Source organism: Sciurus vulgaris, assembly GCF_902686455.1.
Source record: "Sciurus vulgaris genome assembly, chromosome: 2".
In the NCBI taxonomy this organism is placed as follows: Eukaryota; Metazoa; Chordata; class Mammalia; order Rodentia; family Sciuridae; genus Sciurus; species Sciurus vulgaris.
In genome coordinates, this window is record NC_136462.1 from 26,575,638 (window position 1) to 26,719,816 (window position 144,179).

Sequence of the window (144,179 nt, forward strand, 5' to 3'; positions counted from 1 at the left end):
CTCACGCTGTCTCTCCGTGATGTACAGAACAGTAGTTTTCACACTGTGCCTAAACCTGAGTTACTCCATCTTGCATCCGAGTGCTAAGGTAGAATGACTCTATATCTTCTTTGTACAGTAAAAAACAACCATCTGCCTAACACGACCATAATGCACAAACTGATAAATAAATGAATCATACTACTAAAAATGACCATCCTTGAACCTATTGAATTACCAGCAGCACATGGATACATGGGCATATCAAACTCTTATCAGAAAACAACAGGCCATGAGCTATGGAACCAGACTATACCAGACTACGGAATAAAGCAACCCCCTCACTGAGACCATAAAAGGAGGAACACATCGGGATTGGACGCAGTGGCACACAGACCCTGTCACCTGGTTATTCGTCAGGAACCTTGGCCAGGAAAAGCGCCACGGTGGTGAACCTCCAACCCTCTATCCTCAGGCTTCATCACCGGGCAGTTTCTCCTGCCCGTGAGACCCACACCCCGCCCACTCCAAGTTGACGACTCAAGCTGACTTCAGGCTGCCATCAGTCAGGACCCTGGCTGAGATTGAGTTCCCCTCTCTGACAGCTCTGCACCCCGACCCTGTTCTCCAGCTGGTTCTAATCTTATCTAACCACCCACAGACCTACCTTCTTATCTACTCTCTGCCTTTATTCTCAGTTCAGCCTCTTACTTTCTGGCATCCCATTTGTGTCCTGGTCCCATCTTATACTTTCCCTGTGGCCACCTTAACCCTTTCTTAGCCTTTCTCTGTGTGTGTGTGTGTGTGTGTGTGTGTGTGTGTGTGTGTGTGTGTGACTATAGAGTGTTACAGGTATTAGTACTTAAGATTGGAGTTCAACAAAACTTGTTATAGGCCAGGTTATGACCATCGAATCACCTACAGTATTGGGTAAATGACAGCCATCGAAAGTGGTATATAACTTGTAAGTTTTTTGTTATTCAGTAAATTCTGACATCATGGAAAGACATGAATGTGTTGGTCTGTATTGATAACAGACCTCGCTCACAACAGCCTATGTACCCTCTGATTTTGGGGGTGCCCTAGTCTTGGGGAATCTTGAATGGTCCCCTTTTGCATCCCCTCCTATGGCCCCACCACTCCAGGGGGCCCTTCCTCCCTGCTGCTTTGTGGATGGCCAACCACTTTTCTACCTCCCAATGGTTCCTCACAAAATAACAGAGAACGCAAAAGAAAAAGAAGACTACACAAAGCCACACCCTCAGCATAATCTAAAGATGGAGGCAGCCTAAAGCTCAAAATGACTGTGAGGGAAAAAAGTCCCAATGACCACCCCCTACCTTATACTTCGGCCTCAGCCCCTCAGAGCTTTGCCTGGGAAAGAATGGGCGACCCAGAAAGGGAGAACCAGCCACAGACCAAAACCACACCCATGAGTGTTCGATGCCAAGTCGTGTCCTGCTGAGCGGAGCAAGCTTCTGAAGGAGGAAAGGGGCAGAGGGGACAGGGAGGCGCCCCCCAACACTGCTCTTCCTCTAGCCGAAAGACGGACAAAAATACCAGAAATACCTCACTGTAGAGGCTGTAGCAAATCAAAGATTTGAGGCACTGATGACAGATGAAGAATTTTTCACTCTTCAGAAATGGGATTCCTCCCCTCTCCTCCCCCTCCTCTACCCCTCCCTCCATCATGAAGCAGCAGCCCACCAGGTTACACCTCAGGAAAGGGATGAGACTGCAGACAGTGGGGGCAGGGAACGCCTTTTCTTTCCAAAACCCTAGTTATTTGGCTCTTTCTTAAGGGAATAGAATAGATGCATAATATAAGCAAAGGATTTGGGAGAAAACATTGTAAGAGCAAGATCCCTACCCCAGCTCTGCTCCCTCCACCACCCGCCTCATACCAACTGCAACTAGAAAGGACACAGAGAGATGGTGTGTGCACACACAGAAGCATATGTGTGTGCATACATATTTATTCATATGTGTCAAATTAGGAGGGAGATGGTCAGGAAGGGATTCTGAAAGCTGGGATATCACTGGGACCTAGAAGAAGGAGCCCTGTCCTCTTCCTTCTTCCGCTCCCAGGAGTCCCCGGGTGTGAGGGCACAGGGCACCTAGGACCATTTCCTAAGCAGTTTCCTCTGGATGCAGTGTCAGCCCCCAGGTAAGACACGGCCACAGGGCACGGCTAGGTATACGACCTCAGAATTCCCCCAGGGCCCCCGCATGGTTCAGGAACAGAGATCCTGTGATTGCTGTGCACAAAGTCTGATGGAGCTGCCCTCTCTGAAGGGTGAACAGAGGAATGAGGACTGTCACCTGGGTACACAGGGTGTTAGAAGATTGCCAGGTCAGTGTCTCCAGGAAAGGAAAAACAGTGACTCACACTGACCAAGGAGCAGACATCTCGGGGATGCCTGCACAGCTGGACAGCTTCACAGGCAAGATGTCTTCTCCACAGAAACCCTCAGGGTCCAGACAGCCATCCAAGAGAAGAGGGAGCAGAAACAGCTGTGAGGAGAGCTCTCCTTCTGGCTGAACTGCTTCAGCCTCAAGGGAGGAGCCCCAGGCCCCCTCTGACCTCAGCCTCTCTGGGAGAGAGACTTTGAGTGTGGCTCCGACAGGCAGGCAGGGCAGGGAGGGCAATGTGCACTTCCTGTGAAAGCAGGCCTGGTCTGTGCCTCCAAGTCTGAGCAGGAAGGAAGAGACCAGGAGAAAGGGAGGCAGGCTCCAGGATTCTCAGCCTGATGAGCCTTATCAGCCCGGCTGCGGTGACAATAGAAGTGATTGCACTTCTTCCGCTTTTCTCTTTGAGAAACAGCCCAATTTCCAACTTCTCTTCCTTTTTGATTGCCCAGAAGTTAGATTCCTTAGTTTTCTTGGAAGCTGAGGAGGGAGGAAGGGCAAAGAGGAAGGCAGAGGCAAATGGGGAAGTGGGGAGAGGCTGAGGGGGAGGCAAATGGGGGAGAGGGGGGAGAGGCTGACGGGGAAGGCCTCCGGAGTGGGACTCCATGCTGTTGGCTGGTTCCCAGAGGCCCTCTGCCTTTGAGCAGACCAGCCTGCTCTGTCCCATGTAAAGTGGATGGGCAATGCCCCTGGCAATCCTGGGTCTGCCCTGGAACAGGTAGGCGCTGACCACATTATAATACCACACGTGTGCTTACACCGTTTTACAGTAGACTGCCTTTTCCACACCAGCACCATCTTTCCCTTTTTTTTAACTTCTGTCTCCTTGTTTTTTGTAAAGCCAGCTCCTCCTCAGTGGACAGGAAGTACTCCATGAATAAATCACTGCACAAATGCCCAACCTACCCCTGGGACACATCATCTTTCTTACCACCTCTGAACTCAATAGCAAGCCACTTAATAAAACTACTACCATGGGGCTGGGGACACAGCTCAGTTGGTAGAGTGCTTGCCTCACATTCGCAAGGCCCTGGGTTCAATCCCCAGCACCACCACCAAAAAAAAAAAACCTACTACCAGGAGAAATAAGAAAACATGGCCTGCCCCCACAAAAAGAGAACATAGAAGAAAGGGGAGACAGTAATGGTCCCACTCCAGGAAAACCACGACAGCACAGTCTACTTGCCAGGCACCATGACAGAAGCTCAGCGATATGGTCTAAATGGTGTCTCTCCCCAGAATTCCAACGTTGAAATCCTAACTCCCAAAATGATAGCATTAGGAGGTGGGGGTCTTTGGGATGCAATTAGATCATTTGATTGGAGCCCTCATGGTTGGGATTCATGGCTTATAAAAGAGACCTCAAAGAGTTCACTTCTCTTATGAGAACATGACAAAAGGCACCACTTAAGAAGTGAGAAATGGGCCCTCACTAGGCACTGAAGTTGCTGGCACCTTGATCTTGGACTTCTTCACTTCCAGACTGTGAGAAATTTCTGTTGTCTTTAAACAACCCAGTTTATGGCATTTTGTGACAGCATGCTAGATGAATGAAGAGACTCAACATTTAATAATCTTGCTTTGGCTTCTCCCTCAGGGAGAGACAACTCCTAAAAGGAGGGTGATCGATTGGTCCCAGCACCTCACAACACAGCATCAACATCACCCGGGAGCTTTGGACCATGCAGAATCTCAGACCCCACTGCAGACCTGCTGAATCGGCCTCTGTATTTATGGAGACACCCTGTGATACAAATGCATATTCAGGTTGGAGTAGCAAGGCCTCAGATTATGGTGCAGTGGGGAGGAAAGAGCCCCAAGAGAGGGTTGGGTGAGAGAAGAAAAGAGCAGAGATCCGAAGTACCTTGAGTGACAGGTGTACCTTGTATATTTTAATCATTTTGTTGTGTTTTTTTTTTTTTTAATACATATGTTTTTTAGTTGTAGGTGGACACAATACCTTTATTTTATTTTTATGTGGTGCTGAGAATTGAACCCAGGGCCTCATGCATGCTGGGTAAGCGCTCTACCACTGAGCCACAGCCACAAGAAGAGCCACAACCCTTGTGTTTTTTTGAGATGGGGTCTTGCTGTGTTGCCCAAGCTGGTTCAAATTCCTAGCCTCAAGCGATCCTCCTGCCTCAGCCTCCCAAATAGCTGGGATTACAAGCGTGCCACCACACCTGGCTTGTATTTGCTATTAACTTTTTAACTAATTACAACTCAAGAGTCAATGAAACAGAAAATCAGAGAGACCTAGAATATGACATGTGACATCTGGTGCCCAAACCCAGCCTGCCCAATCCTAGAGTGTGGCCCACTTGAGATTTTCAGCACACAAACCTTCACAGGTAAACTGGAAGACCGGCAGGGCTCACCCACCTGTCATTTCCCCTACCCAATCCTTCACTACAACCAGCTGTTCCTACAAGGCTTTTCTGGACAACCCCACTTCTCACCCCATTCTCCCTTCCCAGGAGAAACTGACCATTTCCTGCTCTATTCCCAGCACAAAGTAGGCACTCAATAATCATGTGCCAAATAATGAAAGTATTGTGCTAGCCGGCTTGGATCAATTAGTGATTGTAATTGAAGTTGAATGTAATTAATTATGTAATTTGGGACTGTTCAAGTTTAATTCCACTAAAATTGCATCATGAAAACAAGGCATGCCAAAGGACTAAAAGGATAGGGGCCCTGGGTAACACTTCTGTGCACAGTAGGCAGACATTTGAATTGGGCGCCTTTCTGTCTTAGTTGGTTTGGGTTGTCCTAACAAAGATACCAGGGACTTGACAGCTGAAACAACAATCATCTCTTTCTCATAGTTCTGGAGGCTTGGGGAGCCCGAGATGGAAGTACTGGCAGATCCAAGGTCTGGTGAGGACCCACTTCCTGGCTGATAGACAGCCACCTCTTCTCACACCCTCCCGTGGTGAGAGGAAACTCATCTCTTTCATGTTCAACTATCAAGACCTAATTATGACCCCCAAGAAGCCACATCCAAATACCATCACTCTGCAGATTTGGATTCCAACATATGAGTTGGAGGGAACACAAACATTCGGTCCATCAATAATTTTAAAATCACAAGGTTCACCTAACAAGGGAATTCTGATCCTGAATCCAATTTGGACAGAGTCCAAAATCAAAGACTTCCCTCCCGTACCTGGGTAACCAGTGGTCACTCTCAGAGGAAGACACTGCTCAAGTTGTGAATGCTAATTGGCTTTAACCCATTTCCATTGCTATGTGTTTTCCAGTTCTCATGCCCACTGAATTTTTTTTTCCATGCTTACAGACTCAAGGGGATCTTTGGGGCTGTTTAGACCAATGGTCTTTAGCCCAGCCAGACCTAACACTCCCCCTTACGATGAATGTTTGGTAATGTTGCCTTACCATCCTGAAATGAAATTCATAAAAGCTAAAAACCCCTAAAGGCATAATTATTAAAAGTCAGATTGATACAGGGAGGTTACACCGGCCATTTGAAAACAGGTTTCACACCGCCGTTGGTTATCAGTTTTCCAAAATGGCGAACAACAATTCCTGAAGGAACAAATCATCCCTCAATTTTCATAGTAATTGCTTTTCTGGAAAATTCGACACGCAAAGAACACTTTGTACACATACCGCCGAGTTAGGTTGTTGATTTGCTTTGTTATAGACAGGGTTTTCACTAGATGCACATCCAGTGGAGCATCCAGAAATCTCACCGTCAAAGGAAAACTGTTGAGTGAGGCTCCTGACCCCACTGACTCAATGCCAGCAGCAACCCCCCATCACTGTGATCCCCAGAAATGTGATCTTCAGAAAGCCCCTGGGGGCAGCACACCTCCACCCAGTACGAGGCTTTGCATTGTTGTGACCAGAACACCTCATCAGAACAACCGAGGGGAGGGAAAAGTTTACTTTGGCTCACTCTTTCAGAGATTTAGGCCATGGTTGGCTGACCCCCCTGCTTTGGGCCCAAGGTGAGGCAGAAGGGTGAAAGCTTATGGTGGCCAGAGCGTAGGAGTAGGGACTTCAGGAAGATGAAGTCTTCCAGGGCATGCCCCAGTGACCCACCTCCTGCAGCCAGGCCCCACTGCCCACAGCTACCACCCAGTCTGTTCAAACTAGGATGGACTGATTAGGACACAGTTCTCATGATGTAATCTGAATTCTTCTGCATTAAAACAGGAGTTTGGGGAGGATACCTTATATCCAAACCGTAACAACCGGGAACCACAGATATAACCCATCTACTTATTTATAGGTAAGAAATCAGAGAGTGGGTCAGGGGGAGATTTGCCCAACATGACCAGCTGGTCAGTACCTGCAGGTCTCTGGACTCCCATCCAGGGACCCTTCCCAGCCCCACGGCTACTTTCTTCCCAAGCTGGACACCGTGAGAGGAGATGGGGCTTTTAGAACTCCTTTGGATTCCAGTGCAAATGACTCAGGATGGCTCCCTAAAACCCAGATGGAACTCCCTGTAGCAGACACGGCCATATGCTGTTGGTGGAAATGCTTTCAAACCTAGGATGTGTCACTGTAATGTCTTTAAGTTCATCTCCCCGAATGAGACCAAGATATCTCCTTCCCATCACAGAAATCTAGGAATGTTCTGGCATGATGGTGAAGTGAACCAGTCCATCCTCCTTTCATTTACAAAAGTCCTAAAACTACCCTAGGTAAAGAGAGGCTACTAGTTAGAAAGTCGAGTGGTGTGCTGAGTTAAAAAGGAATCTGGGGCCACATCTCAGCTCTATGTGAAAGGATGCAATGATCAGTCTGCAGCAACTGCATTGGCCATGGTGTGGGGGGTCGGTGGGGGGGCATATCTGTTTTAGAACCACAGACAAATCTAGTCTACTTACCTAAATCTAAAACTCATTCATTCTATTAATGCCAGTCTATTTCCTTCCGTTGGTTCCTTTGTATAAAATCTTAGGAAAATGTCCCCTTCCTGATGGTTGATGCAGTTCAATCACAGGATAAATTGCTTTGTTGCAAATGGCTTCCTCTCTGAATCCCACTCATTCATTCACTCAGTACACATGAGTTAAGCATACACAGTTTTCCATCGATTGGCAGTGAGAGATTTAGCAAACCTGCCGTACTGCACACAAGAACATCATTTTCTGGAGCCCCTAATTCATAAAATGAGATACATCACACAACACTCAACACTGGCACCTGCTTTTCTACTTGAAGTTGATATACTTTTAGTTATGGGATCAAGATAACATGGTGCATGAGAATTGATTGCAATTAATGTCTTGAAAATGTATTGCTATGACAGCTATATTTTGAGGAAAGTGTCTTTAGACATATTGGCTAAATATTGGTTATCTTCAAAATTAGTCAAAGTAGGATACACAGAAGATTATAAAATAATCATTTGCAAAAATCTGCATATGTAATAAATACTTATTAGAAATATAAAATTAAGTCAAATGATCTTTCCTGAATTGGTTTTTAAAAATCTTTAAAATATAAAAAAAAAAAGGTAAGATAGGAAGTGTTCAAAAAGCTCTACAAACATTTAAAAATACTTCCTTTGAGATAAACTGGTCTTTGGGAGAATCCGTCCTTAGGCAAGCAGGTTTTTGGCAATGTGCCGGTAGGCAGTTTGGTGGGCAGCAGGGGATAAGAAGGTAAGAGCAGGGAGTGAGCAGACTAGAGGGAAAGACAGGTGTGACAGGTGGTGGTGGGTGGCAGACATCAGAGATGAGGAGGTGGAGTCTACGGGGGTGGGGTGGCGAGGTTCCAGGGAGGATCTGGGCTGACTCCTGGCTTTTGGACCTGGTGGCTGCAGATGGCACCATCCACTGAGACAGGGAACACAGGCTCCTTGGTCAGAATGAAATTCGGGGACATCCTGGCCCCACAGAGAAGCAGAGATATGGTTTCATCAAATCTCCCTGCCAGGTGGGACTGCCCACTGGCACCACTAGCCCCGCTCCTCCCAGACCTCAGACTCAGCTGCCTCCTACAAGTGACAGACACCCCCTTTACCCAAGGCCAACTCCTTTTGGCAAAGAGGTGACAGGTCATTAGAGGCAACAGGTCATTAGAGGTGACAGGTCATTAGAGGCAGGCATCGGGTCTGGCCGGTCTGGCCTTTCCACTCCCCACCCCAATAAATGGGCACAGAGAAAAATGCATGCTCCAAGCGTGGACACACCACCAAGGAAAGCCTGGCTGTAGCCTCTGCTGTCATGGTGTGTGAAGGCAGGCGAAAGAGAAAGGAGGACGATCCTTCTTTGCCCTCTGAGGACTGCACACGCAAGGGACAATCAAGTACAGAAGGCTGGCATGAAGTATGGGAGAACTCGTCAGGGTGACAGGTCAGCAAGGGAGCAGGGTCCTGGCAGGTTCCCAATGGAAGGTAGAAGCTGAGGCCTGTTACCAAGGTAGAGAGCAGAGGGCTTGGGCATTCAGACAGAGAGCAAGTCCACAGACTTGGAGCAAGCTGCTGTCTGTGTCCATCAAGACTGCCTGTTTAGGAATCTCTAAACAGTGATACACCCAGACAGGGAGAGAAAGAGAGAGATGACAACTCTCAGGGGGGGTCTCATTTTACCCAGTCGGCATGTGAAGATAATTAGGAAGAACAGAGGGGGAAGAGAGCCTTCTACACAGTCCCAGGTCCCAAACGTGGGTCCGGTGAACTGGCCAGTGCTGCTCACAGGCAGGTGGGAACACCCAAGGGAGACTGTCCTATCCTAAGCATTCCCAGGGATGTCTGTATCAAACTAATACTCTGATCAAGGAAGCAGCACCTGCTCTCTCGGGGGGCAACCTGTGTGGACAGCTACTTGCAGAATCAATAGGAGAAATTAAGCCTATTTCAGCCAGACAGGCAGTTCTAAGAAGCTCATGAGTCATTAGAAAACAAGACTCACTATTGTCCAAGGCACAGCCACATAGCTGGATCCAGCCACAGTGACACAGGTCTCTGTGTTTGATGGTGTAAAAGGAATCAGTCAGGGATAGGAACGTGACCCAGTGGTAGAGTGCTTGCCTACCATGCACAAGGCCCTGGGTTGGATCCAGCATTTGCAAAAATAAGAAAAAAATAAAGACCCCAATCAGTAGCCCTTCCTCTCATAATTTCAACAACAGCAATAATAATAAATCATTGCAATTGAACCATTTGTTCTGGCTTGACTCTTGGAGAACACCCAGGAGCACAGATGACTTTCTCTTCAATCCCTGCATAGGGAATTTCTTTTGACCCTCTCCAGCTCTCCACAAATTCAACATGGATTCAGGACCCTTAAAGATAATAATTACAATGATTAGGAATTTTTAAGTTAAAAAAAAGATAACCAATTTAAAATAACAAACACACACACACATGTTGGGGGCTATGCCATGCAGACTACGCCAAGATGGCGCCTGGCAGCCAACCAGAAGTTGTTTTGATCACATCATCGGTGAGGAAGTCGGTTAACATAGACACACTCAGGTGCTTTATCATTGGCCGTATTCAAGTGAGTCCACGCACACAACGCGTGCACATGTGTTCCTGAGTGCTCCTGCTCGTGCCTACTTGTTTTGACCTTTGCCGTGATTGGGCAGCTGGCTCCTCGCCTGATCTTCGCTTAACTGGCGAGGCCCTACCCTCCACCTCCTGGAGGGAATATAAGCGGGCAGTAAGCAGTAGGCAGAAGGCAGATGGCAGATCGCAGAGCGGAGGACTAAGAACACACCTCTAGGTTGCAGATCACAGATCGCAGTATGTGGGACACACCACTAAGAAGCACCTCTGATAGACAGCGCCTTTAGCACGCACCTCTAGCACGCACCTTTAGTTCGCAGGATGCAGGATGCACCTCTAAGAAGAAGCAGCAGAACTCTAAGAAAAATAGATCTCTGAAAGCGTAGCAAGCCTCTTTCTCTAAAACTCCCTCTCGAAGCCTCTCTTCCTCTATAAGCTAGAGAATAAGCAACCAAGCAAGGAAGCAGCTCAGGAATAGAAGTAGTTTATTTCCAGTCCACCTCCAATAAATACCCACAAGATTGTTGCTGCAGGCGGTAACAAATATTGGCGGGATTGTTGCTGCGGGCAGCAACACACACACACACACAAAATGGGTGGCAGATTTCAGATTTTTTTGGTTCATAAACTCAAGGGTGGGTTTGGCCTGCAGGAATGGTTGACTCCATCCAGGGACTCAAAGGATGAGGCAGGCAGATAGCCACTGGAACTAGCAACCAGCAGGAAGGTGGGCAGTCCCACATCTCCAGTTGGAAGGTCTGCTTGGAACCATAAACCCATACTGGAACCAATCTCTGTGGTCAGAAGGGTGGCCTTCTGTCTGCCCCCATGACTGCAGGGAGGTTTTGCAGAAATGTTTCCCTCTAGGAAAAGGGTTGTGTTAAAGCAGCAAGGGACATTGGGTAAGTAACTGTCCATTTTCATGCCATGCATGTTTATTTTTTTAGTGCTCCTTGTCCCTGTCACTGTTACCAGGATTGTCTACTCACATATACCACAGCAGGGCAACCTGGGGGCCACCACCAGTGAAGCTGAGGCTCTGGGACCCAGTGACAGCATTTATGATAAGGCCTCACGTCTGGCTGTCTGGCCCAGGAAGTAGCACTAGCTCCTGCCAGAAAATCCAATCCTGACCAAAGATGGGACAGGAGCAGAGCCTACCCTGGCCACCCAGTACCTGTCAGAACTCACTTCCAATGAGCTCACTGAAACCTCCTAAACATTCATGGTTTCTTTCCTAATTCCTTCAGTCTTGCTGCTTCTCCCTAAATACTTGGGAGGGAAAGAAAAAGTTAAAAAGGCAGAACTTCCTCCCTGGGCAAGTCCAAGTTCAGAGGTTCCACTGCAGGAATGTGCAAAGTCAAAGCAATGCAGGGGTCAAGAGCCCGGGCTGTGGCTGCAGACCACCTCGGCTCACAGCCTGGAATCACATCCACTCCATGGTGCCTCAGCTCGTGACCCAAGCCTTCTGTGCCTCAGTTCCACCACCTACAAAACCCTAGACCTTGCAGAGTTGCCACATGAATTAAGTGAAACTGAATCCACGCAGAGGCAAATGCGCAATCAGCGCTCAGCATCAGCTGTTACCATCACCGCCATTGCTGCTTTACGTGTGGATACCGAAGAGCCTACCTAGCATCCCAAGACCATCGCAGGATTCATCGGTGTGGCCGGCAGAATAAGGCTCCCCTTCCTCCCAAAGATGTTCACTTCCTACTCACTGAAACCTCCATGTTGCCTTCCCCGGTCAAAGGACTTTGTGGATGTGGTTAAATAAAGGTCTCAACATTGGGAGCTCCCCGAGGTTATCCACCTGAACCCAGTCGAGTCCCAAGAGCATTTCCAAGGGGAGGCCAAGGGTCCGTCAGAGAAGACATGTGACAAAGGAGCAAAGGTCGGAGTGATGGAGCCAGAAGCCAAGGAATGCAGGCAGCCTTGAAAATCAAGAAGACCGGGACAGCCTCTCCTCCAGAGCTTCCAGAGAATGCTGCCTGACCAATGCCTTGACTCTGGGACTGCTGACCTTCAGGGCTGTCAGATGATCAATCTGTTGTTTAAGCCGTCCCCTGAGCTCACAGGGGCTCATTACAGCAGCCATAGGAAATGAGGAAAAGTGCTCAGGGTCACCAAGAGAGGTCCGACGGGGCCTCCTGACTGCCACCACCAAGCCACAGGTGTCGGGAACATGTGGTTCAGAACCGCAGGAGAAAGGTCCCATGCTCTCGGGGACCAGTCATGTCTTCTTCCACAACAGGCACACACCAGGTCTGCTCTCTCCAGCAGCCCCGGCCATGGTCACGCTCACCCCCGACCCCAACAAAGCCCACCCCTTCACCCTCCATCGGGCGTCACTCCAGAGTGAATAGGAGCCCTTCTCCTCAGGACCCCTGGGCTGCTGACCACAGCCAGCAGCCTCTCTGCCCTAAAGTCCATGACTTCTGGGAGCAGCACTGCCCAGCATCCATCAGGGGATGCAGGATGTCTGTGTTAGCTCCAGCTGCTGTAACAAAATAGCAGACTGGGCAGTTCAATGGCAGGAATGAATTTCTCACAGTTCTGGGGGCTGGACATCCAAGATCAAGGGACCAGCACAGTCAGGCTTCCTGACTTGTCAACAGCTGCCTTCTCACTGAATCATCTTGTGGTCTCTCCTCTGTGCAGGTGGAGAGTTCTGTTGCCTATTACTAGAGTATATATAGATTATTAACTATAAGGTTAAAATTCCATTCTTTTGACTCCATTTAGCTCTAATTATTCCCTTAAGAACAGCCCTTTATTTAAACAGTTATGGTGGGAGTAGGGATTTGACTTAAGACTTGAAGGGAACAGAATTCAGTCCGTATCAGTTCTTAAAGTATCACATTGTGCTTATTGCCTCAGTTCACAAAATAGCTGCCATAGTTCCAGACAATCCAAACCACACACCAGCCCTAACCCCCTGCAGGAAGTCCGAGGCAATACAGACAAACTGCACTTTAATCAATTTCTAAAGAAAAACTTTCCCAGAAGCTCTCCATAGGATTCCCACTCACATCTCATGCCAAGTGTCAACCTTCCTTCAAGGGAGGCTAGGAGAATAAGACCCCACTTTTTTCAGTCTCTCAAATGGAAAGTGGGTATGAGCTAAGGAAGTTGAGAATTGTGTCTGCCACAGGGGGTTATAATAAATATTTATTAAGCACTGTGTGGTTTATCTTCTCCAAGCACACTGTAGCTATTGCCTAACCTGATCTTCTCAGTAACCCTATTTGGTAAGAACAATTATGTCCACTTCTCAAACTCAGGAACTGAGGCCCAGATAGGCTGTTACTTGCCCATGATCACACAGCCAAAATAAGGGGACAGAGGCCCACTCAAGAGCCCAAGCCCTTAATAGCTACCCTGTACTGCCTGTCTCGGTGATGGGGACAGCCATGTCAATGGACATTTGTGGATTCCTGATGTGCTCACACTTATCTTGGGCAGAGGAAGGAAAAGCACCCAGAAGGCAGCTCCAACAGAGCAAGAAACAGCCCAAGTACCTGACCTCTGTCCCCTGTTCACCAGCCTGGGGAGACAGGAGCTTTGTGCCGCACCCAGTGTTATCCCTGCCAAGAAGTCAGTGCTGCTGGCAAGGTGCCACCCTGAACCCCCCCTCCATTACTCCCCACCTAGAAAAGAGCCACCAACCACTTCCACACTCATGATCAGGGATCATGAGCTTGATCAGCCACTCACCAGCCTGGGTATGACTGTCCTGCCCTGGTCCAGCACTGACAGGCAGCTACCAGCAGATTCATGCAGGGAGTGCCAGGCCCACCCTGGGGATGCCTGCCAGTGGGCCCCCTATCAGCCTGGTGCTTTCCACTTCTAGAACTGCACACACACCTAGAAACAAAACCTCCCCAGCTAGGTCTAACTTTGGGGGAAGAGCTCAGTGTTCATGTTTCTGTCCTCATGTGCATTGGCCATTCTGCTTCTATTACTGTGTACACTGGAAGACTTAATCTGTGGTTAATGTAAACATTAGGACCACACCATTTTTATTCCCTGGCTTTGGCAGATCTGCATGTTTTGGTTTCCTGAAACCTTCTGCTTTGGGAGTAACCAGGCCTCTCTCCATCTCAGAAAGGCTCTGCCTAATGTCCACAAGAAGAAGTTCAAGTTCTGCACTTCTTCCTCCTCTGGAAGACATCTGGAAGGTGGGTGAGCTAAAGCAGAGTTGCCAATCCTGATGGGGAACTTTATATTTTTTTTATGTGAGGGTAGAGTATATTTTGAAGTATTATGCATACATAGAATAAGTATAACTTGTTCCAATTAGGATCCCATTCTTGTGGATGTACATGATGTGGAGTTGCATTGGTCATGTATTCATAAATGAACATAGGAAAGTGATGTCCAATTCATTCCACTGTCCTTCCTGTTCCAATCCTACCTCCTTTCCCTTCAATCCCCTTGGTTTAATCCAATGAACTTCTAAACTTTCCCTTCCTTGTTGTGGGTTGGCATCCACATATCAGAGAAAACATTCTACCTTTGGTTTTGGAGGATTGGCTTATTTCACTTAGCATCCTATCCTCCAGTTCCATCCATTTACCAGCAAATGCCATAATTTCATTCTTCATTATGGCTGAGTAATATTCCACTGTGTATATACACATTTGCTTTATCCATTCATGTGTCAGAAGGGCGGTTCCATAGCGTGGCTATTGTGAATTGAGCTGCTATAAACATTGAAGTGGCTCTGTCACTGTAGTATGCTGATTTTAAGTCCTTTGGGTATAAACGGAGATGTGGGATAATTGGGTCAAATGGTGGTTCCCTGCCAAGTTTTCTGAGGAATCTTCATACTGCTTTCCAGAGTGGTTCACCAATTTGCAGTCCCACCAGCAATATATAAATGAACCTCAGCTCCCACAACCTCGCCAACATTTGCTGTTACTTGTATTCTTGATAATTGCCATTCTGACTAGGGTGAGATGGAATCTCAGTGTAATTTTGATTTACATTTCTCTAATTGCTAGAGATGTTGATCATTTTTTCATGTATCTGATGTGCAGGGAGCTAAGCTCCATAGCTGAGTGACTCTGAAGGTGTGTACCCTGGGATCCCCTGGAAGTTACAACAGACCGGTGGGCCCCACGCAGTCTCTGGTTCAGTGAATCTGGGGTCTGGGAATGTGCATCTCTAATAAGCTCCCAGGGATGCACCTGCCACTGATCCCACTGATCCAGGTCCTTGCAATTCAAAGGGTGTCTGTCCCCTGGGGCAGCATCAGCATCACCAGGGCGCTCATTAGAAATGCAGAACCTCATGCCCACCCAGGCTCAGAGTCAGAACCTGTGTTTTGTTTTATTTTGTTTTTTGGTACTAGATATTGAACCCAGGGGCATTTAACCACTGAGCCACATCCCCAGCCCTTTTTCGTATTTTATTTAGAAACAGGGTCTCACCAAGTTGCTTGGGGTCTCATGAAGTTGCTGAGGCTGGCTTTGAACTCCCAGTCCTCCTGCCTCAGCCTCCAGAGCAGCAGCGCCCAGCAGAACATGTGTTTTAACAAGACCCCAGTTTTTGGTTCACACAGGAGTCTGAGAGGCACAGCGTAGGAGGAACATGCAGGGAGAAGGGATGAGGATGTGTGAGCTGAAATGGCCGGGGATGGGAGGCCGAATGTCACCATTTTGCCAGTCTTAGAATCTGTCCTGCCCTCGAGCACACAGAAAAGAGAAAAATGGGAGGAACATCAGAGACACTCTGCAAGGACGAAGGCAAAGGCAGACCTGGAGAGAAAGCCTGCACGCCCCAGCAGGGTCCCCGGGACAGGGAGGGGCACGGCTGAGGCACTGTGCCCTGGAGCAGGCCAGGGGGCCAAGGCACTGACGGGGAAGGGCCATCACTGCCACAGCCCACGGACACTGGTCCTCTACCACAGGCCAATCCCACCCTTCCTCAGGAAAGGAGAGCGAGGCAGGTAGGTTTTGCTTCACAGGAAGAAAGGAGCAGGGGAGAGAGAAGGAAGTAGGGACAGAAAGGGGGGAGGAGGAAGGGCAGGGCCTGCTCAGCAAATAGCCCTTTGCCACACTAGGCTCAGGGCCTGGGGTCTGGGCCTCTGACCGCCCCTGCTGGCCAGGAGCACCGCTGGCAGTGCAGTGGCACCAGGTCACCAGGTCTTCGAGGTCTCCTGATGAGCACGGGCCCTCCCCCCAGACTCGACAGGCCCCACGCCCCCAGGCCAGGCCTGGGGATCGCCACTCTGGTTTCCTGCACCCTGGCTGTCCGGACGCTCGCTGCCCTGCTATGCTTTACCTTCCCGGCCACTCTACCCAGGAGTCACTCTTCTCACATGTGCCCCGCCCAGGGTCATTCCAAGCCCCACGGTCCCGCTCCCCAGGATTTGTTCGGGTGCCTCTTGGAGACACTTTTGTTCTCTGAGATGCTGCTAGACACATTTTCAGAGCTCACTAGCGGTGGCAGAAGGGCCCAGACAGCCTGCAATGCAGAAACAGGCCACCTCTGATCCTGGGAGTGGACCAGACACGCTGCAGAAATGAACCTGGCAATCAAGGCAGCGCCTCGTGCAGGATGCGGACATGCGTGGCTTTTCAAATGCTCGGATTTCAACACCCCTGAAAATAACAGACTGTGCTGAGACTCTTGGTGTCTGCATGCTCATTGTGCACCTATTGTAAGCCAGGATATCTATGTGCTAGGCACAGATCGGGAAGGCACAACTCACACCCCCAAGACAGCTCAAGGAGCAAGGTTAAGCCTTATGTACAGCACTGTGGAATTGGACAGAGAAGCTGTGTGGCCACAGGCAAATTATTCAACCTCTCTGAGCCTTGGCTCCCACCACTGGAGGGTCATGACCCTTTCCTTTGAGAGCTGACGGGACAATTCAATGATGTATCTTCAGAGCCTATCATGGCCTTCACATGTGGAGAGCAGGCAACAGTCTCCTGCCCTACCATTTTCAAGCTGTCCTATACCTCCAACTCTCCTGGCCTCTGCTCTTCCCGGAGATCTGTTTGGAGTGCTGGGCCCGCTGGCAACATGCTGATGTTTTAGGTCCCAGCGCAGGAAGCCAGCCATTAAAGCAAAAGTGAAAAGCAAATACCTATTACCCTGAATAGAAAGGACATTTATATTTACTTCAGCAGCTATAAATGACACTGTAAAACAGAATATGCAGCATGCATCCTCATGATTAATAACAGATCTTGCAAATTATTCTCACAGGCCCCTGGGTCCCTCCAACTGGTCACTAAGAACAATCAATTCTTTCAGGAAATAAAAGGATTGCAACCATCTCTGATCACTGGAAAATCTGCTTGTTGTTTTATAAATAAAGAGAACAGAAAATGAGACTCGGGCTCAGGGGGCTTTGCCCCTGTGATTGGGGTGGAGTAAGATCAGAGAGACCGGAATACAATCAACAGCTGTGCACATGGGTGCTCAGGAATCCAGGGCCTGCCAGATCTGAGGTCGCAGAGACCACGTGGCCACAGGAGTTAGAGCAGAGTTTGGGGGGTGTTCCAAAAACAGGAGCAGATGGAGCCGGGGGCAGGGGGGCACAATGCTGGCAGCAGGCAACAGGGTAGACACTGTCCCAACAGGTGCCCCCGGGACTTCAGAGGGGAAGCCCAGCCCGTGGCCCAGGGTTCAGGAACAGGACCAAAGTCTTCAGAAGGGCTGGGAAGACCACGTGGAAGCACAAACCTGAGGCTGGGGTCATCAAAAGAGCATCAGAGGGTAAGGCAGGGAACCATCAGGAGACCAAGGCAGGTGACCCAGGTCACAGGGAATGAGGTGAGGACCCAAGGAAAACCAAGTCCGAGGCTTCAGCTAAGCTCTGAGCTGCTGAACTCCCCCAGTCAAGGCCTCAGAGACTTAGAAGGAAAGAGAAGCCTCCAAGAAGCAGGAAGTGGCCCCACAGAGGAAAGGGCCCTCCAGCTCACACGGGGAAGACCCTCTTGGCACTTGGTACTCAGGTCCATGACTGGTCAGTGTGGATTCTCTCCCAGCTGAGAATAAAAATCCCACCAACCAAGCTCTGAGCTTATTTTCCTAGGTCTTCCGAGAGTTGCTATAAGTTGCTTGGCAAAAGCCAGGGACACAGTCCGAATGGGCATGTGGCTGGGGCTGGGCAGGGACCAGTGAGTTAGGACAGACGAACCCTGCAACCTGGAGAGGGATTTACTGCAACAATACATAAACCACCATCGGGGTCACCATGACAGCAGTGACCCACTCCAATCTGGCACCTCTGGAGAGCAACATGGCAAGGGGAGGGAACCTGTTCTCTCTCAGGTTCAGGGACCATGCTCGCTGCCAACAAAAGCAAACCTCCTACAAGCTGAAGGTGCTCTCAGTGGCCCTTCTGCTCCACACTGAAATAGAATGGGTTCCCAGAATGTGGGTGGCGTCCAGCCAGTGGTCCCACCGGGAGTGGGGGGCTGCTGCATCTTCTCCCTGGGAAAGGACAGAAACCAAGTCCACGGTGCCTGATCCAGAGGCCCCGAGACAAGCATGGGGACAGGGATTCCAAAGGTGAAGCATGACAGTGCCAGGGACCATGAGCGACCCTGGGACTGCTGACCACTATGGGGCAGAAAAGGGGCAATTGGGTGGAGCCAGGGAATGCAGGAAAGACTGAGGAGTGGAAATCCACCAGGAAGGGGCAGGAGTTAAGAAGCAACTCAAAGTGAAACAGGGAAGAGCCAGCAAAGCAGGGCCGAGACCCAGCTGGCCAGCCTCAGCCCCTTCACACGCAGCAGGAGTTCATGAAGGCTGATCTGCCATAGGTTAAAGGCCTCGCTGAAAGAGATCTGGATCCTTCTGAAGAATGAACAGGTATTCTTCTTCTTGTGCCTGGAGGAAGGGCAAGAAAGGAGGAAAGGAGAGATAAAGAGGTCAGGAACACTAGCTCAGTACCACTGAGAAAAACAAGATGGCGGCTGTGGCTGATTCGCCAGCCCTCTCCCCCTGGGGAATGTTCTTGGTTACTTGATCATGCCACTGTCCAATCAGGGACCAGAGGAACTCAAACACACCAAAGCAGTTTTTCAAATAAGTGGGGTAAGGAAAAGCAGCTGTTCCACAGAGCATCAGAGGTCTGATAGGCGTCTTCACGAGGTGGAACATTCCAATATTTCTTTTCCCAAAAGTATAGTAAATATATGCCAGTCCAGAATTCCCCAAACTCAAATATAATAAAAGCCTTTCCAAACTTTCTCAGGATAAGAATCACTTGAAAAATCTGGTCATGTCCAGGGAGGCTGAGGCCATTACACATGAGCCCAACTCAATCCTTTCTGTACCAACAAAAGGACACAATAAAAATTGGTATCTGCAATGAAGACCTAGTCAAGACCTGACTTCCCAAACCCTCAGAGGAAGAAGAATGAATCACGTACAGCTCTTTTAGTGTACAGCATCTTTTGCTGTGATCTAATTTGATATTTGATATTGGGCATGTGATATATGTGGTCAAATCTGAGTAGTTTCCCAGAAAGACCCATTTTCTGCCCAAGTGGTCTGGGACTTGACCCCAAGCCAGGCCTCCTCTCTGGGGCGAGAACATCCCACCAGGGCATGTTCCTTCCAAGGTATTCCACCAGGCTCCACTGGAGGCCTAGAGTCCTTGTTCCTCTGGAAGGCACCCCCTGAGGAAGCAAGTGCACTCCCTCCTCACCCGCCCTCCAAAGGCACTGAGGCACTAAAAGACCTGAAATGCCAAGAGAGTCTGCTGGCCCCTCTGCACCAGAAAGAGCAACTGGCCTAGCTGCTGGGTCAATCCCAGAGAGCCACGTCCCAGGACCAGTTAGAGAGGGGTCGCATCAAGGCTTCCCGACCCCAAGCCCAGGGTACACAAGGAGGGGGCTGAGGCTCCCCAAAATCTTTCACACTTTACTGAGGGCAAGAACCACCTAGGATGCTGGACTGGGAAGATGAGGGCCTAGAATCCACCCTTTCATAAACACTTCTTCAAAAATACTTCACAAACACAAGTGATTCTCTGGGCCACCCAAACACACAGCCCCAAGGCATCTGCCAATCCACCAGAGCTGTTTTCTAACCCTTGCTTCCCCTGCAGGGAGATCTGGAGATTGGGAGATGCAGGTGGGGCCCATGGGCTGTGGGAATAGCAGAGGCCAAGCCCTGGGGCAGGCCAGGGAGCTGCGGGGAGCAGAAGCAGGGCCCACACTCACTTGGCTAGCGCCCGGATACAACACCGTGACATGTTGAGGAAGGAGCTGGCACAGGCACGGGTGCCCAGGGTGGCCTCAATGCTGCGCAGCAGGTCATTGGTCTTGAAGATGAGCAGCATCTGGCGAGGCACATGATTGAGGAGCTGGCTGATCTGGGGGAGGTAGTTGGCTGCGTTGCTGCGGATCTCTAAGTCCTGGGAGAGTAACAGGGAGACAGAAGTAGATGGTTGGCATGGCAAGTGGGGCCCAGGTGGCAAAAGTCTGGGCAGTGTGTGACCAGAGGGGCTTCAAGGAAGCTTCAGGCAGAAGCGTCCAGCACAGCTGTCCCAATACCACTAAAGCACTCCTCAAAAGAGAAGCCCCACTGGTCCACAGCCTGACAGCCTAGACCGGAGCCCCAGCCCAGCTCCCAGACAAGCATTAATGCAGCACAGGAGCACTCGGAAGAACCAGGGGACTCTCCAAGGCTCTGCCACCCATTTCAGGGCAGGCCTGGAAGTTGAGTCATGTCCCCCAGCAGGCAAGCCCACCTTGATCTAGTCCATAGGTCTGAGCTCCTGACTCCAACCCAGCTCCCAAGTTCCGCTTCGTAATCTGCACCCCACCAGATTTACCACCTGCCATCTAAGTTCCCCTGTGGATCACTGTGTCCTGTGCTGGGGTCAGTCTCATCCTGCCATTGCCCAGAGTGGGGTCCCTACGGCCCTCACCTCATCTGGTATTTAAGGTGGGACCTGGTTTCCCTCCCTTCCATGTCACTGAGCTCTACACAAGTACAAGCAAATAACTGCACCCAGCCCAAATCCTGGCACGACAGCGTAGCTCTGACCCTTCCGCAGTCTTCAGAAAAATGATGAAGATAATGACTATGGTGGGGACCACCCTGCCTTGGGTATTCATTAAGCAAGCCAGGTACTTTGAAAATGTTTGCATGTGTTAATTTATTTAACCCTCATAACAAGTCTACCAGATTGAGTGTATTATCTCCATTTAAGATGAGGACACAGGGCTGCGGATGTAGCTTGGTGATGGAGCACTTGCCTAGCATATGCACGGCCCTAGGTTCCATCCCAAAATAAACGGAAAGCAGGCAGGAAGGAAGGAAGGAAGAAATGGAGGCACTGAGAAGTCAAGGAACCTTCCCAGGTGCAGCTGGTAAGTGGGGGATCAGGATTCAATTCAGCGGCCCAACTCTGGAGACCACGCCTGGCTACGCAGCCTGTCCATCTCGCTACAGGACTACAGGACTTTGAGCAGTCCTGGAATCTCTTTCCACTCAGGGTCCTCACCCCAAAACTGGGCATACTAATACCCTCTCTGCTGGAGGGAGATGGAGAGGCATGTAAGCCAGCTGCATGGAGAGGGTCATCAGAAATAAGGCATAGAGAAGTGCTTGGTGCCACTGAGTCCCAACAAGGGCCCAGCAGCCCTGCCCAAAGCCCTTCCCAGCACTGCTTTCTGCAGCAGAAGCAGAGCTCTCAGTGCCTGAGAACACTGCTGATAACCAAGCCACTGAGCCAGCATACTGGAGCATTTCGACGCAAGCCAGACACCAAACAGCCGCACACTGTCATAGCTGCAGGTGGCCCTAGCTGAGTGCTAAGGCCAGATCAAGGCCTGGCTCCCCACTGGGACCACAGCCCCACTCACCCTGGGGTGCCTCCCCAGGGAGGCTCTCAGAGCAGCAGAGCCTGCAGGCTTGCACACATCCTGACGTGGGTATCTGGAGTAGACCTAGGTGGGTGCCTACCCAGCGGCCATTCCCTCATTCTCCTTTGTTAAAAGAACCCCAGCTTTATTCATTTGACTCCTTGGGATCCTGCTCTTTCGCCGAGCCCTTTGCTAGCCCTGGGGGTGAGGGGGCATCTTGACTGCTCTCAGCCAATGCTGGCTCTGAGTACTCCTTCCTCACCAAGTGATTGGTTGAGGCAGGGACATATGACACAATTCTGGCCAAAGAGACCCAAGGACAAGTCAGCTGGGGGGATTTCTGGGAAAGGGTTTCTTGCCCTTCAGAAATGATACATGAGAGGAAACAGCCCCCGATTCCTGCCTCTGGTCACTACTGAATGCAGATGAAGCTTGGAACTGCCCCAGTCATCTTGGAATCATGGGAGAAAAGCCCAGAGAATCACAGGAAAACTGGCTCAGTTCGCCCTACATCTGGGTTCCTGTCTGAATGAGCAGTCAGAGTCAGGGTCTCCAGGGTCTCCGGTCTGCAAGATCTAGACTGCAGGGACCTTATAAAAAAGATGTGCAAGACAAGGACCCTCTCTGTAATTAGAGAGTTAAGATGTGCTGACAGGTAACCGCAAGGGATTGTGAGGTACTTGCTTCACAAGTAAATCAAGTATCGATGGGTGACTTTCTACAAAGAGGGAAAGGAAAGGCTTCCTGGAGGTTCAATTTCTTCAAAGGACTGGCTTTTAAACTGGTCTTTATGGAGGAGTAAGGATGCAAACACAAAACTCCATCTTAAGTTAATGAATACACGTGTTCTTCACTGAGTACCTATCATGGGCCACATGAACTCATTCAGCTAAAGACTCACAAATTTACACCCCAACCCGGACCTCTTCCTTAAGCTCCAGTCTTTGTGTCCCAGGACATCCCTATCTGCTCAAGAGAACCAGTGACTAGCCCTACCCCAAATATGCCCAAAGGTTCCCCTCTCCCACCTGAGAACTCATCCCCAAAGCCACGCTGCAACCTGACTCCTCCGCTTCCTCTGCTCCGCCTCCAGTCCTAGAGAAAGCCCTCTGGGCTCCACCTTGGTTGCCAGGGCTGGTCTGACTCCCATCATCTCCACCTGGAGGCCTGGCCCTGCCTCCCAACCCACGCCCATGGCTCATCTCACCCCATTTCAGACAGACACTTGAATAGTGGGTCTGAGCATCTCCTTCTGCCTAAAGCTCATCAGAGGCTTTGCTTTACACTGAGAATGAATCTGAACTTCTTTCTGTGACATGTGAGGCGCCCTGGGAAGCTCTGCAGCCAGCACTCCAAATTCTTCCCATTCCACCAGCCTCCTCCCCACACTCTGGACCACACCAGACTCAGTCCCCTGGGCCTCAGTGTGCTGCACGTGCCTCCTTCAATCTTTTCCTGGCGCTGGTGCCTTTCTTGTCCTTTGTGCCTTAGCTCAAACACCAGCTTCTCTTCAAGGTTCTCTCTGGGCACCTCCCCACCCCTTAGGCATATGGCCCTCCACAGCGCCTGTGACCTGCAATTATTCCACCTGCTTGTTTGTTCGCTTATTTACTGTCTGTCTCCCTCAACCAAAGTGTAAATTACACAAAAGGCCTGTTTGCCTGCAGGTCACAGGATCCTCGGTGCCAAGCCCAGGATCCAGCAAAAACAAATGCTTGCTGAGTGAATGATCCCAGGATTTGCTGGTAGGCAGTCTGCAGGCACTATCTGTAAATCAGAATCATCACTGCCACTGTCCCTATTCTACAAAAGGAGGAGGCTGTCTCTCTTCTGAGATGAGCTTAAGGCTGTGGAGCCTGGAAGAGCAGGATTGTCATCTTTGCCACCAACTTGCTGGAGAATGATGTCAACCTGGAGGAAAGGGGAACTGAGCGATGGACCTGTTGAGACATCATTGAGATGCTGGATCCAGCCAGTCCTAAAGCTGCCTACCACAAAGCAGCATGCAGGGGAGGACCCTGAGACCCAGAGGGGTGACAAGAACACCCAAGGTCATGCCATCAGGTAAAGGAGGTGACAGAACCTGAGCCCAGGTTTTCCAACATGGTAAATGGGTCCCTGTCCCCTGCTGAGCAGAGGCCTCAGCTGGAGTCCAAATCTGTCCATCACTGAGATACAGACCAGCATGGCTGGGCCTGGGAATGGACAGAATGGACAGACAGAAGTCTCCTGCCCTGTAAGGCTGCCAGGGGGACAGAGGTAGGCAGGAGTGGGGGAAGAAGTGTTCCCAGGATCTGTCTCCCATTCAGACTCATGTGCTCCTGTCCAGGCCTCAGAGAAAGGAGCAACAAATAAAGAACAAAAGAAGCTGTTTCACTAAAGAGTCTGCAGGTCAATGGGGTGAGCAGGGTTGCTGGGGGACGCTTCCCCACAAGGGGAAGTGAAGTGCTCTCCCAAGCACAGAGCCTGAAAGGAAAAGGACAGCAGAAGAGACTTAGGAAGGGGACAGACCCTGAGGAGGCCAGAGTCCTGGGGAGAAAGCAAAGGAAGCCTAAAATCTCACGTGAGCCAGTCCAAGCGCAAGCACAAAAGTCTGGTTATTATGGCCACACGACCCTGTTTCTGCTCCAGGCTGCTAAGGCCTGCGGCGGGCAGGCAGGAGGATATCTTCCCCTTTCCCTCCTCCAAACAGGGACACTGTCTCTTCGCCCTCCTGCTTCTCATCCAGTACCTTCTCCTCCCCACATGCACACGTAGCCCCCCGGTCCATCTCAGACCCTGGCTTAGAAGGGGAGAGGGAGGGCCGGGGGGAGGCCACCTACCTCCGAGGCAGTGACTGGAGCTTGGCTGATGCCCCTGTTGACTGAGTCCCAGGACCGGGCTGTCAGCATGCAGGCAAATAAGGGGTAGAGGTCCCCAGCCCCCAGGCGCTGGCTATACCTCTTCACGCCCTCCATGTCCATCCAGATCAGAGACTGCCACAGGTGGCAATAGTCCAGGCGGAACTCTTCTGTGAGCACCTGCAGCCAGGACAGTGGAGGAGGGACCTGAGTGCCTCTCCCCACCCAAGGCCTAACCTGCTGGCCAGTGCTTACCACGGGCTAGGGGATGTGAGGACTCAGGCTCCCCATGTCTGCTCCTACCCTCAAGTTCAGTCATTCTTGAAAGCCCACGTTCAAAGCTGCTCTAGGTTGAATATCCCTTATCTGAAATGCTTGGGCCCAGAAGTATTTTGGATTTTTGGCTGCTTCCAGATTTTGGAACATTTGCATAGACATAATATCCTGGGGAGGAGACCCAACAGGAAATTCATTTGTTTCACATGCACTTCAGACACACGGCCTGAAGGTAATTTTATACAATATTTTTAATAATTTCGTACATAAAACAAAGTTTCACGGCATGGAAATTTCCACTCATGGTGTCATGGCACTTGAAAAGCTTTGAGTCTGGAAGCGTTGTGAATTTCAGATTCGGCAGGTTCAACCTGTATTTGGCAAGACCTGGAATCATTCAGAAGAGGCAGAGATTGCTAACCACCCACCAAAACCTGTTTCCTCTTCTTCCCCCAACCTCCTTCAAAGTTGGATGTGGCCCTGTGCCTGAGCTCTGGCTGGCGGGATGTGGCAGAAGCCCCATGTCCCCAGAGGATTCCCATGCATGCCGCTCAGAGTCCTTTCCCTAGCTGCTGACTGACAGCTACATCCTCCAGGGAGACCCGGGGAGCAGAGCCCGGGAAGCAGAGCCCTGCTTCCTCTGCCACACCCAAAGCCGCAATTAAACTTCTCTTGTGTCTGGGCCATCGTTCACTCAGAGACTCCTTGTGACCAACGCTAGCCTAACTTCACGTGATGTATCCTACTTCGAGAAGCCTTTCAGAGGGAGCCAAGATTCTGGGACACAGAATCAGGGCCCAGAGGGAAGGAACCGAAGACCCTGGAGAAACTTCCCAGGACCATCCCCATGAAATCAAGCCAGGCGTGGAGGCCCAGACTGGCAGCGAACGTCCCGACTCCTAGCAGAAGCCCATGGTTCACCTCACTCCGTCCCCTTCCAGGCTTCCTGTTATGGGAAGAACCAAGTCCTCACTGTCCAGGTCACATTTGGTTGGGGAAATGTCCTCCCTGATATGCTGGTGGGGGTTGCCTTAATCCTGGACGAGAGCAGGACTCTGCTGATCTTAGAGCCCACTAGTTCCACACCACCTTGTCCACCACGTCTTACACCCTCCAGGGGCTGAATGTGCAGCTGCCCTTCCCCAGAAACCTGTCTGGGCAATTCACCACCCAGGCCTGCATGAGCCTGCAGTTCCCTGGAGACAGAGCCACGTACACAAGCACCTTTCTATCTGCTCATCACGACAGCCTGTATAGGAGGCGTGACCGCCCTCACAGCGCTCTTAGGACAGTGAGGTGCACAAAATGACGGTTCCTGGGATGGGAGGTCCCGCTACCTTGACCTTCCACTTCCCAGTGGGGAATATCAGCCAGCTCCGGCTGCAGGCAGCACCAGGCCCTGCGGCTGGGTGGGAAAGGCTTCCCCCACCTGGTAGAGACCGTGGTCCAACAGGATAATCTCTGCCTTGCCAGTGTCCGGATGCTTCCGCACCAGCACGTTGCCCGGGTGGGGATCGCAGTGCACGAAGCCGTTGACAAAGATCATCTCACTGTACATCTTGCCCAGGTAGCAGGAGATCTGAAAGGGAAGGAGGCGGGTGGGAGCCCTGCTCCATTCACGCATCTCAGGGACCTCCTCTCTGGTCCCTCCATCTGGTCACTTTCAAGAGAGACCCAAAGGACAGGGTAGGCCTGAGCGGTGGGGCTGGAAGTGGTGATCTGAGACGGCATAGTTCTTGCGTTTAAGACAGCAGCGAACTCCAATCCAATCCTCTTCACTCCAGCCAACATGAGCGTCACCTGGAACTCGGAAATGCTGCGGATGGTGCCAGGATGGTACCAGGCACCAGGGTTTTCTTAAGGTCCCCAAGCTGATTTCAAAGCGTGGTCCTAGAGAACGGCTGCTCCCACTTGGCCAGGGGCTGTAGCGCTCCACCCCTCACACCACCGCCCCTCTCCCTGCTCTCTGATCAGCCCCTCTTCCTTCCCCACAGCTGAGAGGGGGTGAGAAGCTGGGCGGGAGAGCTGTCCCACCCCCCATCCCTTTGCCAGGGAACAGGGTCGGGGCTGAGGATCAGAAACAGATGACTGCTGCACATACTTTGGGGCCACCCTGCCGGTGCTAGGCTGGTCCCGGCCAGGCCGAGTTCAGGCCTTTCTCCCGCCTCCCGCTCCCCTCCCCAGTGCCCAGTGCTAATCTGATTTATGATGTCTGCACAGAAGAAATGACACTGGAGAGGCCATTTAAATCATCCTGTCACTGCTGCTCTCCCTGCAGAGGCAGCCTTCTTATCTCTACTCCCGTTTTTATTAAAGCTAAAAGCCTCTTTGCAGCCAGGGAACAGTTGCTGAATAGAGTCAGACCCAGACCCAGAGATGTCCTGTCGACAGGTTTCCAGGGACAAAGACATGCTCAACCAGAGAGCTGGCACCTCAGGACACCAGCTGCTGCCCTGGGCATTTCAATTGGCCTCAGTTGGTCCCCATGGTCGTTAACAAACATATCCCAAACAGAGAAGAGGAACTAGGGCTCATGAGTAGGGAGCACAGGATTAGGATCTTTCCTCAACTTCAAAGGCCAGCACCACCAGGCCCTGCCTCCTCCATGGTCTCCTCTTGCACCATGCCAACACCACATCCATTCTTTCTCTCCTCCCACTGACCCCTACGCTTTCCTACCCCAGGGCCTTTGCACATGCTATTCCCACTTCCAGAAGCATTCAAGCCACTGCCCCATCATCAGGTTCAGGCTTTCTCTTCCTTCCCGCCAGGGTCAGCATTGCCCCCCTGGGGAAACCTATTTCTGACGTCCCACGCTAGAAGAGATTCTTCACCGTATACTCATAGGTGGCTGTGATTTTCTTTCATGGTGCAAGCAATTATTTGTGTGATTATTTGATTAATGACCATATAGCCCACCATCATAAACTCCCTGAACAGCAGGGACGGGCTGTGTTTCAAACAGCTTTATTATACTGAGGCATAATTTACATACCATAGACGACTTTATTATGTATGCACTTGCTTATATCAGCACCACGCATGCGACTGACTCTCAGGCAAGACCCTCACCTCTTTGTGGCTTTCTGAGATGCTGCGGTTCCTACCTTTCATGCTTATCCTAACCCCATTAATCTCCTCTGAAACCCAATCAACTGCAATGAGCACTACATTAACCATGCTTTAGAAACAACAGCCCCTGTCCTTCTCAAGAGCCCTACGGGTGGGCAGAATTATAGCGAGACCCAGAGGTTCACTCAGCCATAGCTGGAAAGAGGCAGAGCCAGGACTCATCCCCACCACCTTCCAGCAAACCTCCTGTGTGGGCCACACCTCCTTCTGGGCTTTTCAGTGGAGCTCTGAGGCAGAGGAGATCACGTGCCTGTGACCTAGGGGCCTCTCCCAGGTGCCCCGTGGGTGTTACTACCGGTGCCTCAGAACTCCCCTGGAGGTGGGCGGACTCGGTTTCATCACACCTTTGAAGAGAGGAAGAGGTTTAAGACCCCTGCCCTGCAGCCACACCAGCTAGCTCTCCTGCTGACATTTTCCTTGGAAGCCACGGACACCCCAGTGCCCGGTGTCTATTCACATGAGCAGAGCTTCGCCCCAGCTCAAGGTCCCAGACAAGCCCAGGTGCAGGTGTCCCAGGGCCACCATTCGCTGTCTCCCAGCTAGTCTCCATCTCTGTGCCACCAAGAACCCCTCCTGTTGGGCTCCTTGAAGCTTCTGCAGCCACGCTTCCAGAAGCTGTATCTGCCAAGCCAATTGCATTTATTAAGTAATCATTCATTTTTATTTGTCAAGGACGCACATAAGGTCCAATCAGGGCTCCTGATCAGTCCAAGATAAGCAGCGCCGCCAGACTGAGCTGACGGAATTTCAGCCAAAAAAGCAGAGAAATGACATTTCATTTAGTCTGGGCAGACCTGTCACGAGGAGATGTATGATATCCCTTAAGCTTTCTAAAATATTGCTAATCGCTCTGGGCCCCTTATTACTACATTGAAAGATGGCCCCTAGGGAGAGACCGGGTGGGGGAGCTGTCTATGAGCACGGGGCCACTGCTGCTGCGGGGTAAGGGAGTGCCGCCCTTGCCGCCCACAGACACACAGCAGGGCCCCCAGAGCGGCCCTCCCCATTTCAACACACCGTCCAGCTGCCTCCCCCGGGGGGGCCTTCCCATTTGAGGGTCTGCTGTTTTAACCAGAGGTCACCAGGACTGACAGATGCGAAAGGCAGAGAAAGGGGCGGGGACTAGCCTATGACAATAGCTAGACACTAGTGCCATCTTTGTTCTGCCACTTTGGGCATGGGTCGCCTGGGGTGAGTCACTTCTTTCCTCAGTCTGGGTCTAAGTTCTTTTAGCTGTTCAGTGGGACTTAGACCATCTGCTCCACTTCCTTAAAGAGCAATCTTGAGATTCAAGGTCAAATTCGATTGCCTACAAGGAAGCCCTCTGCCTACTATAGGACACACAAATGTTGCTGGGCAGAGGGGTGTTTTTAGTGCTGTAGTTTATTATTTTAAACTTGGAAAAAATACTGATCATCATTGTCAAGGTGTAATTGTCAAGTTAAAAACACAGCTCATACAAATAGACAACATGCATGGAAGATTTGAAAAGTCATTAATAAGGGAGCATAGGAGATGGTACAGCCAGTTCAAAAAGAATTTTGAGGAAGCAGGTAACTAAGGGGATTAAACAGGAACAAGAGATTAAGATTCCTGGATGAAATACAAACTGGTTATTGTCCTGTGGGGCATTAAAAAACCAACCTTTGGGGTTATCTTTTCTACTGGACAGAAATTATTTGCATGTCTACTGGATAAGGTCTATACAGTGATGTATGACTTCAGTCTGAGCCCTTAATTAATTGTCAATAACAAAGTCAAACAAAAGTACATGTCCCTGGATATTAAAAAATCCTCAGAGGGCTGGCTGAACAATGCCCAAGAATGACTTTGAAAAGGCCACACCACACTCCTGGCCTTAATTCTCAGTTTGGGGTGATTTCTCTAAATATCTTTCAGAGTTGTGCTAAATAGTCTTTCTGGGAATCACTTTGTCCAGAGAAGGGCGGCCAGCCCCGTCGGACTCTCAAGAGGCACTGAGAGCCCCAGGAGAAACCTAAGGCCCTTCCTGGGCAGCCACCCTCTCTCCAGCCCCTCCCATATACTTCAGCTATGTCTCCTGCCTAAGAACAGACAATTGTGTCCCTAACAAGGCCCCGGCCCCGCGGACAGCAGCGTCCACATACAGACAGAGCAATACCCTTCCGGAGCGACGGCAGTTCTCAGGCTGCGCCAGGAACTGTTGTAGGCACTTAATGTGGACCAGGCCAGCACTCCAGTCATCGTCCCCAGGAAACGGACCAAGTGAGACCAAAGAGGAAGGGGCGAGGTCACTTATGCTGCACGCGTGTATCAGTACGCCACAACGATCTCACAGGTACATCACAGTGCGCCACAGAAAAAATAAAACACGTAAATAAACAGAAGTAAGGGGGGTGGGAGAGGAGGGGGGGAGGGGAGGCCTTAGGGAACAAATTGGAGCAAATAAGGTCATGAGCACATGTGAGTATGTCACATGGGCCCACTGTTATGTGTAATTATGACGCATTAATGAAAACATTAAAAACTCAAAAAATAAGAAGCTTGGTCACTTTCTCAACAGTTGGTGATGCAGGGATCCAGACCCAGGGGACTGGACCCCATGGACCAGGTGCTCAGGGGTCAGGCTACCTTGCCTCTTCAATCAGTCCCAAAGACTGCTGAAGATCCTCCCAGCACCCAGTAAGGTGTCCGTTAGAGAAAAGAATCTTCCTGGGCAATCCTGGACGGGTGGCAGCTGAAACCACACCGCCAATAAAGCCATGGTACAGTGCCATTTAGGAAAAAAGTCGCTGAGAAGTCCCTTAAATGTTCCATGTAAAAAGAATGTGCCACTCACAAGTGATTTCAGTAATTATGCAGCGCCTTTATTCTCTAACAGTAGGGAAGGAGGGGAAACTAGGACTCTATAAAAAGGCTGAGTAAAGAATTAATTTAGTAAATAATATTTAAATCAAGGAGTTATTTTTGGATTTTCCTCAAAACTTGAATTGGCTGAAAGTACTTTAATTATTTTATAATTGCACGAATTAATTTATTCCCACCCCCAAGGGAAAGTCTATTTATGTTCCTGGGGGGTGTCTCAGAAGCAAGGCCAAGATCTCAAAGACACGGGAGGTTGCTGCTGCAGGAGGTTAGTATCACACAGGCAGCCAATGTCAAGGGTAACGAGGCTAATCACTCAGACCTCCTCTGCCCTTCCCCCAGCTCTGCCCAGGCCTCTGGCCACAGACCAGATCACTGCAAAAGCCCCAAAAATGAGGCTGCTAGAAGCCACCTGGCCACACATGGTGTTGTGAGAGGTCGTGAGGAAGAGAGCAGAGGTGCCAGGCTAGTCACAGCAACGGAGGAGGTGGCTTGGACTGTGGCCTTCTAGGCACCTTGGCAAAAGCTCCTCTGGGTCAGGCCTGAATGTGGCCATCACCTGAGGCCAAGGCTGGGGCAGCCACAAGGCTGAGAAGCCTGCTTGGGTCTCCAGCCAGACACTCAGTCACCCAGCCGGAAGTGGGTCCCAGAAGCCATGGCTATTGGACTGCAGAGAAAGGGAGGAAAAGCTGCTCACGCCCGGCCTCCTCTGCCCTGGGCAAGGCCTCACTCCAAAGAAAGATTTGTGTATGGTTCCACCTGACCAGGGTCAATATGAAAACCAGGGAAGGGGCTTCTTCCCTCCGTTTCCCCGGCTTTTTGGTAAACACCGCGCTAGCAGCACCACGGAGCAGGCTGAGGGTTGAGATGCCAGTGTGTTCCTCAGGCTCAGCAGCGCACCACGTGCCGAGGCTTCAGTCATCGGAGGATGCTCTGGGTCACTCTCTATAGCCCACCTGCAAGAGGAAACTGGGGCTTCAGAGGGTGAGTAGCCTCCCCGAGGTGACACGGCTAGCAAGTGGCAGAGTCAGAACCAGAATCCAGGAAGGTCGACTCCAGGGGACAGTGGCCTCTCCTGACACCTCTGCTGTGGAGACATGAAACTCCAGGAGCCCATCCTGAGCACCTGGGCCCCCCTAATACCCATAAGCTTCCAAGAAGGGACAGAGAGAAGCTGGGGGAAGGTGTCCCCTTTCTAGTGATGTCAGTACCCAGGGTCTTCGTGCATCTGCAGGCACCAGAGAGCCAGGAAGGCCCAGCAGACAGGACTGATACTGACCAAAATGTCCCCTTCAGTCTGGGGTGGCAGTGGCAGAAACACAGGGAATTAGGGGAAAGGCAGGAACCCTGGTGTGGCTTTGGAGGGGGCGCCGTATGCCTACTGCTCCACCTCTAGCAGACACCAGAGGCTGGTGAACCGGGAAGGAGCCAGGAAGATTCTCAAAGCGTCTGTGGAGGAGGACATGCCTCCGTGAACAAGGCCCTCGTGAATTATGAATTATAAATAACTTTCTGCATAGAGCCTCACAGCTTGCAAAGTTCACACCACAGGCTGGAGAAATGTTGTTATCCCTTCAGCTGCAAAGACGAGCAGGCTCAGACTACAAGTGAGTTACCCTGGGGCACCCGGCCAATGAATGCCAGAGCCAGACGCAACCCTCTCCCCTTCCTGCCCAGCACCAGCCTCCGTGAAGCTCCCATGCTCTGCCACACTCGGTCCACCCCTCTATCATAGCAGCGATGTGCAGCTGCACATAGTAGATGCTCAACAAAACACGGCTGAAACCTTCACTGTCCCAGACAGACGTAGAATGGACTTTAAATGGAGGGGAGAGAAGAAACGGCAGGGCCTCTAGCTAAACATGGCAGAGTGGACCCAGGCCACCGACACCAAGGCCTCCAACATGACTAAGGGAAGGGCTGGGGAGATAGCTCAGTCAGTAGAGTGCTTGCCTTGCAAGCACAAGGCTCTGGGTTCAATCCTCAGCACCCCAAAAAAAAAAAAAAAAGAATGATAACTAAGGGAAATCCCCCCCCCCCCAACGAAAAGGAGGAAGGGCCATGAACAACCAGAGAGAGGAGATCAGCAGAGCTGCCCTCGCCTCGGGGTGGTCGGCTGCAGAGGGGACTCAGCAAGCTCGAAGGCACGGAAGCCCAAGCTGGCAATGGGGGCTCCTGTTCATCTCCCCTGAGCCCCAGGCAGGCTCGGGTGCCCCCGGCAATCCTGAAAATGGGACTCTGGGGTTCTGAAGGATCTTTTGAAAGACTACACGTCTCAGCTAAGTCCCCAGGTCCCCTCCCATCCCTGACAGAAGAGGACAGACAGGCTCCGAGGGGCACCCTGCACACAGGAGCACCATCCCGAGAACGGGACGAAACCAAAGTGTGGGATGACGGCAGTGGCGGCCCCCTCCCTGGACCCACCTCCAGCCCTCACAGACAGACAGCGTCTGCCCACCAGTCCCCAGTCATCTGTCCCTGCCGCCCCCACGTTCCGACTCTGTCACCTTTCTCTTGGCTAATTTCATGCCAATTAAATTGAGCCTCGGCCCAGGCAGGGTCTTAAACACACATTCACTGAAATCCAATTAACCTTCGATAAAGGTTCCGCAATCAATAGTCCTTCTGTGGCTTGAGGAGGCTCCATCCAGCCCGTAAACGCAGGCTCGCGCACGACCTTTACTTTTAATGAGATCAATGACGGTCGCTGTCGCCAGCTCTTAAAGTGACTGGCAAATATGATCAGCGGGTCGGGCCCTCGCTAATGTCTGCTTCTGGGCAGAGACACAAACAAGAGGGCCCTCACAGGCTGCTGGCTCCCAGGGCCCCTGTCCCCGGCAGGTGAGTGCCTGGGCAGGGCTGCCATGTGTCTGGGGGTATCCGAGAGCGGGCACAGCTCCGGTGGCTCGCCTGGGGTGCCGGAGCCCCTAGCTTCATGTCGGGGTGGGGGTCTTGGCTGCAGGGAGTCTTAGCCACGCAGAGGGTCTGTTAAAAATGCATTTCCTGCCACCTTTTGCAACCTGCCCAACAGATTCTGATTTGTAAGGCTGGGGTGGTGCCCAGGAACCAGCAGGGCCAAGTAAGCTCTCCCAGGGATTCTGAAACAGATGGGCCTGAACCCGTGTTAGCCCCACAGAGCTGAAGAATTCCTGTTGTGTAAATGTTCAAGTAGAAAGGACCCTCAGGTAGAGTCCAGCTAGGCCAACACCCTCAATAAGAAAACTGATGACCACTATCATCCCAGCCACCCAGGAAGCGGGAGGATCATGAGTTCAAGAGCAGCCTGGGCAACAAGGAGACACCCCATATAAAAAAAAAGAAAGAAAGGAAAGGAAAGAAAAAAAATCCCTGAGGATCAGAGAGGGCATGTGATTTACCTACATTCACACAGCAAGCCACTGGCAGGACTGGAGCTTGAACCTATGTCTTTTGCCTCCTGACCCGGTGCTTCCCCGAGTCCATCAGGACTGGCTACTCAGACCAGTCTTCAGGTCCTCACAAGTGGGGTGCTGAAGGGTGGGCCAGCCTCTGCCGATGAGTGGTGCTGACTCAGCAAGTGGGGTACAGGGCCCTGGCGCCATTGAGAGGCATCCCTTCCAGAGCCACCTTCCAGCAGAGGCACCAGCTGACAGCAGCCAAGACGCCACCACCCCAGGTTACAGCAGCCAAGACGCCACCACCCCAGGTTCTGAAGTAAGATCGGGTGCCCTGCCACTCCTGCCTGTGCCCTGCTCTTCCCTCCCCAGGGAGTACAGCCAGGCTGCCCTCAGGAGGGCGGTCACCCCAGGACTGGCCTGCCGACACCTGCGGGCCTGGAGCCCCTGTGAAACTTTAAGGCACCGGGAACTTCTCATCCTCCGAGGCCCATGGCTTTCCTACTGGCTGGTAAGACACGCGACAGATCTAGTTTTGCAGAGAGAAGCCTGTCCCCTGGCTGCGTCCGCCGCCCTGGTGGTCAGGGGCAGCACTGCGGAGCAGTGGCCAGAGACTTCTGTGGGGGGAGGTTTCACGACATACCACAGAGGCTCCCAGGCACAGGAACCCCAGAGGCCCCGGGCCAGGGGCTTAAGAAACTAAGACAGAGGTCGATGGGGCGGATGGAGAATCCAGAGGGGGCCGCACCTGGCTGGTGACAGAGGTCAGACCCCAAAGCTGCACAGCTCCATTTGCGTGAGGTTCAGTAATGGGCCAAAGCCGGCACAGCGCCAGACGTCAGAGCAGCGGCAGCTCTGGGCGGGGGAGGGTGCCAACTGGGAGGGGGAGCTAGAAATGACGGTGAGGAGGCGAGCCGCTCCTGTGAAAGCTCACTGGCTGTGCAGCCGAGATCTGTGACCTCGCTGAGTCGCCTTCCCTCTCGGAGTCTCTGATCTTCACCTGCACGAGGGGAGCCATAACCACCCCGCGGTCTGCAATGTGGACAGCGGCAGGCGGGAGTGAAGAGGAGGTAAGGAGACGCCACAGGCCCAAGGACGACGGGGACAGTGGCAGCAGCCGGCTACCACCTGGGCACACACGCCAGGCCCCAGGCCCCGCGCCAGGCCCTGCTTGGTCTTAGCTGACAGCCTCGCAGCACCTCTTGGAAAACTCTGTAGGAAACGGAGCTGTGAGCCAGAGGCACACGGGCTGCGTTCACACCTAGCTCTGGGCGACAGCAAAGCTTGACCAGTTCTCCATATCCCTGGTGTAGTCACCGACGTAGCCATCCATCGGCCAGGGGGCTCCAGGCACCACTGCATGCAGCCCAACAGAGATCTCTGGGAGGGAGATGGAAAGGGAGGGAAGCCAGGCCTCTGGCAGTCTGTAGGCCTGGGTTCCGATCCTGCTTCTGCCCCTGCAAGCTGTGTGACATTGGGCAAGTGGTTCAACCTCTCTGAATGTCAGATTTCTCACTTTTAAATGAGGTTCATAACACACACCTTACAACACCTCTATGAGGAGAAGAGAGCGTGTGCCACGTACCTGGCACCTATTAGCCATTTATGATCATTGTTACCATTTTTCCCAAGTAACTCTGAAACCAGCAAGCCCCATCCTGCATGTCTACAGAGAGCAAACCAACCTTGTGCCCTATGCCCACCTCACAGAGACCTACCAAGCAGGGCAGGCAGCTTATTTACCCCTCTGCTAATTCAAGGATCTCGATCTGCCCAGATGCTGGCTTTACCTGCAAGGTGATGAGCAAACGGTCAGCCAGGAGCAGAGGAGCCCAGCCTCCAGGGAGCCCAGCCTCGAGGCCACCTCCCCATGTCCGCTTCCCCAACGGCCCCTCCCCGGGCAGCAGCAAGCCCCGACGTCACATGGCAGTGCATCGTCCCAGGTCTGCCTTGTCTCCAAAGTCAAAGCTGCCCCTGACTGAACACCATTATGGCCTTGGCTTGCTGGACCCCAGAGGTGGGTCTGGGGTGCTGCTGGGATGCAAGTCCCACCTCAGCCAGTGACCGGCAGGGGTGGCACCCCTGGGAGCATTCCTGATCAGCAGGCAGAGACCCCTCCAGAGGGCAGGAAAGGGAGTCAGAGGGGACCTCCCAGCCAGTCCCCTTCCCTTCCCCAGCTGCCCAGAAGCCAGCAGGGAGGGAGCCGCTTTGGAAGCCCAGGCTATGGACCTGCAGCGCCCTTAGGAAAGACGAGCCATCTGTCTGTCTGTCTCCCCTCCCTCCCTGCACCCGTCTGCTCTTCTGTAAGGTGGAGGGTTGCCTTTCCCTCCTCCAGGAGAGCCCGCTGGGCCTCGCCTGGGGGTCAGGCATTCCAGACACTAATGGTAGAAGGAGTGAAGCAGGGCAAGGAGAGTGCCCAGCCTCCTGAAGCAATGTGGCTTCCCTTCTGGGGCACAAAGGACAGCGCTGTGCTAAGGGGTCTGTGGGGAACTCACACACTCCCCACGGCCTACCGTGAGGCGGGTACCATTCTGATCCCCACTTCAAGAGGCCACACAGCTACCAGGAGGCCTGGGCATCCCCACGCTCCCTGCCATTTCCCTGGTTCATCTGCTGCCAAGTGTGGCTTTCTCCCTGGACCATCTTACCACTGGGACCACATGCTCTTCTTCATGTGTTGCCTGGTGAGGAGGGAACAGGAAAGTATTTACCTGCGTTGGATCTGCCCTTCCTTTTTTTCCCTCCCACCCAGCGATGTGGTAGACTGTGTCACTGTACTTGAGTCTTCATGCCAAACCCTTCAGTGGCTCCCCAGTACCTCCAGAATCACACCCAACTCCCCCACCATCTGCTCTCTGCCCAGCTCTATCTCCTTACCTCCCTACCCAGCCCAGGTGAGCGGTGTCCTGCTCACACCCCTCCTCTGCCTGAGGGTTTGGTTGGCCTCTGGCTCCCATGCTAGGCTGTGGGGACTGCGTCTGGATCCCCTGCGAACCCTTACCCCCGGCACGTGCAGGAACTGGAGAAGCTATGACTGCTGTTGAGAGACATAGCCCCCTCCTTTACCGGGGACCCCTGGGGACCAGGAAGCTGAAAATGGGGTGCCAGCCCTGCCCACTAGCCAGCAATCCCTGAGATCAAGGCACAGAGTGGAGACTCAGGGCCACCACCTCCCCCTGCTCTGGACAGCAGAGGCAGTCAGCGAGCAGCTGACCCTCTTTCACCTGATACCTGGAGTCCTGGGCAGGGGGAGGGGGTGGGGAGGCAGAACCGGGGGAGACTGTCACCGAGCCCCACAGAGGCAGAAAGACATCCCATCGAATTTACTCTATTATTCTCTGCAGTGCTCAAACCGTGGGGCTCGGATGGTAAGAAAGACAGGCAGTGTCTGCAGGGCGGGCTCCCCATGTCCCCGTGTTCCCCTGTGCTCCGAGGGGTGGACATGGCCAGGGAAAAACCTTCCGCTCCATTTCTACAGACCACAGGCAGCCCAGATGAGCCCACGTCCCTGACGCGGCAGCTGCGCCCTGGGCCCCACCTCGTTGACGTCGATCCTGTTCCTCTCCATGTAGTCCCGGTCGTTGACCTGCCCGCCCTCCACGAACTCCATCAGGAGGACCCGCTTGGTGGACAGCTCCCAGTAGATTCGAGGGACCTGGAACAGGAAAGGGAAGGTCAGGACGTCAGGGGAGGCTGGAAGTTGGGCTGAGGACACAGAGGGAGATGTTTCTTTCTAGGCAGAAGAGCAGAGTCTGCACCAGGGGGCAGAGACCCCTCCTGTTTGGGGGCCACAGAACAGCTGGCCTTCTGCAGTGTCCTCCAGTTAAAAGACAAAACTAAAATTGCAACTTGGGAGAGAAACACAGGAAAGGTTCACACCTGCGTGCTGATGTTAAAGGCTCAGGAGGCTGAGACGGGAGGATGGAAAGTTCAAAGCCAGCCTCCGCAAAAGCGAGGTGCTAAGCAACTCAATAAAATACAAAACAGGGCTGGGGATGTGGCTCAGTGGCTGAGTGCCCTGGTACCAAAACAAACAAACAAAAGCTATTTCCCTCTCCCCGGCACCCTGCCAGGCCCAGCTCAGGCCCAGCTCAGGCCCCTCAGGCTCCCAGCCCACCTCAGCTCTCTCACGGGTAACAGATGTGTTGGACACACTGAAAGAATGAACAAACTTCTACCAGCTGATGTGTTCTGTTTCGTGTGCCCGTTTCCTGCGAGACCCCTGTGGGTCCAATGCTGGATCTGAACCTGACACCTGTTCCCAGACTTCCCCTTCCCAGAGGTGAACACACTTTCCCTGCCGGCCTCATAATAAGTCTGCCCACGTGACACAGTTCTGGCATCTCAAACCAAGTAGAAGTTGGCGAGGGGATTTGGGGAAGGTTTTTATTTCATTTTATTTTTTTTAAATATTTTTTAGTTGTCAATGGATTTTTATTTTATTTATTTATTTATATGCGGTGCTGAGAATCAAACCCAGTTCCTCCTACATGCCAGGCAAGTGCTCTACCACTGAGCTACAACCCCAACGCTTATTTTCTTAATATTTTTGGAATGAGAACGGAGGGAAACAAATATTATTACCTCATGTACATATTCCCCAATTACAATCCAGACTTTGATTTATGGAAGATTTGACTGTAATTCCTTTCTGAGATCGAAGGTAACCACTTTAGTCATTAAATATTTTCAAGGCATAGGTCAATATGTATGACGGCCTGACCCATGTGATCCTGCAATATGTATAATCAGAAAAAGGGGAGAGCGTACTCGATTTCTGTACGGCCTATCAAAATGTATAAATGCATTCTACTTTCACGTACAACTTATTAGGACAAATAAAATTTTAAATTGTTTTAAATAAATAAATAAGGGACATTGGTGTGACATTACCCGTCCCCTTCTTTTCCTGCCTTGAAAGTGACTGTGATTCCTGCAGCTGCAGCAGCCACCTTGCAACTATGAGAGGAAAAAAAAAAAAAAAAAAAAAAATCCAGGACAAGCTGGGATGACGGCCCTGACACCGTCAAAACACTAACAGAGTATCGGCAGGCGATGGCAGCAAGCCTTCTGGCGGTGTGAGGAAACTGTACCCTGTTTGTTTAAGACACTGTGAATGTGCCTTCGGCTATCCCAGAGGGTACTTCCAACTCTCTCCGACGCTGAGAAAGAACACCGAAGAGCCGAAAGGAGAACAGACTTCCCCAGGAGTAGGCAAGAGGCTGCCGAGCACCAAGGGCTGCCGCGACGTCACCAGGGTGACCCGCATCGGTACCGCCCAGCCAGGGAGATCTCTAAATGCTAAGTGGGCCCCACAGTTTGGATGGGCCGGTTTCCTCTTACAACCAAAAACAAGAGCAGCCAATTCACATGTTTTGGAGAACAAGACCCACCCCCACCATGACCACACAAACTCACTGACCAATAAGAGAGGGGCCCTCAAGACCACCGACCTGCTTTCTGTCCCTGATTCTGCTGATAACTCTGGTGTCACTGACCGGCCTCAGTCTCCCTTGCTGGCAAGGAACAGAGTCTGTCCATCTCGCTGACGGGCACACACAAGTGAAACTGGTCAGAACCACAGCTCCAACTGAAACTGAGGTGTCATCCTGAGCTCCACCATTTCCCTGAGGCTTTGCCTTTTGAGAATTCTGGGCCAACAGAGCAATCTGTGACTCTGCCACTTGGAACTTAAAATTTAGACTCACTCAACATTTCTCAAAAAGAGACTTTTAGGAACTGAACAGGCACTTCACAGAAGAAATATGAATGGTCAACAAATACATAAAAAAAATGCTCACCATTTCTAGCAGTTAGAGAAATGCAAATTAAAACTACACTGAGATTCCATCTCACTCCAATCAGAATGGCGATTATCAAGAACACAAGCAACAATAAATATTGACAAGGATGCAGGGAAAAAGGTACACTCACACATGGCTGGTGGGACTGCAAATTGGTACAACCACTCTGGAAAGCAGTATGGAGATTCCTCAGAAACTTGGAATGGAACCACCATTTGACCCAGATATCCCACTCCTCGGTTTAGACCCAAAGGACTTAAAATCAGCACACTACAGTGACACAGCCACATCAGTGTTTATAGCAGCTCAAGTCGCAATAGCTAAACTATGGAACCAACCTAGGTGCCCTTCAACAGATGAATAGAAATATGGTATATACATATATCATGATGGACTATTACTCAGTCATAAAGAAGAATGAAATCATGGCACTTGCAGGTAAATGGATGGAACTGGAGAATAGCATGCTAAGTGAAGTAAGCCAGTCGCAAAAACACTAAAGACGGAACGTTTTCTCTTACATGCAGATGCTCACTCACAACAGAGGAGGTTGGAGAGGGAAAGACTGGAAGTTCAATGGATTAGACAAAGCGGAATGAAGGGAAGGGGTAGGACGGGAATGGGAAAGACCGTGGAATGAATGGGCCACCACTCTCCTGTGCTCGTAGATGAATACCCGGTCAGTGTGACCCCACATCAGGTCCGTCCACAAGAACGGGAAGTCATGCTCCATGTGTGTCTAATGTGTGCACACTACTGTCACGAATATCTAAAAACAGCACATTCTTAACATTCTGAAGAAAAAAAAAAGAGAGACATTTAAAAAATGAGTGTGAGTTTGCGGCTGTTTTGTTCGTGGCTCCCCATTACTCTTCCCTCTGTTTGGAGACCTAAGCTTGGCCAGTGGGGATGGGAGACCCCAGCAGGGCCTCCCGGGGCCACCTGGAGGGCTGCTGGAGATGGCCACCGTGGAACGAGCACCAGGCTGGGCTTGTCCATCCGAGGCCTGGGCATGCTGGCACTTCCCTCCCACGTCTCCACTCCCTCCACGTGACCAGTCCAGACGCCCAGACGCGGACACTAAGCGGCTCCACCAGCCAGGAGGGGCACTTGCCACCGAGGTCCTGCGCCCTGCACAGAGCAGAGGCCCCCAGCAGGCTCCACCAGGTCCCGCATGGAGGCCAACCTCAACCCAAAGAAGAACAGATTGAGGGAATCTCTGCCCAGGGCCCTGACGGGCCTCGGCCCCAGCCTGGCCTGACCTGTGCTCCTTCCCTCTTCCTGTGCTTGGCTCATCTGGGCCAGTACCCTGGCCAGGGCCACAGTTTCCCACAGCCAGAGCCAGCGAGCAGAGTGCAAACCCGGATCCAGACTGCTGGCCCAGCCCCGCTCTGCCTCCTGCCCCGCGTGACCGCGGGTGTGTTCTGCAGCTTCTCCAAGTGCCAGCCTCCCCACCCGTAAAACAGCGATGGCGGTTCCAGCAGAAGCAACACCCCCACGTCCTACCGGCAGAGCAGAGCCCTGTATTCGCGCACAGAGCGACCTCAGGATGAATGTCGCTGCCCCACGACACCACACAGGCTTCACGGGGCTCGCGCTCACACCGGGGCTGAGTCGATGCCACAGACAGTTCCCCATAATTCAGATTTTTCCCCCAAAAGTATCCCCAAGGCAGAACAAAAGAGTGATTTGACGTGCGGGCTCTGAGCCAGGCTGCCTCCACTTAAAGCCTGATCTGCCCACTGGTAGCTGTGCAACCTGGGGCAAATGACTCCACCTCTCTGGGCCTCAGTTTCCCCACTGATGATAAGGGGTTAGGCGTAGCACCTCCCCTGTGAACGCGTCTAACATGGCAGACGCGTGTAAAAACTGTTAACTGCTACTTCTCACACCTCAGGAGTGGTTCATCTCTGAGAGTCTGGGAAGCCATGTCGCTCCTCCAAAGGCACGCACATCCCTGGGAGTTCATCTAGCCCTGGAGAGTCCCAGGCCCCCTCTCACCATGGAGAGGCCTATGAGACGGCCCCACGCCCTCCCATCTCTATATGTGCAGAAACGCTCTCCCTGTTCACTCCCATGCCCTGTGGCTCGAAGGCTTTCCCCCTCCTGCCTTGTCCCCAGATGTCCCCCAGCTTAGTCACAAACCTCACTGCTTGTCCTGCCCCCTCTGCCGCATATCATCCAACGCCAGAGCCAGAGCCGCTGACGCCTGGTCTCCACCGTGCGCCTGGCTGTCCCCACTCCCTCCTCCAGCCTCCCTGACACCACGTCTGCATTCAGGGCCGTCTGAGGCTCAGAGACCCCCGCACAGGACGAGGTCATCAAGCCCGCAGAAGCTCTGGAAGACGCCTCACGCGCCCAGAGGTAGGCTCCTGGCGGAGGCTTAATTATGCACAGATGTTGTGACGGGGTGCCAGCGTGCAGAGGCAATCCATCTCCAGCTTTTAGAGCCGAACGGGGTTCACAGCGCGACATTCGCTTCCTGCTTGTTATGTGTTTAGGCAGAATTAATTACCCGGGAGCCTTGGGCCCGCCGCTGTCACGGGGACAGTGTGCGAGTTCTGGTGGCAGCAGGTCAGAGCAGTACGTTAATTACCTCCTGGTTTGGCATCCTCGTTTCAAAAACGTGTGTTATGACTATTCGTGCAAGTCTGGGTCTAGCAGTTGTGAGTGGGCCCCAGCCAGGGGACGATTTTGCTGTTTCCATGGAAACGATGGAGGAGCTGGTTGTTTGTCTGGCTCAGCGTTCTGGCTCTGAGGGGCACCCCTTCTGGGGGAAAGGCAACAGAGAACCCCGAGATGAGTACCAGACGTGGAGTCAAAAAAAATCCAGGTGCAGCTCAAGCTCCTCCACTCGAGGTCTGTCACTGGTGAGATGGGACAGTGACTGGCGGAAGGAGTCGCCATCAGGACCTGCCACAGTTCCTGACACAGAAGAAACACTCCATCAGAACTACCCAGCCCTCAGTATGGCGAACACTTCCAGATGCCCTCCGAGCCCTTCATCTTGATGGACCTGTACTTCCTCCTGGGAATCCACCCAAAGAAAGTACTGTTGCGAAACAATCCGTGCCACAACCACACATCGGTATGTTTGTCCCCATCAGATGGAAAGCTTTCCAGGGCAGGGGCCAACCTCCAGCTCCCAGCACAGCAACAGACTTGGAAGATGCCCAATAAATGCAGAATAATGAGCAGAAAAACACAATACGCAAGCGGAAGCCCAGTTGAGGCCCTCGGCCCTGTCCGCGTGGCCACTCGTCGCGAGAGCCTGGTTTTCGTCCGGTTGGTGGCTTGAGCTTCAAGCCTGGGGCAGCGTTACCAGATCCAGTCTGCACTTCCAGACTTCCGTGCACAAGAGAGTTTACACATTCATAATTCCGACACAGGCGACGGAAAGCACACGAAGAGCCTGGAGGCAGAGCCGATCGCAGCGCACCTCAAGAGCCAAACTTCTGCCGTGGCTGCGCCTTCCACCAAAACCAGCCTGTGGAGACGCGGCACGACGGCCACAGCTCTTCTTCCCATGACCTGAGCGACTGGATTTTCAGGTGGTTGGTAGAGACAAATCCTCTCTAATCTGGACAGCAGGAGGACAAATAAGCACAACCTCCTCTCCTCAGGATGTCTCCAAAGCCACACGCGCCCAGAACGGCAGAGCTTTGCCACACAGTGGTCTGCGCCACCCTCCCCAGGAGGAGGGCTCTCTGACCACGGCCCACAATCTCCAGCCTCCTGAGTACAGAGCAATGAGCTAATGGCTTCCAGAGTCGAAAGCCCAGCCCTCCGTGTAGAAAGCCAGGAAGTCTCAGCCCTGCAACATCGTAGTGAAGGGACACCCATGACGCACGGATACGAGCCCCCAGATGACAGAACTTGTTGGAATAACAGCTGTGCTGGCACGTATCTCACTTATTCCAACCCGCGCGCCCTGTGGGACATCAGGAGTCCTCAGAGACCAACTCCTCAGCAGAGCCTTCCCTGAGCAAAGGGCATGCCTGGCTTCCGAAGCCTCGGGGCACTTAGAGTGGCCCCTCTCCCAGGACACTTTCAGCTCTGGCTCTGCACCAGCTGATGCTGCTTCCCACACCAAGTGTCTTCTATCGCACAAGGCGGTTCTGCTGTCACACTTGTTTTGGAAACACAAAACTGTCCCAGTGCAGATGACACATCCAAGAGTGTTCTGATCATCACCCCCGAGCCAGGCCGCACACATGGAGCTGCACCCAGCCTCAGCCTGCCACCTGGGACCACACAAAACGCACACACGCCTCAAACATCCCGCGGGTGGTGAGTCACCGCACCATCGTTACAACTTCCTGCCCCACGTCAGATGACCCTTCTACACCTCAAAATGGCTCACAAGCAGCAGCCTTCTGAAGACATCAAGGCAAGGTGCCCTGTGAAGTATGGCCTGAGGTATTTCTTAGCCATTTAAAATGTGTGAAACTGCGCTGCTGTCTTATGAGTTCCTGTCCTCTTTCCCTTGCTATGTGACCGATGAAGTTTCCGAGTGCTATCGCCATGCCCATTTCCCCCATAAGCCCTGCGGCTTCTGTTGTGCGATTTTACACATCATGATTTCTAGGAACACAAGTCGCGTGATGGCAGAACTACCGTATATCACAGTAGTAAATGCTAATGCCATATGCATGCATTTGGAAGAGGGCCAGGGTACAGTAGCGTTGCCATCATCATTGTCGTATCATCAACATCATCACCCTGTGCCACAGAGGCCAAGACCACGGCGCAGAGCCCGCCCCCCGGGTAGTGTTCAGTGTCCTGTGATTGTAGATGATGCGATAAACATCTGTTCCACGAACTGGCAGGTCAGCAATCACACTAGGCTTTTTTTTTTTTTTTTTTGGAAACTTGCCTTTGAGAGCCTAATATGTATCTCCAGTGGCAAACCATTCATCCTCAGTAAGAAAACTCAGGAAGGAACTGTCTCAACTCCCATTCTACAAGGGGGAAGTCAGAGCAGAAATCAATCCACCACCCCCCCGCCTTCTTCCACTGGAAGCACGGGCCCGCTGCCCTGTCTCTCTTACCTTTAAGAAGTCAAAGTGCTTGAGCATTTGGGCCACTTTCTCCGCATTCCTTCCTTCGTTGAGGAAATCCAGCTCCAAAGGCAGGTTCTTCTTGGCCTCATCCACCAGCCACATGAACTCAAACTCTGGGAACAGCTGCTTCACAGCCAGGGCAAGCACCTGAAATCCATCAAGCACCTCGTCAGTCCCCAAACACCCACCAAGGGAGGTACCCTCTGCCTGGGTCTGCCCCCCGGAGTGGGTGGGGAAACAGCTCCCCTGGTCTCCAGGTCTGTGACTGCACCAAGTCCAACCACTGCTGGCAGTAACCATGATGACCACTTGCTGGGCACGCCCCACATGCCCATCACTGGACAAAACGCTTCACTAACTCTCCCACCAAACTTTCACCGCTCTGGGAGGCAGGTGAGTACACATCTTACTGTCCCCATCCTGCAGACGAGGGACTTCGGGCTCTGAGAGTGCGTGTGAGTTTCCTGAATTTGCCCAGCAAGGACGTACAGAGCCAGAATTCCCCTTGGGTCTACCTGACTCCAGAACCTTTGCTCTTAAGCACTTCGCCAAAATCTTTTGTTGCTGCCCCCAGATTTCTTCCCCGCCATCTGCAAAGCACATGAGAGTACGTCAGCTATCACTGTCATTTTTTTTTTTTTTTTTTCCTTAAGCTGAGTGGTTGGTACTTGAGCATTCATAATTCAAGTTGAGCATCCTGGCCCCAAAACCCAAAATCAAAAAATTCCTGAATCTGAAACTCTGAGCACTGACATGACACCACAGCAGAAATTTCACACCTAACCTCATGTTATGGGCTGCAGTCAAATTGCAGGTGCACTAAAACTACTATATAAAATTACCTTTAGGCTATATGTGTGAGGTATAAATGAAGCATAAATGAATTTCATGTTTAGACTTGACTCCCAGCCCCGAGATATCTCATTATGTATATGTAAATATTCCAGAATCTTAAAAAAAAAAAAAAGTCTGAAATACTTCTGATTCCAAGGTAAAGGATTCTCAACCTGCATGAATTTCTATACTTTCTATAATATTTCACAATGAAAAATTAAATTGGAATACAGGAACAAACAGTCTGGACGAGAGCGACAGAAGATAAGGAATTTGACCACCCAGATGAAAAGCTTGGACCTTTGGCAATTAGGGCCCATGGGATGCCTGAGTGGGGGCATGATGAAAAGGGGGGTTTAGAAGACTTATCTGGCATTCAGGTTTCCGTCTAAGGATGTGAAATTAAACATCAGGGGCAGAAAGCAAGAGCCTAGTGAGATACACAGAGCACACCACAGCCCCTCCAGCGGCAGGGACTTAGTTCCGGGCTCCCCCACCACCAAGTCCCTGGATTTGGAGACAGTTTCATGAGTTTCCATTTAACATCTCTGTGGCAAGTGAGCAACAGTGAACCCAGGAACATGCAGGTGTTCTAGAATTCCCAAAGGGAAACAGAAGGCAGCCTTCCTGACCTCTCACCTGAACCCTCCTCTTCTCATTCAAAGCCAGGACCTGACTGATCGCCCTAGTGATTTCTGGTATAGACTGAGGTCCAAATTCTCTGACAACGTCCCTCTCTACCCCTGGCTACAGCAGGTGGGAATGAACAAGAACTTCCATGGAACCATTGGTGTCAAAAGACCTCCTCCTTCCAGTCATCCCAGAAGGACTTCCTGAGCTCCAGCCAAGAGCCTTCTCTCATGCCTCTGCCTGCGCTGGTCTCTGATGTTATGCACACTGTGTTAGGCGTGTGATACAAAATTAATAAATAAATAAATCCAAAGCAAAGCCATAAGCTACAGAGCATTTACAGCCTGGTTTTAAACCCCATGCTCGAGGTGATGTAGCAGACTCCATTCTAAAAGAACCGTCACACGGGGTCATTGTGGTCAATTTCCAACAAAACCCTTTTTAATTGCATCGGGCTGTCGTCTCATTTCTTTTCAGTCTTGTCTAGTCTCTCGTGGGCTAGACCTGTGACCTGACGCCAATCAATTTTGTCCACTTTGTTTGTGTGTGTGTAACATGAAACAAGAAGGGAAAGGTGGTGACAGGGACACAGGGGCCACCTGCATCAGACCCGGGCACACGACACTGCCGCCTCCAGGCATCACATCTCATCAGGTGTCCCCAAATGGGCCTCAGCTGCACCAAAGCAGGGCCAGAGCAGGCGCACAGGAAAGAGAAGTGACTCGCCAAGGCTCAAAGCGGGGGCACGCGGGCCACTGAATGCACCTGAATTCCACTCTCTGGGCTTTGAGCGCAAACAATAAGCTCTACAGAATTTTGCCCCGGTCTAAATTCCAGAGCAAAGTAGTAGCAAAGAAGGAGCCACAGTGAGGTTCCCTCCTAGTTCAATCAATAGATACTAATTACCTCCAGGTAGTTACCTTGGGCCATATGCGGGTAGACAGGAGAGCTACCTGTAGCCTAGAACAATCTATATCCGAGGCAGATGCCTCTGTTCAAGTAATACTTACTCACCATATGGTCATGGCTACTTGTGAAATTTTAAAATATCATTAATATCCAAACAGCACTGAAAGGTACTTTAAAGATTTTTCTGTTACTAATCAACTATATGATTAGTCATTACTAATACCATTGATTAGTATTATACCTCATGCCATTAATCATAAAAGCGGCCATCGATTTTATTGATTAATATTAATAATAACTAATTGGTAAACTCATAACCTCAAAAGCATTCTAAGGGTGGCTGGTTACAACAGTCCCCTCGATCTGAGAATAGATCCTCAGACCTTCAGAGGATGCCTGAAATGGCAGATAGTACCAAATCCTGGTACACTGTTTTCCCAGTACAAACAGGCCTATGATTTATAAATCAGGCACATGAGAGATTAAAAATAACTAATTAAATAGAATAATTAAAACAATATACTGTAATAAAAGTTGCATGAATGTGCTCCCTCTTGCTCTCTTTCTCTCTCCTTCCCTCCCTCCCTCCCTCCCTCTCAAAATACCTGATTTTGCTATATTGACTACGCTGGACTATGGGTAACTGCGTCCACAGATAATTGAAACCACAGAGAGCCCCCGGTGGCAGTGGGGCAGGCGTCTACTGTCCTTTCAAATGAGAGGGCCTGGGGCTGAGGATGTAGCCCAGTGGTAGAGCACCGGCCTACCATGCATGAGGACCCGGGTTCAATCCCCAGCACCAGCAACGAAAGAGGGAGGGCTCTGTTTACGTCAGTGGCTTAGATTTCCAGCAGGTCACCAGCCCCGTTCCAGGAAGATGTCAATTTGAAAGCCTGAGGTCAGCTGTGAAACCCGGAAAATGTATAAACTGCACTCAGTTCAGGCGGGTCCACTAACACCCGACCTTCGCTGGGTGGGAAGGGGATCAAGTGAAGAGTCATCTGGTTCAGGGAGTCTGTACTGCCACCATGTTCCACTTTCCTTGGCCAAGGACAGTAAAATAAAATTCCCTCATTTCACCGTCTGTTTTCATCCAGTCCCCTCAGAGCTGCCCTAAGTAGATTCATTTTGGTTCCTTTTTGACAACAGATGCAATCGACTAAAATAAAGCAGGTGTTGTTGTCAATTTGCCTTTTTGATTTTTCTCCCAAAATGTATCTTCTCCATAAAATTCTTCCAACAGCCAATGTTTTCACCAGTGCCTAACACATACGCAACACCCAGCAGATGTTTATTGGGTACTCACATGAATGAATGAGTGAATAAGTCAATAAATGAACACATGAATATTTCAAAGGGTTTGTCTTCTCCTGTGAGAAAATTACATGGTCACATTTGTGTTACCGAAATGATAACACAGTTTTTGTTTCTGTTATTTTTGGTAGAAAAAGGGATTATCACTGAATTTGGGGGAATCATAACTTCAGAAAAAATGAGAATTCTCTACTTAATCTGGAAACATATGAATCAATGAAGGTATATTCAATAATTAATACTTCCTTCAAGGTAAAATAATGAAACTATTTTCCTACAGAGTAATTGGTTCACAGCAGAGAAAAAAAAAAAAAAATCAATCGTGAGCCAGATGGAAATATAACAGAAATACAGAGTCACACAGAAGTTTGAAAACTAGTAATTGTTACTTATAATTGCACAAAGGAAATTATCATTATTTAGTACCACTACTATATGCCAGGCTCTATTCTCTGAGGTACTTTACATAGATACCCTCATTTAATCTTTTTCCTGCCCATTTTACAGAAGGGAATAAGTTCTTGGAGGTTAAAGCAATTCTTCAAGTCACATGGTTTGGAACTGTCCGCACACGATCTGGACCCAAGTTTTTCTTCTTTCTTTATGTAGGCCTGCCTCATGCAACACCATGTAGAATAATACAATAGGAAACCAAGATAAGGCAGAGAAAGAGCTTTGCACATTGTAAACTGCGACTGAAATGTCAGTTACTGTTATCAAGTTATTATATACTAAAGAAATAATATAATAAAGAAATAATGTTCTATGGAAAAGCAGCACACCAAATAGAATGCCGTACCAATCCAAACTGGTAAAAGTGGATGTTCAACAAGAATCGAAAATCAATTCAGAGTGATGTAAATAGCTTGCCATTCGTGGGGTTTATCTTTGTTCTGATAAGTTATTAAAGTGCATGCTTTTTGGAAAACAGAATTATAGGGTGACAAGAAGTTTCCATGGAATGGCTTATGTCTTTGCATATTATATATGTGTATATATATGTGTGTATATATATATATAAATCTATATGTATATGTATTTTTTTTAATTAGCCATTGGATTCTGTGCCAACATAAACATCACCTAACCACCCACTATTCGATCAACATATTTAGAAAAGAATCAAGATGACAGACAGCAGCACTGAATAGGTTGCTCAGAAACATGACTGTCACAGGTCTTCATTTTCAGAGACCCTTAGGATAGGCCAAGATGGCAACAAGCACCCAGGCCACCCAACACAGTAGGGTGCCCTTGGGACCAAGGTACATGGAAGGCATGGTACTCAGCCAGGAATTAGATTCCTCAGGGAGTGAAGAGGCAGGCGTGTTCATCATCAATGTGGGAAGCCTGAGAGACAACGGGGGGTGCTATGGGATTATGGGGGCATCACTGTTCACAGGTCATCTGAGTCCCACCCTGCTTTCAGGCAGTGGGACATGGCCTGCTGGGCCCTCTCCGCTGGGGGCAGAACAGGACTGCAGCAAAGCTGGCCCCCCAGCAGACAGACGGACTGCACCTCCTCCGTCCCCCTTCCTGCTGAATCAGTGTTCCAATCTCTGGGCCAATTAGTCTGGCTCTGGACAGTCACTCAAATCAATAAGAGTCACTGGCTGTGCATTTAGAAGTAGAGTTGCCCCAACTGCTAAAGGGACAGTGTCAGGTGATAATGACAAAGCTGAAAAACAGCCTGGGCTTGCCTTTCTTTATTGTGCAAAGTCACCAGCATCATCAGATTCATCAAACACTGTGTCCTGACAGTCAGCTTCCATTTCTCTGTCACCACCCAGGGATGGTCCCCTTCCCCAACAGGGAGCCTGGTTCCCAGGAGACACAAAACGCTAGGGTGGCACACATTCCTGGGCACCAACCCAACTGCCACCTCTCCCATCTTCCCAGTTAACAGAGCCCCAATTCTGTATGTCCTTCAAGGAAGGGAGGCCTTAGCCTGGGAAGGTGAGCTGTGATTGGTGCAGGCCAAGCAAGGTGGTCCACTTCTCTTGCCAAGACCAACTCAAGCATGGGCATTACTTCCTGTCGATGAGAAATGAAGCAAATTCTACTACGGAACTTTTTTTGATAAGGAGCAAAAAAACAGACTCTCTGGCATCTGGATGACACCAGAAATTGTGAAGTTGTTTTAGGCATTAGTTTGAGGACAGCCAGAAAACTGAGATGGCAGAGTAAAAAACAGAACCTGGGTCCTTACAATCACAGTGAGGTGCTGGGTTAGTCAACCTGGGAACAGGTGGTCCAGCTTCCGGACATCTTTGCAAGGGAGATAATACGGGCTATTATTATCTCTACTACTTTTTGTTGGATTTTCGGATTTTTGCAGTCAAAAGCATCCTAGCAGCCAGCAGTCCAACCTCCTGACTCTCAAAAGTCTCCCTCCTGCAGACCTTTACCCACTTTATCCTTATAGCAGACATGTGTTTGGATTCACAAGCCGGCTTCCCAAAAAAAAAAAAAAAAAAAAAACAAATGCACAGAGGTTAGGCCTATCCGTCACTTCCATCAGATGACCTTCCTCTCAGAACCAGGGAGTGATCCCCTCAGGGTTGCTGGGGAGCCCGCCATAGTGGGAGAGAAGCTGAAGGCACCGAATACCTGGAAACGGCATGAAGGGAAGCACAGAAGGCTATACACAGAAGTATCCTTGTCCCCCGTCGCTACAATTCTGGTGGCTAAGGTGGCCCTAATGTCCCCTAGACATCATGCTTCTCCAGGCTTGAGTACTTTCCTGGGTTGTTGATCCTAAGACCAAGATACCAATTAGGTCTGAACTCAGGGAAAGAAAATACTTATTGCAGATTTCAAACAGATGAATTTTCTAACTGGACCCTTCTTGGTTTTACAGCTGGGAAGGATGACCCAGGTAGGACTTTTTTCATCAGAGACCAAGCCCAGAGACAAGGCTGCTGGTCTATGGAGTGGTGGTCTCGGGCCTCCTTCCCAGCTGCTCTCCTGGGGTGGGGAGGGGGGGTTCCAATACACAGTAGGATCCCAGCACTGCTGCCACCACTGCCGAGGAGCCACCCTTGGCTCTGCACACAGCCAGGGCAGGCTGCCCAAGGAAAGCACCCATGCTTATCCCAGGGAGGAAGACGCCACACCTTTATTACTGCTATTATTGTACGGACCTTGCAGCCATCATTACTTAAGAAGCCAGCCAGGTTATGAGCAGACTAGAGTGACTGCTGTCCTCCCAGCCCAGTGGGCCCTGGCACTGGGCAAAGCCAGGTTCCAGCCTGGCTCAAGAGGGATCAGGAAACTCAGGGATCCTCCATGACCCCCATTCACTCCCAGCTACGGCCATGCCGTTGCTCCCAAAGGATTCTCAAAAATGTCAGATCTCCAGGTCTGTGCCCGGCATCACTGGGCAACCCTGGTCCCTCACCCCACAGCTCCCTTTGCGACGCACACGGCAGCCATTCCAAACCTTCACCCCCTCGAGCCCCCGGTGCCACCTCCTACCCTCTCTTCTTAGCAGATGGTCTTGCCTCCTACTTCAGAGAAAAAATAGAGGCTATCGGGCTTGTACGCTCTCTGCTGCCCACTCTCCCCCTCCTCCTCTGCCCCACGCTCCTCTGCGCCCTGTCTAGCTGCCTTCTTCCCATCTCAGAGCAGAGACTGCAGTCTCCACGGGATCCTGGCGCCCCACCTCCTGAATCTCCTCCTGGACTTAATCTAGCAACTACTTCTCTCTGCTGAATCTGCAACCCCTCCTTTCCCACCAGCTGCAAGCCTGTTCATATGTCCCTGGCACTTAACGCCTGTGTTCTGCTCTGACCCTCCCCATCCTTCACGGCTGAAGAGTTGAAAAGAGCATTCCACACTAAGTGTCTCCCCGTCCTCGGGGCTTAATTCTCTTTTACCTCACTCTTGTGGGAGCTGCTCTTCCTAACAACTCTAAATTGCCAATCCAACCAGGTGTGGTGGTCCGTGCCTGTGATCCCTGTAACTGGGGAGGCTGAGGCAGGAGGATCATGAGTTTGAGGCCAGTCTTGGCAACTTAGGGAGATCCTTTCTTGAAATAAAGAATTTTTAAAGATTGAAGATGTGGCTCAGTGGTAGAGTACCCCTGGGTTCAATTTCCAGCACCACAAAAAAAAAAAAAGAAAGAAAAAAAGACGCCAAATCCAAAATACCCTTTTCAGCTCCTCACTGGTTTGATCTCCCACTTGACAACAGTGAGTAATTCTGGCAAACCCTATTTTACAAAATGGCTGCAACAACACTCCCACTCTAGTATGCTTCTAGAACCTTGCCACGCCCCTGTCAGGAAGCAGAGTCTGTTTCCTAACACCTGAACTAAGGAAGACTTTGCAACTACTTCAACCAACGGAGTAAAAGAGAAGTAATACTATATGACTTCCCAGGCTACGTCACAGAACTTCTTCTCTGGGGACACTTGCTCTTGGAATCCTGCCACCATACCATGAGAGAGCCCAAATAGTCACGGAGAGGCCCGCAGGGTGAGGAAGGAGGCCCTAGCCCTCAGTCCTGACTGAGCAGCAGACCACAGCCACCCCGCGCCTTGCCAGTCACGTGAGGAAGCCATGTTGGAAGTGCAGCTTCCAGTCCAGTGAGATGACCTCCTCCACCAAGACCTGGCCAAACTGCAGACTCACGGCAACCTAATGAGTGTCATTCTCAGCCTATTATGGTTTCAGTATTAGGTGTCCCCTAAAAGCTCATGTGTGAGACAATGCTAGAAAGTTTAGAGGTGAAGTGATCGGGTTGTGAGAGTCTTAACCTAATCACTGCATTAATCCCCTGATCGGGATCAACTAGTAGTACAGGCAGGTGGGGTGTGCTGGAAGAAGCAGGCCATTCAGCAGGGCTGACTTTGGGGTTTATATTTTGTCCTTGGTGAGAGAAGAACTAACACTCTCTTCCTCTCTCCCTCCCTCCCCTGCTTATTTCCCCTCTTCTCTCTCTCTCTCTCTCTCTCTCTCTCTCTCTCTGCTTCCCGGTGCTATGTCCTGAGCTGCTTTCCTCTGCCACAGCCTTCCACCATGATGTTCTGCCTCAACTCGGGCCTGGAGCAATGAGACCTCTGAAACCATGAGTCCGGGATAAACTTTTCCTCCTCTACTTTGTTCTTGTCAGGTCTTTTGGGCGCAGTAGCAAAAAAGCTGACTAAAACTAAGCTGCTGTGTCTTGAGATGGTTCGTGACGTGGCATGAGGTTCTGATAGCGTGCCCTCTTCTCGAAGGTTCTCTCAGCAGATGGAGAGCAGCTTTGCTTCAATCCCGCTCCTCCTGGAATCCCACTGATGGCTCCTCCTCCAGACCCTTCCGGAACTCACGCCCTCTCTTCCACTTCCCTCAGGATGTGCTCCTCACCTCTTTCCCACCACCCCCGCCCTGGCCCCGCTTTCCTTTTCCACTCTGCACACCTCTCTAAGTGTGAGATCATCTGGGTGCCCCAGATGGATGCCACCGTGGCCTCCTTACTCACACGTCCTGCGTCTGTATGCCAACCTGAACTCCAGACCAGCAGGACTGGCCCTATCCCAAGCCACCCACACCAGCATCTTAACCCCATGGCTGCTGCTGAAAGAATGGACATTTTTTTAAGCTATCTGTTTTATCTCAACTCCCTAAGGTTTCCCTCCCAGTAATGGGAACAAAGCCCTTAAAGCTGTTCTCTGTTCCCAAACAGAGAGTAAAAGAGTAAATTGAGCCTGATAGCCAGATAGTGCTCAAACAGTAGGATTACCAGAAACTATTGACCAGAATCTACAGCCTGTTGTAAAACATTGTGAAACATGTTGTCAGCAAACCCAGACCCCCTTTGAAATTTCCTGGCAGCTTTGTTCCCCCTTTTCCCCCTTTCATGTGTGACCCCTCCCGATGTGGGGTTTCTGCCTTTATAAACCTACAAGATTTTCTGCTAGGGACTCTACTCCTGGAGTTGGGTCCCAGCGCGCTGGAATAAACACCTCTTGCGGTTTGCATCAAGTGACGCCTCCTGCGGTTGATTGGGGTTGCCGTCCATCCATGGGACAGAGTTGGGGTTTCCTTTTTGGGGGCCTTACACTGCGACTTTCACTCAGCTGAGTTCCACTCCAACCTCCTGACTCCCCTCAGAAGCCACGTTCCCAGGTGCCCTTGCCAATTTGCTTCCAACTTAAAGGACAACACTGGTGGGTCAGTGTGGTTCTAACTCCCAGGTCCTGCACCTGTCCTGCATCCACCAGGTGCACCAGCTCCTGGCCTCCAGAAAATGACCTCTGCTCTTTGCCCCTTGACCTTGAAGGTAGCAGTGGCTTCCTGCTCTCTGTGATTTTCTCACCATCCTATTTAGGGGTCTTAGCAATTTCATCCCTTTCAAGTCACATTTTCTGTTCTAAGTTTCTTCTGTTTGAAATATCTACAGCAATTTCTTTTTCCTGGACTGGACCCTGGCTGAGATACATGGTTAAAGGCACCCAAACTTAATCATTTAAGCTAGAAAGCTAGGATAGATTTCAGTCTCCTTCTTCCCATTCATTCCAGTCCTTGCTTCCTCCCCACACGAAGCTGGTCACAAGGGTGATTCCACCACCTGAGCTCATCCCTCTTCCGCCCCCTGACACTGCCTAGATTCACATCATTATCTCTCTCTCAGACCAATGCAGCAGCCCCTCAATTAGTCTCCTGGGTACAATCTTTCTGCCTTCCAATACAGTCCCCAGAATGCCAACAGATTTTTATTTTTAATGCATATCTGATCATGACAGTCCCCTGATTAAAATTCTTAAATGGTTCCCCACAGACTACAGGAGAAAATCAGAACTGTTCAGTCCCACAAATATGTGTGGAGCATTGACCAGGTAGAGTGTTCTGTGCCTTAGCCTGGAACACGGGCCGCCGTCCATCACCCCTACCTTCCCAGCCTCTGCCGCTCACACCATCTGAACTAGATCAAGTTCTCCAAGCACACCCTGTCGCTCTAAGACTCAGGGCCTTCACACATGCTGGGCCGTCCCTCCCCTGCCCGGGAGGTCCACTCAGAGGTCTGCTCAGACCTTCTCCTTAGTGAAGCCTCGACACCTCCATCCGTCCAGACACCTGGCACCACGCTGGGGGTGTCTCCTCCACTAAACAGGGAGACCCCCGCCCCCAAGAGGAGCACTTCTTAGGACATGGTGCAAGAAGGGCCTCCCTGTTTGTGTTCAGTATAAAGTGAGTTCAAAGACTAAGAGTCCAGAGTAAGGAGAATGAGCAAAGGAGAGGGAGAGAGAAAAGGCAGGAGAGGGGCTGCTGGCAGGGGGAGTAGACTGGGACTCTCTGTGGGGGGCTGCAACTTCCACTGTGGCAGCACCCTCTCGCCCCCTAGCACAGAGCTAGAAAAATCCAGAGCATACTAGGGCCTCTAGGGCTTTTCCCAGAGCCATTTTCAGGCAGGTCGCTTTGTTCATTCAAAACAAATGAATGTGAGATAAGCAATCTGCATAAGTATCTCTACATGGCCTGCAGGCCGTTTCTATATCCCTAAGGAGGACCACATGCTCCCTTTTGTTATGATTCTTAGACTCCTGGTGTGACTTTTTCCACCCCCAAGGAAACCACCTGAGATCTCCTTCCTGTAACACCCCACAAGGTCCCCGTGGTCACAGAGGCTGCCCAGGGTGTTCTGAGACCAACCCAGAGGATTCCCAGAGGCAGATGAAGAACTGAGCATCTGGCTGTGGGGCAGGGTCCCAAGCTGTCACGACCCCGCCGTGGTCTCAGCTCTCCTCTCCTGCTCTGCTGGCCAAAGGGTCACACCGCCCGCCCCCTGGGCCAGCACCACTGAGGCTCCCTGGATCCCAGGGAGATACGGACTGAGGACAAAGGAAGAAGCGGGGCACACACCTCCATCAGAAGAATGTCCTTCGAGCTCTGAGCCTGTACCTTCGGGTGCTGAACCTTCACGGCCACTGTCCGCCCATCACGCAGCACTGCCTTGTGGACCTGGGCCAGGGACGCGGCCCCCAGGGGGGTATCATCGAAGCTCAGGAACAAATCGTGGATCTGTCAGGAGTGGAGAAAGGTCAGGGCAGTTGAGATGATGGCACAAATCAGTAAGAGAGCAACAAAGCTGCCCAGTGTCCCATGACAGACTCTGTTTTATCAGTTCTGTGCCAAGTCTCGGCCGGGCCCCCTGCTACAGTGGAGCATCGCACCAGGCACGTGGCAGGAGTGGGACAGAGGACAACCTGGAGGGCCCACCCTCACACAGGTGTGCCGGGCCCCAGGTGCCTCCCTCAAAGACCCATTAGGGCTGTCTGGAATGTTCCAAAGACATCCACCATGGTGCCCCCGGGGCTCTCACACACCCGCAACTAAAAATTCACAAACTGGGGCCCATGGCAGCCCCAGACAGGATCAGATGAAAGATGTTCCAACTCCACCACCAGGAGAGCTCGAGAGCCCTGGGTGGGAGGCTTCAAACCCTCAGCCGCCTCTCCTTCCTGCCTGAGCAGCTGCCTCAGCATGGGTTCCTGAGGCCACCCCAGGCCAAGCCACCCTGGCAGAGATCCCGGGGCTGCCAGCCAGAGCTCACGTGCCACCCCACTCGGAGGAAGCCTTGGGCAGAGGCCCTGTCCTCCCTGTGCCTGTTTCTCTCCGGGAAGCAGAAAACACATTCCTTACTCTTTCCATCTCCTCCTCCCTTCCTTCCTTCTCTTAAAAAACGCCACATCGGTTTCCCTAGAGGGGAGTTTCTTTCCGACTGCAGGGGTCACAACCACGCGTCCAGACATGGGAAGGAGGCCCCCAAACAGCTTTCTCAACACTGGCTAAGGACAAAATCCGAACCCTCTCCACTTCGTTAAGCCCCTGCAGAGCCCACCGATTCCCGAGTGTCCAGGTATCTGCACGTACACGTGCACAAGCGGGAAATACTCAATGCCTCCTCTCCTGAGCCCACCGCCCAGGCTCCTGCGTGCTGAGGTCTCTGTCCCCTACCCCTTCCTCCTTTGTCCCGCTCTTGCAGCAGTCACTCTGTCCTGTCCTCAGTGCTGCCCTCTCCTCTCCTTGGTCTTCAAAAGTCGCATGGCCCACAGCTGCCACTGGGTCCCCATTTGCTAGGCTGTGTCCCCCTCTGCCAATCACTCCTGCCCCATCCCCATCCCTTCAGCTCTCACCGGACTTCATTCCATTTATGGCCGCTCCACAGAGGCCAAAGGCCCAGTGGACACAGGAGACATCTTGGTCACAAGAGAAGGGCATGGGATTGGCTTCCCTGTCCCCCTCCTTCATCAATGGATCTGTTTCTCCCAGTCCCAGGGCCTCATTCTCCCTGCAACTCCAACAACATACTCGTCTTTCTCCTCCTTCAAGAGTTCTAGGCTCCTTAAGGGCAAGACTCTTTCTTCCATGTCACCCATCTCCATCGCCCTGGGTATGTCAGCACAAGAACCCTTGATCCTGCCCCTGGCTTAGGATGGGAGAACCCCAGGACCATCTTTCCCACAAACCAAGAGGACCTCAACTCCAAGTGAGCTGGGGTTCTGTCTGTTCTGTTCACTGCCAAATTCCTTGCACCTAGAACAGGGCTGGAACTCGTCAGTGTTAGATGACTAAGTTCACTATTCTCTCCACTGGAGAACTGATCTTCCTGTTAGACTCCCTGCTCCCCAGCTCCTACTAATCCAAACACCACAAATGGGTAATTTTCCAAAACAGTTAAAGCACAACATCATATGTAGTGTTTACCTAAGTCAATGCCACCTGTTACTCCCTGTGAGGGTAAAACCCTGGCCTGGTAATCAGAACCCCAAGTGCCCCTGGCCACCCTGACTGGTTCAGAGATGGACATGTGACCCAACCGGTCCAATCAGACTCAATTTTTCTGCATTTGTTTTAACTATGGGTGAAGAAATTTATTCTATTGAACTTGAACAGAAAATTATAAACCTGGCATGATAAGGGTCACACAGCAGCAACAACAAAGGAAATTAAAAGCTGGGGTTGTGGCTCAGTGGTAGAGCGCTTGCCTAGCACATGTGAGGCACTGGGTTCAATTCTCAGCAAAACATATAAATAAAGAAAGAAAATAAAGGTCCATCAACAACTAAAAAATATATATAATAAAGGAAGGAAGGAAGTTAAGCCAAAAAATAAAGGAAAACATCTTGGCTACAATGTTTGAGCCCCTAGAGCTCACCATGCCTGAGTACCATTCTGATAATTTCATTTTAAAAACTTTGCTTAAGTCAGTTTGAGTTTTGGGTCACACACACACACTGAAAGGGCTCTGGCCAATGCATTGAGTTCTCAGGCCCCAGCTGGGACAAATACAGAAAAGGGCATGGGGGCCCAGCTTCCCCAAGAGATTCAAGAAATAGAGTTCCATCCCTTTCCCACCTCATTTGGGACAGGGATCCAGGAATGGAAGGGAAGATAGGGTTTCAGGGGTGCTGCCAGCCCTCACACCATGAGAGTAACGCCAGTACCTCTGGGACCCTCTGGAGGAACACCAGGGAGAGTATTTCTGGGGCAGAATATGAACTCTGACCCTCGCCCCCCCCCACCACCAAGGCCGCCAGAATGGCCCCACCTTCCTACGGCAAAGGGACCTGGGATCCCCAGCCCAGGCTTTGGCCTGGTCCAGAAACACCTGTTCGTTGTCTGAGAAGGACAACCAGTCTTCAATCTCGTGTCATTGCAGGGACATTGCAGAGTCACTGCAACCAAAGAGTGACATGGCATTGCTGGGGCTATGTGACTGTAACAGCTGCCAAGAGCAGCCCACGGGGAAGGGAAAGAAGGAAAGGGCCGAGGCAAGCAGATCCTAACCTCCCGGAGGAGACGAATCTGGTCGGCCACATGCCCCAGGGACAGAAAGGGGCCCTCCACAATGTCCTCATCAAGAGGACCTCAAATACCACCAAGCCCTGCTACCAACTCAGCACCAAAAAGCTATCAGGATTTGCCCACATTCCCCATTTTACCAGTGGACACGAACAGAGGCATGGGAAATAGGATGCATCCCATGCCGGGCACCTCGGGCAGAAGGCCACCCCCCATCTTCCTGGTGACCCTCCCAGCCATCCTTTTCCTTTCGGGCTGGATGCAAGTCCCAGGCCTACACCCTCCTGTGCTTACGCAAGCACGCACACAATAATTGATCGCTAGTGGATGTTCTTAGCTGGCTTATAAAAAAGGTAATTAAAGATCGGTGCTGCAGCCTGTAATTAAATATGAATAAAGTATCTCTAAATGGAACCTTGATTCAAAGTGTTCAGTGGAAGTACTTTATGCTGATAGATAGTAAGGAAAAATAGACCCTGTCCCAAAAGCAGAATTACACCCACCCCCCGTGCAGCTGAAACAAATGCCACCCCCCTCCAATCAGGATGTGCCTCGTCCCCAGCCCTTTCAGCAGAAAACCATTAGCAGAAATGAACTGCGGCAAGTGCAGCAATTAGATTCAAGCAGGGCCCTCAGCTGCCTCCAGTCACTCACAGAAACTTGCCTCCCTTTCTGAGGCTTTCTGGCCCCCACCCCATCCCCATTCCTTTTGCTCTCTCTGGGTCTGGAGGCAAAATCAATTAAGTAAAACAACTGCATTTTAAAATGACTAGTTATGTGCTTTTTAATTACTGTCAGCCCAGGATTCAAATACATTGATGCTCCTGTCTGGAGAAGAAAAAAAAAATTATCAGGATAAAAGTTTTTCTGGATTTGTAGGGTTGGGGTTTGGGGTTTGGGGTTTGGGGTGTGTGTGGGGGGGGGTGTTTGTGTGTGTAAGGGGGATGTTTTCTTGTGAGAAGAAAAACATCAGGGGGACAAAAAGAAATGTGTCCTCCCCTGGCATCTCGGCAGACCATGGTCCATTAAGTCTTCAGTGCGCCGGCCTCCGCTGGGGTCCCTGAATCTGAAGAACAAGAGACGTCATACCCAAGTCACAGGGCATAGCGAGAGTCTCTGTAAAGTCAGTCATGTCAATTTCACAAGGCCAGGTTACTGGGCAATGTTTCCAAAATGCCACCCTGAGAAGCATGGTCAGGGTACTCATGAAACCCCAAAGAAGGTGACACGGAGACGGGATTCCCTGGAGAAGTCACACTATGACTGCTGAGGACTTGGGCTTACAGTCTCAGCAGGCCCCCCCGAGTCTGCAGCCTGGCCAACCTGGGACCCCCTCCTAGCCACCAGCTCACCAGTTGTGGAGGCAGTGAGCCCTGAACTTTCCACGAAGGCCCAATGTCAAATATCCCACCCTGCTGTCCCCCTTCCCATTCACATCAGACCTATTTTGGCTTCAGAAATTGCATCGTCCTATTGATAATGCATCTCACAAACCCTGAACTGCCTGATTCGAGGTGAAGACAGCAGCCTGCCTCAGAGCAGGCAAGTGCCGGCCTAGTCCCAAGGCCAGACGGTACCCACTCAGGAGCTGGGGAGACCCACCAGGGCACCTGAGGTAGACCAGCTCGGCGCAGGTTGCCATGGCATCAGCAGCAAACAGCACCCGCTCCTGCAGCCTGGAGCTGGCCCTCCCCAGGCCTGGCTGGGTGCCACTCCTTCCATGGAGCTCGATGGAGAAAGACAAATCTCCATCTGCACTAATGGAGTGGCCCAGCAAACCTCGCCCACTACTCTCCCCCGTCCCCGTCCCCAGCCCCCACCCTGTCCCCACCCCCATCTGAGCTGGCACCCTGCAAAACACCTATGCCTGACCTGGACAGAAACCCCCCACCACCTCTCACCCCCTCCCCTGGGCACTGATCCCCAGGGACCTGCTCCAGGAACCCTCCGTTTTACCGTCATGCTCCCAGCTGATGGCCCTGATTGCTGCAATGCCTGTCCCCACTCCCACCCTTAAACACGGCTGGTTTGTAGCCCACCTCTTCTGGGTCATGCCTAAGATGACAACGGGCAGTGATGGCGAACAGGGGGCACAGGCACTCTCACGCCCCCTGGTGGTTGGAAAATATGATGGCAAGTTTTTTTTTTTTAATTTGTTCTAATTAGTCTTACATGACAGTGGAGTGCACTTTGACACACCATACATAAATGCAGTATAACTTCCCACTCTTCTGGTTGGACACGATGTAGAGTTACACAGATTGTGTGATCATATATGCACTTAGGGTAAAAATGTCCGACTCATTCTACTCTGCTTCCTACTCCCAAAACCCCTCTCCCCCTTCACTCCCCTCTAATACAAAGTACCTCTATTCGCCCCTAGCCCCTCCTTTTTGTGAATTAGCATCGCATATCAGAGAGAACATTCAGTCTTTAGTTTTTTGAGATTGGCTTATTTCACATAGCATGATTTACCAACAAAGGCCATAATTTCATTCTTCTTTATGGCTGAGTAATATTCCATTATGTATATGTGCCACAAATTCCTTATCCATTCATCTGTTAAAGGGAACCTAGGTTGGTTCCACAATTTAGCTATTATAATTTGAGAGCTGCTATGAACATCGATGTGGCTTCATCACTGCAGTATGCTGATTTTAAGACCTTTGGGCATAAACTGAGGAGCAGGATAGCTGGGTCAAGTGGTGGTTCCAAGTTTTCTGAGGAATCCCCATACTGCTTTCCAGAGCGGCTGCACCAATTTGCATTCCCACCAGCAATGTATGAGTGAACCTTTTTCCCCACATCCTAACCAACATTTATCGTTGCTTGTGTTCTTGATAATTAGAATGGCAATTTTTTAAAGACTCCTCCCTTTGAGAAGTGGAGTGACCTGGAATTAATGACCACCCCTAACAACCAGCACATGGAGGACGGAGCAGCATATGACTTCCAAGACCAGTTGTAAAAGGCCTGCGATGTCCTCCTCCCCCACCCACTTGGTTTTTTGCTGGGTAGGGGGACAATTTGCCATGTCATAGGAACACTCAAGTGTCCTGGGAAGAGGTCCTGTGGTAAGACACCAAGACTTCCCAGCCACGGTGAGCCACCAACCCTCCATCCCCAGACAGGCCCCCATAGGACCAGCCCTGGCCAACATCCTGACCGCAGCCTCCTGAGACACCAGGTGTGTGCTCAGTGTTAGGTTAGGAACACATAGGGAATGGGAAGAGCAGTCCTCCGGGTGGGGAAGGGGGCGTCTGGGAGGGCGTGTCCAGAGGAGATGGCATGCAGTGGCAGGCTGAGAGGGAGCTGCACCCTCTGCAGGTGTGCACCATCCATTTGGCTGGGGGCCCAGGTAGAGAGGAGGATTCTCCCCTGCCTGCTTGCCCCTCCCTCTGCCTCTGCCTCTCTCCTGGAATCAGGGCGCTCCCTCCTGCCCTGGACATCAGATCTCCAGGCTCTCCAGCCCTGGGACTCCAGGACAACCCCAGCAGGCCCCAGGGCCCTCAAGTCTTCCCACAGAAGGAAAAGTACACCATCAGCTTCCCTGGCCCTGAGGCTCCCAGATGTGGGCTGAGACCTGCTGCCAGAACCTGGGGTCTCCAGGCACAGACAGCCTGTGGTGGGGCTCCCAGCCTCTGCCACCCTGTGAGCCGACTCCTCTCAAGACTCCTCTCATGTATCTTCATCTACCTGTTGGTTCTGTCTCTCTGGAGAACCCTGACTAATACACTGAGCCAGAACCATCCAATAAGCCACCCCAAATGCCTGACCCACAAAACTGTAAGATAACAAGTGTCTGTTGTTTCAAGCCTCTAAATGTTGGGGGGTAATGTGTTACACAGCAATAGCAAAGTCACACCCCACAAGCACACCCACACCAGACATGGCGGATCCATCATGGCTTCCGCTCTGGCTGAAAACAGGAGTCTCGCGGTCTCTCTCAACAGGGTCCCAGGCAGCCACAAACTTTTGAGCAGAGTTAACACATGAAATGAGGCCAATTTCCCATTCCTTAGCCTAAGCCGATCAGTCAGCAAATCTCTACCTGCCACAGGCCTGCTATGTGGCAGAAACCATGTTTAGGACGTGGGCCAACAACACTGCGCCTGTAGCCATGAGACCTCAGAAGGGAACAGCCTCTCCGAAGAACACACCAGTGCTTTAGCAGGGCCTGCTGGACAGAGGCTCCCTGCCACTAATGCTTCACCCAACCCTGAAAAGAACATGCACAAGGTCCAAAGAGGGGACCTTATGTGTGGCACAGACACTGGTGATCAGGAAGGAAGTCTCTCTCCCCCTCCACTTAACAGCTGCGCGGCCTCAAGGTGGGAATGCCCCGCTCGGCTTCCCACTCAGAGCAATGCGTTATAATAAAAATAACGACGCGCAGACCCTGGCTTCTGTGGAGCCTGTGTTCTCTCTGGGGTGCTGAGGATCAAACTGACGGTTCTGCAGAACCATTAGCTGCTGCTACTGCTGAGCCGGGAAGAACGTGGAAGGCCAGTGGCAGAACCTGAGGCCACCTCAGAAATTAAGAGAATGTTCCCAAGTTCCTGGAAAGAGGCCGGCACAACGCTCAACCCGTACCAGTGGCACAGTCACTGTCTGCCTGGCTCTGCCAAGGGCATCACAGGTCAGACCAACCTCTGTCCACCCATGGGATGGTGACAGGCAGCCGACAGGTCGAGGAGCCAGGAGCCAGCACACTCTGGGGGCCGCGAGCTGCTCCCGGGACACGCACAGCAGCCCTCCAGCTACCAGGCCCGAGAGGCAGCAAAGCATGCCGACCTGGGGCAAGCACTAGTCAGACGGCCCAGGCTCGATCCTAGCTCCGGGGGCGCCAGTTTAGGCAAGTCGCCTAAGCCCTCTGTACCTTAGTTTCCTCATCTATAAAATGGTTATTTTAATATTAACTTCAAAGGGTCGCCACATGAACCACACACAGGGGGTGTAGAACAGCACTCACTGTAGACCCCAGTACTTGCAGTAAGAGAAGAGGGTAGCCCATCCAGTGCCTCCAGCAAAGAGGGCAGAACGGGCAGTGCCAGCCTCGGTCCTGCTCCACGGGAAACACCACCCACATCTGCCCTGAGACACGGCCTCCTAACTGGCCAGCCAGCTGCACACCTATCCCTGCCCCCACCAGGTGATGGTGTCACTTCTGTCTGCCTAAACTATTTTGCCAGGGCCAAAGTCCCCGACATGACCTGTGGGGTCTAGCCTGCCTACCTCTTCTGCCCACATCCTTTCTCTGTCCCAAGCAGATGGCCTCTGTCAGCTCCCAGGGCCCCTCTCCCTACCTACCCACTGCAGGGCCTTTGCAGGTTCTGTCCCCTCTCCCTGAAGGCTCCCCTCCCACAACCCATCCCAGCTCTACTGCTGCCTCCTCTGAGAAGCCTCCCCAGAGTACCTTCTGGAAGCTCATGTCTCCTCTTTAAGAACAGTGACCACAGCTGCACCCTCAACCCCAGTCGTATCTGCTCAGGGCCCCCACCCCCCTTGACTACAGACTTCTGGTTTTGCTCAGCAGTATATCTGACACACCTGACAGATACTTGGTGCTCAGTACTTCCTAACAGGGGAATGGAGCTAAGGTTAGATTCTCCCTGTCCTCATCATGGAGAGAGGACTTTGGGCCTTCCCGCTGACCCAGGGTGCTGAAACACCTCCCAGAAGCAGCTATGGTTCCTTCAAGGCCACCAACAGGGCCTCCTGGGTCCGGGGCACCATGACAGCTGTGGGTGGAGGGATTCGAGGGAAACGCTGTGATAATAATGATTAATAAAAAGCAGATAAACACCCAGTGTGGCTGGCCAGCATGGGAAGCCATCCATTAGAGCTGTCATTCATTAGTGGTGGGGGAGGGGGCAGTCCAACCAGATCTCAGCTTAAGCAAACCTTCTGTAAATTGTAGGCTGCAGGCACTGACATTTGATAAATTATCCTTCATAATCCACCGTTGCCTGTCATAAATCTAATCTTTCAACGTTCCCCATCTTAATAACTCCTGCGGCCTCACAGGGTGACGTGTTTATGTCCCTGCCTGTGACAGAGATCTCTGGGGTAAAAGAGACCAGAGATCCTAGATAGAGGAGTATAAAGCCAGAGACCCTCAGTCAGGGCCCAGCCTGGGCAGGTGTCTCCTGATGATCAGAGAACAAGGCAATGAGTCCTCCTTGGAGCCACAGAGTGCTCAGGAAGGTTAATAGCTCACACTCTATCACAGGACAAAGAGGCAGCACAGGAAACTAGACCAGGCACCAGGAAGCTGAGCTCCCCACCTCCAGGGCAAGCCCCGCTGTGTAAGGACTCGCCAGCCCTCCCTGAATCAGAAACAGGTGGTACTGGGAATGTCAGGACGTCTCTGCTCCTCAGGACTGTGTCAACCCCGGGCCATGCCTTAATTCTGCACGGTGTTGGTGTCTCTCCGCACTCTGAGGTTCTTCCCAGCTCTCCTGAGGTCAGCTGGAACGGACGTCACTGCGCCCATTTCCAGAGAACACAATGGCTAAGTCACATCCGTTGACTTGCCCAACAAACATTTGCTGAGTGACTCACATGTGCGGGTCCTGTGCTCAGCATGGGGGACTCGATGCCGACTGAGTCCAAACTGGGCACAGCCACCACCCTCTGGAGTCACTCCTGGGACGTGAAATGAAGTGGGGCAGTCAGGAATCATCAAACAATCAAAGCAAAAGGCCCAGCAGCCGTTCTTCTAAGTGCTGGGGAGGAAGTGGTGCCCTGGAGCCAGTGCTCGGCTCCTCTGAGGAGTCGGGGCGCAAGCTGAAGAAGGGAAGCAAGAGGCTTCCACGCGGAGGGAGCGGAATTAGGGAACCACAGATCAGGGGATGAGGCACAGTGAAGGCGAGAGCCAGGAGCCCGACGGCGGGCAGCTCCCAGTCCAGAACCCAGGCGGACCCGGCTCTCCAGCCTTCCCTGGGAAGGGTCCTCAGCTACGGCTCCTGCCCACTGAATTCTAAAACCCAGCAGGTCACCCTCAACAAAACCCCAAAGGCCTTCCAACTACCTTCAGATGTCCCTCCACCCAAAACCGGAGGGAGAGAGAAAATGAAGCACAGCATCCTTTGCGTATGGCCGCCCCAAACACAGCATCCTTTGTGTGTGACCACCCCATTTGCTGTCAGGACCGGCTTCCTTGGCTTTCGGAAGTAGCAAGTGCCACAAGGCAGATGAGGCTAAGATCGGCTCCAGCCTCAGAGCCCAAGGAAAGAGAGTGGCAGTACAAAGCCCTAGCATGTTGCACCCACTGAGGAGTCTCCCGGGTTCACTTTGCCTGTGACAGCAGCAGTGCCCAGGAACTTCTTCAAAGGACAGCAAACCCAGATGCCATGGATTGACTGAGAAGACAAAGTCCACACACTACTGGTGTCCCCAGAAAAACAGAGCGGTGGTTAAGAACAGCAGCTCAGATGAGCCACCCTGTCTGCCCAGAGTAAGCAGGTTTACCAGGACACAGCAACCCCACTCACTGACACGCAGTCCACGCTGCTCGTGCACCAAAGTGGAACTGAGCGGTTGCCACCACCCATGTGTGACCTGCAAAACCTAAAATATTCACTAACTGGCCCTGTTAGTAAATGGCCCACCAAAGAAGTCTGTGTCCGGATCCCCAATGGCTATGAACGTTACATGGCAAAAAAGAGATTTTGTGGGTGTGATAAAGTTAAGGATCTCAAGATTGGGGAGCAGCCCGGATCACCCAGCTTGGCCCAATGTAACTATGGGTCCTTCTAAAAGGGAGGCAGGGGGCTAGAATTAGAGACCATGACAGAAGCAGAGGTGAGAGGCTGGGATGGAGATCGGGAGGAGCTACATTGCTGGACCAGATTGGAGGAAGGGCCCAGGAGCCAAGGAACATGGCAGCCTCTAGAAGTTGGAAACAGCAGGGAAGGTTCTACCCTGGAGTCCCCAAAGGGATGCCACCGGGTCAACACCTTATCTTGAGGACTTCTGACCTGCAGGATGCTAACATAATAAATACGTGTTGATTGAAGCTGCTAAACTGGTGGTCATTAGTCACTGCAGCAATAGGAATCTTCAACAGGCTCTTTACAGGCAGTTTGCTGACCCCCGATACTGAGCTCACACCCTAAGGATAAGTCAATCCTTGGTCTCTGGTCATATTTCCCAGGGCAAGGGTAGAACTGGAAAGTCTGGGCACAAGATGAGGGGAACACAGACCAAACATGAACCCCCAAATGGGGGACCTGGAGTGGGGTACCTCACAGCTTGTCTGTCATGGCAGGTGACAACACCAAGGACCAGTCCACTTCCCCTCCCTTGGCAAGAGGTCCTTTGCTCCCTCTGCTCCCTGGCTCCCTCAAGGAGACTGCTCCTTCCCGGCCCCCAGGCCAAATGCTAGAACCGCATGGCTGAAGTCATTGTCCTCCCTTTCCAAGGAGCTCATTTCCTCTGCAGCTTTGCACGGAATCACCAGTCCTCCCTTCAAAGTCCACCAAGGGGAGAGCTGTGGGACAAAGAGACTTGTTTCGCGATGACTTTGCAGCCGGCTGGCAGGAGCTGCCTGGCTTCCACACACCTGGCCTCAGGCAACACACCTCAAGGGTCTCGCTCCCTCGGCGTGCTGCTGCCTCTCAGAACTTAAATATCTGGAATCTGGGGACATCAGGCTCTTGGGCCTCTTACTGTTGAACCTCAAAGTGCTCAGCCCTGCACATACCCACTGGCCTTCTCTGACCACCCTTCCCGCTTCCACTCTGGGCAGGGACAACTGTGCACACCCCAGCACTGCAGAAGAGCCCTGCCCCAACTGCCAGCAGGATGACCTGCCAGCATCCCCCACTGTCCCCTTCAGTTCGGGGTAGTGCTGAGGTCCCCACTGTGCATGTCACAAACCTGGGTGTGGATCATGGCACCTCCCTCTCCCTCAGCATCCCCACCTAAGGCCTCCGGAGTCCTGCTGATTCAGTCTCCAAAATCCACCCACCCACTCCTGTCCGTTGTCCCAACCTTGGTCCAACTATCGTCATCTCTTGCCTGGATGACAATGAGAGCCACCTTGCTGGTCTTCCATGAGCTCCATTCACGTCCCCCCACCTCCCCGGCCAGCTGCTGCAGATAGCACTGCACGCCCCTCTGCAGAGCCCGTCCATGGCTGCCAACCTCGGCTCTCCTTAAGGTGCTCAGCTCACCTCCCAGCCCCTGCCCTGCACACCCACCCCTTTTCTGTCTCTGGTCAGACCTTTCCCACCCCAAGACCATGCACTCTCCATTCTCTCTGTCCCATGCTCCTGTCCCTCAACCAAGCTCCAGACTCAGTCACCACTTCCTCAGAAAGGCTGCCCTCACCCCCTCATTCCACCAGCACTCTGAATTTCTCTTGTGGCATTTATGCAAGAGTTTTATTTATTTTTTCTGGTTACTCACTGAACAGCTAACTGTTCACGCCCCACAACCAGATCAAGAGCTCCCTCCAGCTGCCTGTCCACCCACATAACCCAGGGCCACACAACCAAAGTTCCAGAAGCATCTGAAGAGCCAGTAAGTGAACAAACAAATGAGGGCATTCAGCAGGGAGAACAGCCAGAGAGTCCCACACCCTGTGCCCTGCCTGTGGGACACCCAAGCCACACAGGCCCGGCAGTTGTCCCACCCAAGGCCTGGGGGACGCGGTCCTCTCTCGTCTCACCCAAGGTTCAGACACCTTCCTAGGAGGACCCTCCACCTGCCAGGTGACCTCCTCGGTCTGCCTCACTCATCCATTCAGGTTGCTCTGCCCACCCAGAGGCCCTCCCAGGCCTCCCTGCCCCTCTCCTCTTCACCAGAGCCATGTCCTGCTCATGTCCCACCTCCTCCATTAGGCCCTAACTCACCCTCCGCAATCCCACTGGCGACCCAGGAACACTGGACACTGCAGCCCAACCCTGGGACAGTGTCCCCTGGGCTGCACCATCTTCTTGTCCTGACCTCTCACTGGGCCCACCAGCCACATGTCACGTGCCCAGACTTCAGCTCTCAGAGACAGCAGGACTGTGGCAGGGAGGCAGAAAGATCGCCAACTGGGCGGCCCACGCTGTCCCCTCCTCTGACTCCCTGGCCCTTTGCCTGCTGGGGGAAGATTGGTGCAGCCTGGTACAGGGGACAGGGCTGGTCCCAACTCACCACCAAGCAGTTGGGTGACCTTAAGGAAGTCACTTTCCCTTTCCTGGGTCTTAACGTCTCACTTGTAAAAGGAGCGACAGGGAACTCACTCACCTGATTCTACGATCCTATGACACTCACCTTCCGTCCTGGGCTCCTCGTGCCCAAGGCCCATGCCAGCATGAGTCTGCACGCATGCTCACATGCAAAAACACCCAAACTCAAACAAGCACCTGCCGGGGGTGAGCGCGTGGTCAGCGCTGGCGTTTGTTCACGTCAGACAGCCAGGCCGGAGACCCCATCTCCACCCACCCATCCGTTCTCCTGGGGACTTCGCCAACACACACCACCTGGCTCAGCGGGGACAGGGAGAGGCCCTCGGAAACCAGTGCAGTCACCCCACCAAGCCCAGCCCCAGGCAGCCTGCAGGACACTCCCCCTCCCCGGGGAGGGACAGGAGGCTGTGGGTACCATTCAAGGAGAGACAAGGGCCCTGCAACCCCTCTGGCGGTGCCAGGGGCACAGGGGCAGCCGCTCCTTCAAGGGCAGCAACCGTGGCATCAGTCTTCTAGCTGTGGCCTCTGGACTCACTGCCCAGCCTGGCTCTGAGCTCCAGGCAGATGGTGAGGGGAGAGAAACCAGCCCTGCCCAGCTCGGGGAGATAGCTAACAAGGCTCCATCGGCTTCCGTGTAGCACAGCTGCATCAGGCCCTCTGAGGGTTTGCATCTGGAACATTCCCCAAAGGCCCATGTGTTGAAGGCGTGGTGCCCAGTGCAGCCATCATCAGAGGTGGGCCCTGGGAAGTGACCAGATCTCGAGGGTTCTGACCTTGTCAGTGGATTGATCCATGATGGGTTCAGAGCTGATGGCTTTATCAGGAGGCAGTGGAAACCTTCAGAGGCAGGACCTCATTGGAGGAAGAACAGCACTAGGGGCAGACCCTAGATCTTGTCACCAGCCTGTCTCATTCTCCCTGCTTCCTGGCCACCAGGAGGTGAGCAGCTCTGCTCTACCACACCTGCCTGCAGGATGTTCAGCCTCACCACAAAGCCCACAGCCTCTGAAGTCATGAACCAAGATAAACCTTTCCTCCTTTAAGTTGTCTTCTTCAGGTATTTTATCATAGTGACAGAAAGCTGACCAATACAGGGCCCCTCCATCCATCCATCCTGCCCTGTTGTCTAACTTGGCCTAAAGTGTCTGTGTCAGCCACAGGACTGTGTAAACACACACACACACACACACACACACACCTTAACTGACTTGACTCTACTCAGGAGACCTGGGCCTGTGGTGACTTCCTAGAGCTCACCGCATCAAGGCCCAAACCCTATGGCCCACTTTAATGGCCACCTCTTCAGGACCAGCAGCTGTGCAGCAGGAGGGTAGAGATTAGAGTTCACGTCATCATTCTGCTTCTTCTTAGCCACGTGACTGTGGCCATTACTTAAGCTCTCGGTTCTCTGCTGCCTCATGTAGAAAACACGGATGGAAGGCAGGGTGAGGGGTGGGGGACAGACTATGCCACCTAATACATCTGACTTGAGCTGTCAATCAGAGTCCCAATATGTAATGTAACCAAATGAGGCTGGGGGGCAGGGCCAGTCAGCAGCAGCTGGTTCTAGAGGGAAAAAACTGTATGAAGGTGACCTGCAGAGACAAGTAAAGAGGAAAGAAGAGTCCAGGAAGAACGCCCCGAAGCCCGACTCTAACCCCAGCTCAGATTCATGTCTACCCCAAACCTCAGCATATAAAATAAGGCCTGTGCATGAGATGGGATTAGCCAAGATCAGATGGGGTCATACTGGAACCAGGTGAGCCCTAACTCCAGTGACAAGTGTCCTTATAAGAAGGTCATGTGGCTCAGTGGTAGGGCACTGGCCTAGCACGTGTGAGGCACTGGATTCGATTATCAGCACCACATAAAAATAAGTAGATAAAATAAAGGTACTGTGTCCATCTACAACTAAGGAAAAATTAAAAAAAAAAAAAAAGAAAGAAAGAAAGGTCATGTGGCAAAAGAGGTTGAGATTCAAGTGATGCAGCTACGAGCCAAGGAGCTCCAAAGATGGCCAGTGGTCACCAGAAGTTAGGAAGAGGCAAGAACAGCTCCTCCCGGAGCCTTGAAAGGGAGCATGGCTCTGTCAACACCTGCATCTCGGACTTCCAGACTCCAGAATGGGGAGAGAGTAAGTCCGTGTTTCAAGTCAGCCACCTACAAGCCACCCACCCTGGGACAACAACACAGATGTCCACTCTCAGAGCAGCCACTGCGGCCAGAGGGATCATGAAAGGGGGTACTGGGGTTCGCCTACCGTGGAACAGGTGCCTGCCCCAAAACAACACCCTAGAGGGACCTTGAGGGACGCACTTAGGAAAACATGGCTTCCCCAAAGTCCACGGGAAACCACGAGTTCCCCGGGGAGAGGGGATGACTGCTCGCGGCCCTCACGGCCAGCCTGACTTCCAGGGCTGCCCTCTGGGTCCAAGCACTACTATTACCATGACTCAAATTGGAGTAATGAGTGTAGCCATCGCCCGAAACATTTTATCACTTCTCTGGGTGTGGGAACATTCAAAATCCTATCTCAGCTCTTTTGAAATATATAATAAATTATTATTAAATATATAATAAATTACTGTTAACTATCGTCACCCACCGTGCTCAACACCACTAGGACTTATTCCTTCTGGCTGTAATTTTGCACCCATTAGCCGACCTACCAACCTCTCGCCTCTCACGTCCTCCCGGCACCTGTGCCAGACCCTGCAGCTGCCCTTCTACTGCTTCTAGCTTCCACATGCGTGAGAACACATAGCACTCATCTTTCTGTGCCTGGTTTATTTCCCTTAATACTATGATCTCCAGTTCCATCCATGTTGCTGCAAATGGCAGCATTTCATTCTTTTTTATTGCCAGATAATATTCCTTCGTGTATATGTACCACAGTTTCTTGATCCATTCATCCACTGACGGGCACTTAGATGGCCTCCATCTCTTGGCCACTGTGAATGGTGCTACATAAACCACGAGAGGGCAGATCTCTCTTCCTTGGGATAAATACCCAGTAGTGGGACTGTTGAGTCATATGGTGGTCCTAATTCCAGTTTTTTGAGGAACATCCGTACATTAGTACGGAAAAAAGTACTTCCCAGTACTTGTTATAGAGAGTTCCACATCCTTACCAGGACTTGCAATTTTTTGTCTTTTGGATACTAGCCATTCTAACTGGGGTCAGATGATAGCTCACTGTGATTTTGATTTGCATTTTCCTGATGATCAGTGATACTGAATTTTTTCATATACCTACTGGCCATTTGTCTATGTTCTTTTGAGAAATGTCTATTCAGAAAATTTGCCTATTTCTTAATCAAATTATTTGGGTTTTTGTTGTTTGTTGTTTTTGTTCTACTACTGAATTCCTTATATATCTGGATACCAATCCCTTGTTGGATGGACAGGTTTGCAAATATTTTCTCCCAATCTGTAGATTATTTCTTTAATCTGATTGTTTTCTTTGCTGTACAGAAGATTTTTGGTTTGATACAATCCTATTTGTCTATTTTTTATCTGTTGTCTTGCTTTTGAGTTATTTTTTTAAAATCTTTGTGTAGACCAAGGTCTGAAAGCATTTCTAGACGGCTTATATCTTTCCATCCTCAACAGAGGCCTAATGAAGTAAAGGTTCTTTGACCATTCCTGTCTACAGTAAGGAAACCAAGGCTCAGAAAGAGCGCCCCATTCACCCAGGGTGACAAAGTCATGGTGGCATTTGGAATTTAAGCAAGACCCTGACTCCAAGCCTGTTTTTTTAACCTGTTTGCAATACTGCCTAAGAAATGGTCCCTTTGCCCCTTCTAGATCTGCACACTGGTCTTGCTCTCAGCATGTGTTTTAGAGAACCCCAGGCAGACCCTCGCACAGCCCTCCACAGAACAACAGAAGCAGGAACAGAGGCAGAGCAGACACCCTGAGGACTCCAGGCCCCTTCATGACCCTGGGCCTCAGCCAGGAAGTCCTGTGTCAGAAGGAGTGTCGGTTCAGGCAGCAATCCGCTGTTGACTTCCTTTAGTGCACAGGCCCAGGGTAGTGCCCTGAGGAGACCCCAAGATAAGTGGGAGGAGAACTGAGGTGACCAGATGGCTAGGCTGAGCTAGATGACCCCACTCTAGATTCAGGAGATTCATGAGAGGTGAGCAAAGGCTTCCAGAGGACAGAGGCATTCAATTCAATTCAACAACATTACTAACACCTACTCCATACCAAGCCCACGTCAGGACCCGTGGGATTCAGGATGCGGAAGTGACCAACCATGAGCATCAAATAACTGCATAAGAGCTATGACAGGAGCAGGAAGCGTCCTGGGGCAGCACAAAAGAGCCATTCATCCTGACCCAGTGCATGAGAAGACCCGGCAGGAAAATGTCACTCTCAACTGTACCTCAGTTTCCCACCTAAAAGATGAGGTTCGTAATAAGTGCTTAGATCCACATGAAATCTTTGAAACAGTGGTCGACTCCTGGCAGGTGTTCATTTGTGTGCGTGTGTGTGCACACATGCATGCGTGTGTGTGTGTGTTCGTGTGTGCACACGTGCATGATTAGACCTGGAGGTTAAAGAATGAGAAAGAGTCCCAGTAAGTAAAATGGGGAAGCGAGGACAGTGGGAAGCGAGAAAGACCTGGGGAGTACATGGGATTGAAGGAGGGACCCGTGGGCGGCCAGGCTGGAGCTGGCTGAAAAGCAGGAAAGGCCAAGAGGCGTGGGGAAGCGGGAGCAGCCCCTGCTCGGCTCCCTGTGGGGATTTAGTCCACAGACAGGAGCAACCGGGCCGAGCCGAGGAAGATTCCTCTGGAAGTTTCAGGACAGTGGACGGAACGTGGTCTCCACAGAGGAGACCTCGCAGGTGGGACGGGAGCACAGCCTGTGGAAGGGCAGCGGTCCAGGGTGGAGGCCAGGCCAGGCACTGGGAGAAGGACCAGCCGGGGCCGCCACGGCCGCTGCCTTGCCTCTCCCCAGTGACTAATGGCAGGCCATCCGTCCTGGGTGACATCAGTGCTTCCTGCCATCCATCTCCCACTCGTTAAATTACCATTTTATGGCCCAAATCTCTCCATATAATTGATAAAAATCTCCTTTTGATGTTCGGCATTACTGGGGGGGGGAATGTTTTTTATTCTTCATTATGTTTTTAATATAAATGTATTTTTTATTGAGATCTGCTGGGAAGGCAGGATGAGGACAAGCAGGAGGGGGCGACCTCCCTCCCTGCCCCCACCGCCCTCCCCATACTCAGCTTCACGGCCACCAGATCCTTATGTTCCATCCCAGCACTCCCACTCGGTGGCCTTTTTGGGCATGGGCTGGGGAGACAGAAAAGCTAGACACCGGGACAAAAGGACTGTGCTCAGGGCCAAGAGAAGCCAATCTAAGGACACTGACACCCACAAGGTGAGCCTCATGGTGGCTCAGGCCGGTGAAGGGCCAGCGGATCCAGAGCACCAGAGGGCAGGGACCCCCAGGGCTCGCAGGACCTGCACAGAGGATGCACTTGATAAATGAACCTTACGTAAGTGAAAAGGCAGAGAGGCTCTGCCAGCCTCCGGCCCACAGGGGCAGGGGACCCACAGAGCCCAACCACTGGCCTAGCCTCCGTCTACCCAGGACACATTCACCCACCCCCACAGACGTGGCTCGACCAGGACACTGTGAGGGAAGCAGTCTGGCTGCCACCTTGCTCATGAGGAGGGCTGGGGAAGGATCCTGAACACAGCACAGCCACCAACTCCACGGCCCTGGGTACCCGCGGCTCCCGTGGGTCCTCCCGTCAGCAGCCAGACCTCTGCCTCCACCACGTCAATCAGCCCAGCACAAACATCAGAGCCCCTAACCCACAGGAGATGCTGCCCAGGGGCCTGGGAGACTGCAGTGACCAACACTGACAGCTGCCAGCAGGCCCCCAAGGTGGGGCAAGTACACAGAAGCCCAGGCTGCTCCCTAGGCAGCTGTGGGGGTTCCGATAGCAAGGAAGGGGCTGGGCAGTGGGTAGAACACCAGGGACTGGTTAGGAAAAGAATGAGAAAGAGGAGTTCTAGCAAAATACCAGATGGGACAGAGAAGCATTCCAAATATCAGAAAACCTGGTTCGAGACCCAATTCTATACTTACAAGCCCCTCAAGGCCCAAGCTGCTTGCTCACATAAAGTCCCCAGCGTAACACAGAAATGCTAACATTTGCTGGCCATTTATCTGCACCAGTGTTACGGTTTGGGTACGCAGTATCCCCGAAGCTCATGCGTGAGACAATGCGGGAAGGTTCAGAGGTACAAGGATGAGATCGTGATAAATGTGACCTCATCAGTGGATTGATCCATTTGACAGATTAATAACTTGAAAGCATTATGGTGCTGGGTGGTGACAACAGGCAGGCAGGGTGTGACCGGAGGAAACAGGTCACTGGGACATACCTTTGGGGGTTATATCTTGTGCCTGGTGATCTGCTCTCTCTGCTTGCTGGTTGCCATGAACTGAGAAGCACTCCTTGGCCACGGCCTTCCACCATGATGTTCTGCCTCACTGGACCCAGAGCAACGGAGCTGACCAACCGTGGACTGAACCTCTGAAACCATGAGCCCGAAACTCCAGTTTGTTCTTGTTGGTATTTTGGTCACAGTATGAAAAGCTAAAATAACCAGGTATGTTCTAAGTGCTCCACCTGCATCAATTCTTTTCTTCCCCAGAGCAAGCCCACCTGGCAGATACTATCATTACCCCATTTTACACATGAGGAAACTGAGGCACAGAGAGGATAACTAACATGCCCAAGATCACAAAGCTAATAAAACAATAGGCAGGTTGGCTCCAGTTCCTCTGAAGAGACTGGAAAAGGTGGCGGTCCTACATTCATGGGAATGCACCCACTGATCTAAGGACCCCCAAATAGGTTCCTCCATCTAGAGGGTCCACCACCTCCCAATAGTGCTACCCTAGAGACCAAGCCTTTAACACACAGGCCTTTGGGGGATACTGTCCAAACCATAGCACTAATCAACAGCCTCAAGGCTTAGGCCTTTGCTTGTGCCATTCAGAGTGGAGAGATGTCACCTGGGCTGCTCAAATCATGCCCAAGAGTAAAAAGAACTAGAGTCTTAGCCACCTGGTGAGGACTCCCCTCTGCGGGAAAGGGCCCCTCTCCACACCCCTTGGTGACTCTCAGGCTCAGGCGCCATCTTCTGGCCAAGGCAAGCACTGCACTTGGACCCACAATCTCAAGGGCAGTCAGAACCAGACTATCCCCAACCCAGTCCAGAAACCAGGTTGCTTTTGAGGTAGCGGAAATGAGTCAACCTCCTGGGGAAGCAGAATATCTTGGGTCTCACCCTGTTGCTTGTTCCTGCCCCTCATGTAGCCAAGCGGTCCTAGCACCTCTCTGCTAAGCTGATCCCTCCACAAGGATGGTGCCCTTTGCCTGCCCTCTGCTCTCAACTAGTGGTGCCAGCTGATGGCCAGAGGTGTGGACTGATCTGGAACCAAGGATAATTGTGGGCTCCAGGGTCCATCTCATCCCTCACCCTCACAGTGGGGACACACTCAGGGCCAGTCCTATCTAATTGGAACAGGAACTGGTCTGAGGACACTAGTGACCCTCTTTGGATGAGAAGAGTCTCCAGAGGCACCAGGACTGACAGTCAAGTCAGAGGGTACTATCCTTGCGCTTCTCTCTAGCCACCCACCCCTCCCCTACAGTCTGAGATTCAGGAGCACGAAGGCAGCCTTTGAACTTGGGAACCCCGGAGCCTAACCAAAGACTGGGACCCAGAAAGATGGCAATGCATGGAAGGCTGAAACCCAGCTTCCGTGGGAGGGCCTGTGGCCAGCATGGCACCCAGGGGTGAGGGCTGCTCTCTGAGAAGAGTCGTGGGAGGGGCTGGAGGAGGGGGGAAGTGAGATGTGAGTGACTCTCCTCCGCCCTCACGCCCCCACTCTCGCCTACCCGGCTTCCCACACAGCCCTTTTCCCCTCCCTCCACCCACGAGCTAGAAAGTGTGTCACCAGGGAACAAATGCCATCTTCCCAGGAGGGAGTGGGGGAGACTTTGATGTGCGCCTGTGGGGGCTGTGGCAAGAAACCAGAGGTTTCTGAGCTTCCCAAAAGCAAGGGACACCCCCTCAGAACCGTGACCTCGACAGCCTCCCTTTCTCAGAAGGTTCCAGATAAACTGGGGCAAGAGCCACATGGCCACCTCACTCAGGACTCCTTGGCTAGAGGAGGCTGGAGAAGAGGTCCTGAAGATACAGATGACTTCCAACCCCGAACGTCCTCCAGCCAGCTGAGCGGGCCCAACCATAACCACGGACACACCAAACTTTTCACCTCACTCTGCCCTGGCTGGGAAGGAGCCGCTCCCTGTGCTGGCCCCACGGGCTCCCAGAGTCTACCAAGGGTTAATCTCCTGCTGCCTTCCCCTCTTTCACATCCACCCCCACCACTGCCACATGCCAGTGATAGTACACTTCACGCTGTTATTACAGTGACTTGTTTAATTTTAATTTGGGGGTGAATCTCATGCTGTTGGAAGCTGGAGGCCAACAGTCTTTGTGAAAAGCAAAGGTGCTCTTGGACTGGCACCAGGCTCTGCCTGGGACCTGTGTCAGGGGTCTCTCCACAGCTTGCAGCCTGACCCCCCTGCCTCCAGTCCTAAGTCAAATTTGCCTTTCATTCAATCTCTCTCCCTTTGGAGGAAAAGCTCCTCAGTACAAGGGAGTTCCAGAGGTCTCCATGATGGCCCTAGGCATGATCTGAGCGCCTACAGAGTCAGTAACGAGGGCTCCCTCCAGGCCATCACTGAGGAACGCAGCGTCTCGGGCTGGAGACTGGGTGGCTGGTGCCAGCTCCACAATCAGGGACTGATAGGGCCAGTTCCCTGTAGATCAGCAAAAATGGAACAACTGGTCTCTATCAAACTTGGGCCCCTATCCTCTGCTCTGCCCTGAGTAGCCTGAGGAAGCTATCATTCATCCATTGACTCGTTAAACAAACACTGCCGCCTACTTTAGACCTCACTGTTGTGTGGCTACAGACCCAAGGTAAGAGAACCATCAAGGTCTTTATCTCCAAAGATGTTCTGACATCCAGTGGAACCACCTAGGTTCGGGTAACCAAGCAGCCGCTGGCATGAGTTGGGGGGTGGTGGGCAACGTTCTGGAGAGCCTAACGTGACCGGTCGAGGGAGAAAACTTCACAGAAGAGTGGAGTTTGACCAGGAAACCAGCACCTAGCACCCAGCCCCGCATTTGCCAGATGGATAGACAGAGGGCTATGCCCTGGAATCACTGGACGAATACAGAGGACGGAGTAAAGACGTTCCAGGCAGAGGGCAGACCACAAACAGGCACCGAGGGCTAAGGGTGCACAGAGAGGAGCCGCAGTGACCAGCGCCAGGGAAATAGCCACAATTACAGCAGGACCCGATACTAGCTGAGCACCTGCTCCACCCGGGGGGCTGTACAGAGTCCCTCCCATACCTTAGCCCCCTAGTCCTCACTATCACCCTAGGAGGTGGGCACTGTGGTGAGATTTAGGTGCCAACATGTATAATCTGGGCTGGGTCCAAAGTCTTGGCTTCAGAGCACAAATGCCAGCCTCCAGCACCCTCTGCCCCCCTGAGTTATAGTCATGGCACAGCAAGGAGGCAGAGACTGGAAGGTTGCACCTTGAAAGCCCTGCAGAGCATTTTATTTCAAGGGCCCCTGGAAGTATCACAGGTCACAGACTGATCTCAGGAAAGGCATCCAATGCAAAAGGCTCGACTCTAAGATGATTTTGTTTGGAGAACACTAGAAGACCTGAATTCCCTAAGAGAATTTCAGATAGTAGGGAAGGGAAAAGGCGTTTCAGTAGAGATCTCCGAGGGACCCTCAGATCATAGCACGTGATTGCTAAAGCTGGGCCCGACCCACTGCTCAGCCACCTGCAGATGGCTGCTCATTCCCTCCCCGTCCCCAGAGGCAGCGACCAGAACAAGTTCAGTGAGGGTCCATGCAACAGTGTCCAATTTGGCACAAAAAAACACCCTGGAGGTTACTGGCATGAGTGGGAAAGGCTGCTCAGAGTGACCAGGGCTGTTGTACAAAGGGACCTTCTCTCTTTTCTCTGTCACTCCAGGGCCCCAAATGAAGATGAGGAGTTGAAATTGGAGGAGGAAGGTCTTAGCATATATAGGGAAGCACTTCTTACAGTCAGAGAACACTGATAATAGAACAGGACACCATGGGTGACATGGAAGAGAGGGGCTTCCTACCATGGGGGGTAATCAAGCAAAGGCTGGATGAGTGCTTACCGGAGACATTCCAGAAAAGCCAAAGCACTGGACTGTGGAGAGCTCATGGAGCACAAAAGCAGCATGCTAGGACCACTAGCAGTGCGCTTGGACCCTTGACTCTACTCCCGAAGCCTCCAGTCTTCGTTGGCAAAATGGAATTAGTAACAGTATCCACTGCATGTTTGCTGTGAGGATTAGTAAGATGAGGCACGGACACAGCACCGTTGTGGGAATGCCATAAGCCCGCAGAAGTCGATAGAAATTACTAGGTTGAACCATGGCTCATAACAGGTCGCAGCCAAAACAATATGGGCATTTCTTAACTCTAACCGACATCTTTTACTGAGGGCCACTGGGTTCCTTCCAACCTCTCTCATCTGAGCACTGAACGTTTCCATGACATTCGATTCTGCATCAGTGGTGGAACCCCAGTGCCTGGACCCAGGCAGCAAGACTCTGCCAAGACCTGTCCCGAAGCACACAGTCCCGGAGCCCTCCCGCCTGGCGGGGTGGGTACCTCCTTGCCCAGGTCCTCGCGGATGACCTGGCGGACCTCTTGCATGCTGCTCTGCGGGGCCTGGCTGTGCAGCACCTTCAGCGTGCTGGTGTACTCCTCTGGCAGCAGGTAGTCCAGGGCCCCCAGGTGCTGGCCCACCTTGATGAAGGTGCCCCGGTTGGCACAGCAGAGCTCACAGAGACGCCTGGCAGAGCGGAGGTGCACCTGTGGGGAGACAGACAGGGGCCAGAGAGGTGTGAGCGCAGGCTGTTCTCTGAAAATCATTCCCCTCTCCCGACCGCCGGGCCTGAACACCTTCCCTTGGTCCCAGTGCTAAGGCAGGTGCACCTGGGGCCTGCACTTGCACATGGCCTCAAGGTGCCAAGCTCCTCTTCATCAAAACGGACCCGGTCTGAGTCACACTAACTAGAAATCAGTGTTCAAGGCTTTTGGCGGGGTTTTGGGTTTGGCTTTGGGGAGGGTATGGTCTGAGATGGAACCCAGGGCCTCATACATGCTAGGTAAGCAATCCACTGAGCAATATCCCAGCCCCATTCAAGGCTAACCTACTAATGGTTCAGCTAGCGTATGCCAAGTTCATGTATGTGCCACTCATCCCTCAGACATTCTAATGATACTTCCTGTTTGTTTGGCTCTCTACGGATGGTCAGACATATCCTACCTCTAATCCTCAGGACGGCTTTGGAAGGCAGTGTTGCTATCTTCTAAGATGAGAAACTCAATTGCCTTGTTTATAAAGTATGAACGGATGTCAAAGGAAAGGCTACAAAACACTCCAAATCTGCGGCTTTTTTAATGTAGCAAACTTTAGCGGGGATTCCTATTTCCAGGGGGAATAATAGCGCTGGGGGCGTGAGGCATGAGACACAGGCAGGGGGCAGGCCGTCCAGGCTGCAGGACCTTCGCTTGCGTCCTGATTCTCATCACCCCAGGCTGTGCATCCCAGTCACCATGCCCGCCCAGATGCGGGGCTGGGAATTCTGAGGGTCCTGATGGCAGAACGACGGCCTGAGGCAGGATGGGGCCACGGGTACATACAGAAGGCAAGGTAGCCCAGCATCCCAGAGGGACCAGGTACCACCTGCACCAACGAAGTCAAGAGAGAGTCAACATCGAGCGTGAACTTGCACTCTCAAGCACCAGGAAGCAGGCTGGCACAATTAACACGTTTCAGGGCGCTAAAACCAGGGGAAGAGTTAGATAACCGCTTATAACAAAGATGGAGGAAGTGTCCAAAGGTCCTGTGCAATTAGTTGCCAAGTGAACCCACAGGAAAGCTAAGAACACTAAGCCCTGAGCACCCTCAGCCCAGCACCAGGGGCGCCCACCTCCCCACAGCAGACTCCAGGCATCAGCAGCCACCCTTAGGCCCTCAGGGGTCCGTCCACTTCAGGCTCTGCTGGACATCCCTGTGTCCCACTCCAACCCATTCTGGGGCAACCATGAGTACACACAGCCAGTCCCTCTGGGCAGAGCCCTCCGGCCTTGATGAGGACACTCAGTTCAATCTGTACCAGTGAGAGTCTCTTTTCCCTGGCAGGAGGAAAAATGGAAATAATGTTCTAATTGAGAGAAAAAGAGCAGGAGCACCTCTTGGAGATCAGAGGGTTGAGGGACACTGTCTCAAGGACTGGAGACTGGGGACAAAGCCAGCCAGTGTCAGGTGGCAGAAGGTCATGTAGAGCTGGGTGGAGTCAGGGCCATGGCAGGTCAAAGCTGTAGTACTAAGGAGGTGACAAAGGTCAAACCACATGGTCATGCTGTGGCCAGGCATCTCTCTGCAGTCAGTACAAGGGTTCAGGCCCCTTTGCACAACTTTTTGCAGTTGAAATAATTGGCCTCTGACTCCAACCCCGCAGAGAGGAACTGCACAACCAACAGCAGAACAGGCAGAGCCAGAAAGGCGGGCACGCCTCTCCATCCAGAGCCACCAGAACCCGGGTCCACCAGCTGCTTCCCAGCAACACTGCCCCGGCTTGCCACTTCACCCCCAGAGGGGCACTGAACCCCATGTCCAGCTGTTCTGGAGCTGGGCAGCGGGCACACTGAAAGGGAACAGAGGATGGGAAGGGGGTGAGGACACATCCTGCTCTCCATCACACACTCATGGGAGACTCACGTGGGCCCAGACCCTGCCCTCAGGCATCTGGGGACCTCAGAGGGCCACTCACACAAAAGAGAACACCACAGCAGCAGGTATTAGACAGAGCTCAGGACAAGGCACAGTGGGAACTCACAGATGAAAGAAACCAGAGAGCTACGAGTAGACACTCAGTCTCCCAGGGAGGGGTGATGTGGGGCAAGAGGGTGCTGGTTACGAATCGACAGATGCTTCTCGATTTATGATGGGATTTGAGGTTGAAAACGCATTTCATACCCCTGGCCTACTGAATGTCACAGCTTAGCAACAGTGCATCATAGAGCAAGGGTTATTACCCTGTGATCACTGACTGACAGGGCGACACAGCTCACTGCCACCACCCAGCATCCAGAGGGAGGATCCTGGTAGCAATCACTAGTCCAGAAAAGTCAAACTTCCAAGGATGGTTTCTACTGAAGATGTATCACTTTTGCATCATCATAAAGTCAAAGAATCCTAAGTTGACCCACTGTACATGGGTCCTGTCTGTCCTGCTCTCAGCTCTGCATCCATTCTTCTTTGCTCTCTGTGATACTAAAGCTGAACCCTGGGTCATAGCCTTTATCATTAAGGGATCCTGAGGGAGACTGTGAGACCATAGCAAGCACAGTGGTCCCCTTACTGTTCCAATTTGCTGCTCCAGCAGAGACAGGTAGCCAACAGGGACAGCGCCCACTCCAGGGCCTCACAGACCAGCGCGGCCCACACCTCCATGACCAACTTAGGCCCAACCCTCCAGTGAGAGTCCTGGCCGCCCCTACAGATGAGCTCAGCCCACGCCCTCCAAGAAGTCTCTCTGCCACCCAGCAGGCTACTGCCTTGGACCACCTCTGGCTCAGGCCTGCACCACATCCCACCACTAGCGTCCCAGAGCAGCCCCGATGCTCCATCAGCCAACTCCCAGCCTCGAGGGTGAGAAGAGCTCGGTGGATGTGTTCGCACGTGTTCACGATCCCCCGGCCCCAGAAGGAGCAGCTGCTTTAAGTGCTTGCCACTTGTGTACCAGCAGAGTCTCCTTCTACACCTTGCAGGAGTTGACCACCTTTTACTAGTTAATAATTCTTTATCTTAAATTCTTCCTATACAAATTACGGGTGTGACTGGGCCCTGGCTGATAGAGAGTTGGCCCCTGAAATTGAATTTGAATAGATTAAGATGAAAAGGGAAAGCACTTCAGCCAGAGCAACAGAAGCAAAGGCACAGAGGTGTGTGTGTGTGTGTGTGTGTGTGTTGCTGATAACCCTGCTCCACTATTTTCTTCAGATTGGACTCACATCTACACTTGTCTCTGCCACAGGAGTCACCTGCCCAGCCCTCGCAAAAGCAAAGTGAGTTGGGGTTCTGCTGCCTCTCATCTGCGACACGAACCAGCTAAGTGGAACTAAGTGGGGTGCCTCTGGGCACAAAGTGATGGTCATCTTCAAGACAATACAGGGAGCCCTCCCAGGTCCCCCAAGCCCAGGAAGGTGGTCCACCCCTGGCTCACCAGTCACCTGCCATATCAGCTCTTGGGGACAAAGGCCAAGTGTGTCTGCTGCATACACTGCATACTCAGGGTAAGCTGTGCAGGTGCCATAAATGTAGACGGATGACAATGGTTCGTATGTTCACAAAGCCATCATCCATGAAACTGAGTCAGCAGCATGACTGCAAATGACAGCCACACTTCCATCAAAGTCACCTTTGACCTGCTTCTAACACACACATACACAGCTGAGAAATGCTGCCACTCACCAAAAACTGGAAATAGTCTTTTAAAGTCAAATGCTGACTAAGAGAGCAGACTCTCTGCTCTCCAGGGTTCCTTCCCTGCTCCAGTTCCCCTGTCCTTGAGGATCAGAAGCCAGGCCCATTCAGACATCCAGGAGACCACCGACTTAGAGCAAACTCCCCCTCTCAGTGTTCACCCACGTCACCTGCCACCAGAGGCCCAAGCCTGCTGGCAGCAGGAAATACAGAGGAATCTCACGATTCTCCAGTCACAGGATCCTTTTCCCAGCCCTGCAAGTGTGCTTGATGAAACAAAGCAAGCTATCTAGAATCTCCCGAACTGGGTCCCACTCAATCTGGTGCTAACCACACACATCCCTGGCCACATACACAGGCACGAGCACCATGAGAGACATGCACATGAAAGAGAGTTAATTTCTAACAGCACTATCCAACGGAACTTGTTGCAGGAATGGAAATGTTCTGTATCTCTACTGTCCAATACAGTTGCACCTATAAGCTATAAGGCTCAGATATAAGTGGTGGAGGTGATTTTTGTTTTTAAATCTGTCCACTATCTCTGTAACAAAGATCTTATGATGTGTTTTTAAAAATGAAGAAATAACATCAAAGTTCACTGACTTCCCCAAGGTCCCACAGCCATAAATGATGAAACCATGATATTAAGGTTTGGATATGAGGTATCCTCCAAAAGCTTCTGTTAATATAGGAATAGTCAGAGGTAAAATGAATGGATTATGAGGGCTATGACCCTATCAGTTCGTCCTACTTTGAATAGGCTGACTGGGTGGTAACTGTAGGGATGTGGGGCATGGCTGAAGGAGTTGGGTCACTGGGGGGCATGCCCTAGAGTTGTTCTTCCCTACAGCCCCTTCCACCCTCTTTGCTTCCTGACCACCATGGACTGAGCAGCTTTCCTCCACTGGGTCCTTCCCCCATGATGCACTGCCTCATCTTGGGCTCAGAGCAATTGAAGAGGCTGTCTATGGACTGAGACCTCAGAAACTGTGAACCCCAAATAAACTTTTCCTCCACTAGGTTCTCCTTGTTGGGTATTCTGATCACAGCAACACAAAGGTAACTAAAACACATGGTGTTTCCAAACCTCAATCTGTCAGATATGGGGCCCTGTGCACTAGGTCACACGTGCCAGGAAACAAGCATTACTGAAGTTTCTCTTGTACGAGGCATTGTCAGGAGCTGAGAAGAAACAGCCCTGGTCTTCACATGACAGGAGCTTACAACGTAGACTGAGCAATGACATGCCCATAAAACCAAAGTTACCAAGAGTAGGCAGTAAGGCCGCTGCCCAATCACACTCAGTGTGTGATATATGCTGGATGGTCACCAGGCTAAGCACAGGGAGGCCATGGCAACCGAAACAAGTGTAGACCATTTGAAAGGCCAATGTAAGCTGCAGATGGTCTTAAGTCAAACAGGAGGAATCATATAACGATTAAAAGCACTGGCTTTGGAATCAGAAAGACTTGGGTTCAAATCCTATTTTGATACTTACTTGTTATGGTTTGGATGTGAGGTGTCCCCCAAAAGCTCACGTGTGAGACAATGCAAGAAGGTTCAGAGGAGAAATGATCGGGTTGTAAGAATCTTGACCCAATCAGTGAATTAATCCTCTGATCCGGATTAACTGAGTGGTAACTGAAGTGGTAGGGTGTGGCTGGAGGAGGGGGGAATTGGGGCTTGGCTTTGGGTCTATATTTGCATCTGGCAAGTGGAGTCTCTCTCTCTCTTTGCTTCCTGATCTGTGAGCAGCTTCCCTCTGCCACACACTCTGCCATGATGTTCAGCCTCACCTTGAGCCCCAAGGAATGGAGCCAGCCTTCTATGGATTAAGATATCTGAAACTGTGAGCCTCCAAATAAACTTTTCCTCCCCTATAATTGTTCTGATCCGGTCATTTAGTCACAGCAGCAGGAAAAAACTGACTAAAACACTTGTCAATTACTTGTCAAAGTTAATGAACTTTGGAACCTCGGTTTCCTCATCAGTAAAAGAGGGATAATAATTATACTCTTCATTATGATGGTTAAATGAAGTAATGCATTAAAAAAGAACCTAGTGCAGGGTCCAGCACATAATCAGTGCTCAATAAATGAATGGAAAGAGAAAAGGGAGGAGGGATCAATCTTCCCAGAAAAATGAAATCAAAAACTTTTTTTAAAAAAACCCTCCAGGCCCATCTATTCCACTGGATTGGGTATAACAAGTCTGGACCACAATCTAATAAGGAGAAGCAATAGCTAATTTTATGAACTATCATCTCAAATGCAAAGTACCAGTGTATGAGAAATGCAAACAACAACAAAGCATTAATTTACACACACAGACTTTAGGTTCTCATCTACAAATATCTTCCTATTTTCCCTGCTACCCTGCCGCCAGCCGCCCATCTGCTCCCTGGACTCCAGGGCTGCCTCTGCCCAGCACCGGACTTTGCTGGTTGACTGGGTGTGTCTGCAGCACACCCTCACTGACAGCCCCCACATCCACCTTCCACCCTGTCACACTATCCTAGAAACAGCTGGAGAGTCCCCCTGTCTAGCTCCAACCTCCTTTTCACTCCAAGCTCAATAACTTGCTTTATGATTATTTCATTACCAGTAACCTTGCTGCAATGAATTTTATCTGCCTCATATTAATTAAAAGCATTGTCATCAGAGTGGTTTGTGACTTGAGAGGGAGACAATGAATAGCTAATAAGATTAACTCGGTGTTGATTAGTTATTGATTTGGCCAGATAGAGCAACAGCCCAAGGAAGACAACTCTTTCCTTGTGTGTGAAGCCCCCTAATTTGGCAGAATATACCAACATCAGACTGGACCCACAGTCTCCCTGCCAGAGGGGGCAATATCTCCAGTAAGGTTCAGGGGTGTTGTGAGACAGAGAAAATAGACACACACACACACACACACACACACACACACACACACACACACGTCCCTCACAAATGGGAAGGAAAAGGGAGATGAAACATCCCAAACAGACCTTTGCTTAATTCTTCTAGTCAAACACTGAAGTCTCAAAGGACTGAAGTGTTAACAGCAGAATCTCTGGGTTGCAAACTTACTCTTTCTTCTTTATAGATTTTTACATATTTTCCAAGTTTCTTAGAACTAGTGTATGTCAATAATGAGGAAGGATTTTCTTTTTAATCCACCCTTTCTTCAGAATCTTCTGGAAATGGAAAAGTCCTACTGTGGGTTTTTTGTTTGTTTGTTTGTTTGTTTGTTTGTTTTTGGGGGGGTGTACAGGAGTCTACCCTGCAGACTGAAAGGAATCAGGCAGCATGTGCCCTCTCTGGGAGGATGCGAAGTCCGCTGTGTGTGTGCCATCATGAAAGTAAGAACTGTGTCTCCTCCCCCACCCCCAAGAAGGCAGGTCAGGGTTTCTTCCAGGGTCTTTTATGGTTGTTACTGCTCGCTTTAAGTTGTCCTTTAGGCGATGTCTGGTTTAGACGTAAGGTGTTCCCCAAAAGCTCCTGTTGATCCAGGAGTGTCCAGAGGTGAACGGTTAGAAGAGCTCTGTGATCTAATCAGCTTGTCCTAGTTTGAATGGACTGACTGGGTGGTAGCTAGGCAGGCGGGGTATGGCTGGAGGAGGTGGGTCACCTGGGGCATGCCCTGAAATGGTTCATTTACCCAAGACCCCTTCCCCTATCTCTGCTTCCTGACCACCTCCTCCCACCACCCCACCCTGCCACGAGTTGAGCAGCTTTCCTGGGCCCTTCCCCATAAAGTGCTGCCTCACCTCGGGCCCAGAGCAATGGAGTCCACCATCTATGGATGGAGACTTCTGAAACCATGAGCCCCAAATAAACTTCTCCAAATTGTTCTTTGTTCAGGTACTTTGGTCATAGTGAGGAAAAGCTAACTGAAACAGTCAATAAAGTAAAATGCATCATGTTTTGGGACAAAGAAACAAGTTGCAATTTATAAAAGTTTTGAGGTGTCTGGCCCCAGGTTGAAACCCACTCAGACCGCATGGTCCCCAGAGTGCCTCGGTCCACATTCCACTTCACCACTTAGAAGCTGCTGACCTTGGGCAACTTATGGAGCCTCACTCTACTCCATAATCTATAAAAGGAAGCTAAGAACAGTACCTACCTCACGGGGTTGCTGGGAAGATGAAGCGGGGTGAGGTAATGCATGCGCTCCATCAGCCAGAGCAGGATTTCCACCGTGAGGGAGAACCTGACAGGCAACGCCATTGCGAAACAATCCTTCTTAGAATGGTCACCCCACCGTCACTCTGATTCAGCCTGACCTAAACCCCAGACAATACTCCACCATTACACCAGAAATGGAATTCTTCTTTGGGACTGAAACCTTGAGAAACACCTTGTTCAACATGGAACAGTGACCACCACAGAATGAAGGTGACCACCACTGGGACCCTTCCTGACAAGCCCCTAGCAACAGCCTACCCACAAAAATCCACCCCCCCTCCCCCCTGTAACCTCCCTAAGTGGAACAGTCCCAACCTCTGCTGGGATCCTCCTGCGCAGGTTTGTCCCACATAAACCAGTGTTACCGTTAAGCCACCTCTCCCACCTCTTCATTTCCTTTGTTCAGTTCTTTCCTTACTTCTACACTTATTGTAAGGGAACCTGGAAATTGTTTTCAATCAGGTACAGTAAGATGTATAAACATGGAGAGGATCCACCTCAGGTATTCAGCTGAGTACTGACCTGCAAGTGTACCTGCAAAATCTACCTGAGTCCAGGGAAAGAACAACCCAGGAAGGTCCAAGTTAACAGCATCCTCCACTTACACAGGGCTTGTTTCTACCAACCAAACCAGAAAATTCACACAATCCATGGGGCATTTGTTATCAAACCCAGGAAGGCCTTGCCTTAGTTGTGGGAAATATCCTGAACACCATTCCATTCCCCCAACAAAGAGCAAAAGTAAGACTTGAAAAAAAAATATTTCTAAGTAACTTAACTGTGTCCCAGAACAAACCTCAAGAATATTTATAAGAATACAAAGATATCTAACACCCAAAAATATAAGAGCATAGTATCAGGCATCTTATTAAAAACTTACCAGATAGGCAAAGAAACAGGGAAATATGACACAAAATGAGAAGAAGAAAAAAAAAAAAAAAAGACAATCAAAACCAATCCAGACATAAAACTGATATTAAAATTAACAGAAAATGCCAGGCACAGTGGCACACACCTGTAATCCCAGCAGCTCAGGAAGCTGAGGCAGGAGGATCATGAGTTCAAAGCCAGCCTCAGCAAAAGCGAAGCAATAAGCAACTCAGTGAGACCCTGTCTCTAAATAAACATACAAAATAGGGCTGGGGATGTGGCTCAGTGGTTGAGTGCCCCTGAGTTCAATCCCAGGTGTATACACACACATACACACACACACGCACACACAAATTAGCAGAAAATAACATTAAAGCAGGTATTAATAGCTGTATTTTGTATGTTTAAAAGTTAAATAGAGGGACTAGGGTTATGGCTCAGTGGTACAGCGCTTGCCTAGCATGCGTGAGGCATTGGGTTCAATTCTTAGCACCACATAAAAATAAAGGTCCATTGACAACTAGAAAAAAAAATTTTTTAAGTTAAAAAGAGATGTGAATGATGAGAGGGAGGACAAGAGCTCCCAATGAAACCTCTAGAGATGAAAAGTTTAGTGTGTGAGATTTTTTTAAAATGCACTGGATAAGATTGATGGCAGAGTAGACATTGCAGAAAAAGGATTAGTAAACTTGAAGACCTAGCAATAGAAACTATTCAAAATTAAATACACAGGGTAAAATAATATATTAGTGAAAAGAACACCAGTGAGCTGTGAGACAAATTCAAGCAACATAACATACGTGCAGCTGGAGCCTCCGAAGAAAAGATGGGAGGGGAGGAGAAAACAATATCAAAGAAACACTGGTGAGATTTTTTTCAAATCTGATTTTCAAAAATCTATAAACCAATGGATCCAAGAATCTTTAAAAGCCCCAAGCGCACACACACTCACACACACACGAAATTCAAAGGAACTGTTTTAGTTAGCTTTTTCATCACTGGGACCAAAATACCTGATAAGAACAAAGTTAGAGGAGAAAAAGTATATTTTGGGTCATGGTTTCAGAGATTCGGTTCATGACTGGCTGACTCCATTGCTCTGGGCCCAAGGTGAGGTAGCAGGTCATGCGTGGAGGGTCAGGTGGGGGAAGCTGCTATCCTTAGGGCAGCAAGAACAGAAAGCAAGGGAGAAGGGCCTGCAGGAAAGATGCACCCTTGCAGGGCACAACCCCAGAGACCCACCTTCTCCAGCCCCAGCTGCCCACAGTTACCACCCAGTCAGTCTATTCAAATTAATATGGGGCAATTAGGTTATGGCTCTCATAATCCAATCTTTTCACCTCAGAATATTCCTGCATTTACAGGAGCTTTGGGGGGACGCCTCATATCCAAACCATAACAGGAACCTATATAAATAAGTTGTTCAAAACCAGTGATAAGGGGGGAAAAAATCTTAAGGTATCCAGAGGAAAAGGACACATATGGACTGAGGAACAAAGTTAAGAATGACAGCAGATTTTTCCCTGGAACAGGAAGGAAGGAAGGAAGGAAAGAAGGGAGGGAGGGAGGGAGGGAGGACCCAGAATTCTATACCCTCTGAAAACATCTTTCAAAAACATAGGTTAAAATAAAAATTTTTCAGACATTGAAAGGTGATAGAATTCATTTCCCTGCACTATAAGGAATGTTGAAAGGCTGTCATCAAGCAAAGGGAAAATGATAAAAGAGGAATATGGATCCACATACAGGAATAAAGAAGCCAGAAGTAGGGCTGGGGAGATAGCTCAGTTGGTAGAGTGCCTGCCTCTCAAGCACAAGGCCCTGAGTTTGATCCCCAGCACCAAAAAAAAAAAAAAAAAAAAAAAAGCCAGAAGTGGCAACTTAATGTGTAAATACACAAAATTTTTTCTTATATTTTCTATCTTTAAAGGATAAGTGGCTGCTTAAACAAAAATAATGTGGAGTTCATAACATGTTAAAGCAAAATGTATTGAATCAATTGTATAAAGTTTGGGAAGAAAGACACGGAAGTATACTCGTAAGATTCTGATAGTTGTTGAGGGGTAGAATGTCATGTCAATGTAGGCTGTGACGAGTTAAAGATATACACTACAACTAAAGCAATCATTAAAATAACAGAAAAATTCTAACTCATAAGCCAACAGAGAAGATAAAATGGAACCATGACAATATCTAATTCAAAAAAAGGCTTGAAGGACAAAATGAGGAATAAACAGTAGATAAGACAAATAGAAAGCAAATAGCTAGATGAAAATGACATAAATCTAAACTATCAATAATCCCATTAAATGTAAATGGTCTAAAAACCCCCAACTAAATCAGATGTTGTCAAAGTGTACAAAAAAGAAAGATTCAAGAGTATGCCTATGAGAAATGCTCTTTAAATACACAAACATAAATGGGTTATATATAAAAGGATTAAAAAAGATATATCTTGCCAACACTAGTCAAAAGAAAGCTAAAACAGTTATATTTATATTAGTCAAAATTGATTTTAGAGAAAAAAGCATTACCAGGAATAAAGAAGGTCCTTTCAAAAGGACATCACAAGGACATAAAATCCTAAACATCTGTTTACCTGTCTTAGTCTGGTTTTGCTTCCATACAAAATTCCTGAGGCCAGGTACTTTATAAGGAAAAGAGGTTTATTCAGCTCACGGTTTTGGAGGTCCAAAGGCATGGTATCAACATCAGCTTCTGGTGAGGGCCTCATAATAGAGAGCATCACACAGTAGGAACACAGGTGTTTTAGTCCATTTTCTATTAATGTAATGAAATACCTGAGGCTTGGTAGTTTATAAAGAGTACAGGCTTCTTTAGCTCACTGTTTTCGAGACTAATGAATATAACACCAGCTCTGGCAAGGGCCCTGCTGGCTGCATCATATCACAGCAGATGGCAGCGAGGCAGGACCAAGTGCAAGAGGGAGAGATCACATGGCAAGATGGGAAGCTAGAGAACAGGAGGAGCCAGACTCTCTCCTTCATGCCAACTCATTCCCACAGAAACAGAGTCCCACAAAAACTACTTAATTCCTCTACCCTCAATGACCCAATCACGGTACACTAGGCCCCACATCTTAAATGTCCCACCGCCTCTCAATACCACCATATTGAGATCTAGTTTCCAATACGTGAACACTTGGAAGAGAGAAAGTAAGAGACTGTAGAGGGCCAAGCTTGCTCTTTTCTAACAACCCACTCTCATGGGGACTAATCCACTCCTATAAGACCTAACCTACTCTAAAAGACCAGCACTGAACCCTTCACATGGACATTCACGACCCAACAGCTCCCAGCAGAACCCACTCTTAAAAGTTCCCACGACCATTACATTAGGGACCAAGCTTCAAGCACATGAAACTCTGGAGGATAAACCTATTCAAAACAAAGCAGCACCCAATAATAAAGCTTTGAAATAAAACAAAAATTAATGGAACTGCAAGGAGAAATAGAAAAATCCGCAATTATAGTAAGAGATTTTAATAGACATCTCTCAATAAATTACAGAACAAACAGGGAGAAAATGAGTAACAGCATAAAAGACTTGCATCATAAAACACTGTCGATAACGTGCCCTAATTGGCACTTACAGAACACTCTGTCCAGCAATAGTAGAATATACATTCTTTTCCAATGCAAAAGGCACATTTACCAAGAGACGCCATATTTGGGGCCATAAAGCAAGTCTCAATAAAACTACCAATGCATAAAAAATAAAGTTTCTGACCATAATGAAACCAAATTATAAATCAATAATAGAAAAGTCTCTGGGAGATCCTGAGCCTACTATAAGAAAATGAAGGCCCAACTCTCCACCATGCCAGCTTAGGAACCAACTTCCTCACCCAACTCCTAAAGTGCAAGAAGTGAAATCAAGAATCAGTAAGTGGGATGGTATCAAAATAAAAAGCTTCTTCACAGCCAAGGAAACAATCAAGACCTTGAAGAGAGAGCCTACAGACTGAGAGAAAATCTTTGCCACCTGCACCTCAGATAGAGTATTAATCTCCAGGAAATACAAAGAACTCAAAAACCTTAATGCCATAAAAAACAAATAACCCAATCAAAAAATGGGCAAAGAAACTGAACAGGCACTTCAAAGAAGAAGAAATACAAATGGTCAACAATTACATGAAAAAATGTTCAACATCTCTAGCTATTAGAGAAATGTAAATTAAAACCACATTGGAATTCTGTCTCACTCCAGTCAGAATGGCAATTATCAAGAATACAAATAAAAATAAATGTTGGTGAGGATGTGGGGGAAAAGGTTCACTCATACATTGCTGGTAGGACTGTAAATTGGTGCAACCACTCTGAAAAGCAGTATGGAGATTCCTTAGAAAACCTGGAATGGAACCACCATTTGACCCAGTATCCCACTCCATAGTTTATACCCAAAGGACTTAAAATCAGCATACTACAGTAAAGCAGTCACATCAATGTTTATAGCAGCTCAATTAACAATCACCAAGATATGGAACCAATCTAGGTACCCTTCAACAGATGAATGGATAAAGAAAATGTGGTACATATACACAATGGAATATTACTCAGCCATAAAGAAGAATGAAATTATGGCATTGACTGGTAAATGGATGAACTGGAGAATATTATGCTAAGTGAAATAAGCCAATCCCTAAAAACCAAGGCCAAATGTTCTCTCTGATATGCGAATGCTAACATACAATAAGGGGCCAGGGGATAGAAGCCCATTGGATTAGGCAATGGGGAATGAAAGGAAGGGAGGAGGCATGTGAATAGGAAAGACAGTAGAATGAACCGAACGTAACCTTCCTATGTTCCTATATAAATATACAACCTGTGAAACGCCACATCATGTACAACCAGAAGAATGGGGTCCTAATTAGAATAATTATGCTCCATGTATGTATAATATGTCAAAATACACTCTACTGTCATGTATATCTAAAAAGAATAAAATAAAATTTCAAAAAATAAGAAAATAAAAAAGAAAAATCTCTGGGAACTCCCCAAATATTTGAACACTAAAATCACAGTTCTAAATAACCCATAGGACCAAGGAGAATTAAAAAGTGAAATTACAAAGTGTTTGGAACTGATTTAAAATGAGAATAAAATACAACATATCAGGATTTATTATATTTCCCTAGTACTTAGAGGGAAACATAGTGCTATACACTATACTAGGAAAAGAAGAAAGGTCTCTGATCAATGGCCTCAGCTTCTACCATAAGAAACCAAAAAAAGAAGAGCAAATTAAGCCCAAAGTAATCCAGAAAAGGGAGAACAAATAACAGAATCAATGACGTATAAAACGAGAGAGAAAACTGCAGACAGACTACTTCCCATCTCATTCTGAGAGCAGGGTTCCCCTGACGTCAAAACCAAATGACGATAAAAGCTGTAGGTTAATGTCCACTGTGAACATAGATGCAGAAATCCTTTTAAAAATTAGTAAATAAAATCCAACAAAATAAACAAAGGCTCTGATCTCTCTGCATCCTATCAGGTGGGGCACAATATGGATTTGTCTTCTTCTTGGCAATGGTGACTTTGATCACTTCATTAAGACGGTCATTTCAGGGCTGGGTTGTAGTTCAGTGATAGTGTGTTTGCCCTGTGAAGCACTGGGTTCGATCCTCAGCACCACATAAAAACAAATAAAATAAAGATGTTGTGTCCATCTACAACTAAAAAAAACTTGTTTAAGAAAAAAGATGGTCATTTCATTAAGATGGTCATTTCATTAGGATGGTCATCTACCCAACTTCATTTACATTTACTTCTTTGCCCTTTATGATTAAGTATTTTGTGGAGAAGTACTTCCAGATTTTATAAATTTTCTATCAAATCTTCATTTATTGATTGATTGATTGACATCAGTTTGGACTCGTGGGCTTTTCTCAATGAATGGTCCATTCCCATCACTGTTTATTTAACAACCTAGTTGAGTTATTTTGGCATGTATTCAATAAACTACACATATTTAAAAAGTACAATCTGATGTTTTGACATTTGTGTGTAGCTGTGAAACCATCACTACAATCAAGATAGTAAACGTGATACTTTCTCTCTCCTACTCGCTTGTTTGCTTTCTCCGCCTTGCTTTTCTCTCTCTGGCTCACTCCCTTTCTTTTTTCCTCTCATTTTCTCTCTTACCCTGCAGGGAGACACTCTGTTTGCTTAATAAACTCCCTTATTTGAAAAAAAAAAAAAAGATAGTAAACGTATCTATCTCTTCCTAAAAGCTGCCATGTCCCTCTATAATTCCAGTCCCATCCCTTCACATACCTCTCCTCTCTACACAACCACTGACCTACTTCCTATCAGAACAGACAGAAATTTTTTAGTTTTAAATAAATGGAATCACACAGCCCATACTCTTGTTTTGTCTGGTCTTTTTCACTCGATATAATTGTGCTGAGAATCATCTATGTTGTTGCACATTTCAATAGTTAGTTCCTTTTTCTTGCTGGGTAATAGTTCACCATATGAATTCACCACAATTTGTTTATTCATTCACCTGTTCCTGGAGATACGGGTTGCTTCCGGCCTTGCGGTTTAAGTAAAGGCTTCATTTTTGGGTGGGTAAACGTGCTTAAGAAGAAAATGCCCAAACTGTAGGTACATGGTTGACTTTTTAAGAAATGGCCAAGTTTTTTTCAAGGTGGTTGTACCATTTTACATTCCAACAGAATACAAGAGTTCCTCTTCATCTTCCCAATTCTTAGTACATATGATAAGTCTTTTTTCTCATTTTAGTCACTTTAATAGGTGAAATGGTATCTTATTCAGACTTAACTTCCCTGGTGACTAATAACACTGAGCATCTTCTCATGCATTTATGTGCCATCTCTCTATCTTCTTTGATGAAATTTCTGTTCAAATCTTTTGTCCATCTTTTAATGGATTGTTAAGCTTTATATATTCTATAAACAAGTGCTTTATGAGATTTGCAAACGTCTTCCCTTTCTCTGGTAAAATCTGTCAGAATCAAAATGGAGTCACTTATATCAAACCCTAATTTAAAAAGTAAAGCCAGGAGGCCAAGAGGGAGGGTCCTCATGCCTAGGAACTAGCACCCTCTCTGAAGGGCTCTCATAGCCGTGTGTCTACAATCAAAACTTTTGTCAAGGTCTTCCCAAACTGCAGCTTGCTACGTGAAGCACAGCCATGGCCAGCAGGATGCACCAGAACACCTGCCTGAACTTTGTCTCTGCTAATGGACTAATGTCAACTCCTGAGATAAGACCTTGTGACCAACATTGTCCTGGCTTTAAAATAAAAGTATGTGTATTTCTCTCCTTTGCCCCTGAAAGTTCCCTCTTTCCTTAACCTCCTTGGATATGTCTATGGTCCCCATATGCACACATATTCCAGACTATAATCCTCTGCCACTCACAGTTAAACTCAGAATTCCTTAGAGAAACTCTGCTCGTTATTTAGGCTGACACTCTTTAACAACAGTTTTCAGAAGATGAAGTTTTTAATTTTGATAAACTTTAACACTTCTTGTTTTATGATCATGTTTTTGGTAGTACATCTAAGAAATCTTTGCTTAACCCAAATCACAGTGATTTTTCTTTTGTTTTCTCCTAGAAGTTTAATAGTCTTAGGTTTCACATTTGGGTGTGTGATTTGCTTGGAACCAATTTATACAAATAGTGTGAGGTATAGATCAGTTTTGTATATGAATATCTGCTTGTTCCAGTATTGCTGAACGAACAAATCCTTCTCCACTGAATTGCGCTCGCATCTTTGCAAAAAATTAATTGTCTGTATTGGGGTGGGTCTATTTCTGGACTCTATTCAATTTGTCCAGACCTGACCAGTTTGTCTATCTTAATAGCAATATCATATTGTCTTTATTATGATAGTTTTATGACAAGTCTTAAAATCAGGCAGTGTTAGTCTTCCAACTTTGTTCTTCTTTTTCAGTGTCATTTTCTAGTACCTCTGGTGTTTCCTTAAAGTTTTCCAAATTAGTTTGTCAATTTCTTCAAAAAAAAAAAAAAAAAAGTCTGTTGGAACTTTTTTTGGGACAGTCATTAATTTATATAGATTTACTAGAAGACAATAGACATCTTAACAATATTGAGTGTTCTGACCCATGAACATGGTATGTCTCCCAATTTATTAAGTTTTCTTTAATTTTTCTCACCAATGTTTTGATTCAGATATATCAATTTAGAAATTTCTACTAAGGAATTAATCCAAGATATAGGGATGGGGTAATGCTGTGCACATCATAGTTGTTTATACACACACACACACACACACACACACACACACGTAAATGCAACCTAAAAGTGGGAAAAGGTATTAATTACATTATGAAACAGTCGCACATGAAGTATTCAATTTAAGTGAAGACTTCATAACATGGAAAATTGCTAAAGATAACATAGTAAATGTGTAAAACACTTAATTTTATTGACAACACTATGGATGTAAGGGAACAGGTTAGTACACAGCATATTAAAATTATAATGAGTTCAGACTATTGAAACTGTAACTTTTTCTCAAATCCCTAAATTTTTATAATATAGTTAATGCCTTAATGATTTTTTATTTTTACACTGAGATATAATTCACATACCACAAAATTCATCATTTTATTATATCTGATTCTGAAGTTTTTAGTATATTAACTAAGTTGGAAAATTATCACCAGTATCTAATTCCAGAACATAGAAATTACATTTTATTTTTCAATCCATTATATTATTTTAGTTGCACTTTATAGTCTTTGAAACAAAAGTCTCTGGTCTTCACATAAATTAATGTGAATGTTCAAATATTATGATTTCCCTATCATCTAATATTTTACTAACTTAATAAAATACTTAATACTTTCATGTAATAAAATGAGGATTGAACTTACATTACCAAATGCCTGTCAGTCCAGTGCAAGTACCAACAGTTCCTTGATTTATAATTTTCACATATTCTCTGTAATCATTAGTCTATATTTGAATTGTTGATTCACTCTACCAGCCCAGGATAAACCCTTGCTTGCATGGGAAACAAAATCTTGTCCATCACATGCTCTGTAATAATGGTCCTCATAGTGAATGCACCATCCTTTACAATGTATTAAACCTTTCACACACATCACGTCCCCAGATCCAGGAAAGAGCCTTTGAGGTAGTTACTATCATTTTTCCCATTGCACCAATGCAGGAACAGAGGATCAAAACAGTTTGGGCCTTGCCAAGATGACTCAGTCAGTACACAGTAGATCCAGGATTTCAGTCATTGTCTTCCAACTCCAAATCCCTCGATCTTTCTACAAGACTCTGCCCCCTCCACACTATTAAACACCCTCATGAGTTAAAAGGAACCAGTGTCTGGTGCCTGCTATGGGCTCTCCAGCACCAGCTGTTTCCCAGGCCTGGGCCACACACTGAGCTCCCTGGATCTGTTCCAGTAAGCAATGACACTGAGATTAGGAACAAATTCATTAACACACAGGGGTCCAGAAAGCACTTGTCCTACAAACGGAGATGGGAAACTGCTGGGAGAAGGAAGGGAAGGAGGCCCAGAAGGCATGAGGTTCCCAACAAACGGACAAGGCCAAAAGATGGTGCAGCCCAGGGAGGCAAGTTTAGGAAGGGGCCGGACACGGGCCACCGTGGGAAAAGGGGAGCAATCTTCCACGATAGTTCCAGAAGTCCCCCTGGTGTCATGGGGCACTGAGCTGGTTTCTGCAGGATGTAAAGTCTACCTCCATGCTCTCCCCACCCACCACTTATTCAAGGCAAGAGATGGGAGGACCCTCTGGTGGTGCAATGTGGAGAAACACAGCATTTACATATCCAGCACCGCCTCGTATTTGATCACCCAAATAGTGGAATTTTTCATCACCAAATTGCAAACTCTAGGAGTACTTCAAACCCAGAAGATTCTTGAGCATTCCATAGGGAAGAAAGAGAAGAAGGAAGTTCTGAATGAATCTCTAAGAGATACTGCAGAGAAAGTGAACATGGGAAGATTCTATGTATGTTTCCAGCAAAAATCTAAAAGGACAACACAACAGAAAAGTAACATTCTAATTGGCAATTAACAGTGATCAAGTATAGTAGTTCTTTATCTGCAGTTTTGTTTTTTGTAGTCTCAGTTACAGTAGTCAAATATGATCCAAAAAACTTCCAAAATAAATAGTGTACACATCTTAAATTGCGTGCCCTTCTGAACAGCGTGGTGAAATTTCACATTGTCCTGCTCCATTATGCCCTGGATGTGAATCATTCCTCTGCCCATTGTATCCATGCTGTATAAGCTACCTACCCACTAGTCACTTTGTAGCCATCTTGGTTATCAGATCAACTGTCACACTGTGTTTGTCTTTAAATAACCCTTATAAAACTTTATAATGGTCCTAAAGTACAAAAGTAGTTATGCTAGCAATTCAGATATGCAAAAAAAAAAAAAGTCTTAAAGTGATTCTGTTAAGTGAAAAGGTGAAAGTTCTTGACTTAATAAGTAAAGGAAAAAAGTGTGTGCTGAGATTGGTTAGATCTGCAGGCCAATAAAATATTTTGAGAAAGAGAAACCATATTCACATATCCTTTGCTACAATCCATTGTTATAATTATTCTATTGTTAATCTCTTACTAATCAATAAATTTCAATGTTGGTATATTTAATAGGAAAAAACACGTATCTATAAAATCCAGTACTATCATTAGTTTCAGGCATGAAAACTGGAGGTCTTGAACCATATCCTCCAGAGGTAAAGAGGAGCTACTGTACTTACTATGTAGTAGATGAAAAAGCTATGGCTTAAAAAGATTAAATAAACTGGACAGGGCATACAGCTGATTAGTGGCCAGAGCTAGGATCAGAACCAAGGCAGTTTAAGACCACAATGGTCTCTAACCACAGGGAAATGCTTCTTAGAATATCTTCATACTTCTTACCCCAATTAGAATGGCAATTATCAAGAACACAAGCAACAATATGTGTTGGCGAGGATGTAGGGAAAAAGGTACACTCATACATTGCTGGTCGGGTTGCAAATTAGTGCAGCCACTCTGGAAAGCAGTATGGAGATTCCTCGGAAAGCTTGGAATGGAACCACCATTTGACTCAGCTATCCCGCTCCTTGGCCTATACCCAAAGGACTTAAAATCAGCATTCTACAGAAATACAGCCACATCAATGTTCATAGCTGCTCAATTCACAATAGCCAGACTGTGGAACCAACCTAGATGTCCTTCAATTGATGAATGGATAAAGAAACTGTGGCATATATATACAATGGAATATTACTCTGCCATAAAGAATGATAAAATTATGGCATTTGCAGGCAAATGGATGAAATTGGAGAATATCATGCTAAGTGAGATAAGCCAATCTCAAAAAAACCAAAGGACAAATGATCTCACTGATAAGCGGATAATGACACATAATGGGGGGTGGGAGGGATTAGTGTTAGGGTTAGGGTTAGGTTTAGGGTTAGGGTTAGGGAGGGGGGCAAGAATGGAGGAAGAAAGGACTGTATAGAGGGAAAAGGAGGGTGGGAGGGGTGGGGGGAAGGAAAAAAATAACAGAATGAATCAAACAACATTACCATATGTAAATTTATGATTACACAAATGGTATGCCTTTACTCCATGTATAAATAGAGAAACAACATGTATCCCATTTGTTTACAATAAAAAAAAAGAATATCTGCATACTTCAGGGCAGGGGTGGGGCTTAGCACTTAGCATGTTGCAAGGCCCTGGGGTCAATCCCTACCCCCCCTACACACACAAAAAAAAAAAAAAAAAAAAATCTGCATACTTCAAAAGAAAATGTTTTCACCCAGGTCTCAAGGAACCTGGGTTCTGGGTCAATTCTACCAACTACCGTCCCTACTTATCTGATCCTGAACAAATCATTTCAGCTTTCTGGACCTCAGCTGACTCATTTATAAACAGAGCAATTGAACAAATCAGGAACAGCAAGTGTGTGCATCTGTGCTTCTCCTTTATCACCACACCCGTGGCAAAACCAGACATCACTAATCAACCACCAAATGCACTCACTGAGCCCGGAGGAAGACCCACTTATCACTATCAGATAAAACCTCTTTGTTCTCCCAAAGCTAAGATGATTTCTAAGATATATTCTGACTGAAAACCTACAATGCTGTTACTAGGGTTCTAGAGACAAATTTTTAATTTTAGCCCCAACTCCCAGTGGACTGTTGCCCTTGTGCCTCAGTCTTTTTGCTGCAAGACAGACAGTGATACACTCACATTATGCAGTCAGCTCCACTCTCTCCCCCGCCCACCATGAACCCCCTCCAAGCCGATGCCCAGTGTGAGTAACCCAGACTGGACCCACTCTTAACATGGTGCTGGGGCCCTCTCTCCCCTTGTCTCCAAAAGGGGGACCAACAGAGAAGAGATCCAAGGTCAAAGCTCCTGACAGACAGGATGAAGGGGTATAGGTTCCCCTGCAGTAAGCACTGTGTCTTCCAAAAGGAAAACACTCCCTCACGGTGGAAACCCAGGAAATCATGATCCCTGAACCTCAGCAGGAGTTTCTCTACCTCTTTCTAGGATTAACAACTAACCTAGACCAGAGTTCTTTGAAATGGGACAGATTTTATTTCACTGAGGTCCATCCTAAATGGAAGGCTACAGGAGAGGGGATTTAGGAAGGGCAGTTGCTGGTGGCTGGGAAAACTTACTGAATAAAACAGGCTAAACGGTTGTCAGGGATACTTGCATTTTACTAGGGAACAGAGTTTTAGGCCAAAGGAATTACTCTCTCATGGTGGAATTACAAGCAATCAACAATGATTTAGAGAGATATTAAGCAAGGAAAGTTGTTCCAGCATCCCTGAAATCCCAACAAATGAGTAACGTGGCTGTGCTTGTCCTCGGCAAACAGCAAATGAGTACAAACTCAAGGAATTAATAATATTATTACTGGCAACTTCTGACTCTGCCTGACAGTGGGCAAGCCTACCGCCACACAGACAAACCCAGATGCTCACGGGAGCCCAGGACACGTACTCTCCAATCTGGAAAGCATCCATTTAGGAACCTAGTTGCCAGAAAAGCTGAGAGAACCCTTCCCTCCATCTGCCCCTTAATCACACGCAACGAGAAGATGCATAATTAATTTGTTCTCAACAGTTGTTCTGTGGCTGGAAGAGTGAGGGCATTTCTGGAATGGCAATTACAGACCAGAAACACAAATGTGAGGCCCCGAGCAGCAGCATCCACCCGGACAGCCCGCTTCCCTCTCCCCTGCCCTCTCCTGCTTGCTCAGGTCACAGGCCTGGACACGGGACAGGAGGCTTCTTCATTTCCTCTCCGCCTTGTGCTCTTGGGGCTGGTGGGGAAGGATAGAAAATAAACCCTGAAAGATACAGGCAAGGAGGTCTCACTGCTGGCAAAGAACCAGATGAGGTGCACTGTGAAGATCAACACGCAGGGCATTTGGGGAACAACTGACCACATGCAGGAATTAGATGAAGTCAAAGGGCTCCCGTTAATTTCATAATGATATTATGATCACTTGGAAAATTATCAGCATTTAAAGGTGCATTCTTAAATCCCAGGTGAAATGCTATGATTTCCATGATTGACTTTAAAATTCTTCTGCAGTAAATGAAAGAAAGAAAGAATTATGGTAACATATTTTAGGTCTAAGTGCCAGGTATGAGTTCATCAAATTATCCACCCTCTGTGCTTTTTAATTACATTTGGGGAATTTTTCATTTAGAAGTTTTGTTTTCTTAAAGACCTGACAGCAGATCCCAGACCACAGTTCCCCACCCTGCAACTGTGGCCCAGGAGACACCGAGCTCCACCCAAGCCAGCCTTGCCTCTCGCCTTGTCTCATATGCCCCGTTGTTCACTCCACTCTGTCATGCTGGCCTCCTTCCAGGTGCTTGAACAGACCAAGCTCATTGCCCCCCAGGACTTTTGGACTTGCAGCTCCCTCTTGCCAGGGCCCTGCCCTGCACTTGGAAAGGGCCCACACTTGTGGTTTAATGCTCTACCAGCACCGTGGACGTCAGAGCGCTGCTCCTGTCCCCCAGAGATGCCCACGTCCTAATCTCCGGAACTCACACGTATGCTGCCTTACGTGACAAAGGGAAAATCAGGTTGCAGAAGAAATCTAGGTTGTTAACAATCAAATGACCTTGAAATAGCAAGATTATCCCAGAAGACCCAGGTGGGCCCTGGTAATCACCAGGGCTCTTGTCAGTGGAAGAGAAAAGCAGAAGAAGCCAACCAGAGAGAGCAGTGTGAGAACGGGTTGATGTTGCTGGCTTTACAGATGGAAAGATGCTGGGTGCGGTGGCACACGCCTGTAATCCCAGCCTGAGGCTGAAACGGGAGGATCACAAGTTCAAGACCAGCCTCAGCAACTTAGCAAGTCCCTGTCTCAAAATGAAAATTAAAAAGAACTGGGAATGTAGCTCCACAGCACAGCACCCCTAGGGTCAACCCCAAGTACTCTTTGGGGTGGGGTAGGGTGGGGAGGGAGTGTTGGGTGGGGCAGGTAGAGAAAGGGCCATAAGCCAAGCCTCTAGAAACTGGAAGAAACAAGGAAATGAATTCTCCTCCAGGAGAATATGGCCTTGCAGACACCTTATTTTGTCCTGAGAAGAATCACTTCAAACTTCTGACCTCCAAAACTATAACATAGATAAAAAATTTGTATGTTTTAAGTCATTAAATGTGTGGTAACATGTTACTGTGACTATAAGAAACTAATACAGCAGCTGCCTTAAAAGTCTTGATTTTGTTTTTGGATTGGAGCTTCCTAAGTGGAATCTGACGGGACAGTGGCACATACGCCAGGAGACTCAGCCCAGCTCACAAGCAGTCCCTCCTCCTCCAAATGGGTTCCTGGCTGCCCCGTGCCCACGCAGGGCCCTGGCTCCCCCCAGACCCCCACCTCCACCCTGAGATCCCTGCAGCTCTCTGCCAGGGTGGCAGCCAGGCTCCGTGGAAGGGAAGGACCGCGTCCTCCCACTGTCCATCATCCCAGCAGGGGGCCTGGTCTCCGGCTGGGGAAGGTCAGGGTCATGCAGGTGCCAGGCGGCCTCCATCCCCAACCACAGCTAGAATTACCACAGCAAGCTCCAAGGTACGCGGCAGGGACCTCTCACCACCCCCAACCCAGATCCTGAGCGCTTCCCAGCCTGGAGGGTGCCGTCGCCCCGTCTGTGGGTTGCGGTGGGAGGGCCACAGAAAGGGCACCACCGACCTCCCCAGCCCAGGGCGGCCACATTGTCACTTTGCACCAGCCGCCCTGAAGGACACAGCCAGCCCTGCCTCTCCTGGGACAGGCTCCGCCCTCTTCGTTCCCCGGTTCTTAGAGGATCACTTTTCAGATTCAACTAGAACATCCACGTCAGAGGCCCTTCCCCTGCCCCACTCCAGTTGCTCTTCACCCCCTGACTACAATTTATCTCCTTTAGGGCGCTTAGCAAGAGCTGAAATTACCTCCTTACTTTCCTCGCTGATTCACTGAAAAGCCACCGCAGGCCACCACTGTTGTTCTAAGTGCACAGACTTAAAAAGCGAGCAAAAGACTGTGCCCCTGCCCTCCTGGCACAGATGATCTTGTTAGTTCCATGGATTGTCATCTCTTGTCCCCACAAAAACAGACCATTAAAGGGCTAGGGGTGTAGCTCAGTGATAGCGTGCTTGCCTAGAGGTATGAGGCTCTGGGTTTGAAATCCCCAGCACCATGCACACGAATGAAAGCCACTATGTGCCCAGCACTCCACACAGTGGCCGGCACATAGTAGGTGTTCAATAAGTCATTGAGGATCAATTGGGTATGTGAATAGTGGTTTAGATGTTCCACACTGTGGCTAGGCACGGCACAGAGGAAACCTGCATTACATTGATGGTAGGGAGGAAATCTGTTCCATAAGCAAAACCTTGGAGAGGAAGACAGGCCTAAAGGCAGATTGGTGGGGAGAGGCTGTACCCCAGTTCCCAAGCCACCTTGCCTGGAATTAGCCCCACATATGTACTACTGCTATCAGTCAACAGTTTATCTGTACATTTGAGTGAAGTTATTCTGCTAATTGGACATATGTCTCATGTTCTACAAGGAAACATCTATTTTTAAAAATAGACGTAGGGATAACAGGCAAGAGCTTTGAGGGTAGTTTTATTCAGGAGTGGATTTTAATTTGGTAGAAAATAGCAGCTTGGGGCCAAGACAGTGAGAAGCAGGAAATCAAGAGCAGGCTATTAGATGACTGCTGTCAACAAGCGCCGCCACCACCCTCTCGGCTGCAGGGTGCCTTCGTCAATCTGTTGTTCCAGCCCGGCCCTCGCTCTACTCCGGCCGCTCCAGTGACTCCCACGTTGGGGATGTGGCCACTGAGGCAAGAGAAACACATCTTGTCCCAGCAGGGGCCTGGGGTTCAACCCAAGCTCAACTTCAGAGGGTTGAATGCAACCCCAAAAAAGATATGCCCATGTCCTGACCCCTGACACCTGCGACTGGGACCTTATTTGGAAAAAGGGACTCTGCAGATGTAATGAAGAACCTTGAGACCATCCTGGATTATCCAGGTGGTCCCTAAATCCAAGGACAAGTGTCATGAGGAAAAGAAGACGGAGGAAGACGTTGGAGGGGGAGAGCCACAGGAATGCCTGGATGTGCCAGGAGCCAGAAGAGGCAAAGGGCTCTTCCTAGAGCCCCTGCAGCAGCTCGGCTCCCACGCCACTTTCATCTCGGACTCCTGGCCTCCAGAATCATTCTCTACAGGAGCACGCAGGTCTGCTGTAGTGAGCCAATTGGTGGTGATTTGTTACGACAATCACAGGAAATTAATACGCTCTGTGATTGGCTGTGGATTCCTGAGCAGATCACGTAAATGGTCTGTGCCTGTTTCTTTCCTCTGTAGCATGGGGTTGATAACAATGGGGTCTGACCCGCAGGCTGGCCACGAGAGTTAAAGAGAGCCTTGGCATAGCACTGTCCTGCGAGTACTGCTCAGTAAACACAAATGCCCCTGCTTAGCACCAGAAGCCACCGGGGCCACTCTCAACACTGTGACTTTCCAGGCCGCACCCCAGAATCACTGACAGCGCATCTAGCTATAGGGTCCAGGGTTCTGCTCCCAGGGGACTGGTGGTCTGACAGATTGAGAACCACCAGGGTGCTGTCAGAGTCTCACCTCTATGCCAGACGCTGAGGCTCTCCTGTTTCCGGAAAGCTGCCCTCCTGAATTCAGAGTTCACAATGTCCTCACTAAGCCATACCAGTAGTAAGCGAGCCACAAGGAAGTCCTAGCTCATGCCTGCCCTGAATCCCTCATCATATCACTTCACCTCACTTCCCTTCAATCTCCTCTGCAGAGGTGGAAGCACGCAGTCCAGGGCAACTGTGGGGACTTTTCAGAAGGCAGAGCAATCAGGAACAAGCCCATGACAGTTAATCTGGGACAGTGTCTGTGATGGGCAAGAGCAGGGGGAAGCAGGGTTTCTCTAGATCCTGCCCCGCTAAGTGCACTGGGTGCAGGCTAAGCTCTGGGCACAGCACTGACCCTGGGGAGCAGGGAAACCTACAGAACCTGGTGGCAGGGGCAGGGGGAGAACAGCCCGGTGGCAGCAGGAAGCCAGCCCCATGTCTCCAGGAAAAACACAGAGGTGAGGGCCACAGACACACGGAACTGGCTCACAGCAGCACTCATGCAATGAGGAGGGAGAGACAGCCGGCACAGGGCCACAGCCCCCTTCCCAGAAACCCAGAGGGATGTTTTCTTTCCTTACAACCACAGCCTTCAGAAAGGGATCACTGCTTCAGAGCAGCAGAAGCAGACCCCACCCTATCAGGCATCTCTGAGCCTGAAGCAGAAGCAGGAGATAAGAGCAGGAGAGTAAGGCAAGAGCAGAGAAGAGCTGGAGAGCGTGGCCAGAGCCATCGGGGAGAGATCAAGATAAAGGCCCATGTGAGTCAGAGTGCGGCCCGGCACCTGCTGCAGCCAGCGCAGGCTTGGCTCCCAACCTGCAGCCCTGACCGGTAACAAGCAAAACAAGTACAAGAGGCAACTTCAGGTAGCACCACAACATTTATTAGCATATGCATCAGACAGCCTGAGAGAGAACTGTCAGAACTGTAATTTCACAGGTATTTTGCTTGAAACGAAACCAAATAAGGAGAAAAGTCGACAGAATAGAAAAAAATAGAAATACCTGAAGAGCTGGTTAAAGAGAAGTATGTGGCCATGATAATGAACTCCAGACAGAGCCTGTCCTGCCTCCGCAGGAAGAAGGCTGGGAAGAGGAACCCAGTGGCTACAATTGTACAGGTCAGGTATTACTTCTGAAATTTGGCAGTTGCAAGGGTGATCACTGAATTACTTTTTATACATTTTCTTAGGTGTGACGAATACAGGTGTGCGCAGATATGGCAAAACAGGACACTGTTCTTAGTCACAGTACACAGGCTAACAAGTCTAGACAAGCAAGAGGGTGACCGGCCTTTCCTCGGTTATGTGGGACCTACAGAGAAGCCACCACAGTGAGCCCAACCTCCAGGGGAAGCTCCAGTCACAGCACATTGTGCCCTGGGACGAACACTGCTTGACCCCACCCAGACCATACCAAGGCCCAATAACTCGCAATTCCAGAATTCTCCCGGAATCAGAATGGCTTTGGGGCTGGGGCCACTGCAGAGAACTGCACAGGTCTGCAAAGCTCAGAAAGGTTTGGGTATGCGGAAAGCCAAAATGGAGGTGCTGGACCCAATCACAGACTGCCTCTCTCATCCCAGAAGCCTGATCCTTAGACGACCCAACCAGAGCACATTAAATTGCAGCTCATGTCCCTGCAGAAATTGTCACAAACTCTGAGAAATACAGTGGCCAAGATAGCAAGGATGCAATCTCCCTCCTCCTCTACGCAGAACACGCGCAGGCAAGCGTCCCATGATGACAAATGAAAGCAGCAAGCTGAGGGGCACCGTGTGCGAAAACTCACTGAGAAGCCTCCACATCGAGCCGGCAGAACCAGGGCCCAAGAAGACAGCTCCCATGGCCCCAGAGGAGGCCCACCCAAGCGGCTCCCGCTCATGCTCCTACTGGCTGGGAGATGGTGGCTGGCAGGGGTCAAAAGCAACGATTCCAGACCAGAGACCAGAAGACAGACAAGACAAATCTGACCTTCAGCGGCTGGTGATGCCATGCCTGCCTCCACTCCCCACAGCCCAGCCGGGGAGCGACTTGAGGGCAGAGGTCAAGTCTGGTTTCCCTTTGCATCCACTGAGCCCCACATGCAGCACCTGGCACAGAGCAGGCTCAGTTCAAGTTGGCGGAGGTAATCGATGGATGGAAGAATAATGAAGCAAAGTCCTGGATTAGACAGGACACTTCCCAGGTTCAGAGACTATTCCTGAAGAACTAAGATCCTTAAATGCTTTTTTTATTTTTGGTCGGGGGGCAGGGGTCGAGGGGTACGAGGGATCGGACCCAGGGGTACTTTACCACTGAGCTACACCCGCAGCCCTTCCCATTTCATATTTTGAAACAGGGTCTCTCTAAGTTGCCCAGACTGGTCTCGAATTTGCCTTCCTTCCACCTCAACCTCCAGAGTAGCTGGGATTGCAGGCGTGCACAGCTGCGCCCAGTTAACACTTTCTGAATTACCGTACCTTCGCTGGGGGAGAGGAGAATTATTTTCAAAGCTGACGGTTGTTCAATAGCTGAAAAGTTGGAGTCCTTTCTTTAAACAAAGAGCTTGGCTCTAACCAATTCCTTTGGAGGAGGTACGAGCCCCTCTATTGGAGAATATGAATGCCAAATGCCAAATGAATTAACTATTGGGCTGAATAACTAAATGAGGAAAGGAACTTCAGAAGGAAGCTTGACAGCCCTTCTTCCTCCTCACCTATGCTTCCCAAGCCCACCCCAGGCAGCAGCTCAGCCTGATTCAGACCAGAAGCACAAGGTGGGGCGACTCCAGCGACAGCCAGTTGGCAAAAGCTGCCACACCGGCACCTTGGCCTCCACGTTCTACCTGGAGAACATGGTGCTTTCCCCCAGGTTCTAAGCAGATGAACGAGCAGGTGACAGAGCAGAAAGCGCAAAGAACCTGAGACTGGGCAAGACCTGAATGCTAAAATCAAGCACAGGGTAAGAGGGGAGGCTAACGAACGGAACATCTGCCCATTGAAGCATGAGCGAGCTGAGACCCATGTCTCAAGTTCAAAGGAGCCTCTGTAGACAGAGTCCCACCACCCCTGAACCCTTCCTCTACACCTCTGACCCACATCCTATGGTCAGAAATGGAGTTCCTTTTGCCCCCAAACACCCTACCATATCCCATGGTTCTGAAGGGTGACAGCTTCTGGCCCCTCCCTCTAACTGCACATTTCAGTAATGTCAGAATTAATGTCTCATACTCAAACCCAAAAAGTGTATGTTGCAACCAAGGTCACGTGTAAAAGTTAGTAGCACTGCAGGGGCACCAAAGGTTCTTACAACAAACCTGGAGCTACTTCCCCGTCACAGTGCTGCTGGTGAACCCCCGTCCCAAATGCTATGAAAGCATGTGGAGCGGGCCTTGGGGACCAGATGCTGCCGACCTCTCTCTTCCCTCCCTCCTCTGTGTGGGAGGGGGAACCACCCCTTGGACTGCTGAGTTGGGAGAAGAAATAGGATGCTGGGTTCACCTGCTCCGCTCCCCTCCCACTCTGGGATCTGCTTAATGGCAGAGCTCTGGTGTGCAGCTCTCCCTGCCCTAAGAGGCTGCCACCATCTGAGAGCCTTGCCCAGAACGCCCTGTGCCTACGTAAGAAAGTCTGTCAAGTCTGGGGGTGAAGTTCAGCAAGCCCACTTGATCCGGACCCAAACCACACGCTCCAGCCCAGCATTTATCAGTAACGGAGTTGACATTGGGACCTCCACCTGCCAGCGCTCTGTATCTCCGTGGTTCTGCTTCTCAGGCAAGGGGGGAAAAGGTATTAACCATAACCTCCCCAAGTTCAAAGATTAAGTACTGTAGTAACTAACAAGACACACACGCATACCCCGGCCCTGAAGCAGCTCATCACAGGGGCCTACTTGGTAACAAGAATTTGAGTTCAGCCAAAGGCTTCATAGTTGCAGTGCATTCAAGGTCCCCTTTGGATGAGGAAGGAAATGGCATTCATTCTCATTCTCATACACTCATTCTCCTGTCTGTCTGTCTCTCTCTCTCTCTCTAGTGCGCTCTACCCATTGTCTGACATATAGTATTGAAAAACTATTCAATAACTGATACCTTTAAGCATTCTCATTCATTGAAGGCTTAATAGAACCATACTTGAGAATTTTCCATGATTCCCTCCTCTCTGTGCTAAGAAGCTCAGCCTCATGAACTGGCTCTAATTCTACTTACCAATACACCATTTCACTCAACCATACCTGTCCTCAGCAACATTGAAATAAGCTCTGTTCATCATGGACAATCCCCAAAATCTTCCCATCAATATCAGTCAGAATCACTTTATCCTCAATGCTATGTTTCAATTGTACCCACCTCTTCAAACTTGGCTTTAATATCACCTCAATTTGTCCCTCCTCGCTCTTTTTAAGCCACTCTACCCTTGTATGCCTCAGAGGTCTTGAGTATCTTAGGGTGTACTAGAGTTAAACAAATAAGTGAATATTTTATAGATAATAGGATGTAGGTTTTTCACTGTCAAAGAAAGAAGTGATACATAAGGAAAGGGAGAAAGCTAAAATGGACTCTGTGGTGTTGGACTAGAATTGGAGATATAAATGTGAACTCAGGGCTTTTTAATAGAAAGATAGATGCATGTGTGTGCATGAGTTCATATACATGCATGTTTCCAACTCTATTTCCAAGCAGAGCTTGAAAGCAATGGCATCCCAGTAGCAATGAGCATCCCTAGCCTCCATGTCTTGGTTTCTAATTACCATTCTCCAACAAAAGGAACCAGGGCTACACGGAAAAGTGACCAATTCCAGGGCTGAGGCAAGGAAAATACAAGATGAGCCTGGCACATCTAGTGGCCCCAGAAAGTAAGATAGCACTCAAAACTTAATGGGAGCATATCAAAATGACACAGAAGTCAACCTGAAGGAATTCCCAATGACCAAAGCTGCAACCACTTGAGCAACAAAATAAGTAATGATTGCTTTGGCTATCAAGGGTAAGGGTTCTCTGGGTTACATCTGGGACATACAACCCACAGAACATGATAAATACCCATGAGTACATACAGATCAAAATAATTCAATAACTAGGGAAAATGGAAAGTTCTTTCTTATAGAAGAATTCTTCCAATGAATAAATGTGGAAGCAATGGGGAAAACAGGAAATCATTAATTTGTCCATTAAATGATAAAGAGCCACAGAGGCAACCCTGTGCTTCTGGATCTCATCTCCAGAGTAAATAATCCACAACGTCTGAGTACGTAAAGTCTCTCCCCTCCATTCTTACAAACGCAGATGGAACACTGACACTATTTCACAGATACAGAAGTAGAGGTGCTCAGCCACGAACAAGGAGCTAAAAAATCCAGCTCCGGGTTCAAATGGTTCAAATTCAACCCTGGATCAGAATATTCTCCCCTTGAGTTATTGGTCCTCCGTGATTTATCAAAATTCTAATCATGTTTCAAAATCTAGTATACTTCTCCGAGAGTCTCCAAGAGTATTATCGGAACTCATTTGGTTGCAATTAACAGTAAACTCAAACTACTTTAATGAAAAAATCAGAATTTCCTGGCAGACACACCTGAAGGAGTTGGGCTAGTGGCAGTCCAGTCTCAGGTTCAGCAAGCTCTAGGGACTCGAATCTCTTTGCAGTATCAGTCCCACTCATAGACAGGCTTTCCCCTCACAGTGACGACTGTCAGCAGCTCTGAGCCTACGTTCTGTATATTCAACTAACCCTACAGAAAAGGGAGAGCTGCTACCCTAAATAAAAAGTCTTGGACCTTATGTTCACTGGCCAGAAGTGGCTCAGATGCCCACCTTTGCATCAACTTCTAGGACCAGCAGAATGGAATCCACCAATTAATTAATTGCCTGACTAACAAGGATGGGGTGAGTCATACTGAAATCTCATACGGTGTGTATGAGAGAGGATGTTCCCCAAAGGCAATTCTGGATACTGTTCCCCACAATACGAATGGCTCCCCAGCTGCAAAATCAGCAAATATCCACTACATTTCAACCCCTTGGTCAGAATCCACTCCATCCTGCAACCTCCCATCGTCTGCCTGGACATCTACACCAGCAATGGCTTCCTTCTGCTTTATGGATGGACCAGGTCACACGAGTCAGTTTATGAGCATCCTGGGCATTAGAAATCTAGTTCTCCAAGACACCCGAGCCCCCTTTCTCACCCCCAGCTGCCTATTAGAGTACCACAGTGCCCCTACTTCTTCAGGTAGGCTCCCCACCTGAATGCAGAGCTGAGTCACAGAGAGCCCAATCTGCTGGTGCCCACCTTGAAATTGTTTCTTGAAGTCACTGCCTGTCATGCTAGTCTCTTGGCTCTGACAAACTCTGGAAGCTGGAGATGCTGCTTGACAGGTGAGATAATTATGTTTTATCTTCTGCTCATTCTTTTATCAGCCATGATGATGAGAATGGATAAGCACTCCAACGGAAGAAAACACTCCCGCAGTATGTAGCGTGCTCTTTCGTGCCAGCCAGTTTCCCCTTCCCAGGCACGATTCGTGCAGACCAGCCTATCCCCTGTTATCTGGTGTACCCAGCCACCCTGTGCTGCCCTCTCATCGAATGCCAGGCTGCACCTTCCTTACCACATCCTCAAAGCTGTCAACTTGTCCAGGAGCTGCAGCACCACCGTCTTTCGGGTGACCTACACATCGACAGGCAACTGTCTTCACGACACCCAGAATGGCCCTTTCGGCACAGTCTCCAAGGCAGAGGCCTGGCCTGTGTCCTGGCCTGGACCTCTCTGCAGAATGTCACTCTGGTGGGTTCCAAGTTCAGATAGAGAAAAGAGATGGGGAAAAGCAGGGGGCTTTAAGTCTCAAAGGCAGGTGCTCCTAAATGCTCCCATAAAAACCAGTATTTCATTCATTCATTTGATCGACAACCTTTACTGAGAACCAACTGTGTCCAGGGTATTCATGAGTGGGGCAGACTTGGAGAGACAGCACAAGAGTCTGTTCCCCACAGAGTATGCCTTCTAGGAGACATCTCTGATTTTCAGATCTGCTTTACATTTCACAAGGACTGTCTCAGGCATTATCTACATAATCCTCAGTAAGTGGTATAAGGATCTCTAGAGACAAGGAAAAGGGCCATTCCAAAAGGCTAGATGACCTTCCCAAAGCCAAGGGAAACTCAGGTGTTCTGACTACAAACCGTTTACTCTTTCTGGGGTGTCTCCAAAAGCAAGGAACTAGCAGGGTATAAACTGCCATTCAAACAGACATCAAATTGACTCAGTTCTAAGCATCATTGCTAAATATAGGACATACAAAAGGAAAGGCCCAGTAGTCTACAAAGAGAGAACAACATGTAACCGACTTATCTGTAGCAGGAATAAAGATAGAGTGATTAAATGAAAATAGGAAGATGTCTCTAGAAAGACTCACAAAAAGTAATGATTGCTTCCAGGCAGGAAAATTGGGTAACTGAAGAACAAGGGTAGAAGGGTCATTTTATCTGTTTCAAATATTGTGTATTTTGAATTTTGTACCATTTATATGTATTTCCTGTTAAACAACACTTTGAGGATATAATCAGACAAATCTTGAATGCTGAAAATTCTACAGGATAAATAATCTGGTTACTTCAACAAGAAAATGGCTAAATAAAATAAAAAAGGGAGAGGAAATGTTGCAGACTTTAGAAGATTTAGGAAATGCCAACCAAATGCAATACATGTACCTTGTGTGGATCCAGACTGGAACAAAAAATATACTCTACTGTAATATATAACTAAAAAGAACAAGTAAAATTTCTAAAAAAATTATATTTGGGGGGCAAGGGAATTTTGAACATGAACTTGTTGTTAGAGGCTATTAAGGAATTGTTAATCTTGTTAGGTATGATCACAGTATCATGATTATGTTTTTTTTAAAGTTCTTATCTATTAGAAATGCATACTGAAGTACATACAGATGAAACAATATAATTTCTCAAGCTAGATGACGGTTCCATGGGAGGTCATTATACTGTTTTCTCTACTCCATAATGGAAAACTTAAATAAAAACTGATAAACTCATTATCCCATCCATAAAGTGTGTCTGAGAAGGAAAGCATCACAGAGAGGAGGTCCAAACTGAGTCCAGAAGGATGACTAGTCATTTCCTAAGGACAAAAGGGCATTCCAGGCTGAGAGGACCACCTGAGCAAAGATGTGACAATCTATCACAAACCTCTCTCCCTGGGAGCACTATATGTACGCTTGGCCTCAGGCTCAACCTACTTCCCCCCAAAACGCCCCCTTAGGTGAGCCTCCAACTCTCTGGAATAGCTAGGTGACAAATCCATGTCAGCTCCCCTGTTCCAAGTGAAGTGAGATCATGAGGTTGACGGCTCCCCTCCTCCAAGAGGCCCTACGTAGCCTTCAGAGGACAGGGAGGAGGAAACTGACCAATTTCATTTGGGTTTTGCCCAGTGAAACAGTTCAGAAGCAGCTAAGTTATCTCAGGGTCAGGGCCCACATCCCTCCTGAGTCGTTCCCCCAAAGCACCTCCTAGACAAGAGCCAGGGGACCCAGCCAGATGCAGGTCTGGCAGCCCTACTGATAGGCACGCCACCACCTCCACATGGCAAATGGTCCCCACATCAGTACCGTCTGCCCTCTGCCACCTCCAGCTGCCTACGGGGAGCTTGCTGGCTGTGCAGTCACTTCACATTTGCCCACACTGGCCTGGCTCAGAAGAGTCCCATTGGGCCCTTACCTTGGATCGCAGCTGCAAGTACTCCTCTGAGCCATAGGGAACACTCCTCAGGGAGGTGAGGTAGTCGTAACTGATGACAGCTGTCTGTGAACCAAGGGAGGGGAGAGCTTAGCACTCAGCAAACACCGCGCCTCTGCCCAAGCCCCGCGCTGCAGGTCCCTCACGTGGGCTGCTAGGTCTGCAGGAGGGGCCAGTCCCAGCCTTCAGCTGCTCTGCCTCCGAGTCTTAGCCTGGCTGGTGTCTTCTTGATTCAGGGTTCTGCACAAAGCCATGTCTGCAGAGAGGCCCAACCTGAAGTGGCCCCTATCCACCAGGAACTCCCAACTATTTGTATTATAATTAACCATCACCCCAAATTATCCTGCTCGTGTTTCCTGATTTATGAACTATTTGAATTTAAGCTCTATGAGCTCAGGGACAGGGACTTCCTGTTCATCACTGTACCCCTGCATTAGTCAGCTTTTCATCGTTGCGACCAAAATACCTAACGAGAACGACTTAGAGGGGAAAAAAAAAGTTTATTTTGAGCTCCAATTTCACAAATTTAGTCCATGGTAGACCGACTCCATGGCTCTGGGCCCAAGGTGAGGCAGAACACCATAGTGGAAGGGCGAGGTGGAGGCGCCCTGTTCCCCTCACGGTGGCCAAGCAGCAGAGAGAGAGGAGGGGCCGCAGGGAAGAAGAACCCTTCTGGGGGTGACCGGTGACTCCCCTCCTCCAGCCATGAGTCACCACCCAGTTAGTGCGTTCAAACCAGGCTGGCTGATTAGGCTCTGGTCTCACCGCCCGATCATCCAACCTCCTGCATCAACACAGGATTCTGGGGGACACCTCATATCCAAACTACGACAACCCCAATACCCTTCACATTGCCAAGCACCTAGGCAGACGCTCGATCAATATAAATTGAAAGAATGCTGTTGCACTTATCCCTCTTCTCTACATCACAAATGAACATTTTACATTTATAATTGTTCTAATAGTTTTGATTCCAGATGCCATGGCCAAAATTCCTGGAGATGATCTCCTATCCTTGGTGAATTAGAAAATTACAGGCTCCCTGGTATCTCATGCATGAAGGAGGCTTGAGGAGTATCAAGCCCAAACCTACCTTTTTAGAATTAAGCAACTGAGGACCCTACAAGTTAACTCACAAGATGTACATTAAAAATTGTTTCCTTGGGCTGGGGACATAGCTCAGTCGGTAGAGGGCTGCCTTGCAAGCACAAGGCCCTGGGTTCGATCCCCAGCACCACAAAAAAAAAAAAAAAAAAAAATTGTTTCCTTGTCTGTACTACCCAAAGCATAATTGCCCTTGCTCTGTCTAGTCCAAATATCTCTATTCTTTCCTCCCCACATACACCCGCCTCTTATTGTGAATTAGCATCCACATATCAGAGAAAACATTTGGCCTTTGGTTCTTTGGGACTGGCTTATTTCACTTAGCATAATATTCTCTAGTTCCATCCATTTACTGGCAAATGCCAGAATTTCTTTCTTCTCTATGGGTGAGTAATATTCCATGGTGTATATATGCCACAGTTTCTTTATCCATTCATTCATTGAAGGGCACCAAGATTGGTTCCATAGTTTAGCTATTTTCAATTGATCTGCTATAAACAACGATGTGACTGCATCACTGTAGTATGCTGATTTTAAGTCCTTTGGGTATAGGAGTGGGATGACTGGGTCTAATGGTGGTTCCATCCCAAGTTTTCTTGGCAATCATCAAGAATACAAGCAACAGGGGCTGGGGTTGTGGCTCAGTGGTAGAGCACTTGCCTAGCATGTGTGAGGCACTGGATTTGACTCTCAGCACCAGATATAAATAAATGAATAAAATAAAGGGTCTATCAACATCTAAAGAAAAAACTTTTTAAAAAGAATACAAGCAACAAAAAAATGGTGGCAAGGATGTGGGGGAAAAGGTACATTCGTACATTGCTGGTGGGACTGCAAATTGGAACAACCACTATGGAAAGCAGTATGGAGATTCCTAGATTGCTTTTTAACCCATTGGTGTCCACTGGTGTTTGCACCCCTTGGCCAGAGGCTCTTTCAAACCTGGGTCTAGCCGGGCACAGTCGTGCACACCTGTAACCCCAATGGCTTAGGAGGCTGAGGCAGGAGGATGGCAAGTTCAAAGCCAGCCTCACAATGGCAAGGCACTAAGCAACTCAGTGAGAACCTGTCTCTAAATAAAATACAAAATTGGGTTGGGGATGTAGCTCAGTGATAGAGCACCCCTGAGTTCAGTGCCCAGTATCAAAAAAAAAAGCTGGGTCTAGGTGGCACAATTTATTTCTACTCTTCAAAGCAAATAAGGCAGTGTTGAGCCCAAAAGAGGTAGTCAGAAAACACCTGGTGATTGTTTGATTTTCTCCAACTCGTTATCTACCTTGATTTGTGACTCAGCTTACTCTTGAGGATAGGCATCATATCAGGGCCTTTTCCTCTGAGCCAGACTCAAGAAAACACTTGGTAACACTGAGAACTGGGGAAATAATGAGACAACAACCAAAACAGAGATGAATCTTATTACACATCCACATCAAGGATATCAAGGGGAAGAAAGGATGAGCTCGCCTGTGGCAGAGGAGAGAAAACCTGAGGCCTGGGCAGCCTGCCCACCAATGGAGCAACTGTTGGTCCCAGCAATGTCTGGGAGAGCCACTGTCAGTAGCTCAGAGGACAGGATTACACCAGGACAATGCTACCACTGAGTCACAGGAGAAAACCTCTAGAGGTCAAATTTTCAACTCAGATTCTCTGTCAATTAGGGAATCGAAGGAGATTCTCAAAGTTCTCCGAGGCCCAGACGCTGAGTATGAGTCCTGGACCAGTTTGTTGGGAGAATTCAATCTGCAGTCTTCTTTCCACAAAGTCTTCCTTCCTTGGCATTTGCTGAGGAACACCTGCCCTTCAGAGTCATGACCAAATAAGATGCAGAACCTAAAATATGCAGCCCTTAGAACAGAGACCTCATGCAATCCCTATCTGCTTCACCACAGAGCGACACGATGTGTACAGGAACACGGGCAGATGAGCATGCGTGTCCACGTTGGTCCAGCTGTAAGGTGGAGCTCTGGTCCATGGAAGGGTGCACAGGTGTCTCCACAAGTGTATGACCAGTATGCCCATCTGCTACATAAATGGAACACCTGCAAGTACTACCACAGTCCCTCTGCTATCACCAAATGAGAGAAACCTACCGTAGCAACTGCTCTGCCCACTCTGACGGCGCCAAAGTCATTAGGGTCCAAATACTTATTACTGTAGAGGTAGCCCCCAGAGGCAGCAAGAGCCATGCTGGTCCACGAAGCAAGCTTGAGAGCCTTCCTAGCCATGTCCCCGACCTGGAGAAGAAAATAAGGTCAAGAAAGATTAACAGTTAAGGATTTCACAGAAAGTCAATCCGGGATTCAAATCCTGGCTCTGCCATTTATAGACTGTATGACCTTGGGGTTATTTTCTTAATCTCATTGAGCCTGTTTCTTCATCTTTGAAATAGGGTGATAGTACCTGGCACAAGTTAGTTCTCAAAGTCGTTCCTTCAATAGTGCCAGGCACTGGTCTAGAGACAGAGAGAGCAAATAAAGCTGTTGCTCACACAAAGATTGCATGCTAGCGGGGATGACCAACAGAAAGCAGAAAGACATATAATTCCTGGACTATCAGAACTGCTATTGACTGAGGAGAAGGGAAGCACAGAGTGTAGGGATACAGAGAGACGAGGGGTGCTATTTTAGATAGGAAAGGCAGAAGGGCAAGCTAACCACTGCTACTTGTGTTATCACACCAGCACACACATGGGCATCGTTAGCCTTTGTGCCCAAAAGTGGGCAAATCCCCCCCAAAATGGCAGGTGGGCAGAAGCAGCCAGTAGGCGCTCTACATGTGGCTGGTTTTCAAAATATGAGCGTGGTTAGAGTAGATCGCCTCTCGTCTAACTGCACCTCCTTTAAACATGACCGGTGACTATTTTATCCACTCATGGTCCTGCAGGGTGACTTAGGATTAGGCACCAAATCATGCTACGGGTCAGTGTGGCCCCTGCCCACATTACTTGGACCTGCTCCATCCACCATGTGGCTTACGGTCATTCTTTGGCCAGGGTACCCAGTGAGCCACTTCCTTTAAATTCCTAAGCATTCTGGATCAGGCTAAAGTCCTTGACCCCGGATGCAGCTGCCAGGAGATGCCCCACACAGAAGTGTACCAAGCCACCTGCCAGTACAAGCCCTGCACAGGTCATCACCCTGGCTCCTGCTCCAGACCGAGTCGCCATCCTGTTCTATGCCTGTTTCCCCTTTGTATGGAAGCTACTCTACAAACAGACTAGTCTTCATTTCTTTTAATATTTTAGGGGTTTTAGTTGTAGGCACCTTTATTTTTTATTTTTATGCAGTGCTGAGGATCAAATCCAGGGTCTCTCACATGCTAGGTGAGGGCTCTACGACAGAGGCACAACCTCAGTCCTTCATTTTCTTTTTTTTTTTTTAATTATTTACTTTTTTTTTAATTTTTTACAGATTGCATTTTGATTCATTGTACACAAATGGGATACATCTTTTCGTTTCCATGGTTGTGCATGATACAGATTCATATCATTTGTGTAATCACACATGTACGTAGGATAATGATGTCTGTCTCATTCCACCATTTTTCACACCTCCCTCCCTCTCATTTCCTTCTACATAATCTAAAGTTCCTCCATCCTCCTCTCACACCCACCACCCCCATTATATATCATCATCCACTTATCAGGGAAAACATTTGACGTTTGGTTTTCTGGGACTGGCTTATTTCACTTAGCATAATATTCTCCAATTCCATCCATTTCTCTGCAAATGCCATAATATTATTATTCTTTATGGCTGAATAATATTCCATTGTGTGTGTGTGTGTGTGTGTATATATATATATATATATATATATATATATATATATATATATATACACCACAGTTTCCTTATCCATTCATCTGTTGAAGGGCATCTAGGTTGGTTCCACAATCTAGCTATTGTGAATTGAACTGCTATAAACATTGATGTGACTGTGCTACTGTAGTATGCTGATTTTAAGTCCTTTGGGTATAAACCAAGGAGTGGTATAGCTGGGTCAAAGGTAGGTCCATTCCAAGTTTTCTGAGGATTTTCCACGCTGCTTTCCAGAGTGGCTGCACCAATTTGCAACTCCAACAGCAATGTAAAAGTGTGCCTTTTTCCCCACATCCATGCCAACATCTATTATTGTTTGTTCTTAATAAGCCATTCTAATTGGAGTAAGATGAAATCTTAGAATTGTTTTAATTTTGACTCATGCCCTCATAACATAGCGCCAAATTTTTTCAAGTATTCACAAGGCATCTCTCTTTCAATACGTTTAACTTTTCAACTTACATTTTACAGTGTCTCTATAAATGTAGTTGATTTTTTTATGTTTGCAGGCTTCTTTTCCTAACCGAGCAATTGTCAAGTATGGTCAACCAGCATGCTGCTTCAAATATGCAGTTTCCTCCAGTCCACCCTGTGGCCCACTGAACCACAACTCTGGGGATAAGACTCAGGAATATTTTTGCTATATTCTTGAAGTTTTTCTCCACATATTCTCATATTTTTCCAGATTTTTTAAGTGGTGCATTATAATCATACATAATAATGGGATTCTTTGTTACAGATGCATACATGTACATGATATAATAATATAATGTGGTCAAATCATTACCCAGTATTTCCCCTTTGCCTTCCCTCCTCCCTGAGTTCCTTTCCTCTTCTCTACTGGTCTCCCTTCAATTTTCATGAAATCCACTCCCCCACACACACCTTTCTTTTACTTTTTCCTCTGTAGCTTCCACCTATGAGAGAAAAGACATGCCCCATTATGATTTGGATGTGAGGTGTCCTCCAAAAGTTCCTGTGTAAATGCAGGAATATTCAGAGGTAATATTATTAGATTATGAGAGCTGTAAACTAACCAGTCCATCCTAGTTTGAATGAACTAACTGGGTGATCACTGTAGGCACGTGGGGCACGGCTGGAGGCAGTAGGTCACTGGGGGGTGTGCCCTAAATGGGTTCATTATCCCTGCAGCCCCTCCCCCTGCTCTCTCTACCTGCCAGTCACCATGAGATGAATAGCTTTCCTCTGCCATTGCCCTTCCACCACCATGTTCTGCTTCATCTCAGGCCCAAAGTGATGGAATCAATAGACCTTGAACGAAATTTCTAAAACTATAAACCCAAAATAAACATTTCCTCCTCTAGGTTGTTACTGTCAGGTGGTTTAGTCAGGCCAACAAAAAGTTGATTAACACAGAAACTGGTACCAGAGAAGTGGGGTTGGGTTGTTGCTGTGACTAACCTGACTGTGTGGTTCAGAAGCCTTCGGAACTGGTTTGTGGGAAGAGTTTGGAACAGTTTGGAAATGCAGTCTAGAGAAGCCTGAGAATTTGTAAGCGTAGATCAATGGGTGGGAGCTCAGAAGGCCAGAAGGCCAATAGGAATGTAAACAGTAAAGACTGTGCTCATGAGATTTCAGAGGGGAACGAGGATTCAGAAATTGGACTGGAGGCATTCATGTTATATTCTAGCCATTTTTGTCTGCATTTTTGTCCATGTTCTCAAACTTAGTATGAACCTGAATTTAAAGGTAATTAATCTGGCAGAGGAAATTTCAAGGCAGCACAGCATTCATATTGTGGCATGGATATTGCTGGCAGCTTTTAGCCAGGTTTACCGCGAGAATCAGGAGCAGAGAGAAGAGCCCAAGAATTTTTAAAACTTGCAGTTTGGCAAAAAAAAAAGTGTGTGTAAAATTGGGGCCAAGGAAAGTGCAGTTGCTGAAGGCATTACCACCACTAAAGAGAAGTTAAGTACTTTGCAGAGTCTATAGGAAGGATGTTTGAGGGCATCTCAGGAATTTGCAAGCCCACACCCCACTGAGGCTCAAGAGTATAGAAGGGAAAACTCCTTTAAGAGACCATGGAGGTATCCTACTCCCCCAGGGGTGCCCAGAAAGTTGTTTCTCCAGAGTGCATTTTACTGTCCTCAGTCACCAAGGCATTGCAGTTGGGGTCCAAGGAGGCCTGGCTACTTGAGCTGGCAGAAAACCTTGGTATCATGGTGCCAGTTCTACAGGCATGCAGGATACTGGAGTTAAGAGGTCATGAGGGCCAAGAAATGGTGTAGCAGGGTCAGAATGCCTGAGGGCTCTCACAGAGAGGGGGATGTATGAAGCTATAGGGGTAAAGCCAAAGCCACCATCAAGACCCCCCAGTTTAAGACATGCCAGTAATGTGGAACATCTATAGAAGAAAGTTACTGGCTGTAGAGGAAGCCAGGGTAACGGAGAGGCCAGGAGTGCTGCAATCGTCAAGGCCAAAGGGCGGGGCTGCCCAACTCCTCTGAAGAGAACATGGTGCTACCACGTACCCCAGATGCTATATGTGGAGCTCGAAGACCTAATGAGTCCAGCTGGGTTTCAGTCTTGCTTTGGTTCCATCCCTTCTTTCTATGTCTCTATTTCTCCCTTTAGAAATGGGAATGTTTACTCCATGCCACTGTGTATGGTTATATGTAACTTGCTTTTGATTCTTACAGGGGTTCACAGCTAAAAGTCTGCTCTGAGTCTGAGAGGAGGCTTTGAACTTGGACTTTTGACAAGGCTGGAACTGTTAAGACTGTGGGGACTCTTGAAGATGGACTAAATGCATTTTGCATTGTGACACAGACATGAGCTTTTGAGCAAATGTAATGGTTTAGATATGAGGTGTACCCCAAAAGCTCCCATGTAAATGCAGAAATATCCAAAGAAAATGATTATATTATGAGAGCTGTAACTTAATCAGTCCATCCTAGTTTGAATGAATAAACTGGGTGGTAACTGTAGACAGATGGGATGTGGCTGGAGAAGGTGAATCATTGCGGGGGTGCCCTGGCAGGCTTCATCTTACCCATGGCCCCTTCCGCCTGCCCCCACCCTGTCTCTGCTTCCCAGACGCCATGAGGTGATCAGCTTTACTCCATCACTGCCCTTCCGCCATGGTGTTCTGCCTCACCTCCTGCCAAAATTGATGAAGTCAGCCAATCATGGACTGAACTGCCAAAACCATGAGCCCAAAATAAAATTTCCTCTTCTCAGTTGTTCTTGTAAGGTAGTTGGTCACAGTGACAAAAAGTTGACTAACACACAATCCTTTGGCTTTCTGAGTTTGGCTTATTACTTTGCAAAGTACCTAACTTGAGAGCATTATTTCACTTGACATAATGCTCTCAATTTTTACCAATTTTCATGCAAATTGCATAATTTCATTCTTGTTCATGGCTGAACAAAACTCCATTGTGTACACATACCACATTTCCTTTATCTAGGCATCCACTGATGAATACCCAGGTTGGTTCTATAATTGGGCTATTGTAAATTGTGGCGCTATAGCCATAGGTATGCATGTATCACTACAGCACGATGACTTTAATTCTTAGAAGAAAAAGCAAGGAGTCGTAAAGCTGAGTCCTATGATGGTTCCATTCCTAGTTTTCTGAGGAGCCTCCACAATGATTTTCATAGTGCTTGTCCTAATTTATAATCCCACCAACAGTATAAAAGAGTTCCTTTTTCTCCATATTCTTTTTTTAAATTATTTATTTATTTATTTATTTATTTATTTTACAGACCGCATTTTGATTCATTGTACCCAAACAGGCGTACATCATTTCATTTCTATGGTTGTACACAATGTAGAGTCATCATACCATTCATGTAATCATACATGTACATAGGGTAATGATATCAGTCTCATTCTTTTTTTTCTTTTATTTTTTTAGTTGTAGATGGACACAATACCTTTATTTTATTCATATTTTATTTATTTATTTTGTGGTGCTAAGGATTTAACCCAGTGCCTCGCACAGGTTAGGCAAGAACTCTATCACTGAGTTACAACCCCCTGCCCTCTCCATATTCTCTTAAGCATTGATGATTGCTTATACTCTTGATGGTTGCCATTCTAACTGGAGTGAGATGAAATCTCAGTGTAGTTTTGACTTGCATTCCCCCAGCTGTTAAAGATGTTGAACATTTTTTTCATATATTTGTTGATGATTTGTATTTCTTATTTTGAGAGGTGTCTGGTTAGTTCATTTTCCCATCTATTAATTCAGTCAACTGTTTGGGGGACAGCAATTTTTTTGAGTTCTACATATATTCTGAAGCCAAACCTTGTCAGAAGAGTACCTAGCAAAATTTTACCATTATGTAGGCACTCTCTTCACAATCTTAATTGTTTCCTTTGCTGTGCCAAAGTTTTCAGTTTGATGCCATCCCATCTATTACCTCTTGGCATTATATCCTGAACTTCAGGAGTCCATTTGAAAAAGTTGTTGCCTGAGCCTGTATATGGAAGTGTTGGCCCTAAGTTTTATTCTAGGAGTTGCAAAGTTTTTGGTCTAATTCCTAGATGTATGATACATTTTGAATTGATTTTTGTGCAGGATGGAAAATAAAAATCTAGTCTCATTCTTCTACTTATGTATAACCAGTTTTCCCAAATGCCATTCGTTTAAAAAAAAAATGCCTTTTCTTCAATATGTTTTTTGTGCCTTTATCAAGGATTAGCTAATAGTATCTGTATCTGTATCTTCTACTTTGTACCATCAGTCTATCTATCTGTTTTTATGCCAGTATAATACAATTTTGGTTACTATAGCTCTGGAGTATAATTTAAAGTCATGTATTCCATGCTTTTTTGGCTTAGAATTCCTTTAGCTATTCTGGATCTTTTATTCTTCCAAGTAAATTTTAGAATGGTTTGGTTTTTTCTAATTCTGTGAAGATTGCCATTAGTATTCTGATGGGGAGTGCACTGAATCTGTACGCTGGTTTTAGTAACACAGCCATTGTAACAATATTAATTCTGCCTGTCCATGAACACAGGAAGTCTCTCCATTGTCTAGGTCTTCTTCAGTTTTTTTCTCCAGTGTTCTATGGTTTTCGTTAAAGAGATCTTTTCCGTCCTTGGTAGATTTGTTCCTAGGTTTTGTTATTTGTTTTTATTTTGTTTGTTGTTTGAGGCTACTGTGAATGAGATTGTTCTGCTGATTTGTTTTTCAGGAAATTCATTATTGGTATATAGAAAAGTTATTGATTTTTGTATGTTGATTTTGTAACCTACAACTTTGCTGACTTTCTTTATGAGCTCTAGAAATCTTCTGCTGGAGTTTTTTGGATCTTTGAAGTACAGGATCATATTATCTGCAAACAGTAATAATATGACTTTTTCCTTTCCTATTTTAATCCCTTTTATTTCTTTCTCTTGCCTAATTGCTCTGGCTAGAATTCCTAGTACTGTATTGAATAGTAATAGTGAGAGTGTATATTCTTGTCTTATTCCAGATTTTAAAGGAAATGCTTTCAATTTTTCCCTACTCACTAGGATGTTGGCTTTGGATTTGTTGTTCATAGCCTTATGATGTTGAGGTAAGTTCCTTCTATCCCTAGTTTCTTCAGTACTTTTGTCATGAGTGGGTGCTGGATTTTGTCAAAAGATCTCTGCATCTATTGAGATGACTATGTAATTTTGTCCTTAATTCTATTTATGTGGTGAATTATGTTTATTGATTTGTTTATGTTAAGCCATCCCTGCAAAATTGGAATGAAAACAATTTCTTCATGATATACAATATTCTTAATTTGTTGTTAAATATAAATTGCTAATATTTTATTAAGGATTTTTGCATCTAATTTCATCAGGATATTGATCTGTAGTTTTCTTTCTTTAATGCGTCCTTAACTCGATTTGGTATGAGGGTGATACTGGCCTCATAGGATGAATTTCGAAGTCTTCCACCACTTTCCTATTTCATGGAATAATTGAAGGAACATTGACATTAGTTCTTTAAAGACTTAGTAGAATTCAGCTGAAAAATCCATCTGGTCCTGGGCTTTTCTTTGTTGGAAGGCTTTTTACTTTCTATCTCACCGCTAGTTATTAGTCTGTTTAGATTTTCTATGTCCTCTTCATTCAACTTTGGCAGGTCATACGTGTCTAGAAATGTATCCATTTTTTTCTAGGTTTTCCGATTTATTAAAGTATAAGTTTTCAAAATAGTCCCTAATGATTCTCTGGATTTCTGTGATGTCTGTAGTGATTTCTCCTTTTTTACCTCCAGTTTTATTAATTTGGGTCTTCTTTTTCTTTTGATTAGTTTGGCTAAGGGTTCATCAATCCTGTTTATCTTTTCAAAGAACCAACTCTTTGTTTCATTCATACTTTTTATTTTTTTAAATTCTGTATTCCACTAATTTTGGCTCTGATCTTAATTATTTCCTTTCTTCTCCTGGATTTTGAATTGGTTTGTTCTTGTTTCTCAAGGGTTTTGCTATGGTTTGAATATGAGGTATCTCCGAAAATGTCTTATAAATGTAGGAATATTCAGAGCTGAAATAGGGGATTATGGGAGCTGTAACCCAATCAGTCCGTCCTACTTTGAATGGAGTGACTGGGTGGGACTGTAGGCAGGTGGGGCGTGGCTGAAAGGCCATCACTGAGGGCCTGTCCTAGAAAGGTTGTTCTTCCTATGGTCCCTTTCCCTTCCCCTCCTCTCCTTGTTTCCTGACCCCAACTGTGAGGTGAGCAGCTTTCCCCCACTGTGCCCTTCCTCCATGATGTGCCTTACCGTGGGCCCAGAACAAGTGGAGTCAGCCATGTATGGACTGAAACCTCTGAAACCATAACCCCCAAATATTCTTTCCCTTCTCTAAGTTGTTCTTGTTGGGTCTTTTGATCATAGTGACATAAAAGGTGACTAAAATAGGTTTTGAGATGCATCATTAAATTGTTTTGGGTTCTTTCTGATTTTCTTACATAGGCACTCACAGCTTAAACTTTCATAGTGTCCCAGAAGTTCTGGTATATTATATCACTATTCTGATTTGATTCTAATTTTTTTTAAATATCTCCTGATTTCTTCTATCACCCACTTATCATCCAAAAGTATATTATTCAATTTTCATGTGTTTATATAGTTTCTGTAGTTGTTGCTTTTGGAGGGGGTTGATTTCTAATTTCATTCCATGATGATCAGACAAAATGCAAGAGATTATATTTTTTTGTATTTGCTAAAAGTTGCTTTGTGGCCTAAAATATAGCCTATTTTGGAGATGGTTCTATGAGCTGCTGAGAAGAAAGTGAATTCATCTGTTGTTGGATGAAATATTCTATAGATGTCTGTTAAGTTCATTTGATTTATAATATTGTTTAGATTAGAAGAGTTTTTAGGGAGCTTATGTTCTGATGACCTTTCTATGGTGAAAGGCATGTTGAAATCATCCAGTATTATTATACTTGAGTCTGAGTCTTTAAGTTGAGTAGTGTCTATTTTATATTTATTAGTTCCTGATATTTTGTTTCTAATGTTTAGTTTGGTCATATTTCTCATTTGCTTAGCTACTCTTCAAATGAGATTTGTTCATTTGTGAGTTTGGGGTTTTTTTAAATTTCTTTATATGGTTTTTCCTTATTTCTATAGTGCTAGCTTACTAGTCATGAATTCTTTTAGTTTCCACTTATCTTGGAACATTTTTATTTCCTCTTCAATTCTAAAGGATTGCTTTCCTGGATTCAGCAAATTTATTAAGTTATTTTCTTTCACAGCTTGTAACACATCAATCCAAGCCCTCCTGGATTTTAGAGTTTGTACTTAGAAATCGGAAGTCATTCTGATTTGCTTGACTCTAAACATGACCTGATATTTTTCTCTTGGGGCTTTTAAAATTCTATCCTTATTCTGTTTGTCAGTCATTTTAATTTTAATGTGTTATAGAGAGATTCTTTTCTTGTCTTGTCTATTGCAGGTTCTGAATGCACCCTGAGTCTGGATGCACATCTCATTCCCAAGATTTCAAATTTTTTCCGTTATTTTTTTCCCTGGGGTCATCCATTCCAATAGACTGCAAATCACAATCCTCTTCAATTCCAACTCATATATTCTGGTCCATTGTTACTTCTTTTCTTTTATACTGTCTAAATGTTCAAGACCAGCCACTTTGTCTTACAGCATGCTCTGTATTTTGTTTTAACATTTCTTCTCTTTATAAAGAATTCTCTATTCCCACTTCATTTTCCCAACATTTTAATAATCCTTCTGGACAGGAGAGTATGGGGGTTGAAAATGTGCACTTTGGAGTTCAACAGGCCCAGGTTTGAGTCAATACAACCATTTCTGAACTGGGGGCCATGGGCAAACCACTAAATCTCTCTGAGCCTCAGGACCTTGTCCATAAAACAGGATGATAACAGCAGTATTTACATGATGATGTGCTGATTAATGAGATAATGCATGTAAAATGTTTAGTAAGGTGCCACCTACATAGTAAGAACTCAGAGTAGCAGCTACTATTCACCTACATCTTCATTATTTTTGTTGTTCTCATTAACTCCTCGCCCAATGCCAGACTTTGGCAAAGGATTCCTTCCCACCAGCTCCCAGAGGAATTAGACATGCCCACTTCCAACCTTCTATCAGAACCCCACCTAAACCTACCTTTTCACCTTGCTTTGTACAGCCTTTGAGAGGGGTAAAAGGTTCAGGTCTCCCTCTACTTTGCTTTCACCAAAATACAGGTTCCTAATTGGATCCAGAAGTGGGCCTTAAATGAGGCTGGGTGACCTCAGTTCCTTACACCCCTCCTTCTTCAAGTTCTTCAATGTGGCCAGGCACAATAGCACATGTCTGTAATCCCAGCATCTTGGGAGGCTGAGGCAGGAGGATCACGAGTTCAAAGTCAGCCTCAGCAACTTAGCAAGGCTCTAAGCAACTTAGTGAGACCCTGCCTCTAAATAAAATATTAAAAGGGCTGGGGATGTGGCTCAGTGGTTAAGTGCCCCTGGGTTCAACTCCAGTATCAAAAAAAAAAAAAGGAAAAAAGGAAAAGAACCCAGGCTCTGGAACTGGGCAAAAGCCTGGTTTGACTGCTCATCAGCTGTGTGACCTCAATTAAGTCACAACTACTCGGGGGCCCTATGTAATCATCTATTCAAGGGAACTCTTGAGAGTACCAACCTTACAGGGTCATTGTAAGAATGCAATGGGATACTGCTGTAACATGATGTCTAACACACCCAGGAAATGAGACTTCCTTTCCTTGTTATTTTCTTCATCTCTGAAAAGTCAAAGAGGGCTGGAGCTACAGCTCATGGTAGATCACCTGCCTAGCATGCATGAGGCCTGGGTTCGATTCCAAGCATCAAGAGAAGAGTCAAAAAGCTTAGGTAGAGGAACTTCTAGACTGGTACACGCATGAACAAGTGGGGGCAGGGGTCGGGGTGCTGACCATCACCTCTTGCCTGAACTTTTCAGCCACTGCACTGCAAACCAACTCTGGCACAACCAACCTCACTCTGCTGCCGGAGGTATCGTCATCACCCTCAGGTGCGTTCATGTCGTTCCTAACACCCTCCACCTACCAAAAAGTCCAAGACGCTCAAGGTCCACTGCATTCTCATCCCAACCCACCTCTCCAGCTTTATCTCAGTCCCTCATCATGCCCCTGTGACGTTTAGTGAATGCCAATCACACAGAACTCAGTGTTCTTTTCTCTATAGCCTCAGCATACTACTCTGCTTATATCTCTAACAATCTGGTCCTACATCTGCCCCTGCTACTAGATGCAAAAGGCAGCAAAATGTAGAGCATTCCGACAGTTTCATGTTCATTGGCATCCATTTTGACTGCAGGTTAAACTTTCCCATGCCAGAAGCAAGCCTTAGACCCCTTGAGTTTCCAGTTCCGACTTCCTCCCAGTTCCTCCATATGGCTGATCCAGGTATCTGCCTCATACAACCATTTCTTAGTGACCACCTTCCTATGACATAGACGTGATCTACTTGACTTGTCCCATTGACCCCCATATCTGGCATGGGCTGTGACCCCAGTGACCTCCTTCCTCTAAACCTAAGAATTAGAACTGCCCAAGGCAAGCCTACTGGGGTACACTTTGGACACACACCAACAAAGGTTTTGGCCCACAGGTGCCTGTCTCTCTCTCTGTTTCTCTCCCCATTCCCCACTGCTGGTTGAGCTCTAAGCTCTCTCCAGACTTCCCATCAGCTTTCACGGACACCTCTCTTCTCTCATGGATCTGTAAGTAATAAAAGGCTTCTGTTGGGCTGGGGAGATAGCTCAGTTGGCAGAGTACTTGCCTTGCAAGTATGAGGCCCCGGGTTCAACCCCCAGCACCGCAAAAAAAGAAAAAAAAAAAAGGCTTCTGTTATTTCCTGTGTTTTATTGAGCTGCCTCCCCTGTGTCTTACCTGACCAACGCACCTGATCCTACCTTCTGTCCTGCTCAGGGCTCTCCTAGAGAATGGCTCTCTTGGAAGGAATAATCTGGACAACACACGAGCCACAAGGGTATCTAACAAGCCTGCCAGTAAATAATGAAATGAATAAGTGGGCGCGTCATTCCCCAGCCTGCAACTCTATTATCAGTGTGGAAACTTCAGTCCAGCTATGCGCTCTCACCGCCTCACTCACGGAGGGCCAAGGCCTCTGATGAGCACAGCCTACAAGGTCTCATAGTATCTGCCTCTGCACCTTCCTCTAGGCTCCAAAGTCCTTCCACTGCCCGCTTTGCTCACTCCACTCCAACCACACAGCCTCCTTACCAGTCCTCAAACACGCCAGGCACATGTTGGCCCAGGAGCTTTTGTACTTGCTGTTCTCTCTGCCATTTTATTCCATAAGGGCTCCTCCAATAATTACTTCTGACTGTGCAGGCTGTACTATCTCTGTGCAACTAATCAACTCCACATCATAGCACAAGAAGACCACAGAGAACATGTGAAGTAACAGCTATGGCAACATTTGGCCCTAGATGTTAATTTACCACACCCTGGAACAGCACATAGTAGTACTCCAAAAATATTTATTGAATGAATGAGTCAATGACTAGATAAAAGATGCCCCTTGGGGTCTGTGCAGAGCCAGTAACAACAGAGATTTCCATGTGAAAATATACACCCTGGGCTGCCAATATGATAACCCTCTCTCCCCATCACCCTCAGGACCACCACCCAGGACTTGCTCACCTGAACCCCTCCTCCAGTTGGACCACCCTCTGTGGGGGACCTCTCGGCCACATCCCGCATAGAGGAGAAAGGGTTAACTGCCAGAGGAGGATGTTAGCGGTTTTTCTATCTATTACCCAAAAAACTTATTTACTCAATGATAAGAGTAGATAACACACAAGAAGAGCCAATGCTCTTTTTATGAGAGGCGGGTGTGAGGGGTCTGGCCATACCAGCTCTGGCCTCTTACAACATGGAGTCGCCCAACTCTCCTTCATTTATAATATACAGGTAAAGGGGGCCAGGACCGGGAGGAGCCTCTTCTATGATGGACAGGATAGGGTGGAGTTAGGGGAGCCATTCCCTTAGGGGAAAATTCCAGAAGGAGACAGAGAACCACGCCCACGCAGGGCCACATGCTTCCCGGCAGTTCCTAAAAGCCTGGCCTCTGCGTCCCATGGCTCAACCTAGTCCGATTCTGCCAAATAGGGGCGGCTTCCCACAACCCTCCACACCTGTCCCCTAAGGCATGGAGGAGGCCATCCCTACCCTTGAGACTACCTCAGGGTAGGAACTGGCAGCAAAACAACCACTCCCACGACCCACTTTTCAAGCAAATGTCCTCGGTAATAAAAGAAGTGGAAATTGAAATACATAAAATAGATGATATAAGAGCCAAACTGTGTCTAAATAGATTGGAGCTAGAGTTTTCCATAAGGAGTCGGTGAGTGTTTAACATGCAAATGAGCTGCTTCCCTGAGGGTATTTTAAAAGACTTGTCAGGTGTGAAATATGTCTGTTGATGAAAAACACCTTTCATTATTAAACCCTTTGCTAATGAATCACCTGCCCTATTCTGTTTATTTGCCTTTTTGACTTTCACCTGAGTTACCTCTGATACTAATACATACCTTGCAGGGGGTCTGAGGCCACCAAGAACTCAAATCCTAATCACTAGATAATATTATTAGCAATAACTAACCTTCCTAGAGCCCTTTACACTCATTAAACATTCCACACAACCCAGTAAGATGAGACAAGTATCATCATCCCCAGGTGTAAATGAGGAAACCAAGGAACAGAGAGGTGAGTGAGTGATTTGCCTCAGTTGGATCAGCTCGTATTAACAGCCTGGACAGGGCCCTCCCACTCCAAGGGCACTGTTCTCCTTTTTTATGACACATGACCTCTTTAAGAGGTCACTTGGATGCCCAGGTCACTAAGGTTCTTTCCACTGTCTCAAGTAAATGTGACAGTCACTTTGGGCAGGGACTATGATTTCTAACCCTCCACCATGCCCAAACAGTGCCAGGAATGTGGAAGGCATTGTTTGGAGCCCTAGAAATCACATGTCAAGGTCCAGCAATGTTCCTCACTAGAAATGACCTGTTCTATCCACAACGCTGGCTTAGCTGTTTCACCATCAAATCAATGGTAAGAATGATCTCCATCTCCCTAGACCAAGGGAAAGCCCTGTAGGTCATAAAATCAGGCAACAGCAAGTTCAGAGTGGGAAGTTGATGGTCAAACAAAATGTCCACCCCTTGGACAGAGCTACATAGAAAATCAAACACTTACCATTTGTGGGATCAATAAGTGGCTAGGCCTTTTCAGTTTCCATTCATCTGCAGACCTTCTCCATGCCACATCCCAGGAAGACAGGTCTAGAATCATCTCTCCCTGCTTAGCACACAGCGTGAATGACCACAGAAGAAAGGCACTTTGGGATCTAATTTCACTTATCCTCTAAAGTGACCCACAGCCTCCTCCCATTTCCTAGAGAGACTATTAGACAAATAAGCCTTATTTTTTCTAAACTGCTCCCAAGACCGGTAAAGACACAAAAATACCCTTGGAGAAAGTGGACAGGTTCTCAGAAGAATTTGATCAATGAAATGAATAAAAAGCAAATGAGTCAATGCCCAGGCCAATGTGTAGCTGGCCTGAGTGAGTTTACAGTCTGCCGTGTCCTTTAGATAGTGATGAAGTCCAAAGGAGAAATCAAACTTTAACCATACTGGCTTCCCTAGTATTTAATGAAGTTGCTTGAACCAATATTGGTTAAACAAAGGAATCCCTGACTGATTCCAAGGTCCCAGAGCAGTTAAGGAAAATAAACCTCACCCAGGCAAGGAACAGAAATTCTCCATTCAGTTCATTCGGGGAAGGGGGACTCAGGGTGAATAGTGGAAAACCAAGTGCAAAGAGCAAGCCGCAGGAAAGAGGAGAAAAGCAAGTGAGCTTCCAGCAAGACAGGTACAGGGCTCAGTGTTTCAACACCTCTCATAACTTCTACAACTAGACTCTGAGGTGCATACTGTGAAAGTCTCATGCTACAGACAAGGAAGGGGAAGAAAGTAGGCCAAAGAGCCAGAGCCGGAATGCAAGTGTGTCTGCTCTAACTAAGACAGCAAAGGGTGGGCAAGAACAAGCAGCTTGCTGGGCCTGGAGGTGGACACAGAGGCTCTCCAACTTAAGAACCCAAACCCAGATTCTTCAGTAAGCTGCCCTGGTTGGAGAGAAGGGAACAGAAAACTAAACTAAGCACTATTCTTCTCTCATTAGTCCTTTCTCAAGAAAACGAGTATATATCAGAAAGGAACAAAAGGCCACTTTCCCAGCAGAGGTCAAATCTCACATCTGCAAGGACTGTTGAGTAATAACCAAGCAAACAATGACACAGTAGGACAGAATATTATATTATCCAGGAAAAATGACACAAGTATAGGAAGACATGAAAATCTGTATATAGCACGGCATGTTGATGCACAGTATGGTGGGCATGGGACATGGTGGCACATGCCGGTATTCCCAGCTACCTGGGAGGCTAAGGCAGGAGGATCACAAAATCCAGGCTGGTCTCAACAACTTAGCAAGACCCTGTCTCAAAAAATAAATAAATAAAATAAAAAGGCCTGGAGTTGTACCTCAGTAGTAAAGCATTCCTGGAAACCCCAATAACAAGAAACAAAAAAAAAAAAAACAAGAAACAACAACAAAAAAAAGTATATAAAGAAAGGTGGGGGAATTAACAAAATATGTCCAAAATAATATGCATATGTTTACTACAACTACAAAAGTAAAACTGGCAAACAAGGAAAAGAAGACTCATAACCAAGTGTGAAGCCGTCACAGGATTTTTTACCTATAAAATAGTGGTGCACAACTATGGTCCCCAGATCAGCAGCATCCACATGATAGACAAGCAAATTCTTGGTACTAGGACCAGACCTAGAATACCAGAATCAGAAAAGTAGGGGGAAGGGTTCCAGAACTTTGTGCAGTAACAAAGCTTTTGGGTGATTCTTCTAGATGCTAGAAATCCAGGGCAACAAGAAAATGCTTAAGGAAAACGTGAGCACAAAATTTAATTCAAGTCAGCAAATATTTCTTGAGCACCCACTACGCACCAGGCATCATGAAGGTAATCAATAAATACTTATTGAATGACTTCTTAGTGGGAAATAAATGCCACTTAACCCTAGGACAGAACGGCAGTAGGGGCTTTCTACAAGCTGCTCTCCACACCCTGCTGGGTGTTGGCACACATTTATCCTGCGATCCGGAAGCACAGGGCACCGCAAGGTCCTGGAGATAATCACTGGACTGGGGAACGTGGCAAGCCCAGGTGCAAGGCTGGCATGTCGGGGTTGTCCCTGCTCCAAAGGAGACCACGTCCCAACCCCAGCTGCGGCCAGGCCCACAGGCCACCTGGGTGTGAAGGCTTCCTGCTGAGCCACCTGCCGCCCTCCTCCAGCTCCGCCTACTGGGGTGCACGCAAGGCTGTGCCACTCGAGGACAATCCACTGATGCTCGCTGGAGCGCCAAGCGGGAGTCATCGCAGAGGGGGCGGAGCACTGCGAGTCACCGAGGCACGTGGCCGCGCATCCGGTGACAAGGTCACCGGCCGGGGTTCCCTCCCTGCTCTCCTGCCGAGCCGGAGAACCGAGGCGGGCACCGGGCGCACACCGGCTCCCCGGCGCTCCAGGCACCGCCTGGTCCGCCCCAGCTCTGCGCCGGCCCGCTGCTGGGGCCCCACTCACCTCCAGCGGAGCCCGGCGTCCCACTGCAGCCCTGCGGCCCGGAGTTGGCTGGAAACCGTGCCCTGCGCCACCCCGAGAGCGCTCGGCGAAACCCGCGCCGCGCGGCCTGCCGGGACTTGTAGTTCGCGGTTCCTTAAGCAAAGGACCAAGGAGCCTGGCGTCCCCGGACCGCGCCATCCCTGGAGGCAGAGACGCGGATACTTTCCCCGTCGTTTCTTTGCCTGGGCTGCAGACACGGAATCTTACCGAAGACTTTTCTCAAGAGTCATTCCAAATAGGTCGTGAATTCGCGTTTGGTGAAGGATGCCCTTGTGGATTTGTAGGTTTTAGATAAGGCATCCGAACAAGTAGGTGAAAGAAGAAATTTATTGACAGTTGCTGGATGGTGAGAATATGCAGGTTAATCTTAGTTATCAGTAGCCCTCATGTATTGATCTTTATTCAGCGAACATTGACTTCTAAGATGTACCCTGCAGACGTTTGTCAGACATGTATTCATTCTATTAATATCTCCTGAGCTGGTCCCTTCGTGGGGGATTCATCTGTCAGGTCAGTGTTTGTTTTGGTACTGGGATTGAACCCAGGGGCACTTTCCACTGAGCTACAAGCCCAGTACTTTTTAATTATTTCTTTCTTTTATTTTGAGCTGACCTCCAGCTTGCCATCCTCCTGCCTCAACTTCCTCTAGTGGCCAGATTATAGGCAAGAGCCACCACAGCCACCACACCAGCTCTTTCAATGTAATGCTAACCAAATTTACAATAGGATTTTTTTTTCCTGGAACTTCAGACACTAATTTAAAGTTTATATGGAAAAAAACACAGCAAAGCATAGCCAGCACACTCTTGAAGAATAGCCTTGCCCTTCCATGTTCCCCATGCACCAAAAGGTTATAAAAATTAAGATCATGTGATATTAGTATAGGGTTAGACAAAGGGGAAAATGGAACCTCCTCATGAACCCAGAAACTGATCCAGGTATCTTTAGAATCTTGATATTTGACTTGACTGGATTACAGATCAGTGGCCACAGAGAGATAGTTCAGTATATGGGCTGGTCAACCAGTTGACTGCTGGATACCTTAACTCATCCCATATGCAAAAAATTATTCCAGGCAGATTAAAGACACTAAATGGGAAATTAATTCTTTAAATTAATTCTTTTAAAATGAAAACTTATAAGAAAATAAAGCAAAATGTCTTTATGAGCTCAGGAGAAGGTTTATTAAGTGTCATAAATACAAACTGTAAAGAAAACTTTTATAAACTTACAGTACATTAAATTTAAGAACTCCTCTTCATTGAAATTCACCATAATGAGAAAATACAAGTCACACACTGGGAGAAGGCAACTGCAGTACAGAGATACTGTAACTGGGGAAAACCCTAAATAAACCCTCTAGCTTCACTTGCTCTTACTTAACACACAAAAGACTAATTCTGGAAGTCACACAGCTGGGCGATACTTTATTAGTCTTCCACTAGCTCTGCTCCAGGTAACACCTCTGATGTGTGAGTTATGGTAACCGTTTTCCAGGTTACTTTTCAGGGACTCAAGGTCCACTTTTGCTGAAAACTATGACTTTTCACTTGGCACTGCAGCTATCCAGTGAGAGACTGGAACAAATTAAGACTCTTAGCAATCTGTCTTCAAATTGTGTCTCTTTTGTTGCTTTACTCTTGGACCAGACTCTACCCAGTTCTGCAAGTAGATATGTCAATCATTTGAGAAATGTTTTGTCCAAAATTATAATATAGGGTTGACTTGTCCAAGACTTGCCCGGTACCTCTCTCTCTCCCCTGTTCTAGGCTAAACACCCTTCCCACTGCCATGACTGGAAACATCAAACTAGGAAAGGGTTGAAAAGAGGTGGCACCAGAGTTCCTGGAAGATCCCCACCTATTTCCAGGCGAGACATGAACATTCCTCCTCTTCATCAGCCTCTCTCCCTCATCATTCCATCCTCCGTCTGTAACCCCTCAGTAGCGATTTGTGAGCAGTGCTCCCTCTTCTCCATCCTTCACCCACTGAATTAAGCGTTTCTCCCTAAGATTCCTCTCTCTGACATGAGTTTTTTTTAATGGAATGAGCTTCTGGTCCTATGTTCAATCATAGTGACGTAGAGTCGAATAACACAACCCACTCATCTCAAGTTTGCTATTTACAGCACGAATACAAGAAGATCAACATCAAAACGATGTGAGACACGTTAGAGGGATGAACTGAGTGGAGCATTCACTTTGCCCAGGTGATTTTGAGATGTTCTGTAAACTTGGGCCTGGGGATATAGCTCAGTTGGTAGAGTGTTTGCCTAGAATGCACAAGGCCCTGGGTTCAATCCCCAGCACCACTAAGAAAAAGAAAAAAGAAAAGAAAAAGAAAAGAAATGTTCTAAAAACTAAGAATTGAGAATTAAAGATTGAATGTGTGCTCCCCAGGAGAAAGGCCTTGGGGAACAGCCCAAGCACAGGAAAAGTCATCTAAAAACAGCATAAAGATGCAGTAAAGGGCGGGAGTTGTGGTTCAGTGATAGAGCACTTGCCTAGCATGTGTGAGGCACTGGGTTTGATTCTCAGCACCACATAAATAAAGGCATTGTGTTCAACTACATCTAAAAATGATTTTTTAAAAAAGATGCAGTAGAATACAGCAAAAGGCATAAAGATACCAAAAATTAGGGGGCTGGGGTATATCTCACTGGTAGAGCACATGCTTAGCATGCGGATGGCCCCAACACCACACATACACAAAACAATTAAATTTAAAACAACAGAGAGGGCTGGGGTTGTGGCTCAGTGGTAGAGCACTCACCTAGCACGTGTGAAGCACTGGGTTTGATCCTCAGCACCACATTAAATAAACAAAGTATGTGTCCATCTACAACTAAAAAATAAATAAAATAAAAATATTGGACTTTTGTACAATTGTCAGACAGAGGTTGAGACTCAAATCTGGGAAGTAAGGTTTGGGGATCCAGCAGTTGCAAGAAGATGCAAGGCACAGTGGGAATACTGGTCATCCTTTCTTCGGAGGTGGCAACAGCCTCCAGCTTCAGCTTCAGCTTTAGCTCTGAGCTGGTTCCATTTTGCACTGAGTCTTTTCCATAGGCCTTTTGTATATGCAGACCAGACAAAGAGGGCACACTGCCTACAGGTTATATCAGTGTGCACATGCTCACAGGCAAATGCTTATGACCTTGAGTGTATACACTGAATCTGGGTGTTCATGACCTTGACTACACACTGACCACAACATAGCCAACTCATGGCCTTGGCTACCTGCTAAAAATACAACGCAGTCCACCGGAGGCCTCTGCAAAGGAGCCTAACTATAGCCATGTGAGCCTGCCCCAACAACAACATGTTAACTTGTGTATCTAAATGTTTTTAACTTAACAGATTTCCAGTTAAACCTGGTAAGTTGAACATGATAAGATCAACTCATTTAGTTCTACTTACTGAATCCTATGAAAATAACAGGAAGGAAGGAAGGAAGTCATCAACTCAGAGAGAACAAGCGAGGGGACAAGAGCAGAGATGGAATCAAAAGATAAATGCAGGGAGCTCCAAAGCAGGCAGGCAAAGGAGGTGGCTTTGAACCCCACCAATGCCTGGAGATTGTGGTGCTAGGACCTGCGTGGGCGTCTGCACCTCAGTCATTGTTTTTTTTTTTTGGTTTTTTTGGTTTTTTGCAAATGTTATTGTTCTCATTAGTTTTTTATTGTTATTGTTCTAATTAGTTATACATGACAGTAGAATGTACTTGGATACATCATACATAGATGGAGTATAATTTCTCATTCTTCTGGTTGTACATGATGTGGAATCCCACAGGTGTATAGTTATATATGTACATAGGGTAATAATGTCTGTTTCCTTCCTAACTCCCTTACCTCCTCCCCTCCTTTCAATCCCCCTACCTAAATTAAAGTAACTCTATTGTTCCTCTTATTGTGAATTAGTATCTGCATATCAGAGAAAATATTCAGCCTTTGGTTTTGGGGGATTGGCTTATTTCTGCTTAGCATGATGTTTTCCAACTCCCTCCACTTACTGACAAATGCCATAATTTCATTCTTCTTAAGGCTGAGTAATATTTCACCATATATATGTACATATATGAGTGATGGAATATATATATTCCATATATATATATATATCACATTTTCTTTATCAATTCATCTGTTGAAGGGCACCTGGATTGGTTCCACAATTCAGCTATTGGAAGTTGAGCTGCTATAAATATTGATGTGGCTGCATCACTGTAATATGCTGATTTTAAGTCCTTTGGGTATAAACTGAGGAATGGGATAGCTGGGTCAAATGGTGGTTCCATTCCGAGTTTTCTGAGGAATCTCCATACTGCTTTCCATAATGGTTGCACCGATTTGCATTCCCCCCAGCATCCTCACCAACATTTATTGTTGTGTGTATTCTTGATAATCACCATTCTGGCCAGGGATGAGAAGAAATCTCAGTGTAGTTTTGATTTGCACTTCTCTAATTGCTAAAGATGTTGAACATTTTTTCATATATTTACTGATTGATTGTATTTCTTTTGTGAAGTGCCTGTTCAGTTCCTTAGCCCATTTATTAATTGGGTTATTTATTGTGTGTGTGTGTGTGTGTGTGTGTGTGTGTGTGTGTGTGTGTGTGTTAAGTTTTTTGAGTTCTTTACATATCCTGGAGATGAATGCTCAATCTGAGGTACATGTGGTAAAGATTTTCTCCCACTCTGTAGGCTCTCTCTTCACGTTATTGATTGCTTGCTGAGAAGCATTTTAGTTTGAATCCATTCCATTTATTGATTCTTGATTTTACTTCTTCAGGAGTCTTGTTAAGGAAGTCAGTTCCTAAGACAACATGGTGGAGATTTGGGCCTACTTTTTCTCCTATTAGATGCAGGGTCTCTGTTCTAGTGCCTAAGTCCTTGACCCACTTAGAATTGATTTTTGTGCAGGTGAGAGATAGGGGGTTAGTTTCATTTTCCTACATATGAATTTCCAGTTTTCCCAGCACCATTTGCTGAAGAAGCTATCTTTTCTCCAATGTATGTTTTTGGCTCCTTTGTCTAGTATGAGATAACTATTTATGTGGGTTTGTTTCTGTGTCCTCTATTCTGTACCACTGGTCTACATGTCTGTTTTGGTACCAATTCCAGGCAGTGTTGTTACTGTGGCTCTATAATATAGTTTAAGTTCTGGTATTGTGATGCCTCCTGCTTCACTTTTCTTGCTAAAGAATTGCTTTGGCTATTCTGGGTCTCTTACTTTTCCAAATGAATTTCATGATTGCTTTTTCTAGTTCTATGAAACTCAGTCATTCTTAAAATCTCCCCCAGTGACTTTAACAGGTGGCTTAGTGGAAAGACCGTCAAGAAGGCAGTTTAGTACAGGGGGACTGGAAGTGGCTCTCAGTCACCTGGAGAGCCCTAACAGTCCTCCTAGGCCACACCCTGGACCACTTAAATCCAATTTCTAGGGGCAGGGCCAGACACAACTATTTTGTAGAGCTCCCCAGGAGATTTTGATGTACAGCCAAGGTTTAAGACCACTGCTCTAGAATCAAAGAATCATGTTTGAACTGTGTACCTTACTGCAAAGTTTCCTGATTCAGCAGAACTTTAGTTTCCTTTTTTGATAAGTATTTACATGCATCACTCTTCCTCCTTTGAAGGTAAAGAGCAGAGATGTATGAATGCTTTGGAAATGGAATTCTGCTATTCAGAAGTGTCCCATCATACTGAGAAGAAAGTCTTCACTGACTCACCCGGCTCCCCATGACCTGACCCCACCCTCTCTCTCCAGTCTCATTTGCTACCCTTGTCTCCCCTGGCCCATACCACTCCAACCATACCAGCTTCCTGTGTGTTCCTCAACCTGCCAAGCTGGCTGCTACCCTTATCCTTGCTGTTCCCATATCTTCATCAATTCTTTCCATCCTGGCAATCTGTTCTCTGTGCTAACCTCATCCCTCCAGAGGGACGTTTCTATTTACCCCTATCTGTCCACCTATGCCCACATTGCCTGTGACACACTCTATCCCATTACAGTGCTTTTTTATAGTACTTAGTACTTCAGATTGCATCATTCATTTGTTCAGATCAATTTGTCTCCTCCACTAGAATATAAGCTCCTTGAGAGCAGGGATTTGGATCCACAGTACCTAGCACAGGAGGTACTAGGTGGTAAGGATATGATGAAGGAAACAGGCAAGGTCTCTAACCTTGTGGAGAATCATTTGGCTAGGCCGGGGAAGGGAGAGGGGACAATAAACAAGTAAAGAATTAACAGGATAGTTCCACAATGTAATAAACCCAATGAAGAAAAGAAGCAGGAGTGTGTCAAGGAGTGAGCGGAAGCCAGAGATAGACTCTTAGGATAGCTTAAGCAAGATCTCTGAGGAAGTTGCACCCGGTGGATAAGAAGGTCAGCCATGGGGAGGACAAACAAGAGAGTTCTCCAAAAAGATATAGCAGCAAGAGCAAAGATCCAGGGATAGGAAAGAGCTTGGTATGAGGAACAGAAAGGAGCCCAATGTGACTGAAGCAGAAAGAGTGGTACAAGAGGAGGTGGGAGAAGCAGGCAGGACCTAGCCACACGGGCCCTTAAAGGGCTCATCAGTTTGGATTTTAGTGCAAGAGCAGTAGCAAGCCATTGAAAGGTTTGAACTAAGAGGGGATATGACCAACAAATTTTTTTTTAAAGAGGGGATATTATCAGATATGCTCAATAGGAAATGTAACTAAGCAATCAAAGCCATAAGGGAAGCAACTACCATATTTCAGAATTTTCCTGAGTCCCAGCTATGTTTCTGGTGCAAAAAGCCCTGGGTTGCTTACTGAGTATTTAGAATGCTGTCCAAGAGAGTTTTCAGGCAGGGTGCCCTGTGTCTTGTCCCAGAAGTAAAACATCTCAGAGAAAACATCATACAGCAGACAATCAGAGGATGTAAAAGCAATCACAGTACCGGGCTCCTCTTTAAGGCAACAGGGAAGACTGCTGCAGAGGAACTAATGAAGGAGCCAAGTCAGCAAGAGGAAGAAGCCCTGGGGCCTGTAGTAAGGAAGCAGGAAAGCCAGCCGCATCCCAGGAGCAGCACTCCTGTATGGAGAGAAACAGCAACAGAACGAAGCACCAGCTGAAGCCAGGAGGCTGTGTCCGTGCAGACCCAGGACAGAGGAAGTCCCAGCAGAATGGAGGCAGGCAGCCAGGCCCAGGTTCAGAAGGTCAGGGTCCAGCTACCCCAAAGGGAAGTTTAGCATGTACAAGAGGACCTCCACAACACATGCACTTGTGCGCTGTGGGTAGAAGAACAGGAGCAGGGGGCTGGAGAGGAAAGGCTAGACCTGGATAACATCTGGTTCTATGTCCATGTGATGGAAACTTGCCCAGCCTGCCCCTCAAGGTGGTCAAACTGGCCCGGGTTCGATGGAAAGCTAAAGGATTTTTTTTATTACCTGGGAGGAAGCAAATCAAAGCTTCCAACCCAGGGGCTGGAGTGACATGAAGAACAGGATTTCTTATCTGCCTCTGCTGGCTGGGAAATTCCACAAAAGTCCCATCGCTGGGGCCCCTCAGTGTTCTCATCTGTCACAAGGGAGAGGAAAATGCCGCATGAAAATAGCTGACACGTCTCAGGATAAAAGCCACGTAAGTTCTTATCAGAATTCTAAACTAGTTTCTTGGGGTGGGACCTATATGTACACACTTGCTTGCATTACATATGGTATTAGTTATCAAAGCTTGGTATTGTCAGATGCTAGTCTTAAGTGCTTTAAGTGTATTTTTTGCATATAACCTTCATGAGGTCTGAGATACCACCATTATCCCCTTTTGACAGTTGAGCAAACTAAGACACAAAGAAAAAAGTGACTTACCCAAGATCACCCCATAAGGACAGAGCTGAACCTCAACCCCAGACCCCTGACTTCAGAGCCCACACTCTGAAATGAGCAGCCCACTCTGATCACAGAGTTTTTAGAGAAGGAAATCATTTCAGGCAAATGTCTGAGGCTTTAGCCTTTGACACCCTGAGGTCTTTGAATAGTTTTAAGAGCAAAGAGCCAAACTGACTCAGTAGTGATCTTTCATTACCAACCACTAATTGACCACAGCTCACAAATTCAAAGACAGGATGGACTAGGAGTTAGGTGAGCTGGGTTCAGTCCTGCAACTAATCAGCAGTTTTACCTGGGAGTAGGTGTTTTCCCTCCCTGAGTCTCAGGATCTTCTCTTGTAAAGGAATTGTATGGGCAGAACTCGAAGGCCTCTCCAACTTTCACATCCCATGATTCTTTGAGTCATGAGCAATGTCCATTTCTTCTAGAGTACATGTCCACTCACCGAGAGATGAGATTGTGTGGAAACACAACTGAGTGAGCCCGTGTGCTGACTGTTCTCTGTGTCCTTCCCACTGGCTTTCTCCATACTTCTCTTTCCTGCTCTGAGCCCCAAAGGTCGACCTCCAGCATCCCTGCATCCCCAGGGCTCCTCTCCCCTCAATCCTCTGGGTGGGTTTGGCAACAGTAAGCCCAAGCAGGAGATGGGAAGGCAGGAAGAGAGGCAGGCCTGGATGCACACGCATGTGCACACACTCTACTGCACCCTGGCATCTCCCCCTCTGCCACAACTGCTGTCAGACACATCTACCATAGCCCCAGTGTCACTGAGTTTCAGGAATGCCATTCTCACACCTGCCCCATAAATCTAAGAGTGGTGATGACTCCGAGCTATTGCCAGTGCCCAGTGCGTC

The 144,179-nt window shown here is 48.4% G+C and overlaps 1 protein-coding gene across 3 annotated transcripts; it reads right to left on the minus strand.

Moving 5' to 3' along the window:
- Positions 1–17,172: 17,172 nt before the first annotated feature.
- ADCK1 (aarF domain containing kinase 1) lies at positions 17,173–118,695 on the minus strand. 3 transcript variants are annotated; one of them, XM_079126009.1, is made up of 10 exons: positions 118,532–118,694; positions 115,320–115,403; positions 80,501–80,704; positions 56,591–56,749; positions 45,045–45,203; positions 37,728–37,844; positions 26,269–26,418; positions 24,546–24,743; positions 20,074–20,267; positions 17,173–18,733 (listed from the first exon to the last, which is right to left on the minus strand). In XM_079126009.1, the coding sequence occupies exons 1-10, from the start codon at positions 118,664–118,666 to the stop codon at positions 18,562–18,564; spliced, it is 1,572 nt and encodes a 523-aa protein (XP_078982135.1). In that variant the 5' UTR covers positions 118,667–118,694; the 3' UTR covers positions 17,173–18,561. The 3 variants fall into 3 exon arrangements, with proteins under 3 accessions (XP_078982135.1, XP_078982136.1, XP_078982137.1); XM_079126010.1 differs by lacking the exons at positions 24,546–24,743; positions 26,269–26,418 and having other exon boundaries at positions 118,532–118,695; XM_079126011.1 differs by lacking the exons at positions 80,501–80,704; positions 115,320–115,403; positions 118,532–118,694 and adding an exon at positions 69,394–69,569.
- Between the last annotated feature and the right edge of the window lie 25,484 nt (positions 118,696–144,179).

Coding starts and splice junctions, on each gene's coding strand:
- ADCK1 (XM_079126009.1), bottom strand. CDS start 118,666: ATGGCTAGGAAGGCTCTCAAGCTTGCTTCGTGGACCAGCATGGCTCTT. Junction 56,750..80,500: donor GCGAGGACCTGGGCAAGGAG/GTACCCACCCCG, acceptor CACTCCTGACAG/ATCCACGATTTGTTCCTGAG. Junction 26,419..37,727: donor ACAGGATCGACGTCAACGAG/GTGGGGCCCAGG, acceptor CTTCCCTTTCAG/ATCTCCTGCTACCTGGGCAA.